Raw genomic sequence first — 143217 nt, forward strand, 5'->3', positions numbered from 1 at the left:
CATAACCCATATGCTATTCCTCGGCCTACCCATTAATTGCTCCAGATGTCTTCGAATGCTATCAATCTCTCTTATACTCATCACTTACTCTGATGTCTTCGACATATTCTATGGTATTAGAAGAATTAGGCTCCTCAATAACATTCATAAATAGGGTGAATAATATGGACCACCTTCATATATGAGTCCATAGCTTAGGACTGCATAGCTTTGGACTGTACTAAATCTTTGCACAAGATATGGATTTACTTACTATCAGATTCAATGGCTCAATAAATAGAAGCTTTACAGAACACCGAATCCACCAGAGATGATATGCAGAGCTATATTTTGTTCAAATTGGATGAATCCAATTTTCCAGCAATCTTTGCAATCCTTTGTAACTATTTTTTGCTCTTTTGAAGATGAAATGACGCCACACAATAAACTTTCAGCCGCNAAAAAACACAACTTTCCTTATCTCGTTATTCTATTCCAAAGAATATAATCTGCCTAGACAGCTCCCATGGACCCAAAATGGGTTTTGAGCCCAGAAAGGATCTGCCATTTAGAAACTAACCGTTTTTAATTTTGCTTATCGATATTTGACAAATCAACAGTCTGGCATATTTTATCACATTCTCATTCGTATTTTTCACCATTCTACCTGTTGACCGTAAGCTATTTTCAACATACAAGAGAATAAAGCCAGAAAAGTATGACGAATTTAGTAGATGTGTAAAACGCCTGACCATACATCTGTCTGAAGTGTATCTTTGACTCATGCCTATAAATATCTGACCATTCAAAGATGCCGCTGTAGTAAATCAACCCATACGCTGTAACTCTGCTCTTCCCCACTCACATGCCACCATGAAATTCACCACATTACAAGCATTTATTTTAGGGTTTTCACAGATTGGGATTTTCTTTTCGTAAACTTCAAGAAATTATATTTCGAATCGAAGTAATTTCTATTCTTAACTCTGGGCCCTGCTGTTTGTTACAGATGTAATTAGTGCATGGGGGGGTGGAACGTGAATCTTGCTGTTATGCAAGTTCATTTGGACTAATTCCTTAGGGTTTTATTTTTAAAAAGTGGTCGCCTGCACAACAGGTCGGTGTTGATTGGATGCGCAATTTTGCAAAGCAAACTATAATTCACACAAATGCAGCGAGGGCTGGTATGTTGTCCGTATTTCACAGGAGGGTGTCAAGTCAGCTGATCCGAGCCAGTTTCAATGGTAGCAGACAGCAGCAGTTGGGGGCCTTAGTCTGTTGCTAGGCCACGGGGGACCCCTGGTAAAACCTGTCATCACTCATCTGATGTGCTTGGAACAACAGCTCAGACCTCTTGATCAGACCCTGCTATCTTTAGCGGCAATGGCATGCACCCACAGGGCCTGTGTGTGGCTGCTCCTGTTCAGCCTGAGTGCTGGTTTCTGATGACAGAATGTCAGGATCAATTTGCACACTTAATCCCCTTCACTAGTGGAAAACCACTCGTGTGTGCACTCCGCACATACAATCACTGCATACTTCATTCAAACCGACACATGCATTTAAACTATTTGCCCTCGACAAGACTACTCAGCATTTTTACTTTAATAAGAGACACTTTTATTTCTCGAGGCTCTGATGTCATTAGGATATATGATCCAAGGACAACTTGCTCCATATATAACGTAAGATATACACACACACTGTTTTCCTTTTATGCTTTAACAGCAAACTATCCGTTGATTTATTGTGACTTGTTATGCCCTGTACACTGTGTCCCAGCTAACGTTCTGAAGTGTAGGGTTTAGCAGTCGGATTAGGCTGAGGCATTGTATAGTTTTGGTTGTCATTTGAACAAAAACAGCCCCATTCGAGGCAGCCTCTTAAATTGAATTATTCAGAGAGAAAATACAAAGAAATCACCAGAAGGATCCTGCAGCTCATCGTCAAAACAGTTCAGGATGTGGTCAGTTACCAACAGATCAGCAGATAAACAGCTTGCTTCATTATTTCATATAAAAACATATTGACAATTCAGAAAATCTAATGTTAGAGATTTGTATTCCCTCTTGTGAGAATGTACTGGATATGTTTAAGTGTCTCCAGTGGCCTCTGATATTACCACAGAACAGTCCAGGATAACATCCTGGGAGATAATATAAATATAATAATAATATAACCCTTGCATTTGATAGAGCGCTTTTCAGGTCGTCAAGATGTCTCAAAGCGCTTCACAAAATATACTGTGAAGTGAATTGACTGTATATTTGTGGGCGAAATAGCCAATTGCACATAGGAGCATCCCTCAAACAGTTGGGATTGAAGTGACCAAATTATTATTGTTTTTTTCTTCAGGGATTATTATCGGTCGTGTGGAGTAAGGAAACTTGCCCAAGGTTTCGCCCCCTGCCGGTTACTGGTCTATCGCTTGTGAGGCGAATGCTCTAACCACTGAGCTACAGGACTTCACAGTTCTGGGAAATGATGATTCACCGTTAATGAGTCATAGCTTGAAAATAAAGAAACAAAAGTCAATAAGCGGTTCAAAGAGATTATTTATATAGCAAAAGGGGGGACAGAGTTATTAGGTTATTTGATGTAAGAATCTTTTGGGAAGTCGAACTGGTAGATTGTCCAATGCTCTACTGCTGTTTAAAGCGCTCTGGATCACTGCCGCAATGATGATGAATGCAAGTTGTTGTTGTTGTTGTTGTCATCGTCTAAAACTGTTACCGTTATTAATAAGGTTTGATCATACTTTTCGTAAAGATATTAACCGGATATACAAAAATCATGTGGAATTTATAAATACAGAGCATTACAGACATACGCATACATGTTATATGTGTCATGTCATACATATCACGTATGAGTGATAATCTGGATCATTAACATTTTCACGAAGGTGCGTAAACAACAAGCTTCAGCCTGAGGCAAATACAACAACAACAACAAAATTACATGTGTATAGGGCCTTTCATGTCGGGAGGATGTCCCAAGGTGCTGGACAGACAGAATTACGGACCCGAGCTGAGGGTCGGGGTGGGGGAGGAGGGAGGACAGGGGGGAAAGCAGGGAGATCGAAATACAAGAAGGGAAGATGGCTCACAAAATCAATGATGAAAAACCATACCGGGTCTCTTCAAAAAAAATAGCAGACAAAGTTAGCGTTTGAGCTTTGCTGCAAGGAATAACCCCACACACCTCTCATGTGCCCAATGCATGTTTTAATAAACACGCTGAAGAATTGCGCAGTCTCAGTAACCAGTAAATGGTTCAATCTCAGCAACATGTGTTGTTAATAATTGCTCGTGTGGTTCAACAAAGTGCAAAATAACTGTGGGAAAGGTATTGTTATCGGATAGTCATTTGTGTATCATCAGAAAAAATTAGGAGACATTGCGAAAAATGTTAGTTAAGTAAACAAGGATATTATTAAGTGACCTTTGGTATTTAACGTTTTGTCACCTTTTTGCAGTTTGTACTTCACAACACTGCCTGATGTAATCTGATAAAGTTGTCAATGTTGCTGCCTGCACCTACCCAGAAGGGCAGCCGCCTGTCAGCATAACATGCTAAATCATTACCAGGAGGGCACAACCTATCTTACACACTCAAGTCAAGGCATGAGCAGCTGTGCACAAGAATCCATCATACTTTACAGCACAGTCACAATTTTCCAGGAAACAGAAATTGATTAATAGCGTCCGTGGCAAACAGTCACCAAGATGGAGACTTTGATCACCCAATGTTAAGTTTTAACTTGATATCGGACCCCGTCTTCAAATTATTATTAGAAATTATGGAAAATTCTTTCATTCGGTTTTCATTTGGAAGTTCTGTTATCTTTAATAACTGTGGGATACCCCATAGACCATTCTCTAACGTGTCCTCAAAGAGCAATAAGTGCTTGTGAATCAGTGGTAATTCCCATCGCATTCTAGATTTTTCGATCCGAATGAAAGGTGACTAAATGAAAATGAAAAAATTGGTCGTTCACTTCATGGTTGTTTGTTGGGATGTTACTGTGCACAAATTGGCTGGTGTGTTCCTCTGTGAACGCATCCTGTGAAGGACTTTGAGGTGATGTCAAAGGCACTATAATAATAAAAATAATCCTTGCATTTAATATAGCACCTTTTCAAATCTTTGAGATGTCGCAAAGCGCTTCACAGAATATACTATGAAGTAAATTGACTGTATATTTTGTGGGAGCATCAGCCAACTGCGCACAGCAGGGTCCCACAAACAGTCGTGGATTGAAGTGACCAATTTTTTTTTGAAGGAATTATTACCCCCGGAAAAGCAATCCGCCAATCGTTTAACAACTGGGTTCCTACTTACTGCAAGGCAAACAGAGGAGTGTGGGGTAAGGAAACTTGCCCAACATTTTGCCCTGCTGGGAAACAAACCCAGATCTCTTGCTTGTGAGGCGAGCGCTCTAACCACTGAGTTACAGGACTCCACTATATCACTATGTGGACTTGTTCTCTGATTTTCCTCTTGATATTCCTCAAGCAGGTGGAAGGGAAACTAAGCAGAAATGAGATTCCTTCCCTGAGAGAAATCGGAAAGCAAATTACCCCACCTCACTTTCAAGGGCCCCCATAATAGTCAACTCAAGAGTGACAAGAGCAGAGACTTGACAACTTGCCTGATCCCCCACCCCCGGTTTGAGAATAGTGTCCAATGGGGGAAACAAGGGGAAGAGAAAAGAGACAGCAAAAATTGAAGCAAGAGATAACAAAGTATGAAAAAGAGGATAGATTTAGAGGCATCACTGCCTTCCCTTCGTTGCTGTGAGGAGCTCCATCTAGCTCACTGATCCAGAATTGCCAAACCTCGAACAATGAGCTTTGCCAAGTTTACATGTCATTCAAACCTGGGTATCCAACCTCAGGGCCTTTGACTGCAAGTTCAGCGCTCTTCAAATGGAGCTCCTAAGCTGCCCTTTGGGTCAAATATTTTAGAAATTCTGTCCATGTTTGACAACTGATTTTTTTTTTAAAAGCACGATAGAAGTTATTTCAGGACTGATTACGATTCTCAAAAACACCCCACCAATAACCACTGGATCATGGCCAGCGTGATAAAAGTCAAATATTTTTCCATTGATTGCTTTTATCAAATCACACTAATTAGAACACATACACAAGTTAATTACCGTTGAATTGGAATCAAACTCTACACAAGTGAACATGCCTTTTAGGTACCTTTAAAATGTCCGTTGAGAGAACTGTTTCATGATTCTGACTGTATCGGGAAACACAAGACATTGGCTGATAGATTAGGTTGATCATGAGTGCTACTTTTGCTTCTAAAAATATTTTTTTCTCAAAGAACAAATCAGGATAAAATAAATCCGAGGGCCACAGTCATCACTCTTAGCAGTGTGGGAGATTGTCTCAACACATGGGATATTACAGCATATCACAACCAGCACTGACAACTCTGATAATAGACTGGGGAAAGGAATCTTGTTCACAACTATGTTATATCAATGAGCACCTCATGTTGGTTGGGTCAGGGTTTGAATTATAAGGCCTCCAGCAGTAGCGCCAGACACAAACTATTTATTTTGTTTTAATGGGGATTATTGGACACGTGAAGAATGTTTACGATTTTCCATTAGGTCAGATGATTTCACTTCAGGCATGACTAGTTTCCATATTGAAAGCCCTCTTGATGTTGGTTAATGACAATTTTACTGAACTCTTTTCAACTCTGAATATTTCCATCTTCGCAAATATCATGGAGCTGATATAATATTTAGCTCCACAATTCCTTGCAGAACAGAGATCGAGTTGCAGGGTACAAAGGAGTAATGCATTAGCTGCTTTATTTCTGTGCAGTAGATTATAAACTGGATCCTACAACCATAAACAAAATCTAAATGGCAGAGATGTAGAAATATTTGGAACTGAGGAAGTCAGTTTGTTATCAGACTTCTTTGATAAACTTCACATTGCTCTATAACATGATAACATTTGACTTATCTCAACAACAGTGGTACCAACGATAAAACAAAGATCTGGCTCCAGTTAGAAAGGGAGTGAGTTTTCTGGAATGATGTGACTCACTCACCCTTGTTGTTTTACAGTGTATTTCATCTTAGTTCACAGTGAATGTACAAGAAGTCAAACTCCCACTTCTCGCAATTGCTATTTGGGAGCATATGTTTTGACTGGAGTCCCACAAAACTATTGATGATAATATTGACAGGCTTCCCAGCATAACTTCATTCAGCTATCTCAAAATAAACATTACACAGAGCATTGAACTGTTCGTAAGTCTTAGTACAGTTCATCCATACAACTATTGGTCAGCTAAAATATGAAGGCCATTCACTCAAAATCTAGCATTATTCATATTGTATTATTCGCATCTGGCATTATTCGGTCACTGCAGGTTAGGAATCTAATAAAGCTCACATTGACAAATATTGTAAGTTTATTGCAGAAGCAGGCAGTTAGGCTAACCTTCCAATACAATGGGCACATTATGAAAACCTAAAGTACTGAAACTGGTTGCAACAGAAAGCAACGCGTATTTAGTTCGTCATCCTTTTATCTCAATCTGATTTCTTCCTTGAAGCTTAACATGATTAATGGATTAATAAAAATGACATGAAGGCTTTAGAAAGCCAAACGATGATTGGATCATTCAAGTCCCTTTCGTCTAAAGCAATATGAAGTTAACCTAATGTAGATTTCATCCATCTCCTGGGGAAAGTGGTTGATGTTCCTCAACCCTAAAATCTAACGAAACAGAGATCTCCAGAATATTCATCCACTCACACATTACCTCTCTTTAAATCTGACCTGCTTCCCTCCATAGGCAGCATACCCTTCCATCGACGGCCTCAGCAACACATAAATGATTGTATTTTGTGTTGTTCCATTTCAGTCTACATGATACCTGTAACCTTCAACATCTTTCTCAAACAGTTACTGTACTTATCTAGTTCTTTATTGAAAAAGTTAATTGATCAACTGTCTTTATTGGAAGCCTATTCCACATATTCACTGCTCTGTGATTGTATGAGGGAGGAGTTATTTAGAACCTATGTTTCGCTGCTAAAGTTTGTAGCCTCCTTAAATCTTCATCATTTATGCTTCTCATAATTTTAAAGACATTGATTGTATCCTATTCTAGATTCCCAATGTTTTTCTAGTAAGTCAGCTCTTCGGGCATTTCCTTCCTGATCTAGCTCCTAGAATCATCCTAATCATCCTTAAACGTTCGCCAGCGCTTTCATATTTTTTGAGAATGTACTGTGTCGTTTTCGTTCAAATGTGGCCACAATAGTGCTGTAGACAACGTAAGAGTAATGTATTTTAGATTCAAGTCATGTACTTTCATTTGATGACTAATGGTGACTCATGAGGAATATTTCACGAGTGTTGTTGATAACAGCTTTGTATAGGTTTGAAGCCCTCAAGAAATGACGATGCTGGGAGCAAATTTGTGTTCCATTAGTTATTTATCACGTTGACTGGGCCAGACAACCTCCTCGCCAACACGTCATTCTCTCAGACACAGGGCAGCGTCCCAACCCAAGCGATCTGGGATGCCAACCTGCTTAAGGGGCGCTATGTAAATGCAAGTTGTTGTTGACTGTAGCATTAAATTTCCAGCCTGTGCCACTTGCTAGTTAGCGGCATACCAGCGTTTTAGTCGACAAAAATCTCTCAAATATTTTAAACAGGGCCTCACCTATTTCCTTGAGGATTTAAGGGTGTATCATTGTTGGCCTTCTTGCATGATATCTGTTTGTGTTAAAAGATTCTCATCAAAACAGATTTGAATCCCAGTGGCTGGAGATTGTTTCCTTCAATGGTTTTTTTTAGACTTTGTTTTGCTTTCTATATGAGTTTGTTATCAACTGACCTCCTCATTACCTTAACTGCAAAACACTGATTAAGCAAATTGTTATTGAGTCTCCAAATATTTATTAAAATTCCAATTTTATCAAAAGATTGTCTTTGTAAACTTTGGAATGGCAAATCCAGGCAAACAATTTTGACATTTAGCATTTAATTCAGATATAGATAAATGATATAAACACATACGTATGCCTTACGTGCAGCCCATAGGATCTGCTGAATTTGAGCATATGCAATGTCAGTGGCTTTGAGTGCTGTTGTAATGTTTATGTCACTTTTGCAAAAGGCAAGTTGAACAGTATTCATGAATTAGGAATGGAATTATCAGCCCAGAGTTCCTGCTTTTAAAGGTTACTAGTGACCTCTGCTGGTAGTCCACATGCATTGATCCTAACCTTGTAAAAAGGGAAGAAACAGCAACAAAAATAAAAACAAATACAAACATTCAAAAATAAACTGCCCGGTCAACAACAACAACAACGACGACTTGGATTTATAATAGCGCCCTCCACGCTGGAAGACGTCTCAGAGCGCTTCACAGTAACGGATCCCGGGGCCGAGCCAGGAGCAGGGGGAGGAAGGTGACCAAAGACCGCGGTCGAAAAGAAAGGTCAATGTTAAGCCAACACACCAAGGGAATTGAATACTCTTGGTTGTGGGAAATTGTAGACACTTCTCTAAGAGGGACTTCCCAGGTTGAGAATGGGATGGAATCACTACTCGGGAGTGTTACATGAATATACAGTATGTGCACGACTACACATCAGTTATGCAGCAAAATATGTTCTGCAGGGTTATTTCTTTAACTTGTCAACCACATCAGGTTTTTCTTTCTCTTGTATTATTACAGAATCGATGGGAGTATCACAAAGCCGTTTGTTGTGTACAGACTACCATCTAGTGGCCAAGATCATCTGTTAATGGCCACGAGGAGGAGGTTACTCATGTCAAGTCATTGAGCGCTTAACAGAGAAACTGCTTGAACAGGTAAACAACTTCCAATCCCAATGGAAGCATTCGACAAGATTGCTCACAGCAGCAATCCCAAAGCTTGAATTATCAGCAGCTTCTGCCAAGTCTGCAGTCAGTGCAATTCAGCACTCCAAGACATTAGCCCACGTAAAGGGCGCTATATAAATGTAAGTTGCTGTTGTTGTTGGATTTTCTGAGGCTGTTATCAGCAAATTTAATTAAGGACTGGGGTTCAGCTCCTCTGATGGTCTTGTGGGTAAAAGTATTATTCCTCTGCAGAGCAAATACATTGAAGACCACAAGGTTTTGTTTCCTGGTCTGTGCTGAGTTAAGTTATCTCAGTTGGTCTATAAATTGTTGCTGCTCCTAAATGTTATCCAGTAACTCCTCGTTTGAAAGAGCACAGTGTAGGTACTGGGCAAGCTAAGAATGAGGTGTGTTTGCTCAGTCAAATAGCTGATTGATACTCACTGAAGAATAATACCATTCAGAAATATTTTCTGATGTTTTGGGACTGGATCATTTGAATGTTACAATGGACTACTTTCCAATGTTAATATCTCACTCTCCTCTGTATGAGGAAGAATTTCAAAAATAACTTTACTGAACAAAATCAGAAGTGAATGAAACTTTTTTTTATTTTCAATCAACGTTTGTCAGAAATACAATACACCGTGAGGATGATTCCCAAAAACATTGCTCAAGCTTCATTTTCTCTACAATAAAATTAAATTTTATTATAAATTAAAAGTTGATACCAATAAAAGGGAATAAAAGACACGACAAGATCTTTGTTTTTCTCACAGAGCACACTTATGTGATTTCACACATTTTATGTCAAAAGAAAGTACAGAAGGCTAAAAAAAATCATATTAAAATGTAAACGTTTCTAAGGCTTAATCTTAGCACCGTTCCGGGTTTACAATTTTATAAAGAGAAAATGAGAACCCCTTTCACGAGTTACCCTCCCCTCATTCCGTTTCCTCTTGGCTTCTTCTCAGAAGCGAAAGCCAACTCCTCTTTCCACATTTACAAAAATCCCTGGAGTGTGGTTCCCAAAGTGGCCAATCTTCACTTGTGAGCATAGAGTGAGGGCCAACAAGCTACTTAACAGAAGAGGGTGACACAGTGGAGCTTGACCTCTCCCCAACCGACTGCCCCCACCCCCCCTGCACACATACACACACACACAAACACATATATAACCAGTCGAGAATGCTGTAGAGGAACCTGGAGCAGGAATCCTGCCTAATTTACCCATGGGGAGACCAGGGTCAATTCAGATCCCAATGCAGGCCAAGTTGTGGCCAGCAAATTCAGTGTAGACCAGTGAGCTACCAGTCCATGGCCTACATCTCTATCTACTGAACCATCAGGGCTGCCCATCATTTCACATATTGATCTTTCATCACAGAAGTCAAGGTTCAAACAATCAGCAGAAACAAATGCTGGGTACTCATTGCTCAATATGACACTTCATAATCGAGAGTCATCTTTTATAACTGCAGTGGAAAGATATTCTGCAGCTTTCAACCATTCACCACATTCAACAAGAGATATTAATAATAATAATAATCCTTGCATTTGATATAGCGCCTTTTCACGTCGTTGAGATGTCTCAAAGCACTTCACAGAATAAACTGGTAAAGTGAATTAATTGTATTTTGTGAGTGAAATGATCAGCTAACATTTCATCACTATAATACAACGGTTACACTGTAATAATAGTATAATAATCCTTACATTTGATATAGCGCCTTATCACATCTTCAAGACGTCTCAAAGCCCTTCACAGGATATAACGTAAAGTGAATTGACTGTATATTTTGTGGGCAACATACTGTGTTGACATAGTATTGACAGAATTTTAGCAGCTATGGTGAGGGCTACAATCACACTGCACACTTGGCAGTAGAGAGAGAAGCCACAACTTACACCATTGCAGAATACTGCTTACCAGCATCTTTTCAATTGAGGACAGTCAGTTCTCATTATTCAATACCTGTAGCATTAGAGACTTAGGAAGTTTCAAAAGCAAAATGAAGCCACCTTTTAGAGGTGATCTATCTCCCCCTATTTCCCCCATGAAGCAGCAGCTTGATATTGCCTTTGACACTAGCACAAAAGGTTCCATTTTCAGACGGACGTAATGCAGCTGTTTTTGGCAGGAAGTACATTTGTTAAGTTTTAAAAGGTAGCAGCAAGTTTGAAGAGCAATAAAACGTAAAAATAATTTATAACAAAAAAATTATGATAATGAACTGTCCAATGTTTTACAAGTTCATTATTTGCAATTTCTGTTCCAGACACAACCAAGAGGTCAGTGTAGATTCTAGCTGAGAACTGATGAATACCATTGAAAGACAACAATCTCCAAACAGTAGTAAAACAAATTGAAAGGAGAGAAAACGTGGAGGCTTTGCATAGTTAGGTCAGTTTCATCAAAGCCAAAACACCGGTAATGATGCTAGCTGAAAAGACCGCAAACATCTGCCAGGTTGGAGTTCCGAAGTAAGAATAGATATTCTCCTAAAAAAACAAAAACAGAAATTAGATTTCTCGTGAAAACTTATCACAATCACTTGATAAATCCAATCTCTGCATTGCACCACCCTTTAATTAACATTTCAAAGATCTAATACTCCACTCGTGCTCTGACACAAATCCGTTTACTCACCCAACCTCCTTGCAGCTGAATCCATGGAACCACACGGTTTTGGATAAAATCCAAGGACCAATTAATAATAGGTTGGATCATTCCTCTCAGATTTTGCATCAGTGCCTAGCGAAGGATGGTAATGTTATTCGAAGCAATACCGATTATCTATCCACACATTATTTTGATTATTGACAAGTGATTTTATCAGTGATTTTAAAGTAATCTTTTGTAAGACTATTCTCACTTTTGTATCAGAGTGCTTTGCAGTAGTTATTGTTAAGGATAGGGGTTGATTGTGAACACAATCAATTTAACTGGAGGATTATTGCCCACAGCACTGGGAGAAATGTTCCTTACAAATAGTTTTATGGGTTTCTGCCACAAGTGGCAGAAATTATTATTATTATTAAATTATTATTATTATTTTGTGCAACAAAACAACCACTGAGTGGGTTTAGAAATAAAAGTGAAAAAAATGAACAAAGCATGGGATTAAGATATAATTTGAACCAAGCACAGTTCTGTTTGCTGTCATAATTATTTAAGAGTAAACATTACATACCCACTTTGCTTCCTGACTCTAAGTCATGAAAACATAATTCAGATGAACTATAAGCTTTATTGTTGCAGAACAATTTTGGACACACAGGAATCACTAGATATTGAACTAAAGGTAAATTTATCAGGAAACAACTTATATGTAAAGTATCATGTAAGAATTTATATGCATTGCCTTCTTCAAGGCCCATCTCAAGACCCTCCTCTTTGACTGTGCCTTCGATCACCCTTCTTCCCCCGCAGCTCACCACCTGCCTGATCCTGTCCCCCAGCTCAGGCCCGAAACACTGATTGTCCAGCTCTTTGGGATGTCTCCTGACGTGAAAGGCACTATACATATGTGCTTTGCTGTTATTACACATAATAGTAAATTGTACTTGCTGATGTCAATTCACATTACCTTGTAAATAAGTTTACCGGCAAAGTAGAAGAAGGACACAATTCTTCCCCAGTTCAATTCATCAGAAATGAGCTTTCCAGCTACTTGGCACAAAACATCTCGGGCAGAATTGATAGGAATGCTGTCAATCAGGCTGTTGTCAGAAAACAACACTGTTAGATAAAGCCATTCTCAATCACCTGGTACTATTTCAGCCTCGACATTTGTTAGGAATAATTGCTGGGTCTCTAACGTAGTACATTATCCATCTGAATGCAGTACAAGTAACCTAACTTTGATATCCCCTTCACCTGGGTTATGATTCAGACCACAAATGTTTCTGTGATCATGACTCATCTCTTATTATTATTATATCAATAATAGAGGTGCATTTCTTGGATAGGCAATTGGACATTTTGTTTCTCCCTTTCCCTTCCAAACAAGTTAGAACTTTGCGCTCATGTGAGTCAGTTCATCACGTGGACCCAGCCAACAACGTACACAACACAGCCTGAGGAGAGTCGTGTTCAGTTCAAAGTTTTGAACTGAATTGGGATTTGGCTTGGGAGTCCAGCATTGTATCATGTGAGCTCCCGGGAAAATCACTAATTAAGCACATTTTACATCATTAGGAAATTATCCAGGGACAGAAAGCTACTTTATACATTGTTCAATTACATACCACTGCAGTTCAACATTTCTGTTCAGTTCATCCCCAATTGTCCTCAAACACTGGGTTACATGCTTGATGGTAGGATCATCAATCTCACTCTGAGTGCCGCCCAGTTCATCGGGGCTGAGTGAAATTTCTGGATCTTCTTCATGGATTGTCTCCAGCACAAATCTTCACAACAATAAACAAGCATATCAAATTAGGTGGATCAATTTCCAACACCAGGTGGGCCGAACGGCCTGTTTCCATACTGTACATTGTTTTCTGTACATCCTTTTGTAAATTTCTATTTACCTGTGTCAGCATTTATGCTTATTAATACAACAAAATAGGCTCACAGACAAAGACTAGCAACAGAATGGAAAGAGGGGCAGTCTTGTATAAGACAGAAAGAATAAAGCAATGTAGCTGATGCCTGTAAACTGCTTCATAAAGTAAAGGTAAGGAGAGGTTAAAAAATGAAGGACTTTTTACGAAGTTACTCACCTACGCATGAGTCCTCCAGCTTGTCTCATAAGGATCTCATCCGAGGAATCTGAAATAATTTATAGATGGACAAATTAATTACCGTCTGCGTTTATATATAATAATAATAATCCTTGCATTTGTTGAGACGCCCTTGAGAGGATTGTAACCTCAGATTTTTAAGCACACAAACACCGGGAAATAACGCACCGAGGGGGCAGAGACACACTGGATCTTAACATTTTTCATTTACGCCAATTGAGATCAACAATTGAGTGGCGAATGGGAGTGCACTTGGAATAGAGACGACTTCCTTTGCCTTTCCTTCCAGGAAACTCGTTTAATAGAGTGTAAGAGCCGAGGGGATCCGGGTCAGGTTGTGGCCATCCACTGAAGACCACTGTCCAACTGCAAACAGCAGAAGAAACCTCCTCAAAGCCATCGATCACCTCTGTTGTGTCCTGTGAATAAGAAGGAGTTTCCATTCTGCCCCCCAACAGGTGTCCCCTCTCCAACGTGGAGCACTGACTGCCACTGTCACCTGGAGCTCTGTCACCTTCCTCCCGACTCAGTCTTCCATCAGCAGCTCCTGATGCCCTGAAGCTCTCCATGGCTGAGCCCCTCCCGCAAACCCCCACACCGCACCCCCCACCGCAAAGTCGATGCAAAGTTACTGCAAACTCTGCGATGGTAAACCCTCGGGAGGGTTTGAGTTTGAACAGCCAGGAAAACACCTCCAAAACAACAAGACAAGACTGTGTGATCGCTGGTAACTTCCGCGTAGCATCCAGTGAGTCACTGCTCTCTCTGACTCTCGGTCCTTTCATTGCACCAACTTCTGCCCTTAAACTTCGCTGCGAACTCGCCCCGAGGTCCCTCCCAGGGCTCTGGTTGGGTTGTCCTCTCTGTCGGGGCGGTGGGGAGGGAGCCTTCCCCACGTCGCTATTAGTTCATGCGGGTGTCCTTCACCCCGTCACTGGGAACACCAGGATAAGGGGGGAATTCCGACAGCGACTTGTTTCGACTTGTCTCCAGAGCACTTTGTAGATGGTATTTATGACCAAACGCTTTTCGAAAGAGGTTTAATCAGTAAATTCATCTCATTTCAGTAAATTCAAGAACTTCCTCCCCCCCCCATCCCACTCCCACCCCAGTCCCAGTCGCCAAATGTTCAGGTTTTTTGGTCAGTTTTAGTCTTCCAGTTTCGCCCACAAAAAATACACAGTCAATCCACTTTACGATACATTTTGCGAAGCGCTGCGAGACGTCTCAATGAGATGATAAGGCGCTCTATCAAACGTAAGGAGTTAGCCTTATTATTATTGACGATGAGCTTTCCTTGAGAGCGATACCAAATTGCGCAGTGTATCAATAACGGAGTGATGAAACAATGACATAAAACCCAGTGACTCACTCCCAAGACGTGTCAGCCTGGCTCGGCTGGTGCCATGGTCATCTCTGAGTCAGAAGGTTGTGCTTTCAAATCCCACATGAGGAATTCTAGTTCCTGTAGTATCGCCACTTGACTGTTTTTGAATCAGCCTAGCAAGGCGTTGTTGTTTTAACTGCTTTGCCAATTGCCAGTGTATGTGTGTGTATGTGTAAAGAGAAATGCATGTGGCCTTTTTTCGAGCAAATCACCGCTGAATGTCGCAGATTTCAAACGAGCAGATTTGAAATGAAAGCACGAATCACATACTTTTCGTTCAAATGGCGATTCTGGCAATTTGTATTTATTCCAAGCAGCACGTCAAGAGCTCTTCACTTTTTGATTGGATCGTAGCATCTCTTTACATTTTTAATCCCATTTCCCCACTCTTTTTCCTTTAATGCTAAAATACATTCTCCCCTCTACTTATTAAATACTCCTCACAACCACAGCATGTCACTGTTGCATCAGTTTACTGAAGCATAAATCCACGGCAGTTCAATGTGCAGAACAGTATCCGTGACTATACATTCTGAGTTTACACGTGATTCTCGGCTCACACTGGAGTCAGAAACTCTGAGCCAGGAGCAACTGTTTCCCCCAAAGATAATTTTAAAGCTGCGATACCTTGGTATGTCTAAGAGGCAATAAACACCAGGGCATGAAAGAATTGTTTGTGGGACGCTACTGTGGGCAATTGGCTGCCACATTTCGCCCACAAAATATACCGTCACTACACTGAGATGTATTCTGTGAAGCACTTTGAACCGTCTCAATGACATGATAAGGCATTATATTAAAGGCAAGGATTATTAAGGTTATTATTACATTTGGAGAGGAATGAATATTCTTTCAGGAGACAGAATGGAGGTGGAGTCTTCGATGGGACAGGTTTGTGTGGTCTGCAGCAGGAGCAGGCTCAGTTGAGCTCAATGTTTCTTCACCCAATCGCCACGTGCAACTTAGTCTGACTGAGGCCTGTAGCTGCTCCTCCAGGGACTGTGAGATGTGCCAGCTCTATAAAAGATGAGCACAGCTGTGACTTTTATTAGCACTGCTCTTCCAAACTTCCTGTTGACCTGCCACTCTGAATTCTCACAGACCCCACGGTGCTGTGTTTGGTGAAGCAGGAGTACTGAGACCATTAACAAGGGACCATCGCTCCCAGATAAAGAGCCCATCTTTGCTCTTCTTTTCCTTGTAAGACTTTGATCATCTTCCTGTATGATTTTCCTGAAAACAGCCTAGAAGGAGATTGAAAACAAAGGAATTACCATGGTATTTGCTGAGTATTGTATTGAACACATAACATTTATTATCAATGTCTCAGACACATAGAGGACAAATTTCACCTTGGTCTAGGTTTACTATATACATCCAGAATTTGACAGATTACTGAATTCTGCCTTGACTTTGAAGTTGTTTTCTGTAGTTATTAAAGGATTGTAGAGAATAAACCGGCTTCACAATTAAGACTGTAAATCTAGACCCAGATAAAATGTTGCCCTATTAATTGGTTTGTGATGCTGTTTCTGTGCTGGATCAGGTGCGAGTCCATTGTACATTTTGAAACTTTGGAAACAAGAGAAAAGTGTTTGGGAATGAGGCAAAAGGGAAAGTTAATTTGGTGTCAACGCCTACCCCCCAACCCCCACCCTCCATAGTTGTGAGAAGATTAGTTAGACCGTCCTAAAAAGTTCAACCATCTTGAAGTTTCTACCTGGATTTAGGTGCAGGAATATTGTAGTTAAAACAATCATCAAAACCATAAAAAATATACATTTTAATGACACTGCCACCTCACAAATGCCATGTAAAAGATTGTGTGCACTGCTAATTGAATTCTACATCTATCCTCTGCTGTACCTGTTGTGCCAGGTGATCTCAGTGTACCAGAACAGATGTGACATAAGAAATAGAATGGTGTGTGTGTGTGTGTGTGTGTGTGTCTGGGCAATGAACAAAACCAAACAGGATATAGTGAGACTGGGCTCCTGAGTGAAACTGGTGTTCGCCAGGATGCTCAAAGGCAGTTTCTGCTTAACGTTATAAATTACGGCTCTGCTTTGAAGCAAAGTTATTCACTTGAGAACACTTTCACCCATTCTATTTTCACTCTGCTCCAAAACATTTCATTGGGAAACCAGAATGGCTTCTGAGGGTCAAAGGTGAGTGAACGTTAAGAACGAATGTAGGGTCCTGACTAACCACAGACTTTACTCATGTCTCCTTTGGCAATCCTGGGATGCTGGGCCATTCTGCTAGCTAATGGTCTTGAATGTAAGCTTTCTTTTCAATCAAAATACATTCCAAACAGTCTGCTGGAGGACTGGTTGGGGGTGGAGGTTGGGTTAATGGATGGAACAGGAGAGATATCTGTGACTTTTTAATGTGGTTTCAAAATTTGGTCTGATTAAACTCTTGGCAATAGATGAACTTTAGATTTATTGCCAGCTCAAGAAATATAAAAAGCTTTTATAAGGTTCCCTGGATGTTGTACGTCTCCTTCTACTGTGATAAATAGACAGTTAAATGTAGGAGTAAACCTCAAGAAATACGTTTCAGAACTTATCAAAAACTCTCTCAATTTACACCAAAAAAGTGCTCCTATCGCAGGATTTAATGTTTGCAGATTCAGTTGAAAAAGAGCTTCCATTTATCATTCTAATGGAAATAAAACTCCTTACAAATTGGGATGTTCTGATTTAAGGCGCTTGGAATAGTCCCAGAAATCTGCTGTTGGTTTAGTTTACTTGAATGTAATCGCTCAAACCCTGTCTAGGAAGAAGATCATTTGATGTACAAGTCGCATTCTGCAATTACCCTGTTGGAAAGCCAGGAAAGATTCACTGCAAACAGCCGGCCCAAAGCCAAATAGTGCTTTCTCGTTCCACACTCTTCATGTTTTTAATGACCGTATGTCAGGAGGACTATCCTGAAGGCAGGTTGTATCAGAGCAACGCTTCAGGATAGATAAATAACTGTATCTTTAGCTTTGCAGATGTAAAACCTGTTGATTATTCATCTGAGTGTGTCAGGTTAACACGTCATTATTCAAAAACCTCTCAGATTTGGGCCAATTGTAATATAACATTGCTTGGCATCCAGCTGTTAGCATGGTTTCTATGTAAAACAGTCACTCTTCAAAGGGACACTTACTCTCCTGTTAACATACGCGAGATATCACATTGCAGCAGGTTTGTCAAAGAGAGTTGTGCAGTGACATCATGTGTCATTGATTAGAACACAGATGCAATATCCTGTATATTTCAGAAAACCAAGGATTCCCATAGATCTTTTGTAAAAATAAATCCCTGCAATTTTCTATTAACTTTCTACACGGGTTTCATTCCAGTATAAATCTGGGCTTAGTTTGACACTTGAATCAGCCTTTGATGTTCCATACACGTCTCCAGGCAACAAATAATGTTTATGTGATACAGTAACTGGAAGGCACTGCACTGCATCTGCGTTCAGTATCTGCTTAGTAACATTTTGAAAGCGTAAATTTTGAGTTAATGTAAGGATTCGGTCCGTGGACACTCATAATTATTCTGGGGGTGGGAGAATTCTACCTCATGGTTTTAATTTAAGACATTTCCCTCCTTCAGAAACGCTTGCTCTCTATACCTATAAATAGTACAGGAGAGAATTGATATTCTTCTGTTTGTTTATCTGCCACAAGGCGCACCCCCCCCCCCCCCACCACCCACACCCCCCCTCCCCACACCCCACACCCACACACACACCCCCACACCCCCAACATTGCAATAAAGTCGATCTGTTTTACTGCAACCCGTTTGCTTTTAGAAAAAAGGAGAACACCGTTGCTCTGAGACTGTGTGTGTGTGTGTGTGTTGTGAAGAGGATGAGAGTGAAGTCAGGAAGACAGTTCGCCCACAAATATACAGTCAATTCACTTTACAGTATATTCTGCGAAGCGCTTCGGGACGTCCTCCCGACGTGAAAAGCGCTATATCAAATGCAAGGATTATTATTATTATTATTACTAACCCACTGAGGACTACAGTCACATTGCCAGAACTAAAAAAAACAAGGTTTTTAATTTTACTTTCTGCAATGGATACCGGGAACAAGATTAAACTGGCAAAAAAAAACAAGGCTATAGTGAACATTACCTTTCTTGGTCTTTTAAGATGGAGCTTAAGCATGCAAACTGTATATGATCTTTTCTGTCTGCACATACTTAATCTCTCCAGTTCTGTTGTGACTAATGTAATTGAGTGCTATAATTACATGTAGAAAAAACTTTCTTGACTTCAGAGAAGCCTAAAATGTAATACAAATTTAATGTTATTGATGGTCTGAAACTTTGCCAAAAGATGCATCTGTAGGTGACTTATAATCATGTACACAGACAGACTTGTTGCAGTCGTGAGTACTTACATATGTTAGTAAAAGTGTTGTGAAGTTCTTTATTCTGCTTTTTTTCTGATGTTTAGCATTTATGAGGTAGGTTTGATTTTCGTTGATATGTGAAAATCATACATGGACATGCCACCACAAGATTTATCTAAATGATTTAACTGACAAATAGATTTATGTTTCTTTGAATCATTTAATCCAAGCACATATACTGAATGCTTCTCCCCCTCCCTACGATAACAGCACTTATGCGTACACATAACAATGGATAGCTACGTGAATGGACATCTCACACATTCCTCCACCCTTTTTGAGTTTTCTCATCATAAAGCATCACATCTTGCAGGAAAACATGCGTCATCAAATCTGTTGAACCGTGGTGTAAACATAAACCACCTAGGTTCTGGTATTTAGCCTGTAGGGTTTCACGAAAGTTAGGAACAGGAGGATGCCATTCAGCCCATTACACTGGACACTGGACTCATTTAAATAAAGAAGCTTCATGCTGGGATCGGAGGACAGTAGGGTGAGTATTTTGGAACAATAAGATCAAATGGCTCAAGGACCTTCATCATCTAAACCAATCTTGTAATCGTGTGATTTTCTCAAATAATCACTGATTCTTTTCCTCGGGAAGCCTTGCCATTTGACTTTTGTTTAAGATGACTGAAGAAACAGCCAAGAGCACAATCCAATGCATGAATCGATGTTTGGGTTTTTATGTAAGTTTTTCCTTTTGGTTTTGCGTTTTTAAGTTTCTTGACCACATTGCGCCAAGGTTCAATTGTCCATTTCATTCACAAATGTGCTCAGGAATTTTGCATTTGAATTGTCTTCACTATACCTGCAATAAGCAGTGAATCTAAATGGCGATTTTGGGGACTGGGAATGTTGCGAGGAATTAAGTGTTGTACATCAAAGAGGAGGCATAGTTGAACAGTAATTACACTGTACATCAAGACCATATCTGAGTGATTGAGAACGTACACAAAGTCACGAAATCGGCATACACAAAAAAAAGCAACAGGAGGTAAGTTAAACCACTTAAACTCATGCAAGGGAAATCTTCGAAAATAAAACAATAACTTCAAGTAATCTCCAAAAACATAAGCACAAAACATCTCCCAACTCCAGAGAGGAATGTTAAGCATTTCAACTCCAGCTGTGGCTCCCTCGGAAATGGATACACTTGAGTGACCTGTGTTAGCCAAAGAAAAGAGAGATGGTTGCAAAGAAACAATGGCTGCAAAAGAAAATCAAAGAGGATAACTACTAAGAAGTGGCCAGCGGACACAATGAATGACAAAAGCTGTCACTGAACTCTTACAGAAGAGATTACAAAAGTTGCTGAGCAAATTTCCGATGACAGAGTGGACATGCTGAACAGCAATGCAATACCAACTTTACATTTATATTGCGACTTTAAACAGTTTTTTGCAAAACCTTTTCGCAGGTTTTGTAGAGAATCTCCCAAAAATGATATAGGGAAAAGGCAGATAAAACTCCCAACGCCCAGATCAAAATGACAATCAAAATGTCCTGAGCTTTGCAGCACTCCGAGACTCTAACCAACATGAAGAGTGTTTATTATATTATATTAGCTATATTAATGCAAGTTGTTGTTGTTCTTGTTTTCTTTGGCTTAATGTTGCACTTGATGCCTTTTATGTTGGGAGGACATCTCAAAGCACTTCACCAGATTTACTGTAATGATTGTAATAGCTCCTTCTTCACAGAAGGTGAACTCTCTTGATCTCACTGACTTGTGCTCAGTTGCATGACAAAGGAATATCCAGTGAATGTGTAAGGAACCCTTTCTGTGGGCTTTCTTTTCTGTCTTTACAAAGTTTTGTTTACTATTTTTGACCTCTGTTTTAAAGCAGATTTTTAATGGGGATTTCAACCCACCTGGGAAGAAATTCCACCTGGGTCCAGATTCATTCTCCCTCTGCAGTGTTTCAGAGCACTTAAACACAGCCTTAATCTTGAGCCCACTTTCCTCTGTAGTTCTTTTTTTTAAAAAAGCAGAGCAAACCAACTTCAAGGTTGAGACAGAGTTCAACAATTTGCCGAATTTTGCATGCTCTAAAATGCAACATAAACAGAGTAAACCTGGACCCTGATAGAATTTCTGCACAAACATTCTTAACTTTAAAAAGCTTTAGACACATGTTATCATCCGGTGTGGTTGATTTTGGAATAAGTCACTCTCTTTTGTTGAAGTTCTATTCACTTTGCTAGCACATTGTATAATTCTCAATAAATCTTCTGAACCTTTTATCTTTTTTTTTAAAAAAAAGTCAAATTGCAGTAAATGCCTTTTTAATAAGCTCAAGCCATTTGAGTTCATTTAAAGATCTTCTGTCAGGATAGCCTTGATGACACTTCAGTTATCCATTCGAGACTCTTTGAACGAGATGCCAAATTAATGCATGGTGTAACATTATGGGCTAGTTTTCTGCATTGGGAGAGCTGGGTTGGGACCACTCAAATGTATTTAACTTAGAACCCTTACAGCGGTGGAGAGGAAAAGCTTTCACCTCTTCAATGGCTGATTAACCAAACGAGAAACTAGACACAGACCGCAAACAACCCGCGTGAAAGTAACCAGTTGGCTTTGATCCAGCTGGTGCTGCTGTAGTTGGCATTGATGCTTGGGTTGTTTGCTGGGGTTGAAGTCTGATGACACCTCTCTGCCATTCACTTCATGTGGTTGCAGTTGTTTCCCATGTGTCCATTGGCAATGTTTCGCAGCTGGAGTTTCTGTATCGCCTTCGAGCGACGTTTGCCAAGATACCATTTGCCTTATTTCAACTGGCAGTGGAGTACATGCTTCGAAGCGTGGTCATCTGAAATCCTGACAACATGGCCAGTCCAGCCAAATGCAGGACTGCTGATGGGTTCTACTGTACAGTGATAATGTTTTTATATGTAATTCCTTTGCTTCACTTGGCAACACTCTGACCTCTAGGTTTCTGTCAAGGCTCACCCATTAATCTTTCAGGAGAGATGGAGAGAGGAGAAACTAGTAGAGACATTTGGGAGGAGGGGGAAACCTTGCAAAGTATTTGAATAGAATGCTTTCGAAAAGCATTGTGTTACTTCTACATGAAATCACATTGAAATGTCTCATGGCTGTTCTGGCTTTGTGCTCCCTGTCAACGAAAGCTGAAGGCACAAAACTTATTGAATGCTAAGCGCTTTGAGATGTCTTCCTGACACGAAAGGCACTATACCAAATGTAAGGAATATTATTTATTATTTTCACACTGGAGGGGACATCTAAAAACACTTCATGTAATATGTAGTAACTATGTATTTGTAAAATACAGTATGCTTTCGTTGCAGAGGAGCATTTGGAAATATAACTCCTTCAGTTTCTGCCCTCAATACTTGTGATTGTTATTCCGGACACATTTTGATGTAATGAATCTATTTGAACACAAGTGCAGTCATGGAGAATCCTTGCAATGAGATCCCAAATTGTGTCTGGTTGAACAGGAAAATATTTATTGAAAAAAAATGCAGTTATATATATATATACACAAATGAAACTGTTTGTGTTCCATAAAGAGGGTAATGGAGGTCAAAAGGTTCCCTATATACATCTATAAAAAGTTCTGAATCACTTTTGAAAGCCTCTGAATCACTCAATGAATCACTCACAAAATAAACAATGGACCTCATTCACTCAAGTCTGTGGGCGCCCTCTGCTGTCCACAAACTTAAACTTGTGTTCTTCCTTAATTTTATTTTATATTATTCCCAAGTCTTTGGGTGCGTATAAAAGTCTTCCCACCTGCGTTGCGGATACAGTCAGTCTCGGTTGTTTAAGCCCACGTTGCTTAATTAATCAGGTTAATGAAGTGCATGGCTTTATCTTATATCGTTTAACATTAATCAATTAATTAAATAATCAACTAATGAATTAATTGCAATAATTAACATTGATTAATTAATGGATACCAATCAGCGCTGCTGCTGACGGATGACAGCACCCATTTTCATCAAACCACAAGCCTAAAGCAATTGGGGTTTTTTTTGGGTGGGGGTTGGTTTGCCTTGTGTTTGGTCAGTGGATTGGATGAAGACATTGGGATGGATGGCCCTGGTCCTGATGTAGTTGTACCAGCTCCAGCCACTCTCTCTCTCCTGGTCTGATATTGTTTCCAGTTCTCTTGTCACTCACTGAGTTTCTTTCTTTCTTTCTCTCTCTCTCTCTCTGTCACTTCTATCCCAGATCCACTTCAATACCCGGAGATGACCTCCTTTTTTTGGGGTAGAGGTCTCACACTCTCTTATTTTAGATCGTGAGATTCTTTCCACGTGTTTAACTGTCTCTGAAAGGGGTGTCGTCTGCCCCGAGGAAAATTAGGAAGTGCCCAACGTCGAGAAGATAACTTGGTATTTTTCCTGATGATGGGAGGTTCAGGTCAGGGACCAGAAGGGCATCCAATGATATGGCGAATTGTTTCAAAATCGGTGTAAAATCGTCACTGTAAATTGAATAACATCCGCAGTGATTAATACTATTACAGTGAAACGATGAACAAAATATATATATATATGAAGAGAGAGAGATGGGGCCGCGTAATAGGTTCGGTTGTATCGAATAATGTTTATTTATAGACACCCTTACATAATGGGAATTGATACTATATAAACCAGAACATGTGGAGGCTGAGTCCAGAGCTGCTTATGATGTGTATATACAGCAGCGCAACGTGGGCTAACATGCGCACAGCGGTGGGATAACCTTTCAGCCCAAACTGTGCGAAACAGTCGGTGTGACTTGTAGGGTTCCCGAGAGCCAAACCAGAGCTTATTTTGTGGCCACAGACGAGATCAAACGGCCCCTGTTTGAGAAAGGTGAAGTGTTGGGGTTTGTCCGCTCCTCGGCATCTCCGAATGCCCCAATATATCCATTTGCCAATTCAACTTTTGACTTAAACTGCGCCAAAACGCCTCAAAAACCACCACACGCTCGACCGAGGCACTCGGTGAATGGGACCTGAAGCAGTGATGGCTGGAGGGGTAAGTCCCAGTCACTCGGTGGGCACTTCTAACCATTCATTGGTGAGCGTTTAGTTCGTGCCTCTCCCCCACAAACACAGTTCCAACACAGTTTAGACTCCAGAGGACACCTGGAGGGTACCTGGGCTTTGCTCGGGCGAGAGAGGGAACTCTCTGATGGGTTCATTTGTCTCCTGAAAGTTCTCAGTGATGGGACTGGCGACAGGACACGATGGAAACGCGTGAAAGGTTCGTTTTGTGTACACAAGAACAGCCCCTAAAAAGGGAAATCGCTGTTTCCTGTCATCAGTTCGTTCACTGCTGCCAAACACTGCAGGACTGAGCAGAGGTGAGGACATGGACAGGAATGGTCTGGAATTACCCAAAGTTTGTCACCGCGAAGCGATGGGTAAATGTAAGTGCATTTCACCACTCTCTCTCTCTCTCTCTCCTGGTAAACCTGTAACTCGCTGTGGGATTGGGCTCTGCACCAAAACACCGCAATTTGCCACCAAAACACAGAGGTGGCGAATTGAAAACTTTGACTCGGTGCAAATATTGAATCTATTTTAATAGCTGTGTCTATATGTGTGTGTGTGTGTGTTTTTTTAAAAAAAAGACACTTAAGAGGTGAACTTCTGTTGGGTGGGCTGTTGGCAGTCAAAATCATCAACATTCCCACTTTAATAAGTACCTGTTCAGTGAAAGAGCACAAGGGCAGTCTCTCTCTCTCTCTCTCTCTCTCTCTTTCTCCTTCTCCACTCACCTTAAATAAACCCTGTTTGTTCATTTGATGTATTTAACAGAGAGATGGCATGTAATCCAAACTGAGAACCCAGAGACCTGAGCGACTATTTCTGCATCAGTCGAGTCAGCGAGACCCAGGAATGCCCTAAAGTGTTCCTAACATTGGGCATGTGCTAACCTCCAGATCCGCGCATAAACCATCCATCTGTGTGGTGTATGTATGTGTGTGATTTTGCCCCTTTCACTGATTTCCCCCCTCGACATTTTTAAAAAAAAATCTAACACTCAATTCACGACCACAGATTTAAAAATACAACTGTTCACCGCCCTCCAAACATATGGAACTGTTCAGTAAGTTCGTTTCAAGTCCAACCGTGCCAAATCAAACCCCTAGTCGAGATTGAAAAAGGATATCTGGGAATCTAATACTTCTTTTGAGGTGTCAGCCGGGTGGGTAGGGTGTCTGTCTGACTGATGTGGAAACTCCTCACCATGGGTAAGAGTGTCCACAGCAAGTCAAGAGTTGCAAACGTATAACATGGTCAATTAGGTTTAAATTAGCCTAATTGCTGTTAACCGCACACAAAAAAAAATGTGTGCAACATCCTGCAAAGTGTGTGACAACCATATAGGTAGTTTGAATAGTATTTAGAGAGTTATGAGTTTCCTGAGGACATTTGTGACTTGTACTCAATCTGTATATTTTTAAAAAGAATGAATGAGCTGGAAACCGACTTGTCGTCTTGCAAATCGTTTTGCTTTCATTCCCACGAAGACTGTGAGAGAGGGGGGGGGGAGAGAATCGATGTCTGCTTATTTCAGCTGCCAAACATGACTTGGATTGCAGCCCGAATTCAAAAGACACACTGGACACATGAAAACTGGAGTCGGCAAAGAGAGAGAGAGAGAGAGAGGCGACGCGTCTCCTGGAGCAGAGAAGGAAAGTGACTTGACACACACCAGCTGTGAGGTTTTACTGAGGATTCATCAAATCGCCTTCCCAATTGCTCCCGAGTTGAGTGAATGCGAATGGGGAGAGTGTAGGGGGAGATTTTAAGACAGTAGTGGTCGACAGTGTGAACCCCAGTGATGGCCCGTTATCGCGTTTGGAACGCAACATAATCTACAAGTTGACTCTCTCTCTCTCTCTCTCTCACACACACACACAGCACTCAGTGATTGACATTCTGGAGCTCTAACCCTGATCCGTGTTATTTACTCTCTCTCTCACTCTCACTCTGGAGTTGTTCCCGTGCTGTTTTTTTGCCTGTTCCCCCCCCCAAAAAAAAAAAAACAGTGCGGAAAATTACAGTGACTTGGGGCTGAGATCAAGGATTGGGACTTCAGCTCTGGACTCCACTTTGGAAATTATTACAGGAACCGTTACAACCCACTGCAATATTACATTGCAAGCGACGAGAAGCATCCAGGACCGCCTTCGGGTGGACTCCCCTCCAGTTTCTCGGGTGTCCCGGTGCGTTTATCTTTAGTAACATCAACAGTCACATCAAACAGCAGCAGCAAATCTGGCAATCGACATCAGAGTCGTTTTCCCCTTCTGCACAGAGCTCTCCCCGCACCTCTCCGGGCCAATGTGATTCAGGGTGGAAACCAGCTGCTCAGCTTCCCCACAAGTAATGGCTTTACTGCTGGAAAACCGCGTCGCTTTTGCTTTGCATCCGCACCGTACAAACCCCCCGCAAAGGGTTTCCTCGAATTTCGGGTATCCATCAGAGTTTGTGCTTCTTTTATCGCAGCTCTGTAGCTTCTCAGGGAGCCCACCTGCACTGGGCAGCGTTTGAGATTCTGCTCTGAGGTGTGTACTCTCACGCTTTTGTTGATGACCAGAGATCCCCCCCACCCCACCCTCTCTCTCCCCCTCTCTCTCTCCCCCCCCCCTCTCTCTCTCTCTCATGCCTGAATACAAGTACTGTCTTGGGGGAGTCTGTCCTCCACTGTTGTCGTGTCCCGCCCTTCCAAATCGAGCTTTAAACAGTGTGATCTGAAATACTCCCTTCATTTGACGTGACTCAATACCAGAGTGGCTCTGGGCTGATGTCACTGTGCTGCTGGTGAGATGAACTTGTCTTTTCTAATTTACAAAAAAAGGGGGCAATGTGTTGAGTGCTGACTGCAACATCTAGTTTCTCTATTGGGGTATTCGCTTTGTTTATTTGGATGGTTTAAGGCCGATATATAGATAGATACCCAGTGCTGTACACCGAATTAATAATTCGTAGTCTCCAGTTCTGAATTTGTCTGACTCTTTATATAACCCTGCAACTTTTCTAGTGTGTATTTATTCTGGGTCTCGTTCGCTGCTGTTTGCAGGATAGATTACTGGGCAGATTCGGGATCAGCAGAAAGCATAATTTTGCCTGCACCGACTGCGCCCTGTCACAGGAAACAGCAGCCTATTCCACAGCCTTGGATCTGAATTGTTTGTTTAGCGATTGATATTGTCTGTTATTTCTAACCGGATAATTTACTGCGGATGATTCCGAGCAAATGTAATTGGAGTGCCAGCTCGGTCCTTGTGATCTAAATCCATGGCAATGGTTTGCAATTTACCTTTTTTTTTTACCCCCCCCCCCAAAAACTTAATTTAGAAAGATCCATGTGGACATTGCCCTATTGTTTGACATTTATGCTCTTGTGAACATCAGAGGAAGGTGATGCTTTAGAAACAAGTGACACTGTTGCGTTTTGTGCTTTGTAAATCGGTTGAACATGAATTAGAGCATCTAATACATCTCACACTAATTTCAATGAGGCATCAGTGCTGTACACAGAAATTGCTGTAAAGTAATTGACAAGAACACGTGAGAATTATAGGACATCTGTGGGATTAATAGTGCAGTCGGATCCAGAAGAGTTTCAAATTACATTTCCATAAATATCAAGAGTCATCTCATTCTGCCTTATCTCAACAAAATCACTGCACATATATTGTCCAAGTTCACAAAAAATAGCTCCACTTTGTTACACAACACCCGAACAGGTTAGTTACAAAAAGTAGGAACTGAAATGATTGTAATATCATAATTAATACTGTAATTGTAATTTTTGTTTCAATAATCCTAGACACCATTCAGAGTATGGAAGCCGGTTTGCACAAACAACACAAGAATGTTTTGGATGGATGTAGGGCACAGTCAAAAAAAAATAACTTTAACATATATACTACAGAAATAGATCCCTTGACTAAATTAATATTGAACTGTTGCAAGTTTTGTTTCTAAAACATTTAGCTATAAACGGCAAATTCAGGACAGACACCAGGAAATATTTCTTTACAAGGATCTTCATTTTTTTTTCTTTTGCTAATGTTTGCGTATCTATATTTCTCCTTTGGTCTACCAAAGTTGGTGACCCATGGTAGGGTATAGTTCCACAGGTCCTATCAACACTCTGGTAATTATCCTAGCAATCATTGCTCATTTGTATGACTGGACAGTGATAGTCCATGTGTTAGTCTACATAGGGAACAGAGTGGACAGGATCAGGGACTTGCAGACCTGATCCTGTCCACCTCTCCTGAATCATGTTAGGCCAATATATTTTTATTCTGCTCAATCCAGGAAAGCTGGGTTCATTTGCTTCCCTGATTGGAATCAGATAATGGCACAAAATCAGGGATGAAACCTGCCCTCGTTCAGTATCACAACATGAATTGCACATCCACACTTCACGCGAAAGAGAGTCGAGCCTGACGTGACTTTTTCAAAAATAAATATTGAGGCACTCCTCGCTTTATTTTGGTCTGCGCTAAATTGTGAAACGTCTGCACAGGGAGGTTTAAAGAGCACTTGGTGGGGTCCCTCTAGGTTTGATATTTATCCAGTGCGGAACCTGATCAGATAACAGAAGTAACAAAGTTGTGATATGATGACACCAGTTCCCACTTGTTGAATAATACATATCCAAGGGGGATTCCAGTCCGGTTTTGTTTATACAATGACTCAGCCATGCTTTTTCAAGATAGTTTTACAATTCTTTTTTTAGTTCGGTATAGTGGTGAGAAGCCTGGGAGTCTGTGTGGAAGGTCCAGTGATGGTTCATTTATCCATTGTTTTATGTCTTGCTGCCATGCAACAGTATGGGTACAGGGACTCAAAACACTATAACTGTGTCCGCCAAGCATTTTAATTCGTTTTCTGCATGGAAGCCCATAACCTAGGATTACAACTGCGCATCTGGAGATTTGAGATATGATATAAATAGGATACACAGTGAAACTAGCTGATTTCTTCTCAATTTTATATGATACTTTTCCATGTGTTGGGCTTGAGATTTTGTTTTTTTTTAAAAAAAAAGGATGTTTCATTGAGTTGCTTGTTTGATGGAAAATTTAATGAAGAGGAATACGCCATGAAGTCTGACAAACCGGTAATAAACTGTCTGACTTAGAGGCTCTCTTTAACTTGACACCATTAAAAGATAACATTCATCAGTGCAGTAAAGTTGGCAGATGGGCATCTGCTGCAGCAAGGGTTGTATCACAACGTACATTATAAAACTGGTTACAGATTTTTAAAAAAATCATAATTGTTCTATTTAATTATGTGAAAGGAGCCTGGGATGACAATTAATTGGGGGGAGGGGGGTAGAGAAAATGCTTTCAGATTTATGTTTCCACTTTATTACAAATTAAGTATCATATAATAATAATCCTTGCATTTGATATAGCGCTTTTCACATTTTCTAGACGTCTCAAAGCACTTTACAGAATCTACTATAAAGTGAAATGACTGTATATTTGTGGGCAAATATGTCAGTTTAGCATGCAGAGTACGAGACTCATTATATTGCTTTACACAGCATCTAAATCACATGAGCTGTCACACTACTTTGGGGAAAGAGAATATAAATGTATAATTGAGGCATCCAGAGTTTTGCTCCTGAGAACCATTTTGTAATGTATCTGGAGTGTATTTATTGCACGGTTACATATTCAAGCAACTAGCAAACTTTTTTTTAGATTGGTTAGATACGGCAAAACTTTAACAAGATAGTTAATAAAATAATAAGCCTTAGGTCTATGATTTCACTGTTTTCCTGATTCCTGTTTCAGATACAATCAAGAGTGAGGGGAGCACAAACACTGCAGATCTTTCTGAACCTGAGGAGAAACTGCAAACATATGAGAATTGCACCATGTTGAGAAACGAGATGTACCACCCATTCCCCGGAGGTGAAAAAGGTGTCGATATTATCAATATCAAAGGAATCGAAGACATAGGATATCTCCACCGAGAATCTATTGTAAGTGAATCAACATCTTGCTTTACCACATCGCTGACATCTTTGGCTGGCAGCTGAGAGCATTGCTTGCCAGATAATCAAATCGATGAAAAGACCTCATAAGTTGAGGCAGCGTTGCCCTAAACAATAAAGTTCTGATTATTCCCCAAGAGTTTGAGTAGTCTGCCTTCAATCTTGTGCAGGCAGCTCCAGTATACACCATTTGGTATCTGCTACTATTTCGGAAAAATATTGCTTCGTCTAATCCATCTCTGAGAACCAGCTTACCAATAGTCACAAATATGGGTTGTTATCATATGGGTGTGTGTGAGCTTGGCTCAGTTGGTCTGATTCTCACCTCTGTGTCAAAAGGTTGGGAGTTGAAGTCCTGCTTGAGACTTAAGGACATTGTCCAGGCTGACATTCAGATTCAGTCGTAGGTAGGTAAGTGCTGAATTCTTGGAGGTGCTGGCCTTTGGAAAGATGTTAAACCAAGGTCCTGTCTGACTGTTCAAGTGGATGTTAAAGATCTTATGACACTTTGAAAAGAGAAGGGATTTTCTTCCAATGTTCTGGCCAACAATCCTGTTGATAGTTTGGTAAATCACTTCTTGGATGCTTGTGGGACCTTGCTGCATGCAGATTGGCTGTTGTGCTTGGCTGCAAATAGTCACTACACTTGACAGCGATTACTTGTGAAGTACTTTGAGACATTTTGATGTTGGGCGCTACATCAAATGCAAGGATTATTATTATTATGGAAGCCAGATACTCACAGGTCTATGAAAATAGTTTATTCATTGTTTGCTTTCGTGAACATTATTATAACAGTAATATTTACATTTTTATTTCTAAAACAGCACCAGTATAATACGCCAACAAGCTGTGCTCACAAAGTGCCGAGGAACACTTTAACATTGCTTACAGTGAGAATGAAAAATACCCTTTGACTTCCAGCGCGGCACTTTTCTCGTACTGTATTATGAGAGAGGCTCAGTGCCCAGATTACATTGTTTGCAGCAGGCTCCATTTTGCAGGGTCTTTTCCTTTGATCAGTAGCCAGCAATCCAATTCTTATATAACCCAAAGGTTCAACACAAAGTACTTGTACCTACACAGTTGTCACTGAATATTGAAATCACAGATGATTCCACATTGGCACAGGGGATGGGACAGATGCTAATGGCAGCTGATGCTTCTGAGGATTCCTATTGCTGGACATTACGTACCTTACTTCTGTTGTTCACATCAGCTCATTTCTTTTACTATTGCAATCCATCCACCCACTAACCTGTTCTGTCAATAAGTATCTTCACATCACAAATGATGAATTTTCCAGATTAAAGGAATTCTCCAGGGTGAGCTTTAGATCAGCCTGCTCCAGAATTTTTACGAAAAGAATTCCTATTTTTGTTTTGCAAATTGAAACGATTGCTGTGGACTCCTTGGGATATCAAGTTATCTGTAGTTTACTTGTGAATCAGAGTTGCTATTTCCTGTATATTTCCCGTAGTTGAGAGCCTGGAGCACTGAGGTATAATATCTCAAGATTTGTGTAACAACAACAAATTACATTTGTATAGGCCCTTCATGCAACCCCACATTTGACTCCTATTGTATTCGCCTTCTGTGACAAAGTAGCTTTTGAGCCCTGCCAATAAAGTATATTTTCTGCAATATGCAGAGGGAATCTCCAATTTTCAGATCTGATTTAAAAACTTCCAAGAAATGAAAGCAGTATTTGAAAGCACTCACTCAGCCAGTGAGAGACTGCATAGTAGATCAAGAAGCAGAGTTGGTCTGGGAGCATTTGAGGCAGCGGTCCTTTACACAAAATGCCTGTTTTTATCCCCTCTTTGTCTACAATGACTTATTTTTCCTGCTCCATATAATGGACCTTGCCTGTTCGCACCAGCCCAAAAGCCTGTATGAAAAACAAAAAATCGTTCATTTATGATAGAAACAAAAAAAGTCTGGTTACTTAATCAATAACTGATTATTATTATTATTATAACTATGGAGTCCTGTAGCTCAGTTGTTAGAGCACTCGCTTTGCAAGCGAGAGACCTGAGTTCAACTCCAGGCAGAGGGCGAAACCTTGGGCAAGTTTCCTTACTCCACACAGAGCCTAATAATAATCCCTCCAAAAACAAAAGAATAATAAATTGGTCATTTTCAATCCACGACTGTTTGTGGGACATTGCTGTGCGCAATTGCCTGCCCCGTTCGCCCACAAATATACAGTCAATTCACTTTGCAGTATATTCTGTGAAGCGCTTTGGGACGTCTAGAAGACATGAAAAGCGCTATATCAAATACAAGGATTAGTATTAGTATTAACTGTAGCAATCTTTTCTCTGTGTTTCTTTATTAAATGACCTGTTTAGCAATGTGTTGGCATGGTACATCAACATACATGTTCACTGGTCAATAAAGTGCTGGGACAGGACGGAACAGGGCGAAATATATTTCTTGTAACATTGCTTGAGGCTAGTTAATTTTTATTTGATTTATATAGTAACTGCAATGTAAATACAGGATAGCGTCTTGGCTGCACAGTGAGGAGTTGGACCCCGAATAAGGAAGAAAGGGAGGTGGCCATAGGCACAGTCAGAGACGTAGGTTTTAAGGTGGAATTTCAAGATATGATTTTGAGGCCTTCAGAGGCAGGAAGGCTAGGTGCTTCCTATGGGGGAAGAGGAAATCAGCAAACAAGATGGCCAGGTAAATGCTGCTTTCAGGTGCCATCTAGTGACAACTTCAGGTAGATGTTAAAGATCCCATGACACGAAGAGTGAAGGGTTTCTCCCGGTGACATGACTATCAACTCCTCCAATTATAAAAGCCACTTCATGGCTGTTTGTGGGACACTGATGTGTGCAAATTGGCTGCCGCATTCGCCTACACAATGTTCAGTCACAACACTTTGCAGTAAATCACGTGAAGCGCTTTGAGATGTCCTCCTGACATGAAAGGCGGTACAACAAACACAAGGGTTGTTATTATTCAGTTTCAGAGAGGTAAAGCCTACTTGAAAAGACTGAAGCTGTGCTTGTCAGCGTTATTCCCATTTATATTCAGAATGAATTGTGGAGAACTGATCTAGCTTTACCATATATGTGTCACAACTTCTCAAACCACTGGTAGAATTAAAGGCAGATATAATCCATATCTTTAAAATGTAGAGAGCCATGGAGGGTATAAATGTAAGCAGGCGGTTTGACGTGGACTGCAAGAACAACAACAAACATCAACACCAAATTACATTTGTATAGCACCTTTCATGTTTGGAGAACATCCCAAGGTGCTTGACATTGAGGGATTTGAATGAAAACATGTAGTTTTATGCTTCACATAGGTAGAGTGCCTTCAGCTATTGTGCCCCTCACCTCTGGACCTCCCTGCCTCAATCCTGCCACGTCAATCCCTTTGATCGCGTCTATGGTCTTTCCACCTCCCTCTTCTCCTTTGCTTAGCATCTAGCCCGCCACTGTACATCCGAGACACTATCGTGTATGAAGGGTGACCTATTTTGTCCTCCTACCTCCACAAACCCCATCTTCCAGTAGGGTCCATGAAACAGACTTTAGCATAAGCAATTAATATACTGATTAATTCCTTCAAAAAAGAACTGAATGAGTATCCATTTGGATACCTCCATTCCTGGAGGTAATCGGAGTAAATGTGGTCAGACAGAGAACTCATATTTCACAGGACAAGATGTTTTTCTTTATTGTTGACAGGTGGGAAGAGGGAGAGATGTGTCTGTGGAGGGTAGCTGGCTGGGTGGAATATTCTGGTATTGTTACTTGATTACCTTTGGGTGTCAGGGAGTATTTATGTAAAATTGTCTTCAGGAGGCAAAGCTCACTGCAGTACAAAAGGGGGTTACAGGCAAAGCCTGACCTCACCTCATGCAGCTGTCCCACACATGACCAGTGGTGGGTTCCTTAAAGGGACCAGGAGCAGGATCTCTGGCTGCTTTCCCCCCTCGTTAACACTGAGAACAGACGGGCCAATTGTGCAGTCCTGGCCAAGACCAGCACACTCAATGCGGATTCAAACCAATGCATTCCCAGTCCATAAGCTGCAGTTCTCTCCGTTAACCCATTGGAGCTACCCATATAAGGAGCTTTTAATCGGCTTCTAATTGTGTGCTTAATGATCCTGAAAGGGAAAGTCTTCTATTCCCCAGGGCTGAGAGTGGATGTTTTGGGAAGCATCAAGGAGAGGAGGTTAGAATACCCATTCTGTCGTTCTGTTGACTGTAGCCCATGCTCAATATGGAGGCCAGGTGGATGCCCAGAGAGGAGGGGTGGTGGGTGCTGCCCACAGCCCCTTTGTAAATCCCTGGCAGCTGCTGAATGAGATCACCCTGGGAGCAGGCGGTCAAATAATCACCCCTGGAGCGTGTAGCCACAAGGGAACATGTGCAGAAAGGGGGGAAAAAATGGTGCCTCTCCCTAACAGGAAGTTTTCAAACCTCCCTCAACAGAGGTTACCCAAGGTACAAACGTTCCGAGATGCTGCCCCACCTGAAGGGCGCTATATAAATGCAAGTTGTTGTATTAACCCTTTTGCTTCTGAAGGGAAACAACACATCGGTTATTAACCCCTCCCTCCCTTCTGTGCGCAATTGGCTGCCCATGTTTCACCCACAAAATATAGTCAACTCACTTGACAGTGCATTCTGTCAAGCGCTTTGAGACTTCTCAACGATGTGATAAGGCGCAATGTCAACTGCAAGGATTATTATTAATAATTAATAATTAATAATAATACAAACTCACGGGGGCTCAGTGGCTTCTATCTGTGTTACAAACGGGGTGGGAGCGAGTAGGAAGTTCATTCGGATCATTAGAGCCCCTGAATAGAGCAACTGCCTCCAGGTTAGTGTTTCCAACAAGAACCTATATCTCTGTGGATGTGGTGATCACCTGGTTCCTGGCATTGCAGTCCTGTCGGTCTGTGAAAGGCTTCAGTGGGCAGTGTTACTGCAGTGTGGGAGTGGAGACAGTAAAAATAATAGGGGGGTGGGGGTGTAGTTGGTACTTCTAACCCAGTGCCTCGTTGGTGGTGAATACAGAGAAAACGAAAGACTGCAGTGAAATGACTTGGGCTCAGGGGGGATAACAGATGTTGATGTGAAGAATAACAGCATCAGGTGATGGGCGCTCCAGTACAGCATAACCTTGTTTTTTTTTCAAAAAAAAAGAGCAGACAACTCGGGGAAATAACACGTCTATTGCAAAGCAATGCAGTGTGTCTCGCAGTGGGTAAAACGGCTGAATCAGCATATCCTTCCCGATTGCTCTCACACCAACTTAGAACCAAAAAAAAACCAGACTGCAATAACACCAGCGATGGGGAGCGAATCTTCTTAAAGCAACTTGGAGAGCTTGTCAATTGACTTTGATTTTTATAATTAAAAAAAAGCCTGGGTGGGGGTGGGGGGGGGGGGGGTGGAGGAGGTGGAGGAGGAGGTAACGAGGTGCTCAGCTGTGTTTGTGATCTGTGCAGTGGAAAAGCACAGTTTACCAGCAAAGGATTCTTCCTCCCTCCCTCTCGAGAGAGAGAGACAGAGAGGGAAAGAGAAGTGTAATGTAATTTGCTGTGTTGAAGTGGGTGGGCGCTGAATTGCACAGATGCTAATTGTGCAGTTTAATTGCCAGTTTGGTTGCTGCTGCGGATCTGTTTGCACCTTCTTTTGCGCACTAGTGTGTGTGTGTGTACTGCACACACAGTCTTGGAGCTGGGAATACCGAGCTATGTTCCCAAGCACCAGCCACTGACTGAGTGAGTGAAGTGAAGTGAGTGGTACCGGGATTCAGTTTTGATCTAATATTAGATTGTGCTGGGACCAGCCTCGGCTTCTCAAGTAACCCATGTGAAAAGGATTCTTCCTCAACTCGTCAGCCACCAGTCTCCCAGTCCCAGCCAGTCCCCCAGTCCTCCCAGTCCCAGCCAGTCCCCCAGTCTCCCAGTCCCAGCCAGTCTCCCAGTCCCAGCCAGTCTCCCAGTCCCAGCCAGTCCCCCAGTCCCCCAGTCCCAGCCAGTCTCCCAGTCCCAGCCAGTCTCCCAGTCCCAGCCAGTCCCAGCCAGTCCCCCAGTCCCAGCCAGTCCCCCAGTCCCAGCCAGTCCCCAGTCCCAGCCAGTCCCCCAGTCCCAGCCAGTCCCCCAGTCCCAGCCAGTCCCCAGTCCCTCAGTCCCAGCCAGTCCCCCAGTCCCAGCCAGTCCCAGCCAGTCCCAGCCCCCAGTCCCAGCCAGTCCCCCAGTCCCAGCCAGTCCCCCAGTCCCAGCCAGTCCCCAGTCCCAGCCAGTCCCCAGTCCCAGCCAGTCCCCCAGTCCCTCAGTCCCAGCCAGTCCCCAGTCCCAGCCAGTCCCCCAGTCCCTCAGTCCAGCCAGTCCCAGTCCCAGCCAGTCCCCCAGTCCCCAGTCCCAGCCAGTCTCCCAGTCCCAGCCAGTCCCTCAGTCCCAGCCAGTCCCCCAGTCCCCCAGTCCCAGCCAGTCCCCCAGTCCCAGCCAGTCCCCCAGTCCCAGTCAGTCCCCCAGTCCCAGCCAGTCCCCCAGTCCCAGCCAGTCCCCCAGTCCCTCAGTCCCAGTCAGTCCCCCAGTCCCAGCCAGTCTAGTGGTCTTGTGTTGTTGGATGGATGCCTGAGACCTTGCACACAGCGATGGCCCCGCAATAAAGAAGCCAACACAAGCGCTCTCCACACCAGCCCATGTCGGAACAGGCACCTGAGTTTGGGGCAATGGAGCCCACTGGAGCAGCTGAGCGTCCAGACTGTGCAGAGGGGGACCCACTGGCACAAGGCTGCCCTGCCCAGGGCAATGGGACCCCAGGAGAGAGCCCAGCACAGAGGGATCCTATGACTGAGGTCCTGCTGAGCGACCCGACCCTACAAGAGGAGGTCATTGTAAGTCTCCTTTTTTTTCTGCCTTCCCTGTTTATTAGCAAAGGGAATCACCCCATAACCCTCCAGCCCACACCGTGCTTCACCCACCAAGTCATAATGCGGGGTCACCCAAAAACATAGACGCAAATACCATCCATTACAATGTTTAATGAGTCTTGAAGAAATGATGATATTTTGAGATTTTTTAATATATATATAGATAATAGGGTAGATAGCACGACTTTTGGGGTCACCCTGTACTTAAGGCTTTTGTGCATTTTCTTTGTATTTTTTTTTAAAAAATGTTTTAAAACTATTTGATCAAATGGTAGCACTTTCTTAAGGCACAATCTTTGCTTTTTTTAAAAAAAAAACAATTAAAACTCGCTTTCAGGAAGGAGTTTACTTGGTATTGGGAGCTAAGGAACTGTGATCAGGATAGGTTCTGCTTGGACTTGTTAAAAAAAAACCTAAATGATTTAGTGCGAGTGTGGTGAGTTCTTACTCTGTTTTCTTTCTCTCTCCCAAACTTCTGTCAGACCCATTATAACTCGAGGGCAGGTGATGGAAAGTTTTAATGTACTTCATATGAACGTGAGCTCTCCAATTCCAACTCCATCTCCGCTTCCTTCCTTCCCCAAGGTTTATTGTTGAACAAAACAGAATACGACTTTAGAGGCTTTAAATACTGTCTACAGTAAATTTAACATGTACAGTAAATAGATATGCAGCTCTTAACTATTTCAATCCACTACTAAGGCACCTCGTTTTGTGTTGTGTGAGCAACGTTTCTTGGTCTACACTGATGTTATTTCAGTGCAAGGGAATTCAGATTTGGTGCAGGTTGTTGAATCTCCCTGAGTGTTTTTGTCCTCTAAATGTCCTCCAATATATAGATAGCTGACTCCTTGCCTTGTGGGTTCTGCTTCTATACCTGGCTGCAATGGCTCTCATTGCTTTGTAAAGCCTTGGCAGCCAGTCAGTCAGTGCCAGCAGGTTATTCAAACACCATGTGGGGGCATCCCAGTCAAAGCTGTCAACTACTTAATGTCCATATATTCATTTCCAACCAGCTTTCTTTGAAGAGTGATCAAGCATGGGGACCCTGACACATTTCTGCTTCTCCCTCTGCCCTCAATTCAGGGGGCTGAGGCCAATTGCCATCGCCCCTCATCTCACCTGTCCTGGATGAAATTAGTTAACACATTGTGGATCAGAGATTAAATCTGGATTGTCCCTTTCTGTGTAGCACAGCTACTCATTGAATTAAACCCATTGATTTTAAAATATCATTGATCCTAATGGACATCTGCAACTTTATCAAACATATGACTGTACCAGTGTTGCTGATTTTGTTTTGAGGTTTCCCCCCCACCCCCTCTTAAATAGTTTATTTTCCTTATTGTACTAATCTGCTGCAGACTTCTTTCGTGTTTAATGATCTGCTTGCAGGTCGTGATTCAGTGTGGTATTAAGTGCAGTTGAACAGGATGCAAAGTGGGCAGCTGTGCTTCTGAGTGTCAGTTTTATTAGTTTTGAGCGGGTTAAAAGCGGTGCTTCACATAAACTTGTTTGTGAGGCTCGTGGCTGAAGCATGAGTTGATGATCTCTAATTGTATGAGTGGCTAAAAGATTATAGGGAGTGAGTGAGGGGTATCTCATGGGCGTTAAATCCTAGTTAATGAGTGGGGTCTGCCTAATTTATGGTGGGGAGGGGAAGGAATTGTATCTGGTGAGTGGGGGAAGATTTTAATCACAGTCCCATTGGATTACCTCTTCATGTCTTTAAATCCATGTCAGTATGAAACCAGTCTGTTTTTCTCGTCTTTGCATTCGATATGCCACCTTTCGTGTTACAAAGTGCTTCACAGGATTTCTGTAAAGTGTAGTGACTGTATATTTTGTAGGTGAACACGGTGAACAGTCTGTGTATTGCGTAGGTGAGCAATCACTGTGTGAACAACGATGTTCAATGTTTAGTTCGCTACTCTGAAAACTTATTTTTAAATATTATGTTGAGCATTACAAAACAGTCACTACACTTTATGGTAAAGAACTGATAGAGTAGTTGTCGTTCAACTTGTAGATATTAAGTTGTACTACTTCAGACCAATTTAAGGTTTGTTTTAAAATTTTAAGGTTTATTCCTGTCGCGAAGTGCACTGAGACATCACCTTCCATGAAGGGTGCTATATCACTGCAAGTTCTTGTTTGTTGTTTGAAATGTGGTTTGCCACCAGCAGCTCTAAGATATCCAATCCACAATCCTGTTGTTGATCAAGGTGTTCAATGCTAAAACTGTACGGATTTAAATGGTTAAACAGTACCCCAACGCACACTTTGGGGACTCCAGAGCCTTGGCTCTCCCCAACCTGCACCCAATACTCTCCAGAATTGGGTGCGCAGGATGTGTCCCTCTAGGGAGAGAGTGCGCATCACATTTCAGAGACTGTTGCTCTGAATTCACGCCTTATTTACTTCTCGACTATATTGTTTTTCAAACACACTCTACTGTCTCTCTAGTTTCACCATTAGTAAACCCCAATTAATCCCAAACTGTGCCACCACGCCGCACTCTGCATGACGAGCAATCCAGTTCTCACTAGCTTCCACTGGCGTTCGGTCTCTGAACAGATCGAACTTAAGGTACACTGACCTATGAATCCCTTGGTGCCCTAACCCCTCCCTATCTCTATGCTCTTCTCCTACCCCACTCTTCTGCATGCCCTTCCCACTTGGCTAACTCGCGCTTGTTGCATGTCCCCCGTCCCCTCCGCACCACCATCAACGCAATCAGCCCCTAACCTCTGCAACTCCCTCCCTCTGTCCGCCCCACCGTCTTTAAATCCCATTTAAGAGCCTACCTCTTCGACCGCAAGTATAGTCACTTTTCCCTCCCCCTTCTCCCCTGCTGTCCCATCTTTGTGAGTTGCTCCAAGATGTTATCATACATGAAGGATGCTATATGAATGCAAGCTGTTATTCACCTTAATAATATAAGAGTATATAGTAACTATATAGTAATTATATTATATAGTAACTGCTGTTGCTATTATTCAGATTGGCCCTATTAATGCCACAGTTAGGTGAAATTTAGCCAACCATAGTTTAGTTCGATGTTAGAAGTAACGGGCTAGTTTATGTTTTATTTTGCATGTTAAATTTCCCCCCAGTATAAATTGGACTTGTATATGTGTTTATTTGCGAGTGAAAAGTTTTAAGATGTGCTCTGATTGTCACCAGACACTAGGTTATAATGTATAATGACCTGAATTGATTTTGTTGGTCAACAGAGACAATTGACAAAGGGAATTGCATTTCAGTACATTATTCTGGATCTGAAATCACCAGCAAAATGACTGTTGAAGTACAGCATACAGTATTATAAGCATTTCTGTGTGTGCTGAGCTAGAACTAGCCCGGAGGCGGGTCTTACGCTGATCACTTTGCCCCATTCTAATATTTAGCTTTCTCCTCTTACCTCAATTCCATATATAAACTGCATGTTTCACTCTAGTCGAATGCTGCTTTTGCTAAGTTGCTTTACACATGACTGGGCTCCAATTCATTTTGGATGACTGCAAGAGTCTTATATGAAAATGGAGAAGGGCCAACTTATTTCCAGTTCCTCATGGCATACAGTCACAATAGAGGCTGCCTGTAGTTTGCTATAGATTGACCCTAAACTTGAAGACTTTATGGACAATTATTGGGTTGCTGTAGGAAATCAAAAGTCTGTACCTGTGCTATAGATGGTGCTCTTCTATAGATTGGTTTACGACTGATTGTTTAAACAGCAGAGGGAGCTTTACTCTGCATCTGGCTATGATGTATTCTACCTGAAGCAACATGGAGCTTTGCTATCCATCTGGTGAGGTGACCTAAAGAATGTGGTTGATGTTGACTGTGTGATGAAAGTGGAAAACTGCAGTCACATCCTTCATCTCTCCTCCACCCAAAAAAAAAATGTATACTCAATCCACGACAGTTTGTGGGACACTGCTGAGCACAATTGGCTCCCGGGTTTTGACCACCAAACACACAGTCACTACACTCTACAGTGTGTTCTGTGAAGCGCTTTGAGACATCTCAACGACGTGATCAGGCGCTATATATATGTTATATACAGAATTTACATATGCGCATAAGCAAATCTTTTTAAACCATAAATGTAGAACAACAGTGTTGAGAGCATCCATCATAACTGGAGTAGTTCATGGATTCCATATACTCAACTCAGATTACAGCTCTGACAGGTTCTTCCAAGTGCTCTGGACTCATTGAATAACCAGAATATCTCCCTGATGATGGTGACGAGCAAACAGATCTGCTATAACTCACTGTCAATGCTGAGATATTGTCTATTTATTGCAATTAATTATTAGATATGAGCCAAAGTTAAACTTTGGCATGCTTTGAATTATTCTTGAGTAAATATTTACTACTACACTAAATGATAACTTTGCTTCTACAGTAGAAACAAAAGCAAAATACATTCCATTTGCAGTTCCAAATGGTACTGCAGTCAAAATGATTTGTAGGCAAAGCAGATCTTAACTGGTCCTGGCTTTTTCTATAAATTGTTCCATCAGTTATCTGACCAGAGAAGCACAGAATGCATTTTCAATTTTTAAAAAATCCAGACTGCCACTCACACAGCAATTTAAGTTTAAAACGTTTACATTTCCAAACACAAGTTTTATCTCGGCTGATTTATTTCTAATAATCAGTTTGTCGGGAGATAATGGCACAATATCACCATTTAGTCCTACTTCTTTCAGCTGCATGATCTGAATCTGAATCCAGCCCAGCAGGATTCATTGCAATTCAATTCTCTTCTGTCAAGTGGATATATAGGCCCTACACAAAATCGATCTAGGTGATTGTAAACTAGCTGCTGATGGGTTTAAGAGCACATCTTAAAACTCCCCAAATTCAGCATATATTTGTGTACCAAATTGATAATCTTTCACGCTGAGAGTCTGCAGGAATGGTTGTTTGGGAATATGAAAATCCACTTGTCTGGTGCAATGAGACGTGCTATTCTGAGGCTGCATTGGAAAGTTACTTTGCATGCTACCTGCATTATATCTGACCTGGTAGAATGTCAAACATGGAAGTTCTTCCTATCCAGATTTGAATGGATTTGCTTTAATGAGCTCAAACATCACCAGTTTTATGCACTTTTTGTTTCAAAAAACATAATTACTTAAACCATAAATACTTATGAGATTTTTTGGTGGGTTGCCAAGTAGCAAAATTAAAAACAAAACTCTAATTAATGTGCACGGTTGAAAAGAAATGATCACTGATGCACATCGGGTTAATTGGTGTAGCTCTCAAAATATTCAGCTTGTTTTTTTGCTATCAGATTCCACAGTCGAAATAAAATTGGCCACACACGTCAAGGCTATTTTGTGAGACGTTGCTGTGTGCAAATTGGTTGCTGAGTTTGTCTACAAAACACAGTCCCTATGAGTATGTTGAATATCTACCGCACTGAAGTCATGATCAGAAAGAAGAGCTCTTCCTTCCCTGCTTCTTGATGATTGATTGTTTGAAAATTAATTTTTGCCAATTTCTTCTACAATTATACACCTGACATTTACTATACTGGTGAGATGCTGCAGGGCTGTAACTGTTCTTATTTGGAGATGATAGAGTGGGTATCGTGGAAGGATAAATGAAAAGGGCCAAAGGGCCTCCATTATTTGTGACTCTGATTTTTAAATTTCCTTATTTTACCAACCGTTCATTGTCGGTGCCAACTTACAGCCAATCCTGCCTCCATAATGATTTGTTTACCTCCACTGTACTTAGCCCGGGTGGGGTTGTGGGGGGGAGGGGGAACTGAAATCAATATGCGCAGACCAATCCTTGGACTTTCTTGATGTCTGTGTTAGTTTTCAATGCATTTATCAACTGAAGCAATCCACAACTGTTTGGCGGCTGTATTTCGCTCATAAAATATACAGCCGATTCACTTTAGGGTATATTCTGTGAAACGCTTTAAGATGTCTTGAAGACATAATAAGGCGCGATATCAAATGTAAGGATTATTTATTATTATGTTTGACTCTACTCTGCAAAATCTCAAAATTCAGCTGACATGTAAACTAATGTTCCTCTTCTCTTGTGTTTGTGTTTTTTTTGCCCACAACCCCACCCCCTCCACCCCAACCCCCAAGATATTGAACACCATCTCTTCCGACCAGGACACTCAGTCACGGGACGGTTTGTACTTCCAGGATGGGAAGCGACGCGTGGATTACGTGCTGGTCTATCAGTTCAAGAAGTCGAGCCGCAAAGGGGCGGGCTCCCGCAACCGGGAATCAATGAACAGCCGACGCCAGGAGCCAGACCCTGAGATTGGTTTACAGCCAGTGGATTTCCCCGAGGATGACAGGAGGTTACGCAGGGAGGAGTACGAGCATAACCTCCTCGAGACGGGATTGGAACTGGAAAGCGACGAGGAGGTAACTCCACACACATAGATACAGGCATCGGAAAGTATTTCAGAGAGATTATCTAAGTCTTTTTGGAGTATGTAATTAGGTGGAGAGATATATATTATTTTCTCTCTCTGAGGATCACTGATCATATGGATTTCTGGGGACAGAATACAAATCTATAAGTTTAGCTAATATGAATGTGATTTCAGATGTTGTCTTCTTGTTTTATTGAGGGGGCATGTTAATATTATTTGAAACCCATAAATATCAGATCATGTGTATCCCTTGGTGAGATGGTGACTCTAAAGCAACTTTTATACAGCTCCTTTGACATGAATTACATGTCCCAGTGCTTTAAGAACTAAAATTGATTAGAATTTTATGATTCCTCAGTTGGAAGAGCATCAGTATGCAGAACTAATTGGATCAGGGTAAGAAGTTACAATAGGCTTGATCTTATAAAAGTAAAATACATTAGTTAGGGTACATCTTTTTTCTCTCAGTACTTCTGATAATAACTGTATATCCATCTTTCATAGCTGGTCACTTTCATTACTACAGGTCCTAGTAAAATTATTGTTTTGATTATGACTTTTGATTTGCTTAGTAACCATCACCCTTGTATAATCCCATGGTAGCAGTTATATAGGTACAGCTACATATTCTGTAGAGCTCTGAAAACATTTAAATAGAAACGCATCTTAGCTATGACATACAGATTTGTTCTGCTGCATCCTATCTCACTTAGTCCATCTAAACATTTTTTGCTGCAGAGGAATTTCAGACTAAGGTTGATTGTGTCAGCTCAGAGTAGGTGCTGCAGTGACTGATGTGCTGCATTGCATACAGAATACACTCAGGCGTCTATAAAATTTAGCAAGCTAGCCATTCAGCGAAAGGTACAAGTCTCAAGTCTGTGCCAGGAACTTTGGAAACGAATTAGCAAGGAATGCAGGAATCTATCTTGTTACATTGTACTTGGCAGGATGGGGAACTTTCATTCTAGTTACTGATGCAATTTGCTTTGGGTGAGAAATTAAAACCCAGCAGGTGAATAACCGTGAGAAACCAGAAACAGACACCAGTGCAGAGAATATAATGGCAGGTCAATGTTTAAGTTCTAAATGAAAAATTTAATCTACAAAAAACATCCGGTGTTTTTAACGTGAGTGGGTGAAAGGCACGATGATGATTGCAGTATCACATTATGTAAAAGCAGATTTTTTTTTCTGTAATCCCATTCCTGAATGCGTGGAAAAATACTGTAGACAGTCCAAAGGCCAATAGATAATAGAGGTCATAGGAACTGACACAATTATTTAAATGACACAAGGGATATTTTACAGTGAGTCAAATGTAGTTTTCTCATATTTTTAGTATCATTGTGAGTGTGTACATGTATAGAGATTTGTTTGCTATTTTGTAATGCTCAGCTTTTATTGCAATTACTTTATTTTGCATTATATATAATACAATTATAGGTTATTGAATGAAATTACAACTTCAATGTAATAACATTTTGCTTTTAAGATTTGAAACGATTTAATTTTTTTGGTGGGAATTAGTGTCTTGGAAACGTATTGCTTATCTGACATGGAATAATTGAACTGATTTTCTCCAATGGGATGCCAAAGTTCGCCTGACAGAAAATGTGGTTGTTTTTAGTAACAAACACTTGAATTAAAAAAAATAGTATGTGCAAATCCAATTTTTTCTGGGAGTGTTGCACCCTAAATGCATAAATACTGCTGGTTACTTCAACCTGAAATTGCTCGCTGCTACCCATACGTATGCTTTTGTCACATGTGGGGTCTACGTATGTCCAGTGCAAGTGATGTATAGTAAATTTACTTACGGGGAGGGATGGTTTTATGTGTTTAACAGTAAGTAAGGACTTTTCAAGAAAACTCATTGCCTCTGTGATCTGCTTGTAATAATGAAAACAGAATCACTGTTTGCTATGCTGTTCATAACATGCAGAGGGGAGAGGAAGGAAGAAAATGAGTGTTGGCTTCAGGGTGTATACTTGCTGTGGATCAGCAAAGCTCATGTTCTCTCATACATTTAAAGCTGACATTTTGCGTCCTTAGCATTGTGTGTAAAATGTTTTATTATCTTGCTTGGTTGAGCATTGCATCTCTTGTATATTGTTTGTCTTTTTACATTATTCCCTCACTGCTGCTTGCCTGGCACTCAGAATGATCTCAGCTGTGATTCCAGTCCAATAATGAAAAGAGCTAATAGCTTTGAACCCATGCAAGATTCAAAAGGGGACCCGGAACTGGTAGGAGCAATTACTTAGCGATCAGCCTGGTGTAAAGTAGATGGTTCTAGTTTGTAGTCATTAGCTTCTTCGTATCTAGCTGTACACTTGCATTACTCACAACAACTTGCAATGGATTACAAACTGAATCAATTTAGTATTTTGCCTGAAATCGACCAACTCTGCAGCCAATACCAGGAGCTGAATGGAACGCTTTCCTGGTTAGCACAATGTGGAATTACCATTATAGAAGGTGAAATTACCGTATGTACTGAGCCAAGAAGGAGTTGCTCCCAAGCTCCATTTAACATGGCATATTTTGCTGCTCCAGCCATATCTGGTCCATTTTGACCCCTTTGTCTGTGTAAGTCTAGTGATGTTGGCACAGGATACACTGTGCAGCAGCTCAATGTTAGTCATTCTCCCCATCATAAGTATCGTTGGGGGGAAGACTATTTATCTGTTCTATCCACTTAAAAGGTCTCACTGTGCTAGCAAATTATTATTACAAATATTAGTTGTAAAAGGCTTCTTGCCAATTTCAAGTTCAGCTTTCATTAACCCTCCACCATTGTAAATGTGTTCATTTTCTACTGTTGAATTGTTAAGTAAAACTAATGAATTTAGAATCTGGCACAAGGTGCCTCTGGGTCCAATACACATTAAATACCCAAGTGCATTTCACTCTGCTATTTTAAAATAAAAACACTGGTTTTAAATATTAGGACAGATGTAAAGCCTGTGATGTATCTGTTTGATTTAAAATGATTAATAGTCTCAGCGTTTCATAACAATCAAAAAGATGAGCTATTGAGATGGGAAGATTCTTTTGAATCTCAATTTATAACTTAATTTCAGGAAACAAGTTATAATTTGACCAAATGTGAAATTTTGGTTTGGGGTCACGCATAGTTTTCTATACACAATTTAGAGAGCGAGTGAAGTAGCAGTTTTACTACCACATTATTCATTGGGACAGAATCATAACCTCGGTGCCACATTAATCCTTTGTGAAATGTTTGCCCTGTCCACTTCACGCTACAGAATATGAACTTTTGGCCTGTGTAAATTGCCTGTGGTTGGTTTATAATAAATGACCAAGCTTGGTTGTAACTCAGTCTGGTTGACTGTCCTTCCTACAATCCCTGGTTTGACTCGTCGTCTATTCTAAAAGAATCTTACTTAGGCGTCAAGATGAAAGGAAGTTCTCACTAAGAGTACCCAGTTCGTCACTTAAGATTTTCTTTACAAATAGCACAAAGGGATTTAGGTGAAGAAGACCATTCAGTCCATTTGATCTCGTCCTTCTAAGATATCACCCATCCCTTCCTCCCATCACTGCACCAAGTTTTTGTTTTAAAATTAACTCATCACTTTTTGGCTGAACTGAAAATACACCATTGAACAAACCAATTTCAATCCTCTTGAGTTATGCATCACTTTGCTTTCCCCTTTTCTCCCACACGTCATGAACATAATGAAACAAAAAAAGTATCGCTATTTCAAACTGCGTAGGTCACACCAATTATTCATCCCAGCTTGTCTCAGTGACTAATGCAATTTCTGTGACTTCTGTAGGTTTCTAGTAAATACTCTTATGTCTGTGGTGGTGGCTCTCTGTGAAACTTTGTTTGGTGGTTCTGCTACTAAGTAGATTGTTACCGTGAAATGAACTGATGACGTGTGTTCCTGAATAACATTTACTGGCATTTTGAAAGGGTGCTATTTGTACTGCGTTATTATCTTTATATCAGGGCCAAGTATACAACACTGTTTTCTAGTAAAGGTGAAATTTGACTAGTAGCATTTTCAGACTGGCAAACAGAATCCATGTTAAAATGGGAAAGGAAATGTGAAGATAAAGGTCAATGTATAGAGAAATACAAACAAAGGAACCAAATACAGTGGAGCACAGTGACATTCGTGTCATTAGTAAATTCATTTGATTTACTTGTGATAATATATAGCTTTTTATTCCCTCAGGCAAATTGCTATGGCCTGGGGTTTGTGAAGATACATGCACCATGGCATGTACTTTGCCGAGAGGCTGAATTTCAGAAGCTTAGTATGCCCACTAACAAGGTGAGTTTTTGGCTGCTCAGGACATTAAAGACCGCATGACTATTTGAGCAGTGGTGCATACTGTCAAGAAACCAATGTCCGTCCTTGATGAATTTTGAGGTCGTTGCAGACTTCAGGTGAGTGCAAAATGGAGCGACCAACAGGTGTGACTTGTGTTCATCTTGTGGCCGAGCTGTAGTAAAAATCCAGCAATTTGTCAAGAATTGGTGCAAGATTTGTAAAATCTGGATGTGGGAATGATGAGCAGAAACTGGTCTCTGCTTTCACAATGTTTTATCCTTTTAAGGCCTGGTTTTGAGGTATTTCCTACTGCCTCGCCATTCCTAGTTTAATGTAGGTTTCCCCTGTTACTTTGTTGCTCTCAGACTTGCTCTTAGGGAGTCTCCACTGTCTGTAATTTTCCTTGGCTTGGGTCCATAGATTCCCTGCTGTCTCTGAAAGAGAGAACTGGCAAGATCCAGAGAAAGAATGAAGAATGTAAGGAAAGATTGAGGGAAAGTCCAGACAGATTTGAATTGATGAAAAGGATGAGAGATACAGACAATAGAGGAAGCAGAAGTAAGATGGGGAAAAGGTAAATTAAGACAAAAAAGAGAAAATTGACTTTTTAATAAAAAAAAGTGAGGAAACAGGGTTCAAATAATAATAATAATCGTTGCATTTGATATAGTGCCTTATCACGTCTTCGAGACGTCTCAAAGCGCTTCACAGAATATACTGTAAAGTGAACTGACTATTTTGTGGGCGAAATAGGAAAGAAAGCAAAGCGGAAGGAAAAATGAAAATAAATTTATAGTAGTAGATTTCAGTAGACTACTACAAAAGAACTAAATTGAGAATTTTGTTTTACATTGGCCTTCCAAAATTTAGCGTTTTATTCATATTTACTTTTTTCATTAAATACTACTATAACAATTGTGCATTGTGCAGTTAGTTCTTGCAGATAATAGCTTATTTAATACCGCTCTTAACTTTTCAGGTCTATGAAGTAAAACAGAAGACCGGGATCCTCAGCAAAATCTCTAATGTAATGCACAAGATTACGTCACCATTTCGACCAAACTTGAAAGAACAGAACAATGTGACATTCAAGCATCTTTCTTACCCATTCTCTAGAGAGAAGCAACACTTGTAAGTACAAAGACAAAACGTCAATGAGAATTGGTGTTGCTCCAATGTGAAATTCCAACGCGACGTAGAATTAGTGCTGTCTGCTAGACCATGCTCCAAGAAGCAACATTAATTGTGTAGTGTTTCAGAAGTAATACGTTTTGGGGATTGATTTAATTAAGTTTGTCACAGATGCTTTCTCTCCAGGGAAAAAAGGCTATTATTCTGCCATGTTTTGCAACGAGAGACACCTTAGATGTTGCTTTGTGCCCAGTTGAAAAATAATGTGATTGAGTCAGCTTCAGCAATCCACAGGTTCTCACTGTTTTTTGAGGTACAAGTAAAGGCATCTAATAGAACCAGAACTTATTCTTTCTGAGATCACTAGGCAATCACTTCTATTTTGCAGCTGAGTACCTATGTAAGATGAGAGACACAGTTGGGTATATTTGGTGGAGCCATTCACTATCTTGTTTGGGACACCATTTCATAGTGACTAAGATGATGAGGCAGGTGGGTGTCTGAGTTCATGTTTGGACATGACATGGTTCCCTTTAAGAGTTTAGGTGGATTGTACAGGGTTGAGGCTGGTCCTAGGCGGTGAGAGAACTGCAGAACTGCTTCCTATCAGTCTTACATAAACCCATCACTAAACAAAGATGAGTGAATTTCAGAGTAGAAGGTATTTGCATTACTTCCTGGCACGGCAAGTAATATGCAGAAGTTGGGTTTATTGATGGGCCGATAATGCCGAGGGTTTCTCTTGACACTGTCTGCAAAGCGGTTGCACAGAATAATATGTGCGCTTTCACAAAGTATCATTGTTGATCTGAGAGCTTCAGCCCAGATCTCTCTCCCTCTCCTGTATCTGCTTGCGTGTTTTAGGCTTAAGCTTTTTACACCACTTTGTGTTGCTTCCAATGTAATGCAATCTCTCTCCTGCCTCGTGATAGTAGATCTGCGTTGTGCAGTTCAGGTTGAGTCTTGCATGCCATGAAGTAGAGGAAAGATCATCTGACCAGACCAAAAGGACAGCACAAGGGTGTGAATATTTCTAAAGGACTGCTATTTTCTCTTTCTTGCACAGTATCAATTCCTCAACTGCGGAGGCTCAGATTATTTAATAGTACGTGTGTGTTTTATTTCCTAGATTTGACGTCTCAGATAAGGCTTCATTTTTCACCAGCACAGCAAGAAGTACAATTGTGAGTCTCCTGAAACTTTAATGTGAAATTATTACAGTAAACATTTAAACTCCATTTTCCTTGAAATGAAATGCTTCCCCTACAGGGCTGCAGTTACTGTGGTACCACACACACATTTTGTTTTGATTACAACTGTCTTAGTATCAGCGCTAATGAATCTGCCATTACGCTTTCTTTCTGCGTTCCTGAAAAATGGGGAAAAAAAACCTCAAGGTTGCCAGTAGTATATATTTTTCTAAAATGTTTAAATAAAGAATTTAAGAAATGATGGTTGCAGGCAAACCTGGATCCAGGGTCTCAGCGGCCATGTTATAAGTGAGGTGTGAAAAAATGGCTGACTTCGGGTCATCGGGTCATTGCAAAATTGAACACAGGAAGCGCTGCTGATATCACTTTCTACGTCTATGCCCAGGACCTACTGGTTATGTCCGTGGCATACAGGAAGAGATGTCAGCAGTGATCTGGTGACTCATAAATTGTCAATTTTTAAAAATATGTATCATTGAATATGCCCGGGCCCACATCCAGTCAGCTTTGGTGGGCAATGATCAAGAATGGGGGGTGGGGGGGGGGAATGGCCAAATTTTCCCCCTCCTCTCCCTTCCCTAACCAGGCAATTTGAGGCCATCTTGGCTGAAATCGGCTAACTCAACGCAGACTGGAGCTCAAGCTCTTCTGGTCTCTATGATTCGGTCACTGATTGGATAAATTTCAAGCTGCGAGTTAGCAATTTTTAATGTTGAGGCTGCAGGATGCATTTTGTGCTGATGCCGAATGGTCTCCTGACACTGAAGCCAGGAGCCAATGGGAACGTGATGAAGATGAGAGTAAGGGTGCCTGAGTGATGGAAGCACTCGTTTCAGAACCATGTTTTGATGAGAGGATGTACCAGAGACTTACGTGAATATTCTACATTATCTTTAATCTGCACTCGCATGGGAAAACATGGGCTTTTAGGCACAGTTCATTGAAATAAATGCTCCATCTGACTGCATACAAATTAAAAAAAAAATTTCCACAAGTTATTTGTATACAAGGTATTGACAGATAGCTGGATATCCCTATTTTGGAGACAGCAGAAATTTTAAATCATTTAAGGTAAAGGTCAGTTCAAGTGAATTAATAATAATAATAATAATCCTTGCATTTGATACAGCGCCTTATCACATCTTTGAGATGTCTCGAAGCCAAATGTTTTCACATCTGTACTCCCTTTAGACTTGCCCATAGCATCCTGTGAAGAATATAATGATGCTAGATTTCCATTTCATTTCAATTGCAGGGAGATCCTGGCAATGGATAATTAGCACAGTTTCAAAGGCTTGCAGTGAGAATGATAGCTATTGATCTTGGATCTATTTTGACAGTGGCAATGCTTCTGAAGGGTCAGGTTTGATGGTTTATTTGATGTGTCTTCACACAAGGATTGTTTCTGTAGCAGTTACTGTAAGACTTACTGGACGGTGTATCTATCTTTCCCCAAAGATTGCTCAATATATTAATTGGCCACTATTTTGTGTTCTGCAGTTACACAGACTCAGTGCTTCACTGATTTTAGCTGCAAGACTGTTTAGTACCACAGTTATCTGATCCTTTTGTTTGTTGTGTGTTCCGTTAACCTGTGCTCAGAAATTCAAACGCCATTTCTTGGATTTCATTAACATATTGTCGTCACTACGGATCAACAAGAACATTTGTTAAAGGAGAGTAATTATTGCTCATTAAGTACAGAGCGATCACCAAGGGACATCACTTTCCGTTTGCATACTGTGTTCTATCAGCTGTTAATTCCAGTAAACCAGCATAGTGTTGTGATTAGTGGCTGTTTGTTTATTTCATCTTCTGATAAACAGTCCAGTTGGGGCAGAAGTATATGAAGCTCGCTGAGTCACTCAGACTGGACAACTGCACCAGGGGAGCTGTGACTCATATCAGAGATCTGAGCTTTGCTGTTGCATACCTAGTCCCTGAAGAGGAGACTTTGCTTTTTGTGAGTGTCACATTTTAACATGGCAGACAATATGAAGGAAACTTTGTGTAGGCTAGGAAATCAATATCTTCCTGAATCCTCCCCATCGCCACCAAAGTTCAGTTATATATCCACAGCATTCCTAAGAAGGCTTGATTGCTGGATCTTAGGCATTCTACCATCTCCAAAAAGGCTACATAGGTAAGATATAGATGGGACAAATCAGCAACCAAGCCTTCCTAGGAATGCCGTGGATATATAACTGAACTTTGGTGGCAATGGGGAGGGGGGTAATTCAGGAAGGTACATATCTGAAATGACAATGTGATAGCAACTATTTGTTGTGAGGCAGTGCCAGGACATTATTAGACATGTGTGGATATTTGGATAATGTGGAGCGGGGCAGGCCAGCAAGCACGGCCCGGGGGATTTCAAGTCCAGAGGTGAAAAAAGGCACTGATGAGTGTTGTGGCTGTGTTGGAGGTGAGATTGTGGCAGAGATGGGCGATGTTTCAGAGATGAAGGAAAGTGGGCCTGATCAGAACTCCGCTGAAAGATTTGAAGGGGAGTTGAGGATCCAACAAAACACGGAAGATAAATAATGAGATAAAGTTGTTTAGTTTCTCAATGGTACGTTTTCTAGGAAATGTTATGTATGCCAAATGAGCAGTGGTATGTTTTCTGAACATGTACACGTGTCCATTGCTGCATTTGGTTAAAGTTGATATCTTTGTTAGATACAGTCTTACCAGATGGATTTTTCCAAAGTCATGTGGGAGCTTTAAGAGTCACTCCACACCCTCCAATGTTAGTCATTCACAAATGTGACCAGCGGAACCATGTGCTTGATATGTCACGTACGCAGAACATGATTCAGTCCACATATCTGAGATGATAATGTGATCGCAACTATTTGTTGTGAGCCAATGGTAGCTGGAAAAATAACTTCAGACACCTGTGCGTTAGAACTCAGAGTGCCAGGAGTAACCATGTGAAAGGACGCTCACTCTGCACAAACATTGTAGGCTTTGAGTACCTTGATGTTACCCAAACTTCCTGCCAGTCACCTCGCTGCTTGCTCATCAGGCTCTACACAAGAGATGTGACCACCAAAGCAGCCTAAACTCCACAGCTAAAAGGAAGCTGCTATTTCAATTGTGTTATTTAAAATAAAACAGGAATGAGCTGAGATGCTTGCAACGTGTGACTGGATCATTGCAAAGGAAGGTAAACTTGCTACTTGTTTTCACTTCTTGCTTGTGGTTTGACATTTTTGAGCAATCTGCAGTATCCTCCACATATCAGTAATCATTCAACATAGGGTAAATGAATTATCTGAATTGCTCTGATTAATGCCTATAAATATTCTCATTTGTGGAAATGTTTTTAATACCGCTCAGCTGTCATACTTATAGTGTGCTTCATCATCTGCAAGTCTATATGCCTTCACTGAGCAGTCGCTTTTGCTATATTTAGCACCAGCACGCAATGCCTTCGATTTGTCAGAGCCAAATTACAGTTTGCTGCTTATCAGGACTAGGTGCTAAGTTTCCAAATTCCTCTTCTCAGTACGTTTTGCTTTCCCACGTACTTTAGCATCCTTAACAAACACTTTGCGTACATTGCTTCTAAGCAGAAGAATTCTAAGCAGAATTCTATGAGAATTCATGCCCAGTTTAAGATATTCATGCTTTCTTTTGTCAATCCCGTTGTCTGGCCAATTTGTCTCATCAATCTTGAGCCTTCACGGTCAAGTGATTTGCTATTTTTGTCATATTTTCCTTGTGAACCTGGAATGATTTTTTTTCTTTCAGATCTATTGATTTGATGAGTGCAGAATGTTAAACTGCAGACAGACTTCACTATTTTAGGGGTGATTTGTGATATTCTCCAAAGATTTGGGGAAACTCCAGGTTGAGTCTTCTCAGTCAAGTTGGGGGTTGCGGGGGGGCAAGGATTGGTATTTGGAAAAGCTTTTAAAGTGTGTCCCACCATCTCCCCACAATTTCACTTCACAATATATTCTATGAAGCGATTTGAGAACTCTCAATGATGTGATAAGGCGCTATGTCAAATGGAAGTATTGCTACAATTATCTTCGCACCTTCAACATTTTTTCTTCCACATTTTGGAGGCTTTAGGAATCCACAAACCTATTGTTTCCCAAGGAGAAAAGTAACTAAAACAATTACTTTTAATTGAGGTTAAAACATTTCAAATCATTTTCTGTGCCCCTGAGATTTGTTTCAAAGTTCCAGCCCCCCCCTCCCCCCACCCTAACTCTTAACATGCTACTGGGTGTTTAGGTGTGACTGGGCAATAAGATTTATTTTTAAAACATTGAGCTGCAAAGCAAAATTCCCTGAAGTTCAAAAGGAATAATACACGTTCTCTCTTTCCCCCTAGGTTTATGAAATATTAAAGAGAACAACTTGTACCAAAGCCAAATACAGCATGGGTAAAGAAGCTTGTTTTCCCTCATCTACTTTTTTGGCATTTTAACACCTGTTGCTTTGAAAGCTGCTGTTCCATTAATAATGCAAGTAAACACTAAAGTGATCTGAAGAACCCATGTGATACCAGCTTGTTATTTCAAAGATATTTAACTTTGACAGTGTATGTCTGTAAGATTTATGGTGAGAAATTCTAGATTAGCTGTACTCCATTAACGTAGCATTTTAGAGCATCCAAGATGTGTCAACTTCTTAAAATGGTCTTTAAAGATGAAGCTAGTCTTCTGCGAATTTCTTTTAAGAACTCTGCATTTTGAGACGTCAAAGCTAAAACTGACCATTTGCCAAACTCTGCACAACTTTGAAATGCAGTAAATTTACACCAAGGTGAGAGTTCTACCCGGTGGTTTGTAAACTGAATCCACAAATTGCATTTTTTTTCTCCCTGTGGATATTAGCGATATGGACTCTGGCTCCATATATGATTAACACCTACTGCTCCGTAGCACAGTGGGTTCATCTGGTTACATTTTTGTAAACATTTAATGTTATTTTCACGCATAGGCTTCTTTACTAATGCACAGAAACAATAATTGCTAGTTTAATTTTAATCAAAAATCAACTTTGTTTGGGATTGTCTACTTTAAACAAGTATTCCTTTTATTCACAGGTATCACAAGTCTTCTTGCCAGTGGAATTTACAGTGCAGCCTATCCTCTGCACGATGTAAGTCTTTTTTAAAAAACAGTTTAATGTTAATTACATTTGATGCTACAACTAATAAAATGCATTGCTTCCCCTGTGATCAAGAATGGCTGTAATGGGTAAATATGGGTAATGTTTTTTTTAAAAGCTGGTAATTGGATCTTCTCTTTTAAATAAACTAATCCACTCCAAGTCCATGGCTTTGTGGCTGTTTGCGGGACATTGCCATGTGCAAATTTGGTTGCTTCATTCACCCACAGATGGACACAGTAATTGCTTTGAGACACCTAAACAACATAAGCACTATATCAAACACAGGATTCTTCTTATTAAGTTCTGATGACACCTGGTCTATTTAGGTGAAATTGTATTTAAAACAGTTTTGGATCATGGTCTGTCTCTTATTCTTTTTACTCTTTTTAGCTAACAAGTAATAGCTTGTGGAATATTTCTGATTGGTGGTTGTATTTCTTTTCCGATAGTGTTGTTATCTGTGCTTTTTTTTCTGCTTGTGTTACATTTGCTTAGAAACTTGTTTAGCAAAAAGTGGTTTTTTTTTTATCAATTAAATATTACACATGGATGCTGAGAGGGGAAATTCTAACAGAGAGAATGTGTTATTGCTGCATGGAATAACGTTCCTTTCTTATTCTCTGTAGGGTTCATATGAAGGGGAATCCATTGAGCCAAACGACAGGAAGGTTAGTAAAAGATTGAAGCATTCTCACTCTTAACACTTGCAGTGTAACCTTTTGTGATGTTGCTCTTGTGAGACCGGGTTCTATGGTTGCTGTGCAGCAATCGTATATCACCAGCTTTGTGCTGCATCAGTTTAAAACCAAGTTCCCGCAGGGGCTCGCTGGAGCCCTAAACCAGCACACAGCATTTTCTTTAAACTTGCTTTCACATCGAACATGTTGTTAGTATGATTATCGTAGTGATCAAGTTTGTGGGGCGATGATACAAAACTGAAGTGTTTGCTATTTAACGTATTATACTCGTCACAAGCCAGTAGTTATTTACTGTGCTGCTTAATGCTCTGCTAAGCAGCACTTTACAGCAGTGTGGTCCAAATGGTGGCCCACGGGCCACATCCGTTCCCAACTTCCTTGTCCTCCGAGCAAGTGCAGGCCCCATGCCAATCAGGAGGTAGTCACCGGGGCTCAAGCCCTGCCGGGCAAAGGGACTGGCGAATCCGGATAAAATATTGCTTAAATAAATATAGAAGTCGCTGGGAATGCTCAACAGGTCAGGCAGCATCAATGGAGCGAGGAATATCGCTTGTGTGACCCACAAATGTTTCTCAAGTCCAGCATCCAGCCCTCGGCAGCCAAAAGCGTGGACCACCCTGCTTTACAGCGTAGTTAATTTGAGCGGCACATTTAGTACTTGAGCATTTGTTCCAGCAAAATTGCACAGATTAAGACTCGAACAATGGACTTTTCCACTCTGGGAACAAAGGTTTTGAGACACAATATTGGCAAGATCCTGCTTGGAATTGCTTGGGCACACAGATTGCTGTTAATGTACGTTTATTCAAGTTAAAGGGGGATGTTTGTGGGGCTGTTCCCCACACAACAGATGCTGTGCTACAGATGTGAGCTGTGAAACTTTGGCAGTGCTCCACTTGTCCTCTTGTCTGGCTAAGTGATGGGAACAAACTGAATGCTGACTGTTTGTGCTATGATTTCACTGCCCCTGCAGTAAATATATTTACAAGTAATGTGGTTAAAAGCACTTACCACATTTTGGAAATGTGCCAGAGAAAATCCTGTTTTCTCATACTTGGATCTAAACAAAATATCATGCATTTTATTTTAGTTTTGGCCTCCAGGAAGTGGCCTCATCTTCCCTTCCCCCATCTCACTCCACATTCACCCACTCTCCCTTCTCTCTTATACCCTCCTCCTCCCCCCAAAGTTTCTGAGACCATATGTATATTTCCAGGGATACATTTTACCAGGAAAACACTTTTAAAACACTTAGTTCATAAAATGAGAGTTTTAAACATTTATATATTATCAGTCATCTTATTTTGCCCAAAAATATGCCGAAGCTGAGGATTATTGAATCAAACGGTCTCTCTCCTGGTTTATACTGATAGATGGGATGTGGCAACGTTAACTGACTGAAAGTATTCACCAAACCTATTCAAATCGACACCCAAGGCTTTATATTGAAAAAGGTCCATCTGCTACTCCCAATGTTATGTGGATATACCTATGTATTGTCATTTCCCCACAAAAATATACAGTCAATTCACTTTAGCGTATTTTCTGTGAAGCACTTTGAGACGTCTCAATGAAGTTATCAGGCGCCAGATCAAATGCAAGGTTTAGTGATGAGACAGCCATGTCTGATTGAACAAGCACAATTATTGCACTATCCGAAGTATCCCAATGAGTCAAACTGCCTCATTACCTTATGCATATCAGCAACAACCTGCTTTTTGTATAGAGCACACGTACTATGTTACAATGTCAGTAACATAGCTGTGTATTGCAGCATATCATATCAGTGTAGTAGCAGCAGAGGTGTAAAACTGGTTCCCAATGGTAGACTTTTTGCGCCTTGGAACGTCTTCCCGACGTGAAAGGTGCTATACAAATGTAAAGTCGTTGTTGGAGACTAGCAGGGTTTAGTGGAGATGGCTCATGGCCTCAGGAAAAACTCCTAAAACCGTAAGAAAGGTTTAAATAAAAAATATATATATATTGAACAATCTCGAAGCGAGTGAGTGCAAGAGCGACTGAAAGAACACAAACCCATCAAGTAACTGGTTTTAAGTATAAATGTTTATGTGTTGCCAAAGTACACAGCAGGGTCTGGCCACACGGATCACTGATGGGATTTCCCATTATAAAGTCTGAGTGAAAAGGTTACTGTATTTAGAGATCAAAGGCAGTGTGACCCTCTATCTGCTTTCGAGTATTTCCTACACTTGTGTACTTGTCCAAAATGATTTTGTGAGCGAAGCATCTCAAAGGTGCGAAAGACCAAATTGACATGCAAGTGTATTGCATCGAAACATCACAATGTTTCTAAGTCATTGGTATTGCAGTGAATGAAATGCATGTCTGCTATGGTAACCATGCGCATTGCCTAACTGTGATGGTGTTCGGGTTTTGGCAAAGCAGTCTGCGGTTTAAAAACAATTCCAAAAATGGTCCATCTAATAAATCAAGTGGCACGCTACAAGAGTAAACAGAAATACAGTGGGTAGCCACAGCACATCATTCAACCACGGTCAATGATCTTCAGAGGCCTCTTTAAAATCTGCCAAGAGTTGGCGTAGGCTTTGAAGCACTGGAACACATTTTAGGGCAAGTGGAATATAAGCCACATAACCAATTTCTGTCTCTTCTATGCAGCACTGCTTTCCTGACGGTGGTCATTTCTAGGCCTGGTGAGAATTAACAGGGCAATATGACTATTTTTAACACTGACATTTAGAATTTCACACATTTCAAAGAGCTTAAATTCTGTCTGGTGGAATTTCACCCCCCCCCCCCCACCGCCCCACTCCATGTCCTGCAGCTAAATTGAGTACTTACTGCCTTTGAAAATTAAGTAACGTTTTGATTGTGCGTGTAATATATATATATAGATATATATCTATACATAAGAATGTATGTGTGTGCAGAGGTCAGGTTAGAGGGCATTATTGGGCTATGATATGAGTGTTGCTGGGATAACGTTGCCTGCAGACGCTCTAGATTTACACTCGCATGTGAAGTATGGCCACTTTGGTGAGATAACCGAGGTGTGTTCTGGACAGTCTTTGCAAAGATTTAGAAGAGAAGTGAGGGGTGGGAGGATGTTAAGGAAACTAATTGAAATCAAGCCAGATTGTTTATCCCCAACAGTATACATTTACCATCTCTTAAGATCTTACTTACATAATGGCGTCAGGTGAAATACCTTCTTTCCACTTGGAAAAGTTGACACAGACTTTACCAATATAAAGGTGTCTGTTGCGATGCTTCTTTCTGAATCTTGTATCACAAAGGTAACAATAAAACCAACACTCTGTGACATTAACTCCGCAATGGGGAATGGCCTATTATTTTTAAATTGGCTTAGCAGATGAGAACAATTGGAACTTTAAAATAAGTCCGAGTTATAGTGGCACAAGGCCAGATTGTGTTTTCAATTCCTGGAAAAAGGATTACTGTTGAACCATGTTTTCTTTATATTTCTTAGGACACAAAATTGCTATTTTTTTGTGTCCTGTTTACCAATGCATAAACGTTTTAATCCAGTGAATTGAAACCAATGCAGTCCTGGTGTTTGAGAGTTGACCTGCTGAATTATGTCTTTATATCCTGCACACTTCAGTATTGCAAGGAATAAAGATATGGTTCTTTCTGGCTGTAAATCTGGAAGTGAATTTTGCTAATGTGAAAAATGTTCAATGCCGACAGAACCTCCTGGTCTACTTAAATACTCGCTAAAGCAAATTTGCTTTTCTGTTTTTACAAGAATAATCCTTGCATTTGATAAAGCCCATTATCACGTTTTCTGGACGTCTCAAAACACTTCAGTGAATATAACTGTAAAGCAAATTGACTGTATATTTTGTGGGCAAAACACAGCAGCCAATTGCGCACAGCAATGTCTTACGAACATTAATGGATTGAGTGAAACCACTTTAACATGAACCCACTAAAATACCACCAAACAAAGCAATTCAATAGTGTTGCATTGGATTCACGTCTACACACTATCACTGTTCTTTGTGCTTTCTCTGTGCTACTTGCTCCTATCTCTTATTTTGTGAGTTTGCCTTTGATTTTCAGTCTGACTATCCCAGCTGTTTCTCAAAGTGCCTAAAATATCCTGCAGGAAGCAATGACGTCCCACTGTAATGTAGTGTCATCCAAGTTTGATGTGGAAATCTGTATGTCTAATTTAGACAAATTAGTCCTGTTGATAGATGAGTGCATTGAGATTTCCTATGGGAACAGCTAAAATCCCTTGTCCTACATCAGGAACCGTTTTGATATTCGAGTTGAAGTTCATTATTATTTGTGAACTGTTTTTTTTAAAAAGTGTATTATGATGACCAGTATGTGACTGCAGCTACTTTGCAAGGTCATGTGTATATGTAAATGTTCTCAGGCAAAGATTAATTAACTTTTTTTGAGGGGGGGGGGAGATGCAACGCTATGTCGTAAAGTCATAAGTTATAAGTTCATCTTGTTCTCATTTCAAAATATCTCGCCACAAAATAAAAGCATGACAAAAGTTCATGTAAACCTTCTAGTCTTAAATCCAGTGGGTTAATTACACCCGGCTTGGCGATAGACCACAAAAACTGCCCTGGACCCATCTCAAATGTTTTTCTGTGTGTGATGTTTGTTTATCTTGTGTAGTCTGGGTTACAGTGGGTGGTGGTGGTTGGAAGGGGTGATACCTTGTCTCCGGCTGAAATGTCTAGCAGTCAATTTACCAGATTCACAATGTAAGCTGTACACAATTCTGCAATACACAGCATTAGTTCTTGCCGTGGTTGCATCACATGTGCCGTGAGCTATATAATAAACAAATAAACTTCTTTGAAAAACCAAAACACAAGATGTTGTGGATCAGCAGACACTGGGGCCTCGATGAACATATGTACCTTAAGTGAACTTTTGAGCCTTGGCTCTTAAATGAATTTTTGTCTGAACCCAAACTCCCGAGTACAAATTCATCAACTTTTAAAATAATGGTGTTGCGTTGGATTTTGGTACATCTGATCACTGGCTTGAATATTCATTCCTCCTCTGTTCTTACAGTGCGATCCCACAGATCAAATATTGATTAGTTTAATGCACAGATTGAGAATGATTGGATTTTCATGAAAATCTTAATTAAACTCTTTCCTTGCACTGTTCTTGATTAACATTCACAAACCCTCCACCTGGGACTGCAGGTGGGAGAGGTGGCACACAGTTCAACCAGCAAGTAAAACTCTCTTGAATCTTTACCACAGAAACGCCAGTGCAAAGTGTAGTGCTTCTATATACAGAAACAGCTTTCAGGGAACGTTACAGGGAATTACAGACTAATTTGGGACTTTCCTTCTCCGTCAGCTTCTGTATGAAGAGTGGGCGAGTTATGGAATGTTTTACAAATACCAACCGCTTGATCTCATCAGGTAAGCAAAAAAACATTTTTACTCCTTACCCTCCACCCCTCCTGATCCCAACCCCCAGCTCAGGTCCAAATCCTTGACAATCCAAAGGCGCTGCACAAATGTTATTGTTGTTAAAACTTTAGAAAATGAAAACGTTGGCAAATAATCTGAGACTTTAGTAACAGAAAATTGGACTTTTTCAGGAAATACTTTGGGGAGAAGATTGGATTGTACTTTGCTTGGCTTGGAGTGTACACACAACTGCTGATTCCAGCTTCCACTGTGGGCGTCATTGTGTTCCTGTACGGTTGTGCAACGGTCGATGAGAATATTCCCAGGTAAAATCACAGCTTCTTTTTCTAAATCGTTAACTCGTTCAAATTATTATTATTTTTGTTTGAAAAAAATTTCAGAGCAGGATGTTAGTTTATTTACATTAACACACGAGACCCCCAAATTCTTCAGTCTTGTCCTGTAAGAAATCTTAACGGAAAATCAGCCTTAAATTTAAAGTCGGTTCTGAAGAAAACTGAATTGAGAGTACTTTTAAGAAATTTCCATAATCCTTGCACCATCTTAGATTTTTAAGACAAATTTGCCTTAAGGGCCAAGACAAGATGGAATTTCAAGCCAACGCAACAGTTAATGCCTCGGTCCTGGAGACTGGAAAAAAAATCAGCAAGTTTCAACTGCTGATTGCATCTAATAACTACCCTGCTGAAAGTTGAGCTTGTGTGTATGTTGGGTGAAAGTGGTATTTGGTTTATTTCTCTTCATTTCCTCTCATCAATGCACTTGAGTCTGTGGAACTTGTGAAACGTTAAAACATTTTTCTTTAAAAATTGGCAAAAGGAAAAGAATGATATTTATTTAGATCTTTTGACTCACTTACCCCTGCAGATGTAGTGTGACAAACGGAGTAGTGAATAAGATTAACCAGGCAATTCTCCGTGAGAAACCAGTTTTATTGCCTAGAATAGATGCACCATCAGTAAAATAAATAGGATGAGTACTTTACGAGCAGGTGGTTTATAGAAATTGATTCACTTGTGTGTCCTGGTGTCCCAATTGGATTAATAAACACCATTCTAGAGGACGTATAAACAAATGAGTGTCAAGGACTGGTGTATGTCAGACACGCGTTTTTTTAATATTATATATATATACATATATTTTCACAGTATATAGGTGCACATTGTTATACATACACTAAATCGGTTCTGTGGAACCTTTCCCCTCTCGGGCAATCTTCTTAGCTCTTTCTTTTGCTGCAGTTTTTGTTTTTTTTATTTTTGTTGAAGTTGTTCAAATGTTCAAATAATTTCAAATGACAGATATCCAGCCGGTGGAAGTGAAGTTTGCGTTCTTCTAAGTGCTTCATACATCCTGTTAAAATAGTACCCAAGAAACGTTAGCACACCATGATGCTGAAATAATGAAGCTAGAATGAGATTGTAAAATAGCTTCATTCCTCAGAATGGCTGCCTTTGAAATCCTGCCTGGTAAATCTTTATTAACTTACGTGCAGCAGATTTTCCTTCTAGCTATTCATATGCATCTTAGCTGCATGCCCACAGTCAATCCTATGTTTTTCTTTAAAAATGTAGGTGGCTATTTTCTTCATGGGATTTAGGGTGACGTGCATATTAGTCGAGAGGGTTTTCTGGCTTATTTTTAAAGAAACCTGTCATGGGATTCTGGATGGAGTAGGTTAGCATAACATCCTTTCATTTGTAAAGTTTGGGTTCCAAATCCAGCCTACACTACATGAAGGATTACATTCTTCAGTCTGACTGTAAAGGATGCTCCTTGAAGTTGGATTTAGCAGCCTCAACCCAGTTCGTATCAGGTACAAGCACATAAATGGCCATAATTCAGTACAACATGGCATTAAATTGATTCACTCCCCCAAAGAGACCAAGACCATATCCTGGTGTGGAAACTGAAACAATTCACAGTGCCAAAGTGGGGGGGGGGGGGGGGTGGAACGAGAGTACACTTAACAGAGAGCAGAGAGAAATATTACCTTGTTAGAACCTGCTAATGCTTGTTGTAGAATCTTAGTGTAGAAATATCCTGTTTCCCCAGCACTGGCATCCTTCACTTTAAAAAGTCCGAACATTTGCCAAAAGTCGATTGAAGGTGGGGGGAGAAAAATCCTCAGGTTTTCTTAGTTCAAGTCAAGTACACAGGGGAACAATCAAACATAAGCATTAGATATCACAGCCTTAATATGATAACATTTATCATTATTGAGGGCAAAATGTTGGCACAGCCTAAGGGTGTTTGAAAAGATGAGTGTGTTTGCTTTCCCACTGCTAGTCATTTGAGAATGTCTGCTTGGCTGAAGTTTGTCGTCTGCTTTTATTAAACACAAGCTGCATTCCGATGCATCCTTTTGCTCATTTGAAGAACGTCAGTGTTGTGTGTGTTTACACTGTGAAGGCTTGAGGATTATTTTGAATATCGCTTCCCTGTTAAAAGTATTACACGCAATTAATGTATGAAGCAAAAAATGGCGAGATCATTGAAATCCATTGCAGTTGAAAGAGGAAACGCTTTATGAAAGATCTATTTGTTCTGGATGTAAAATTAGTATAAAATTACGTGGGTGGTTGAAATGTGTCAAAAGACTTGCTCTTATCGTTGTGTCTCAGCACTTACTCCTTTTGAGACAATTAGAATCGTTATAAAGGTAACTTTGGGCAGTACACAGCCAGCGGAGGAACGGACGAAGAGTTGAGCTGTCACTCTTTTCTCTCTTCCCCCTGTTAAATGGAGACCATCCTCGTATGCCATATTCAGAGGGAAAGTAAACTTGTAAAGGACTCGATTGTGGTAAGTTAATTTACATTCCATCTATCGTACCAGGTGCTTCACTTTAAATAGACCTCAAATAGGTAATGTCCGTTAATTTAACACAGAGCGCACTTCATATAATATTTTTATAAAGACTCGTGTGAGATTCATTTTCCTTCTGCATGTGCATTATTATTTTTGTTATATTTGAACAGTAATTTGTTGTACTTTTTAAACACATTTTTTTATCATTTTCTACCTGTACAGATTATTCATCAATATCATACTACCCTAATGCCTCACAGAAGGAAAATGATAGTTTTGTGAAGTTCTGTGGGACCAAGAACAAGAAGATCCGTGAAGACCCAGATATCTCCAAGAAAATGGGTTCCTCAGATGGAAAAATATGTGGGTTCCAATAGATTGATCTGGAAGAGAGAGAGCGAGAGAAAGTTTTGAGAGCAGTGGTCAGAATATAGTTCCTTGAGTCTAATTCAGTCATCCGGATACTAGGAAAGCCCCAAAGACTCGAGGCACTGGAAGTATTGATGTTTTTGTGCAGCCAGACTGATTTCATAATAGCTGCACAATCACCTATATCTTGCAGAATATAAAGCAAGATTAGATTGACTCAACAGTTTAATATACTGGTCCACCTTTACGGGCAACCTTCCATGCAGTTAGGATGAACAGTAATCCAAGCTCACGTGAACAATCAGGTGACATTGAGGGCATAGCCTTGTGTATTATTACAACTGATGTATTGCTTCCATCAGAGACTGATCCTTAGAGAATTCCTAACCCCTCGAGATCCCAGTCTCTGACTCCAATTTGAAAGTGAATTCTATTACTCTTTAAGTTGTATTGAACACCTCATTTAGCAATCAAGTAACTGCTTTTTAAAATGTGTGTGTGTGTATATATTTACTTCCTCATTGAGGAAGACTTATAAAATAAAGTATTGTTCCCCTTTTGCCACTTTTGTCTCCAGCTATTTTCTTGTGGTCAGAAGCGTGAAAGATAGCATTGCTTTTGGCTGATATTGTTCAATCAGATCAGCGGATCTGTTTTTGTGTCCTGTTGTTGCCTGGCATTAGGGTTGCTATTCCTACAGCTGTATGATGACTATGATTTTGGTGATAACACTGACATTTTGTAGGTACTGTAATGTATTGATTGCCAAACCTAGGACGTATGTAAATGTGTGGGTAAAGCCATGGAAACTGTCAAAACATTCGTAATGCCCAGCTATTTGTCATTCAGAGACTAAGGTGGTGAGTTTCTCAAATCACTTCTTTAAAATCAAATGCTCTTAATTCTTAGGAAAGGATCCCACCATAAAGGAGCGATGTATGTATGTGTATGTACTTGCAAGTTCTTTCAACTTTCAGTAGCACAGTCTACTTAGTTCTTTCCACAGAAGCATCGCAGCACCTGAAGATACTAATAATGTGTTCAAAATTGTGCTTCGGGTTTGAAAATCTTAAAGGCTCCCATTATCCTTAATGTGCCTGGGACCACCTATCTAGTTGAAGGTTTTATTGCAGCTCTGTGAGAAATAGACATGCAGTAACTTTGTGATTTTCTTTTTCTGACAGTATGGAGATGTGTGACCATCGATCGAATATTACCATGTGTCCACTCTGTGACCAAACCTGTAGCTACTGGAAGCTGAGTACGACCTGCGCCACAGCACGAGCCAGTCATCTGTTCGACAATCCTGCAACGGTTTTCTTTTCTATTTTCATGGCGTTGTGGGGTAAGGAGGCTCATCCAGTGCATGTCAAAACTACCAGCAACTCTGGGCGTACACACAACATACTTTACCAGCTTTAGTTTGTCTGCAAAATTACAGTAATTCCAATTTTTTTCAATCTATTTGTCCTTTCTCCTGAGAACTATTATTTAAACCGTGAGAGCAGATTCGCGGAATTTTTTCCTTCGATTTTCCTGTGGCATGAAACGTATACATTCAGTTGACTTAATTTAAACAGATGAATGTACGGTCCAAGAGTACATTATTGCAGAATCTTTAAATCTTTTAAATCCTGTCGATGAAAAGCACTTTTATTAACTTGTGTAGCATTTCACAGAAAATAATCAAAGCAAATACTGTTGGAAATTTTTTTAAAAACATCACCAGTGATGTACATTTGAGCAGATGCTACAGTAGAAAAATATTTTTCGCAGACGTTCTTGTTATGCTACTTGTTTTGCTTGTCTAGGCTAGCCTTTCATTACTCCATGGACTCTCTCCTTGCTCCCCCGTGCACTTGTCTAACTATTTGGCGATTGTTTGCAGAACATCTGTGCCTAAACATTGTCGGAAGATGTAGTTTTATCATATTTGTATTCTCAGTGCAGCACAACCGATTGCACGTTACCTCATTTAGTTTGCTTGCTGTGGGATTCCCATGTTAACAAACTTTCCCCTGGGACTGTTCACCTCCAGGAGATGCTTGATTATATCTATAAAGTCTATGTTTATCCAGAGTACACCAGACAGGGATTTAGAAAAGTAGAAAGAAAGATGTGTGATCAATCTTCAAAATTCTGCAATTTAATTTCTGCAGAGAATAGGTTTTAAGTTGTGGCAAAATTTACGAAGTTGTTTTTTTAAAAACTCCTTGCCTTCTGTTTCTTTCCATTCTGTGTCCGTCCCATTAGTTTTTCCTTCAACATAATTCTTTTCCCATGTGAAGAAGCAAGACGAGTGAGTCAAATATTCTCTGGGGTCATCAGATGTCAATGGTGGTGAATATCTATCCCACCATAGGATGCACAATGTAAGGACTTTTCCCAAAGGTGAAATCGTCTGATCTAGCGGCATGGTTGCTGAATGCCAAAACACATCTTAAGTATTGAACAAAAAAGTTCAATGTAGGAACGTGTGAAGTGGTGCGTTTTGGGGGAAAGAACAGGGAGCAGAATTTTACCCTGGGTAGTAAAACTTCTCAATGGAGTGGAAGAACAGAGGGATTTTGCGATAGAAATATATAATGCGTTAAAGTGGAGTTTTTCAGGTAGAGACTACATTGATAAATGGCATTCTGGATTTTATATCCAGAGATATTGAATACGAGAGTAAAGAACACTGGGCCACTCAGTGCGATATGATAGGATGTTGAATTATAGCTCTAGATGGAGCAAACACTGATATGAGGAGTGAAAAAAGGGGCAGAATGGCCTCCGACTGTGCTGTACATTTTAGATAAATTGGTCTTTGCTGTATGGTTCCAGTAGGTTCTGCTTGATTCACAATCACAAAACACCAAACCTACAAATACATATTTAAATAGAAATGATCTTGCGGGAACTATGAAACCAATTGTGACCATTTAATACCATGACATAGTTACGATGGAGAAAACATAAGTTTATTAATGAACTGAGTCCATGTTATTTGGGTTTGTAGATTCTCTTCAATCTTGTTGTTGAAGAGCCAGGACAAGACAAAGGATGGTTAATGGCACCAATTTTGTTTTTCAAAGTGTAGATTGTAAAAGGAAGCGAAATAAAGAGGAGTTTTACTGTCCTGGAGTAGGAGACAGTCTGCGATTCTTTATCTAAACATAAAAAGAATGCGCAGAGCAGGAAGGGAGTGTAGGTTATTGTTGTTGGAATGAACATGATTTGGAGCTTAGAAGGAACAAGATACGAAAATGTCAACCATACAGAATATAACAACTCAAAAAAAACGTAATTTTTTTTCTTGCAACAGCATTTATATTTCCATTCTAACTCAAAGGTATTTAGGAGCACAGGACTAAGTGGAAAGTTTATTTTTTTTTAATTTAAGGCATTATGCGGATCAAAGTTCATTCAAGCTGGTAGCTCTGTTACCCATCAAAACCTAAACACTTATTGAATGTAGCAGTTTAAATCTTTGGACAATTGTATCTGTATGAATCTACTTAAGGGGATATTCTATTATACTAATTTTGGTGAATTTCTTACTGATTTATCTTTCAACGACATGAATAAATGTTACTGCTAACTCAGAGCTGAGACGGAGTGCCAGGAATAGAAATGGCATAACTGTCACCAGCCTTTATACTTTATAGCAAAGAATGGCTTTGATATCCTCATGTTTACATCAAACCACGGAAGTGGCTTCATTTAATTTGTCTATTACTGCAATTGGCAGGAAGCCATATTGACAGAAATAAAATGTCATAGTACAGATCCGTATCCCTCTGCCTGAAACTTCAGCTTTGAAAACCAGAAAGGGACACTGATTTAAGAGAAGCTTACATATGGTATTGAATTGTTAGCAAAACAAAAGGATCTAATGGATGATTGTAAAAGAAAGTTGGTTAGTATTCCGTCATGACTGTTAAATATTATCAGAATAGGGTTTTAATATTTATATGGCATGAAAAAAAATTAAATATTAAGAATGGGTGTTTTTATGCACAGATGTGAACAGTGGTGTTTATAGCCTACACTATCTTACAATGAGGGGCTAATTATTTATTGTGGGCATATGAAACGTGCCAAAATTCTGCATCTGTTTGTGTTTTTTTTAAAACTTGAGTTTGTTGTATGACCGACTCTTTAATAGCTTAAAATGGTTCTTTTGAAAAAAACCTAGGCTGTTCGTTGTACAGTCTGAGATCTTTTGAGGGATCCCAGCGAAGGTGCAGTCTGATTTGCACCACCGGTCACTACTGCAGGAGGATACCATTTGCACTGCTCTTGAAACCATGATTTCTGTTTTTGTGGGCAATAGATTTCTAGTTGATTTGCAATACTTCACCTCATATTTGTACTGCACACTTAGCAATGAATTTGCTTCAGATCACAGCGATTTCACCACCAAACACAGTGTAAATGCAGCAGAATTTATAGAACAATTCTGCGTTTTCCTATCGTGCTTCCTCCCCTCCCATCTCTCCTCATCACTTTTGACTACTTTTTGCTTCCTTTAGGGTAAGGTTTCACTTGTGCTGGTTTCCCCAGTCAAGCTATTCAACTGCTGGGTAATAAAGCCAAATTCAATCTGTTACCAGACTCCACTATCGGCTCACTTTCCGACAGGCGTCATTAAATGGTGATTGGAATTGAAAATCGTTTTCCTACGTATCTTCCCCACTCCCTAACTCCTCATTCAACAAGACCAATTATAGAGCCTGAACTACTATCCTGGCCGAGATCCAGATTCAAACTTGCAACTCTCTGATCTGCATGACTTGATTTGAGTGCTGTGAGATTTGCTGGATCGTGGACATGTCAACGGTGAATAAATGGGATGAAATGCAAGATAGATATTCTAGAGTTACTTGATTACTCTCTGGGTGAAATTTGGTACAGTCTTTTATTCTCCTGAAGATACAATGGGAATGGTGGACTCTATGAGCTGAAGTCTTCTCTCGTTCTACTGTGGCTTGTGTTCTTACCTGGTTTCAAAATCAGTTGCCTTGTGATGTTCTCAATCTCGTGGTCCAGAATGGAGGGATTCTGTTGATGCTCCAAGATATGCACTTTCTTCAAAGGATGCAAAGATGATATATTTGATCAGATTAAGATAAATGGATATTTTTCACTTGTTTCTACTTTGGGTCCGTCAAGGAAATGGCTGTCACTTAACTTTTTAAATCTTTGTCAGGTAGATAGCCCAATGAGATTTCTGTTGTCTGTTGACTCCACTTTCTGCATTGTGGGTAACTACATCAGAAAGACCAACTGTGACTGAATCCCTCCAGGCAGGTGTAAGAAGTGATTATGCCTGTTATGAAATGCTACATTAACTTCAGTGCTGGAAAGATCAAGTCAATAACGTTCAAGAAAAAAACGTTGAATTGACCATAATTTTGCCCAAGGATCACTGAGGAATGGAAGCTCTTCAGTTGTATTCAGTTTTTAGCTGTGTAGTATTCGATCTATGACAAGGCAACAAAGTGGTAAACTAAACGAAGATGGCTGCAAGTGATGGTGGAAGCTGGAACATATCAACAAAATTTGCTCAGCAATGGAATGTCAAAGCTTGAAGGCTGCTCTGCAGAGAAATGAATCATTTGCTCCTGGAATCAGTACAGGCCAATTCATCAACAACAACAACAACTTGGATTTATATAGCGCCTTCCACGTCGGACGGCGTCTCAGAGCGCTTTACAGTAACGGATCCCGGGACCGAGCCAGGGGAGGAGGGTGACCAAAGGCGCGGTCAAAAAGAAAGGTCTTCACCAGAGACCTGAAAATAGGAAGGGAGGGAGCAAGATGAAGGGAGTGAAGAAGGCAGTTCCAGAGCCTCGGGGCATAGTGGCTGAAGGCACGGCTGCCGAGGGTGGAGCGGAGGCCTCGGGGGGCGAGGAGGAAGCCAGAAATCAATCCAGAAATCAATCCAGAACATCTCCTTGGTGATAATAGACTACACTATGTCAAAGACCATCTCTTAACAAAATCAGAGAGATGTGACTGGGTTGTTAATCTTTAATGCAGAATTCTAGCTGGATCAGCCAAATAATTCAGAACTGCTAACAACTATCCCCCAAGTTAATGCCACAAACACAAGAACTGCTGTAACTTCACCTCAATCATTCTGCATCTGCCCAAAGCTTTGTTGCTGATTTTCTCTGCAAAGCTTCAAAGACAACATCTCCCTGTCTGAGGGATACTCTCCCAAATGACACCATTCCTTGAAACGCTGCCTCTTTCATACAGTGAATTAAATTGCGTGAATTAAGTTAGTTTTAAAAAAATCTATGGATTGCTGATCAGTATTCCGGTGCAGTGTATCCAAGCTTGTGTCACCAAGAATTGTCAAGGTCAAACCTATGAGAAAACTATCCTTTCTGCAGTTATCGGTAGCTGCAAATTTGAGTGTAGAAATTGGATGATTCTCTTGATGTTCCAAAAGAGAACTCGGATTGTAATGTTTAATTCATATGTCTGTGTATATGTACACATCATTTCTCACATCCCATTCCTGCTAATACAGCAAATTTCCTGACAAGATTTATGCTGTGCACTCAACAATGTCATTTGTTACTCCTATTGTTGATAGAGGGAATGTTGTAAAATATATTATTAAATGTAAAGTTTAAGGGGAATGTTTTTTTCTGCCTTGAACGTTTGTCATTTTAACCCTGATCTGTGCATGTCCATTTTTTGCCCAGGACGATTCACTAAATTTGCATTTTCAATAGTTCTGTGGGTGGGGAAAACGCTGTACAAATAGCTGAGGATTAGTAGCCGGGGTGGAAATCTACATTTTTGGTTCACTTTCCACCAAAGTAATGGTTATCTTGAATCCTTTCACATCCTGATTTTAAAAAAATTACTTGAGACATCCAAAGCTCTCTTGTGACACCACAGTGTTATCCATAAAAATGTCACTATTTAACAACATGCCCTCAATCATCACTGGGTAACATGCAGGGGATAGGACAAGAGAATTGATAGAAGCACTTGACTTGAAACCTCTTCTTAGAAGAAGCCCTCTAGACAGACAAGATCGCACATGTGTAATAAAAGGACTGTGTTTTATTGCAGCTGCCATGTTCTTGGAACACTGGAAAAGATGCCAAATGAGGCTAAATTACAAATGGGATCTTACCGGATTTGAAGAGGAGGAGGTTAGCGTTCAGAAGTTGTGAATTTCAAAATTCCTTGTGAAATTTTTGTATTTCTTTAGGCGAGACGTGAATGTCCCACCTTTGTTATTTTGCTGACTCTCAATAGTAATGCGTGTTTTTTTTTCTTCCATTGCTGATGCCCTGAAGGAGCGATTAAAGGTTTGGATTTTTTTAATATAAATTTAAATACTGTCTTATCTTTGGGTGTGGTGTGTGTGTGGTGTACGTGTGTGTATATTTATCTAGCTATTGGTGGGTGCTGTGTTTTCGGTTGTCAACAGGTTAACCTGATGATTTTTATTGAAGTTGATCATTCGCATTCTTTAGTGGTTTTATTGTTTTAGTTTGACTTAGCTTCGTTTTCAAGAGAGACTGGTGCCCTTGTGTAATCAGTCTTTTGACTATGTCTCTTAACAAAATAAATTGTCTGCTAGAACAGATTGAGTGGAGGGAAGCCTTCCTGTGAGGAGCATCCTTACCTCCCAGTTATTCCAGTTGATTTATCCTATCCCCCTAGGATAGGATTGCCAGACAGTGGTAATTGCAACCCTTGTCAATTGTCCCAATTGCAAACTAGTGTGATAATGAAGACCAAAATGGTTCTTATCCCTAATGGGAATCAGTTACAGCCCATTGAGCACACAGCCACTGTAAAACAAAACATATTTTGTTTAAATCTAAATGGCTCCTTTCATATAAATGCTGGTTTGAATATCTCTTTTCCCCTGCTTCCTGGCAGGGCAATTAGTATTGCCCTATCTAATAGGGTCTCGCATTGTGAATCATGCCCTCATGTCTGTCCACATAGGTACAGGGAGATTGTGTTCCAGTCCAACCTTAAGCAACTTTGTAATCCTAAAACTGATTTTGTTTAATTTATTTTTATGCATTGTTTTGTTTGTTGTATCTTTGGATGAAAAGGCTTGATGTGAATGTCTGAACATGTGTGTGTGTGTATTTTATATATAATGCAGTGGGATGGTAGCACATCAAAAAATAGCTTGAAAATATATTAAATGGTAGGACTACAATGTACAATGAACTTCAACTATAGACACTATGTACATTCACCGGTAAACTGAACTGTGGGAATTCAATAAGGGAATAATTCAATCACTTGACCTATGAGTTCTTCTTGAACCATTTTATAATATATTGTAATAAAAGATTTATTTTAAAAAAAGCTTAACATAAGAGGATTGTGTGTAATTTTAACATACTACTGCATTTGCTTATTGTGTATTTCTATATGTACACTTTGTCTAATTGTTTTCCTTTTTTAAAAAAACCCCACAGGATCATCCACGGCCTGAATACGAGGCCAAGATTTTGAGTAAAGTTTTAAAGAAAGAAAGTAAGAATAAAGAGGTACGGGTATATTCCCAGCGCTGTTAATATGTCTGGGTTTTTTTGTTTGTCAAATGCTGTAGATATTTTATGTAATAACGCGTATCTCGATATAAGTGTGTTCTCAAGTTTCAGGTCTTTGTTTCAAGTTCTTTTTAAGCTTTTGGTATTGCGGTTTTCTGATTTTTTTAAAAGCTCAAAAGAACAGTGTTGCAATTATATCAACCTACATACTGTACTAATCAACGTCTTTCTATGTGAAACACCCTAATATTCAAGGACCAGGCAGTGCATTGAGTCAAATGTTCTTTCATGGTTGGGTCTTGAGTTTAAACCCAGACCAGTGTGTTCAGATTAAAGACTCCCTCCCACCAACAAATGCATTGCAAAATGAATTCAGGTCCACAGCACCTGAATTGGAAATCTTATTTCGTGCAACTACACCGAGAACTGGAGGTGGATATTATGCTACTGCAGTAGGCAGTACTTTTCTTTGGTTGGGATTAAAACACGTTGCCGGCAGAGCGTAAGAATTACTCTGTCTGCTTCACCTGACCTGGCTGTTCTGGGTTCCAAATGCAGAAAAGTGTTCCATATCCCCCTTGTACCAACATCTCGTCTTGTGCACAAGGAAATAAGTAATTTATTTAAATAGCCTGGTGTTGGAAACCCCTCTGTCGGTCTATGTTGATGATATTTTATTGAATTTAACGCCCTGCCTATGTGGTCCTTTTCTCTGCCTGCCATCAGAAGCAATCGGAATCTGCGGAAGAAGGCACAAACAAATGGAGAAACAGAGTTTTGTCTGCCATGGCTGGGGTGAAATTGGTACTAGTTGAAAATAAAACTTCTTATATTTTTTTTCCCCCCCTCCCTCCCGAGTTTGTTCAGAAAGATACGGCCTTGATAGTCATAATTTAAAAAAAATGCAAGGATTATTAGAATTGATTTGTTTCGGTAAAATGTTTGGCTTTTCAGTGCCTATTTGCAGCAGCATTCAAACATCATATACATTATTCTACAAGTTTAAAACAAAGCACAGAAAATAATAACAATTTTATAGATGCTGTTGGCTCTCCATAAGAAGTCAAGGTAAAGATACGATTGCATTTCACTTGCCTCTACAAGGGGTATTACTGCACTTATTACAGTTTTGTTTTTAAACATGTAACCATGCCAAGTCAAATATAAGAATGTGTATTTTTAGTCCAAAATTAATTATTTCCAAGAAAATGCAGGCCATGATGGGTTTTTCTCAACAAACTGATGGATTTTTATTTTTGGAAAAAAAAACTTTTGTTTTGCTTCAACAAATGCATTCGATTGTCATTGTAGTGTATTACATTCGTCTGGAATGACGGTGCATGATGGTAACTGGATGATTTGAATAGACACCTTTCCATTAATATTTTTGTTTCCAGTCACATAGTTGTGTTGTCACTGTGCATGTGAGTAGTTGTTTTGTGCGTGTGGCCTTTATACATTAGGCGACTGTGGCTTTGTGATGCTTGAGTTGTAGTTCAAGGTGTCAGTGTGGTCGGCACCCAGTGATGTCAATATCTGTGCTTAGCTTCTAGTTTTGAAGTTTGTCCTTATATATTTCACGTGGGTCATATCAAACGCTTGACTTTTGAAATTACACAGTGAAGTGTCATACTGCTGGTAAAGTAAAACTGTATTAAAGTAGGATAGTGATGGGGCCTATCACCATAGAGGGTGGTCGTACAGCCATCAAGCTGATATACTGGACTCTCAACAACGAGAGCAGCACTGAATTCCAGGATTGAATGAATGCACTTCTTACTTGAGGTTCTCCTATAATGAGATTTTCTTGACTGGTGTGAGTTAGGTTATCTGGCCAAGTGTGCATGAGCATTTCTTCCTGCAACACTCGGGGCACCTGTGCTGGCTGGGATCTAGGAGACTCACCATCAGCAATGTCACATTGAAGTGTGCTGGCTGCATTCCACTGGATATAAGGGAATGAAACATCAATTAAAAATTGATGAGACAGATAATTTTGTGGCTAAGTTGCAGGTAAGATATGCAACCAAGTACAAAAGCAGTTAGAGTAATGTCTGTCTAGATGCACACTACTACAGCAACAGCAAATATATAGCACCTTCCACGTCAGGAGTATGTCTCACGGTGCTGGACAGTCCAGGGTTTGCACCCGAGCTGGGGATTGGAATCAAAAAGGGTGGACAGCAAGTGGGGTGGGGGTGAAAGGATGACCAAAGACATGGTTGAAGAGGAAGTTCTCATTTGGGCCTTGAAGGAGGCAAGGGAGGGGAGCGAGGTGAGTGAAGGGAATTCGGGGTGGAGTTCCAGAGGTTGGCGGCAGAAAGGCTGAAGGCCTGACTGATGACTGACGAGCCAAGCCTTATAGCGTACATTTTGTCACGGCCCCTTATTAATATCCTCCAGCACCTCTAATAATTAAAGTGTTGGATTTATAATTGTACATTGTGTGTAATTGGTCTCACTTGATTGGTTGTGTTGTCATTGGTGTCTCTTAGGATACTCTCCCCTTTTAGAAGACCACCGATTTCCAACGTTCTGCTTTTGCGGTGGGGGTGGGTTTAATATTCATGTCAAAAACATTAATTTAAAGCATAGTTCATGGCAGCATGTGCTTGACGCAAGTTCTCTATCCACCCGCTTCACCTGAAAAGAGATTCATAAATCGATTATCAAAGTAGTCTGCGTATTAGCAAAAAGGAATGTTTCACACTGCCTTTACCACAGAAATACTCATCTACTCCCAATCTTTACCATTTAAAAAGTAATGTATTTAACTTTGTTGACGCTCCAATCGGGGAAGCTATCATGCACGACCAAGAGCACTACAACTTGATTGTGCAGAACTTTACCTCAAAGCTTCATTTTCCCAAAGCCTATTAATGGGAGTCAACAGCAGGGATTGTTTAGAATCAATTAATGCTAAGCATTGATGCCTTGTGTTTTCGCATTAAGCAATGTCGAATGTTAACGTCATCAGATTTGGATCCGTTAAGTAAAAATCCAATAGAACAAATCCCGACAAATGCAGGGTTTGCAGTTATTTCATTTGGGTCTATTTAATCAACCGTCTTGCTGTCCAGGTAAGATGATGGCGTTCATGATCAGATAAGGACTTATTTTGATCTGAAGCTCGTAGCACACCTCTCAGCTGAACGGTGACTTTTGTAGCATTCATTTTTCACTGGTTCTGCTTTTCTCACAGACTGAAAAGGAAAAACTGACTTGGAAGGACCGTAGCCCAGCCTACCTGACAAATATAGTCGGCATTTTGTTCATGGTAAGAATTTCTGTACATTTTATTTTAATGTGATCTGCAAGCTATTCATTGGATAGGAAAATGACTTTACCGGGGGGTATGACTCTTGTATTACGATACCTTTCAACTTTCGGATGTTGGATACCTGCTAAAGTATTATTGCATGTTTGGAATCCACAATTTAGAAACTTATAAATGAATCAGCCCAGTGACAGTTGACAGCAATCAAATAATTTGATTTTAACAATTCGCTGTTGGACTAGGAAATCAGCAACTTCACAGTAATTTGCGAAATAATACATTCGGTACATTTCCTCTTGCATGCAATTTAATGACTTTAATGCTATTTGCATACACATCAATCTGTAAAGTTTATTTAAAACTACTCCTGAACTTTAGGTGGGCATTCAATAAGTCTTCACGCACTTTAGGTTGCAGATCATGTCCTGAATTTTCAGTTTGGTTCACGATAACAATCTTATCTAAATTCCAACCATCATTATTAGTAATTAGATTAGTGCTTCAACAAAAATATTGTAATGCAATTGACAAAAACAATTAGCTTAATTATGTGCCGATGGGCGTGGGGTATGATGTACTTTGCGTTGTCTGTAATGAAGTTTGTGAGGGACTGCTACTTTCAGTCATCTAACAGCAACTTGCATTTATATAGCGCCCTTCACGTGGGATAGCAACCTGGAGTGCTTGACAGTGGTGGAGCCTGATGCCGAGCCAGGGGAAGAGTTTTTAAGCCAGTTGTTTTGCGTTCTGCAGATTGGTCTGACTTTTGCGATCGTCTTTGGCGTGATCCTGTACAGAATCTCCACCGCAGCCGCCATGGCTGTCAGTTCGGACCCGTACACCAAAGATAATGTCCGGGTTATCGTCACAGCAACTGCAGTCATCATCAATCTGGTGGTCATTCTGATCCTCGATGAGGTCTATGGCTCCATTGCCAGGTGGCTGACACAAATCGGTGAGAACAGAAGTGACGCCGATTGCTTTGTTTGCCTACAGGAGATGTAATAATGCTTGGATCTTTAGCTAGGGCTGCTCCATGCTGGCTGGCAGCAGTGATCGTTTATTCCTTTGTACAATATTTAAAATATTCATTTATTTTCGCACCAATTAAAGATCAGGAGCGGGAGGTTTCCACCTTAATTTTCATACTTTTTTTTCATATTTTAAACAATAAATAAAACCTGCGACTAAGACTTGCATGTCGAAAGCATTATTTTTGTAAAAATTTAATTTTACAAGGAAGTCTCTTTGCCTCCAGTTTCTTCATCACAAACCAATTTGAGACTTTTTCCCCCCCAAAAAAATGTTCATCAAATAGTTTACGCTTCATATATAGCAGTCTGATTATGTAGCCATTCTTCATTAGATGTACAGTAACTTATAATAATAATCCTTGCATTTGATACAGCACTTTTCGTGTCTTCTCAACGTCTCAAAGCGCTTCACAGAATAGACTGTAAAGTGAATTGACTGTATATTTGTGGGCGAAACGCAGCAGCCAATTGCGCACAGCAGTGTCCCACAAACAGTCGTGGATTGAAATGACCAATTTATTATTTTTTTTGTTTTGGAGGGATTATTATCAGGTGTGCGGAGAAAGGAAACTTGCCCAAGGTTTCACCCTGCCTGGAATTGAACCCAGGTGTCTCGCTTACAAGGCGAGCGCTCTAACCACTGAGCTACAGGACTCCCGCTTGTATCTTTTAAAATTACATGTCTTTATGATTTTCATTTTCATTATTTTTAATAATGTAATATAAAACCATTCAGGCTCTGCTAAACTCTGTCGCCTCTTGCAATGCTATTTTCCCCTCACTTTTCCACATAACAATATGTTTGCTCTCTGTGATGGAACCTGCCAAAAATAAGTCTGGCAATTCCCCCTAAGGAGAGCAAGAGTGAGTCTGCTTCCCATGCTCTTCAAAAATATCAGACGCTGATAGAAACAGAAAACTCGCAATGATAATTTAAAATCAATCATTGGAAGGTTAGGAATGCAGGTAAACATCTTCTGGTATTGGATTTTGACACAGGATGTTAGTCATGATTTGATGGGTGGAATTCACTCAAACACTTCTCATGATGGATTATGTGACGTTTTTGAACAGCGGTTTTGACCCTGTGCTTTTCTACCACAGAGGTTCCCAAAACAGACAAAAGTTTTGAAGAAAGACTAATATTCAAGGCTTTCCTACTGAAATTCGTGAACGCCTACACACCAATCTTTTATGTTGCATTTTTTAAAGGCAGGTGAGTGATTTGGTAAAAATACGCCAAGCTGTGTTAGGAAAAAAAACAGCAAAATCTATCAGTAACGCAATGAATCATTTGAGTAGCACAGAATTGTAATGTCATGCATAATCTGATCAAGTTTGTCTTTATTGGCGGTCTCTCCCAAGATGGCCTGAGATTGACCTAGCTTTTTTTCAAAAAATTGTAACAAACAACTATTACAGTTAACCGCAATGTTAACTGCTTTAGATGCAATGTGAGAAGAACAAGGGGACAATGCTTAGTAACAAGAAGTGTCATTTTAAGGAATAGGTTAGCTTTTTAGACTCGAAGCGACGTCTTGGAGTTGATCTTATTAAGGATTATGCTATGCTTAGCAGAATAGAGTGTAAGCCTGGAACAATACTTTCAGATAAGACATGGCAGCTGGACAAGAGGTCATGGATTCTGGGTTTTGAAGAGCAAGTTTAGGATGGAACACAGGAAGCATTTCTTTACACAGATTGTAATCAACAGATGGAATGGGTTATTCGGAAGGGTGATCGAGACCAGAACACTGGACTCTCATGAAACAATTTCACAGTATAATGGGAAAACTGTATGTTTGGTATTGTGGAAGGATGAGATCAAATGGCCAAAGGACCNTTTTTTTCCAGTAGAGCTTCTCTTGTGATGTAGGCTCGAAATTTATAAAAACTGAGATTCCAACCACTGTTTTCATTCAGGTTCACAGGTCGACCAGGGAAATACATGTACATCTTTCGTTCCATGAGAATGGAAGAGGTAATGTGAATTTTTTAATATAGAAAAAAAATCAAATTGAAATTAGTCTTAATCATCCTTCTCGGAAAGAATCCTGTTGACTGTAATCTTATTTCTTGTTCAGTGTGCTCCTGGAGGCTGCCTGATGGAACTATGCATTCAACTGAGCATCATCATGTTGGGCAAGCAGCTGATTCAAAACAACCTGTTTGAAATAGGCATTCCGTAAGCATTTATCTACTATGTTGACATAGTTACATAGCGTAATACAGCATGTAAATGGTTCATTTAGCTCAACCAGTCCTTACCGGTGTTTATACTTCACATAATCCCCAAACCCTTCTACTCCCCTCACTTACACCCCCCTATTTATTATCTTCTCCCTCACGTTACACATCAAGTTTTCTCTTAACTGCATCGATGCCATTTGTTTCAACCAAGCTTCCAGCAGTGAGATAACCCAGGCTTTGACAACCCAATTAATAGTACAATACTGTAGGCTTGAAATGATATTTCCAGTCCACAAGTCCAAACTTTGTACAATATTCAACAGCTGTTTTATCCTTTTCATGCTTCCAATTTTATCGATGGTTTCTAAGTTCCATTATTTTTTCAATGATGTTTCATATTATCTCAGCGTATTAATATGGCACTAAGTGTGAACAAAATCTCTCCATTTTGTTCATTGCATTGCCCGGGTTTCGAATGTCGCTGCAGACTGGCTGGAGCCATGTCCTATTGATGTTCTGATGCAGGACTCGGAACTATTAATAATAATAATAATCCTTGCATTTATTAATGCATTTATTATTAAGCCATGACACTGATGTTTATTTAATATCCTGGCTCAGAAGTTTCTTTACATAGACCTGCCTTTTCCTCTCATCCAAAACATCTGACCAAGGCAACAACAATGGTTCTGTTAATTCCATATTTGCTGAGGATCTCGGAGCACTTGAATGTCAGTGCTTATAAATCCATTCAGATCCTGACTGATATTTCTTTCACAAGGGTCAGATGTGACCAAGAACTCCAGAACCTCTGTTTGATTGTGTGGTCCTTGAGAGAGCTACGATTGCTTTTTAGGGTAATTTTGTCTTCAATAGTGGGTTTTCTGTCAGCATTTAGGAATGCTATTGGCTTAAAAGCTTACAGGGCTAAGTGGTGCCAGGACGCCAACTAAATCCCTTACTGGGTGAGGCAATTCTTGTGTTTTACAATCTCCACAGTCTCCGCATTCTGTGCCGATCTCGACTCAAAGGCAACCACCAATCTGGGCTTCGCTTCACACTATCTACAAGGCAAGGACGTGGAGTAATAGAGTTTTTTTTTTAATGAAACTGTCAGGTCATTTCAGCAATTTCAAGAAGATGAATGTCACCCAAAAAAAAGAAAAATCCCATTTCTATTTTCTCCACCTTTGAGTTCTCTATCAGTCTGGCAAAGTTGTGTGCCAAGTGGGTGAATGAAGGGGGATGAATATTAAATCAGCTACTCTAAATTTGGTCATCTTCTGTCATGAAATGTAGCTTAGCCTCCACAAACACAGAGCTCCCTCCCTACCTGCCCTTTGGTTCGCTATCTGACCTGGCAAAAACTTGAAACTTCCTTTGTTTATGTGTTTAACTTCTTTGTATCAGATTGATCTTTGTTGTTCCTTTCAAATGGACTGAGGAATGCTCCCACATGAGGCCTATATACACAGTGGGATGGAGGGTGGCCATAATCGCTTAAGGCCACTGTGCTCTGCCAGACTGTTAAAGAGAAACCATCCCAGTGACTTTCTTTCCTGTTGATTGCTGTATATTCAATTGAATGTGAACAATACATAATGAATGAAGTGGAGTCAGGAATCTGTTGAGTTGTTTAATTGTTCATGTTTCTAAATTGGAGCCTGATGGTGAATCTCTCTTTAGTGTGTTGTACTTGGATAGAACAGCTGTGTTTTGATTAATTTCAGCTCATCATAGACATAACTTGCAAAATACACTTGCTACACTTTACAGTATATCCTGTGAAGCACTTTGAGACATCCTCCTAACATGAAAACTGCTGTATCAAATACTATTGACGATTGGAGTATTATTATAAAAGTACACCATCTTTTTGGATAGTGTCATGGGATCTTTAACATTGGTCTAAACAGGCAGATGGGACCTCAGTTTTAACGCTTCATCTGAAGGTCGGCACCTCCAACAATGCAACACACCCCAGCTTTGGAGTGGAGGGTCAGCTTAGACTATGTGATTCCAAGTCCTAACATGGGGCTTGAAACCACAACCTTTTTACTTGAGCCAGCCTGACACAGATTGTCCTGAGATTGCATTTCATCCATGATTCTGTTTGGCTCCAGTCCATTTAGTTGGCCAGTGTTGCTTCTGTAAATGGCTTTTAGTTTCCTTATCTGCATTACCTTGATAAATTGATTATCTATTCATTCTTCACTTATTCTAAATTCATTCACTCTTATTCATGTATCGCACAGTAAGCTGGCACGTCAACTACATTGTTTTAAAATCTGAACATATTAATGGCTGTTGCACTTGACTTATATCCCCAAACACTAAAAGGATATTGGATGGGTCATTAGGGCTCCAGTACATTAATCTGTTGAGCCAGAAAATATGTTTCCTTCACTTACTTACTGCTATCTCAAAGGCAGTTTATCTTGTAGTCTCCACTGATTTCACTGTTGAGATACGAGTTGTGTACAGACATATCTTTGGCTGACAGCTGCTCTCTTTAACATTTAATATTAAAATAAAAAATTAAGACTGAAATACTCAGTTCTCAAAATGTAGTCTTCCTCGGTTTGTGTTGCATATTTTAATTGCAAACTCAATACGTTCTCAAACTATAGGGCTGCCACATCAGACCAAATCCCTCTGTCAAGGATACAGCAGCACTCCATTTTCAATGCCACATTTAAGTCAGTCTAAGAGGATCATCAATTTCCCCCTCCTTCCCTGTGAGGACATGTCCACTTTGGTCCAATGCCAGCTGTGATCACGAAACCTACATCAGGAGCTTGTTCTGTGGGATCTTACCAGATATGAACTTGTATTCTACCTCAGTTTGGGTCAGTGACGATCACGGTATCAAAAGAGCATCTGCTTTCAAATTGATACATAAATGACCCACAATTGTATGTCTTCCAGAAAGCTGAAGAAGTTAATAAGATATCTGAAATTAAAAAGAGAGGTCAAATTGGAGCCGGATAGCAACTATAAGAAGCCCCAACAATACGAAGCCGACTACAACTTGGAGCCATTTGCTGGTTTAACTCCAGAATACATGGAAATGAGTGAGTAACTTTCCAAGCAGTAAATTGTATGACCTTCAATCTGCCAGTGGATTTTTTGGACGACTGCAATAAAAGGAAGAATGACCAAGAACGAGTCTATTTCAGTGTTTATTTAATCTGCTTTTTTTTCCAGGTTCAACAACCCAAATAAATCTTTATGGAATGTCTTTTTTTTATGAAGTAGACTGTGACCTCTAGAAACTCAATTCACTGCTCTTGGCACTAAACATTTATTGTCGTTCTGGACCAGAGTATAATTTTAATGTCTTACCCTATTGCTTGTGTATGTTACACACAGATGTTCAATCAATCGAAGCAACCAAACCCAATTATTCAGTGGAGAAACTGGACATCACTGTAGTACAAACCATAAAATGAATTTGGAGAGAATTGTGATATTTTTGCCCCCAAAATTTACAGTCAATTCACTTTACAGTATGTTCTGTGAGATGTCTCAAAGATGTGATAAGGCGCTATATCAAATGCAAGTATTATTAAAATGCTAAATCTGAATCAATTTTGGCATCTTCATTAAGCTGGCTAAGGTGAAATTCCAGCAAAATTGAATAGGATAGGATGCCAGGAAGAATAATTGTAGAGCTCAGGAGCAGTATTTGGTCTGAATTATATGCCGTCGCTCTTCTTGCAAAACCCTTGTTGAAAATAAACAGATCTGAATATTTCGGGCCTGGTCGAAAGAGGAGAGGCTAACCTTGGAGATTGTTTAACCCAGTCAGTTGGAAACCATTTTAAAATAGTAAATGTTTTTGTGAGGAGGAATTTTGTACTTAAACAGACAGGTATATTTATCACAACCGAGCGCTTTGCTGGATTTGTTTAGCGGTGTGCAAAGTTTCTCAAAACCTGGATTACATTTGCCTGACTTGTTTTTCAGTGCGATGGGAGATTGCAAAACAGATGTTCTCTGATAAGTTTCTTCTAAAGCTTGTCTTAAGGGGTGCAGTTAAGATTAAGGATACAAGAGCCTATTCCTAACTGAGTAAATCTTAAATTTGGCAAGCCGAACAAGTCATATTTCAGATATGATTACTTTTGGTGGCTAGCACAGAATTATTGCACTGGAAAATATTTTGGTATTGGTCCCTTGAAGTTGACATCTTCATTAAATAACTACAAGAAGGGGGACTTGTGCCAAATATCTAGTCCACACTTAAAAAGCAAACTGTTTACTTTTAGTGCAAGGGAAATTGATTCCCATGACTTAATTTTTCAAAATTCCCTAGACGTTAATATCATGCTCTATTTCTGGTATATCCGTAATTATTTTAGGTTTTGTTTTTTAAAAAAAAAGGAAAAGTTTCGCAATAGGCAGATGGTTATTTGAGGGTATAATTCAGTGCCTGTGGAGCTGCTCTGGGGGTGATTTTGTTGGTATCACGCTGTTTTTTTTATGCAGTTCAAATGTTTCACCAGGACTAAAGTTCCTGTGAAGTTGGCCCTGATTACAATATTCTCTTCAGAATATTAGAACCAGCAATTGTCTCACAGCATCGTTAAGAGTGTGTGGCTTCCCAGTTTTATTTTTCCAGGCTCATACTTCACCCATTCACAATTCGTTTTTTCCCACAAACCGAAACATGGAACTTCCGACCCTCATCCATCTTTCTGACAGACCACAATCTCCAGAGTTCCAAGGCAGATATTTTTACATTTCTTTCAAATCTGAAGTGTTTTCTGCGAGCACCACTGCAGTGTTGATTCTGTGAGCTTGATCCAGCTGTTGTGTTGTAAATAGAGAAACAAAATAAAATGGGAGAGAGCATTTCGGGATATGAGAATCCTTATTTTCTAACCTCACATTCAACTGTCTTGTTCCCTGACCGGAGAGAAGCTCGGCTTTTCCTTTGAAGTCTGGTTATCGAGCGGGAGATATTCCTAGAAGAAGCTTTACTGTCCCCCAGTGGATAAGTTGACTTCCAGGAAACATCTACTAATAAGGCTTCAATGCCAAACAGAAGCATTGGTGTTTATTAAGGTTCCTGAGTCCACCACCACCTAAAATGTGAATTATTTTGAGAGTATTTAAGTTAAGTCACTGACACTTAGTGTTGCTTTTGCACTTCCACTGTTCCCTAGGAATACCTTTATTGGAAGCAAATGAAGTTTCTATTAAGCGCTCCAAGACTCCATCCTTATTAAGTGTAACTTGTCCATCTCCCTGTGGTGAATATTTTAAAACCCTACCTAAGCTCTCTCTGTATTTTTATGTACACATTAAGATTTTTTTAATGTTTGTGAGATGGTATGTTTTTGTATCAAGTATACACATCAAGAAGGTGGTGTGTTTATATTTACTGTAAACATCTAGAAATGCTGTTTTATATGTATTGTACATTTGAAGTAGTTCTCCACTTATTGGTAGATCTGTTGACCTTGGCAGACAAGCTTACATTAATCCCCAACGAGTAATATTTTACCACTAAATCAAATCCCCCCCCCCCCCCACATTAGTCATGAAAGAAAGGGGTAACAATCCTGCTTTCCCCCCCAAAAAAAATAATAGTTTGGTCACTCAATTCCATGACTGTTTGTGGGACACTGCTGTGCACAATTGGCTGCCGCTTTTCCCCACAAAATACAGTCACTACACTTTAGTCTGTGAAGCACTTTGAGACATCTCAACAACGACGCTGTATCAAAAGCAAATATTATTACTATTATTTTAAGTGTTGCAAGTGTTAATTGCTTAATTCTGTAATAAGTACTAATATGAAGCAATCCTTCAATTTTTTGAAGGAAAACGTGATGTAAAACATGGAAAGCATTTTCTTGCTCATGTTAAAAGGATTTTTTTTTTTTTCAGTTATCCAGTTTGGATTTGTGACCCTATTTGTTGCCTCCTTCCCACTGGCTCCCCTCTTTGCACTGCTAAACAATGTCATCGAGATTCGACTGGATGCTAAGAAATTTACCACTGAACTTCGAAGGCCGAATGCAGCAAAAGCAAAGGATATCGGTCAGTAAACATTAACACATCATATCTTTGAAACTTGATTTTCAGATGAAGTGTGTTCGATTTGACAATCGCAGATCTGTGGTCCGATCAGTGAGGGGGAAAAATGATATTTTTGATCTGATTAACTTATACTGCGTGTTGTTGGAATGTCCCCTCCTTCCTGTTACGCTGAAATGAAACATATTGCATTTTTTAGGGGGGAAAAAAAAGCTTCAAAGAATTGTGATTCATTTTAAACGTTGATCGTTTGTGTTTAAAAATACTGGTGCCATTAACGGAGACTTGTGCAATAACTGCAGTGTGGACGTAGCCAGGCAGTGTGAGTGAGATGAATAGATATACACAACTGGAAATGATACAGTCGCAGAAACGATCTTTGATTCGTGGCTATCATGGCTGTTGTTTTTCCGCTGTAAGACTCGATAACTCCTCATAGTCTGTTTCTCATCATGTTATCAACGCTCTCTTTAAGTGCTAACTTTCTAAAAGAAAAATTATAGACAAGGATATAAGGTGTCAGCCTGATCTCAGAAGGGAGTAGAATTGTGAGGATGGAACAATGTTGTGTTTGATGATTCGGGTTAGGGAGTACCTAAAGCAGAATACTCCCCAGGAACAGAGTGGAGCAGGGCTAGATTTTGAGTGATCGTGCCGGGCGTTTTCTGTTTCTCTGTTTTTTGCCTTGAGAATAAATGTGGCACAACCCAGCAACCGCAGGATATTTCAGAGCAGATACGATTCAAACTGGTTTTGAAGAACTTGACGGTATAGAACTGCCATCAGTCTAATACTTTGAAGAGGTGGTTTTTTTTCACCGTTGCAATGAGGAAATATTAAATGTAACAGCCATTTAAATGGCCTGAAAAAGAAAGTGGGACAAAGTGCTCTCATGGCGGTAGAGGTGCAGATCTCAACAAACCAGCTTCAAAGAAAGCAGAAAAGGGGAAACCTTCCAATCTGAAATGGAAGCAAAAAGCAAAAAACAGATCATTAATTGGCCTGAAGATTTATTGAGATCACGTGTGAAAGAAGAATCGCTGAGAACAATGGGGGGAGGGAGAGGAGTCAAAATTAAACCAGATGGGAAAAGAGGAGGAAAAATTAGTCATTTGCTAGAAACCAAAAGGTTCCCACAAGAAGATCCAATAATGAGGCTAGTCTCGAGAGATTTGCATCCCTTTGTCTTGTCTGTCTACGTGTCTATCTGTCTGTTTTTGTGGTTTGATTTCTGGTAAAATGGTGATGTGTGTGTTTCAGAATAGATTTCTTAGAAGAGTGGAAGAGCCATTTGGACAGCACTCTGTTGTCTGAAATTGTGTGTCGGTCAGAAAACGATGAGTTAACAGAATTTCTGTGTTCCAAATCTGAAGGAAGAAAGTAGCTTTAGATTTATGTCTCGTCTATAAATCCAGGAGCTAAACTAATTTGCAGATTTGATTTTGTGGTAAACATTGGTCATTAGATTTTCCAGCTCACATCTGCACCATATGTTGGTTATTCCAAAAATAGCCAATAAGTCAAGATTTGTCAACAGTACGTTAACTCTGTGTAAACCAGCCAACAGAATGCTTTTCTTTGTGCCCAGTTCTACTAATTGCTTGTGCTAGTGGAACGAATTCAGACCAGGAAACCACAATTCCAATGCCCATTCCATCTAACTCTCACCCAAAGCCCGAGTTCAAGGTTCATCTACAACAAATATATTTGCCAAGCTCTGCAGACCAGAACAGTAGTTTCAGGCTATTTTAAGGCTAATAAGTTTAAGCAATTAAAAAGTCACAAGCACTGATAACTCAAAACATTTTTATAAAACCTTTAAATATGAATTTCTGCATTTCATTTTTTTTAATGTTTAAAAGTTCCTGTTGGATTGAATAGAGCAAAACCAGAAGTAACTGCATATTGCAACAAGAAATTGTACACGTACACACAACAGAGATAATCATTGGCAGAGGGTAAGGAGCAATAGGGTTTAGTTGTGGTTGTTGATTATTTACGGAGGAACTCTTGTCAACGTGAAGCTGCTGCTGATGCTAATCAAGCATTAGGTCGTCTCTTAGATTATTTAATTTGTTATAAAGTGAAATGAGTTACTCTAATCTGTATTACTGATGATGATAATAATAGCATTTGATACAATGCCTTATCACTTCTTCAAGACATCTCAAAGCACTTCACAGAATAGACTGTAAAGTGAATTGGCTGTATTTTGTGGGCGAAACCACATTTTAAATATCTTGCACAGTTTTGAACACCTACCTCTGAAAGGCTAATGCTGTGGCCCTGAGCTCTGTTGTGTGGAAAGGCTGGCAGGGATGAAAGCTCCAGATCTTTAAAATGATGAGGCATTGATGGTGTACATGTTAGTCAGCCTATGTGACTTGGACCGTGGGAGCAGAACCAAAGGGCATAGGTTTAATGTTAAAAAGCCTCAAGAGAGACGGGATGTCTGAAGAACAGTCCCCCTCCCCCCTCCACTCCATAGAGCATATGTGGAATATATTCCCAACAAAATACATGGAAGCTAAATTGATACAAAAGAACAGGGTATGTATATGGCTTGGGAACCAGACATCAGGAATAGGTGCAGACTCCAATGTAAACTACGGGGGTGTGGGGAAAGGGCAGGAGAATGGGACTGAAAGGTTTGCCCTTGAAGGAGCCAGCACAGACACGATGGGCTGAATGGCTGCCTTCTGTGCTGTCAACTTCTATGGTTCAAAATGATGAGAGGCGGTGGGGGCTGGAGGTAGGGAACTTCCATGGTGTATAGTTCTGTGCTGTTGAGGTTGCTGGGGTTGGAGAGGTGATGGCAGTGTTGTTTGTGGAAGGAAATGAGAAGAAATAAACTAGATCTGAAAGTAGAGAGACAACATTCTGAATTTGGTGCTTGATTCCTTTTTAAAGGGAGAATTGAGGAACATTTATATAGAACATTTGCTTTGCTTTCCCCCAGGGGAACATCGGGTGAGGGCAAGGCATGCAGTCGTCTGTCCCGTAAATCCCTTTCTCAGTGGCTTATAATCAACTTCTAAATTAATAAATATTTTAACTATTCAATCTGGGGTTGTATTTTAGGCATTTGTTAGTCAACATTTGGGAAACTGGAACAAGGCAGACAATGATAATAATCATCATAATAATCATAATTCTTGCATTTGGTGTCATGCCTTTTGTCAGGATGACATCTCTTCAAAGGATATACTATGAAGTGTAGTGGACGAATATGCAAAATGAAGTAACCTTTTGTCTCTTGCATTTAGGTATCTGGTACAACATTCTCCGAGGGATTGGAAAGCTGGCAGTCATCATAAATGTAAGTGTGTGATATGTGTTTAATAGGAAAATGTCCCCCAGTTTTACAATCTTTTTCCATCTCATTGTTTACTGTATAAACCAGGAAATAATTTGCTCTAAAATATTTTTCATCAAAGCGTTGTTGCCTCTAGTGAGCATCATAATAAATGAAACCGTTTCGAGGAAGGCAATGGCAGCAAATCTGAAATGAAAATTAGTTCAGTTGAATAAATTTGGTAATCATTTTCACTTTTTTTAAAAAAAAATAGGGATCTGTGAATGAAGTTAATGAGGATATTCCACCTGTATTTAGGCTGAGGAGAGGATTCAACCTTTGAACATTTAGTACCGTTTTCAGAGTAAGAATTTCTTAGTTCATTGTTGCAGAACAATCTCTTAATGAGATATGTCACTTTGCATACAAATCCAGATTTGTGCTCCAGTTGAATGAGTGCAGTCTTTCTGTTGACCACTTTATTGGTTAGTTTTGCTGTTTGAATGGGTTGTTTGCTGGCTTGTGCAATGGCACAAGGTTGGAGTTATTGGCAGTAGCTGCAAATGTATTGGACATCTCAGCTCCTGCTCAGTAAACCAGTTGATGAAAATGTTGCTGTATTTGCCTAGAATTTAAGCAAAAAAATAATAATTTAAACCAATAAAAACTCCATTAGTTTCTAAACTGACAGATTTAGGATTTGGTAGGCAATGTTGATAGATATTCTGGTTTTGTGTCCAGACAATTCCAAGAATTTATCGATTATATTTATTTTTCTTGGTGGGCGGGAGCTTTAAGCTTCTCAGAGACCCTCCTTCCTCTCTGCCGCCTTTTCCTCCCCTTTCTGATCTGCGTGGGACATGCTCGTGTATATGACTGCCTATCAGGTCTGCCATCGATATCACCCTTGAGACACCTGCTGGGCGTCAGGTGAGGGAGAGTGACCTAATGAGTCTTATGATAACTCACGACAACCAGGCAGCTGGGATTGAAAACGCAACAGGATTTGAAACACGACAATGGAAAATCACACTGTGTGTTGCTGCTCCAAAACATTGCCCCCATCACATCGCATGGCCCAAGTCTTTGAAACGCAGATTCAGTCATCGCAACACTAAGCGGTTGCAAATGAGCTGAAGCATGAATTCATATTCAATTCTATCAACAAATTTCCTTGAAGTTATGCATCGCCATTGATATATTGTGCAACTACATCTAAAATATCAAGCCAGCCTGTTGATAGAAATTTGGCAATACATACATAGCTGGTGGGGGAAATTGTGAAGTCAGTGTAACGGATTTCTACTGCCTCAAAGGTAATGGGGTGATTTGCATGATTCGTTTGGTAGACTTTACACATTCAACATAATTTTACACAATAAATAAATACTTTTGGTATAAATAATTAGAGTGAGTGAGAGAGAGTGTGTGTGTGTGTGTAAATAAAACCAAGAATGATGATGCATTTTTTAAAATAGATTTATAAACTGAACCTTCCTTTTGCATCATTACAATACAACTTTGGTTTGGATCTGAACAGTTTCAGAGGCCATTTATTTTAACTCTAGTTAGGAATTATAGTGAGATGAATGAAACACAGCTCTTGCAAGTGCGCACTGGGAAAATGTGAGTACTACAGCTACATTGTGCCTTTGCGGTATATAGAAATGGGGCTTAAGAAGAGCATTAAAAGTGCAGCACGTTGAGGTTTCCACTTCCACTGTGAAGCGATAGGATGTTCTGAGCTTGTGCCAATGATTCAGAGTTCATTACCTGAACTGTGCCACTGTGGAGAGGTGCCAGGAAGGGAATTCTAATTGAGGGCAGACCATATCTGCCAACTGCTTATGGGAGTCTGTGCTATGCTCCCAAGTGAAGGAGATACTTTGTCTGGCACTTTCTTTGGCAGGAAAAGTAGCGGGAGCTCTTGATACAATGATGGTCTTACATACAATTCTTGTTTAATCTTTCAGCAGGAGGTTGCTAGTTGTGTAAACTTTGGTTGACTTTGAACTTGGTTGATTTTATTGTAAAATTCCTACCGTGTACTGCACTTGAAACGTCTGGTGAAATGTTCCAAGGAAATTGGCTTAATGCAGCAGAACCATTTTTTTTTCCTAAATCAAACTTCTATTGGGAATGGAACAAAGACTGTTTTTTGACCTTTTATTCTCCTTCGGGAAAAACTCCAGATCTTTGAACATTGTTAGTTCCTCCTTTGCCTTGACATCTTGCTATCTGACTTCTCACCAAAATAGTCTTTCAGATCAGCAGCCAAGTGCAGGCAGTCCCAGCTCAAAATACTTAAATATTCGTAGGACAGTGAAAGGCGTAGCCAAGGGTTTGAGTAAGAAGAATGAGAGTAATTAAAATGTTAAGTGGCAATGAGATGACAAAATAAAGCTTCCTCAGTTTCTCTTCCTCCTTTCTTTCCTTCTCTCCACCCTCTCCCACGAATCAGACACTTAAAAATCTGTCATGCAGTAGAATATAATAATAATCCTTGCATTTGATATAGCACATTATCACGTCATTGAAACATCTCAAAACGATTCACAGAATGTACTGTAAAGTGAACTGATTACATTTTGTGGCCAAATTGCGGCAGCCAATTGTGCATACAAGTGTTCCACAAACACTCGTGGATTGAGTGACCAAATTATTTTTTTGGTGAAGGGATTTTTACCCCCGAGAAAGCAAACAGCCAATCGACTAATAACTGGGTTTCTACTTACTGCTAGGTAAACAGAGGCTTGTGGAGTAAGGAAACTTGTCTTAGTTGTTCTGTTTGTTTGTTTTGAATAGTTTGTGTTCCTGACCTCTGTTTAGGTGTCTCTTGCCACATGTACCATTTCCAATTAGCTCCTTTGCCTCAGATGTTGCTGTGCTTCGACAAACTGCTATAAATTCCTGGTGTGAAAGCGTCTCTCTTCCTGCAAAAGTTACCCTGAGACCACTTGACTGAGATCAGGAGTTCAGTGTATGTGGTTTTCAGGATGCAAGTCCAAACGGTACCCCTCCACAGCCCCATTCATGCACTTGCTGCAATTTGCTTCTAATCCTTTCAGAAAAAAATAAGATTGCATACCTTCGAGATGTATATTTATTGTAATATTAAAATATTCAAGCTTAATCTGTGTTTAGTTAAAATCATGGTCACTTTGCTCTTGGATCCCACAGAACTATGATAGCAACAGATAAGAAATAACTAAACAATGTTAAGCCATCAGGAGTCCAAATAAGGAAAAAAATTAAGCTACAGGAGTTAGCTGACTTAAGCTTCACACTGTCCAAGCTCGCAGTCTGTCCTGGGGAAAGCTGAGCGGTCAGGCTGAGAGGTGTGGGTGTGTTTTCTGCTGACGTGTTGGGTGAGCCAAGAGCGAGAAGAAATATGGGCAGAGTGAGAACCCAAAGCAGGACGCAACAAGTTCAGTGATAGGTTTGAAAACACACCCAGCAAAGAGACCCCATTCAGCTAGTCTGGAGAATTAAGAAATGTGAAAAACTTCCAAATAATCTAGAGCATCGTGTGAAAGAGTTTCGAGGAGAACGTAGGCAAGAGGAAGAGAAACTAAAAGTTAATTCGAGTTTCGCGATGATGTGGTTTTGAAAAGAGGATAGGTGTGATCTTTATAGTTGACTTTGCAGGGTCTTTGCTAAAGATTTAATAAGCAGTAGTTTTATGTTGGTCCAGACAGGTACCTTCTTGGCCACTGACAGCTGGGCACATCTGTAAAACATTGGCCGTGTGGGCTGGATACGGGTGAAAGAATTTAGTGATTTGCCCTTTCATTTCATTGACAAAATTCGTAACTCGAGACATTCACCGGGTGACTAGGGATAACAATCTGGAGGAAAAATGGTCAGATAACTCAAACAACACAATCAGCCTCTGTTTTTCTCACAGTCGAATAGTTTTGATTTTACAAAATATTTTGAAAGGTTTATGAAAGCAGGTGCAGCCAGTTGTTTAGAAGCAGCCCAGTCATCTGTTAATTGGGACAACAGCTGGAGAGAATAATGATCTGCAATCTTTAACCTAGTTAACTAGCCTGTGTTATTCATTGCAAAGATGGATTAAGCCTCTTCATCTTCAAGAGGCAAAGTAGCAGCAAAATAGAGTCAATCAGCAGCAGGAGGAACTGGATGGGACGGGGAATACAACTGTACGGGAGAACATTAAACTCGATTTACCACAAGCACAGAGCGGACAATTTGCCATAAGCGGTGGATAATTTTGGTTCCCTCCTTAAAAAATGATAGACTTCCAGGTCATGGCATTGCAGCACACGGGCAGTGAATGTCGGCAACAGTCCAGAAGTTGACTATTTTTAGTGAGGAAACAGGCCTTCTGTTTGTTTATACAGTGATGAAACTGGCTGTCGCAGGCTCATTGTGAAACAGGTTGGGATTTAATAAACCCCGACCACCATGTTTTAACGTGGCTCCACTATAGTTGCAAAGATGCTGAGTTTGGCTGCTGTAAAAGCCGCATAAAACAGTATAAACGGGTAATATTCAGGGCAGTGGGACTGGGAGTTGAGACGGGAAGCAATTCACCAAGATGGTTTCTGGATCAAAAAAAATGCTAAAAAATTATCATAGCACTTTCAAATATTTATAAATCACTGTTTGATGTGTTCGTATATAATGTTGTCAAATAGTCACCTGTTGCTGCAATTATTACCCATCAGATTGTGTTTCATAGTCCAATTGCTTTTGTTCTCTAACTTAAAAGCTCAATAATAGATCTGTAAAAATATTTAATATAGACAGAATGTAAGTTGCTGGCACAGTGTTTATTCTCAAAGCCATTACTTGGATGTCTCGAGTGATCACAATTCAGATGTCAAAGCATAAAAATGTAATGCATCAAATATTTACTCTGTTCTCAATATGGTGTGGTCAATTAAGGTTGATCTTGAAAACTAAGTGTACAAGGTGCCTGGTATTGAGCTGCTGTGTCCAGGACTATAGACAGAAGATGTGGGTCTGTAAAAACCTACCTACAGTGTAGCGGTGTGGAGGGAAACTTGCACAAAGTTAATGAAAATATCTTATGAGAAGCAAGTCCTCAGGAGCAAAGCTCAAAACACACATGTGCTATAGGCTACAAGCCCTCATAAGATTTGTGGGCAAAGCTTTTTAACCCTGAAACGATGCTTTGACAATTTAACAAGCAAAAAAAAAAAATAAAGGCTAAAGAAATCCTTTAAGCTAAACAAAAGAATTGAAGAGATCGCGGATCGACTTGAGCTCATCAGCTTTGAACCGAGAGAAGTTGTACAGCTGATTAAATGCAATTCTGCAATTGGCTGGTAACACAGATGGTGCGGATTCTAGACTTTGTCAGTCAGACCAGCATGAAAGGTGATCCGAGCCTTTGCTCAAATGTCAGATGAGTCATTGGTTCTCAGCTAAAATGACACACAAAACCTAACAGCTAAATAGAGGCCCTAAATTCTGCTTGTGAGATATATACAAACCCAGCCACAGTACACCATATGTTTCTGGATCTAGAGCATGGAATCTGTAAGCTGTTTCTATAAAAACAAAATCTGCTTTTGAATTGGTTTATTCTGATGTTTTTGGACGCGTTATGGAATGTAAGTTATTCACACAATGTATCTAGTTCTATTTGTAGATACGACGCTCAATCCAAAATCCACGACTCGGGTTGGCTCTAATCTCGTTGGGCGCGGTATTTTTAAAAAAATTATAAACATTTAAGCTTCCGTGAGCTTTCCAATTAGATTGATAATTGCTGCATTGTTTTTACCTTTGCATTTTTTAACCTTGAAGTCCTTAATAACAACAAGATTACATTTGTATAGCGCCTTCCATATCTGGAGGACGTCCCAAGGTGCTGATAATAGGCAATTAAGTCCATACAATTTAACTGTGTGTAACAGTTAAGAATGCATTTTTGAGCCTTCCACTGCTAAAATTAATGTAAAGTACATATTCTATATTGTTGTTCTACTACAGCACAAGATCTTTGATTAAACTGCTTGTATTTAAATCCAGCATAGGCTAACGGCTCAAAGCCTCCAGTTCCTGCTGAGCACAGAAATGGTCATAATTTGGCATTAATTGGCAGTGGGGACACAGGTTGGCTGGTGTGGGAAATGGGAATAACACACTAATGCTCTTCTGAGGCTCACTGTTGAGCCAGCATAGAAATAACAGGGAATTTTGTTTTTTTTCCCTTCACATAAGCCATGCTACAGCTGATCTGAAATTTCTTGTTAAGTTAATCCTGGTTACCAATGTAATGTTTGACCACAAGAAGTCCAGTTATAAATATCCGATCAAGAGCTGTATTGGGCAGCAGGAAGTTGCAGTGCTGACTCCACATCATGTTCTAAGTAGAGCAGAATTGTGTACGTGTGTTCTTATGATCATGCACAGAGATGTATTAACTGATGTCCAAACACCAATTAACAGTTTTAGCATTGAAGAGCCAGCAGGACTGTCAAAGATCCATTTACATTTTTACTATAATAAAAAGCTAATTTATGCTGCAGTCAATTCCACTAAAATGGAAATGCTTTGTAAGGGATTTTCTGTTAAGTGCACAGATACTGGCTAACCTTGGTAATGATTTTTCTTTTAAAAAATAAATGAAGAATGCGGATGTGTGAGGTTACACATATGGCCAGGTATTTAGTTTAATTTATATGCTTTTTTTTGCTGTCTGCTTTATGAAATTGCAGTAAATTAAAAGCAATAAGACAAAATGGTTTGCATTTCAACTTTGAAAACCGTTTGCTTCCAGTTAAACTAGAACTTAATAAGTGAATACAAGTTATGAAAGTTACAAGAACAAGTTATAAAAGTTATATCAACTGCTCTTCAATCATTTGGAATGGACAGTCAGATCAGCTAGAGCACTAACATTTCAATTAGTTTTTGCAGGATAGTAAGTGAAGTAATTTGAACTGGTTAAAATAAGAATAAGAATAAAATAGGGATATGTAGCAATGAATATTTAATCGCTGTATTGTACACGGTAGACTTCCCAGTGTCTTCTTCTGATGTAATAAATCACTGAGTTAACTTAAACATGCCACCCATTTTTAGGTGTCTTATTTAATATGATACATGCCACAAATGCAGCTTCGTGTGATTCAACAGGAAACTAGTTCCAGTCAAAGTTAGGGGCTTACCAGCGCTTGGAATTTTTGATGATGATGATGGAGAGATTACATGGTCAAGTTATTAGGCTGACTCTATATTGCCACTCCCCTCGTCAACAGGAAGTGTGGTGACTGTAAAGTGGCTGGATTTAGATGGGATGCTAAGAATAGTATTCAAAAATAATATTCAGATGGGGGAGATCACAAAACTGTTGTGCTCCAGAATCTGATTATATTTACTGTTCATTTGCTTGTGTAGATCAATCGAGTTTTAAAGAAATAAATGGGATTGCATTTTTATAATGTCTTATGTTGTAACATTTCAAAGCACTTCAGAAGTAATGACTGTCAAATTTAGTAAATGATTTTTTAGGCAAACACATCACCCTTTTTACATTAGAGTTATTCATGAAGGTTTTTAGGAAGCCCTTTGAGATCCTCCCGATGTGGGAGACTTGCTGTATAAATGTAAATTGTATTGTGGTACACTATGGAAAATTTTGATATGTGTCTTGTGAATTCAGCAGATTTTTTTTGATCAACTTCCCATTCTTTTAGTTTTCATTTGTCTTTTGTTTGGTCACAAATCCCAAAGCATCAGAGTTCAATTGTACATTTTCATTGTCCAGGCATTTGTGATCTCTTTCACTTCCGACTTCATTCCACGCCTTGTGTTCATGTACTTGTACAGTCCAGATGGCACTCTGCATGGGTTCACCAATAATACACTGTCCTACTTCAACGTCAGCCACTTCGAAGCTGGATCAGAGCCACGTGAAGCCATGGCACTTGGATACAAGGTTGAGATATGCAGGTAGAAAATCGCTCTTTACTTTAACTTTTTCAGAGACAGACATTCTTTTGTGATCTGCTTCATGTCTAGCAATCGGCATCTCAATTTCGTATTGCTATATGATCATAAGACAAATGTAAGTACAATGTGGAAGGGCATTGTAATGTAAGGAAAATGCTTATGAATTCTTACTTGGAGATTAACACAAATTAGCATTTGTTTATTTTTAAAAAAATTGATTTTGTGGTGAAAGCACTACTCTGCACTAATGTCCATTTTCTTGCATTCTGCTCGATATTTCATTGACACATTGGGAATTAAATATTTCAAGGGATTAAAATTGATCTTTTGTTGGATTCCAACATAAAAGAACATTTTATTTTTGCCTTTTGAGGGTGGGGGGTAAAAACTAATTTTAAGGCTTCCTAGAGGATAAATGTTATACAGACGAGAATGATGCAGATTTGAATCCGTGTGGAGGTAGCTCATGTCAGCTGGATGGCTGTAAAAGCATGACAATTAGCCACAAATGCACTGGACTTGGACATGGTAAACACTTGTACAGACTTGTCAGAGATGCGCTCCACAGTGCAATAGCTTGTTCCTCACTGTGTATGATCATCCATGAAGCATTGACCACTGGTATCTGATATTTATAACCTTATTTTCTCAGGTATAAAGATTACAGAGAACCTCCATGGTCTCCTGAAGCATATGATGTTTCAAAGGAATTCTGGTCTGTTTTAGCAGCTAGGCTGGCTTTTGTCATCATCTTCCAGGTTAGTGGCTTGATGCACTGATCAATTGTTACTGTATCATCAACACTGCTAGTATTGGCTAACCTTCACATTGTATTAAAATACTTTAATAATAATAATCTCTGCATTTGATATAGCGCCTTATTACATCGTGAGATGTCTCAAAGCGCTCACAGAATATACCGTAAAGTGAATTGACTGTCTATTTTGTGGGCAAAACATTAAATTGAAATGGTACTTTAAATAGATTTTTTTTTAACTGTTAACCATTTAATGATGGAAAATACCTGATCTTTTTGAAGAGATGCATGAGATCATTTTCTGCAAGCTTGGCTGATTTAACTGGGGAAAATAATCTCACATATCACACGCATCAAACTGCTGCAAGACATTGTCTTGTGTTCCCAAAAGTGTTAATTATCTCAGATGACGCTATGTGAAAAGTTAATGCAGAGGAACTGTTCGCTAATTAGTGTTGGCAATTTTCTTTGAGAGAGAAGAGTCTCGTTCTGTAAATATCAGAGGGAAAAAATGTACTGTACCTTAAAACATTAATTTAATTAGTAGCTTTCAAAAGGGAATTGTATAGTTATTTGAAAAGAAAAAACTTGCAGGACTATGGGGTAAAAACGAGGGAGTGGGACTAGTTGGATAGTCTTTCAAAGAGCCGGCACAGGTACAATGGGATGAAAGGTCTCTTTCTGTGCTGTAGGATTCTATGATAATTCACAATTCTTTTGGCCTCTATTTCTGAAATAAGTGCTGCCTCGTCACGCCTGCCACTTCAGTAATCACCCTCCTCGTTTATCTTACAGAACCTAGTTATGTTTATGAGTGACTTTGTGGACTGGTTGATACCAGACATTCCAAAGGAAATCAGTGAACGCATCTCTAAAGAAAAGTTATTGATGGTGGATCTTTTCCTGAAAGAAGAGCAGACCAAACAGCAAATAGTAGAAGCACTTTCTTCACAAGAAAAAGAGAGGACAGTAGAAAACTCAGACGAAGAGAGCCCCAAAGAAGACATGTCCGACCTACCAGAAAACTACACGAAGAGCACAGATTCTTCCAACTCACACCACGTAAACGCTGAGAAACAGCCAGTTTAGAACTGATCTTTTAAAGTCACACAGGGTTTCTTTTTTTGGGGCATTCCACAATATGGCAAGGAGTCACTTAAAGGAACAGCAATACCATTACTTGTATTAATAGCACCTTTGGTGTATGGCTTGGGTTTGCTGTTCATACTGCCATTTTGAAAAATCTTGATGCAAGAAACACTTTCCTCACAAATAAGCCGGACCATGAATTTGATTGTAAAAATTTGTATTTTTACACTGAGTGAAATACAGGGAAAGTTATTGTTTTGTATTCCAGGAATGTTATTTCAGATATTTTCCATATCCTAAATAACAGTACAAGCAAATTTAATCATTAACTTTGAAGAGTTGCATAGTAATGCTGCCAACGGTTTTCTTTCAGCTATATTTCTTTTGCCAAAAATGTAATATGCTTTTATATTATAAATATTTATGGTTAATTAGTAATCATCTGAGTCTACTCTTGTTTCTTAGCCATTTAGGTCAATTCTGATTTATTTTCTACACTGGGTAGTCTTCAGCTGAGTCAGAATGGCACGACAGAGCAAGTATCCCATTGATTTAAAACTAAAAGTGATTTTATATTTCACCACAAAACTGCACATGTTTTGGAATATAGAATGTTTGGGAAATTTGGTTTGAAGGGAAGTGAATCTGGTGAAAGTATAGCATTTATCATAATTTAGTTACATAGATAATGTGAGGCAATAATCCAAGGAATGTATGATACTTGCCTATTTGATTTGCTCTTCCAAACTGATGCCTTTTAAAGCACGCAAATTAATTACAAAGTCTGGAAATACTTTCTATAGCAACAGTGCACTCTGATCCCAAGTACTGAGCATAAAACGGCTGCCTGATGGTTTTGATACTCGCCAATGGCATAGTGTGTGCCAGGTGATTTTACAAACTTATTTTGGACTGTAATAAAAAGTGCCCAGATCAACCAGAAGGTGAATTCACTAACCATCAGTAGATATTCTGAAAATTAAACATAATATATCATAATAATCGATCCATGCATTTTACTTAGCACCTATAACATCAAAATATCTCGACGTGATTCCCAGGTAATTGCTCCCAAGTGTAGTGACTGTATCTTTAGGCAAATTAGCACAACAACCTATTTGAAATGAAGACCAAACTGCATCCAAAGAAGTTTTTCAATGCACAGCTTTTCTTTGCTGAACCACAAGAACGAGAGGGGACAAATTTTACCTGGGTCTAAATTAACCACAAAAAAACGGTTTCAAAGTTAACTCAATCTGAACAATTTGCCAATTTCTAGACGCCCTAAAATGCTAAGAAATGGAGCAATTCCAATACAATTTCACACCCCCGCCCCACCCCACCCCACACCCACTCCACCTCTTGTAAAGCATTGCATAATCCCTTCAAACATTAATTTATTGTCTGTTTCCATTCCAACATATAGCCTGCCTCTTCAAACTTTTGCCAGAATAAAATACTAGCTGTAAATTTTCTTTCTCAAGAGGATCTAATGATGACTAATCAGATGGGAAGTCATAACTCTATTTGTTTATGCTCTTGTTTTAATTTTGTATAAAAAGATTGTAGTATCATTTGAAGTTGGTTGTATTGACAAAGCTGCTGAAATCCAGAATTCTTAAAAATCTAATGTTGTAGCAGCACAAGGTGATTTTTTTCAGAGTTTTTACAAACACAATTACTGATTAAATGAATAATTAATGCTTCTCCAATGGCTCGGTGAGTTTAACCAGTGAGTAGTTGAACTGTACTGACGAGGAAGGACCCAGATCTGTGCTGAGTTAATTGATCTATCAGGGAGGCAGGCTGTGGAAATCTACAATACAATGCATTTACAAGGAATTTCACAACTGAAATCATCGCCCTAGGCTAGGGAAAGAGGGGGAAAAAATCAGCCAGGGTTCCTGTTCCCTGATTACCATTCATTGACCCCCACTAGGGTGCACATATGTGTGAGGATAAGTCTCAGCTATCATGTCCTCGTGTGAATCAAATTGCTTTCTGCCACTCACTGTCCAGGCTAGCACATGATTAATGGTCACTTGAGCTGGATGCTGCAGGGTGTGAGTGGGACCAGTGGTAGGAAAAAGGAGTCAAAATACCTTCGATCGGAGAGGAGAGGTGAGACAATTTGGTGAGTTTTTTTAAAAAAAAATTATTAATCGATATCAATATTAAATTAGAAACATTTAAGCAATAAGTATCTGAGTATATGAACTCCGTGTTTTCCACTTTCCTTTGGTTCTAATCCATTTACAATGAGAGTTTTAGGGTAAAAACACCACTTTACCTAGAAATAGTCAGTGTGTCTATGTGCAGTGGAGAATTGCCATCCATAACGTGTCACTCAGGGAGGGGGCCTTTCACCTCCAGGAGGGGAAAGTCTACCTGGGTCTAGATTTATTCCATTTTCTTACCATTTCAGAGCAACCAGAATAGACGTTTAGTCTTAATTTTGAAGCCAGTGTTCTGTAAAGAAAAACAGAAAATTGACTTGAAAATTGACATTATTTAAGAATTTGCCACGTTCTGCACAGTCTAGAATACAATATGTATATAAGTTGTGTGCATGTGTGTACATATATTTGTGCCTTCACGTCGGGAACATGTCTCGAAATGCTAAGAATAAAAGAATAAATCTGGACCCAAGTGGAATTTCTCCCTAATTCATTATAATTAGTTGCTTTATGTATTACACAAATCTCTCAGTTCTTGGCTCATGGTCTGTGTATAATGAAAAGAATATATTTTAACAAATTGTAAATGTCTTTTGAATTTTTAACAAATTCACATTTAATTTCTTCCTTTTGGCCATTTTGCCTGTTCCATTCACTGAGATTTTCTAATCTACTTGTAGGTTATTTTGCGTCTTTTTCCTTCATTTCCATTTTGTTTTCTTGTAAAATGGCTGCTTTTCCCCTTCATGATTAACTTCTGTACCTATATATATATATACACACTAAAAAAAAAAATGCGTAACATAACACGTAGGAGCAGGAGTAGGCCATTCGGCCCTTCGAGCCTGCCCCGCCATTCAATCATGGCTGATCTTCTAATCTAATTCCAGCTAATAACCTGACCCTGCCTTAACCCCATATCCCTTAATCCCTTAATCCCTTTTGCAATGCTGGATGAAAATCTGCCAAATGTACTTCAAAAGCAGTCTAGGTTGAGATATGTCTGGAGGCAAATGTTTTCCGTAATTTGGCTCATCCATCACCTGAAATCATTTTTATTCGGTTAAAGAAAACTCTGCTGTGAAAGATATTTATTCTGTAAAGAAAAGGAAGGAAACAAATCGGAAAGAGCCTGAAAGTAGACAGAAATGGTTGAGGCAATGTGAATGACCTGGAAGCCAAATTATAATGTGGGTATTTTCAACGCATTTCCAATAGTTATGAAAAATGTAGTCATTTTGTGTAATTTTACTGTGCGAGTTAAAATTATAGAGCACTTCCTTATAGGTAGTATAGTATAATTTCAAAATCTTGAAACTGGTGCTAGTCATTTTCTGTAGATAAATTCATAAACTACTCTGACAAGTCGAATCTGTTGGATTTAAGAATTATAGCTGGGACTCTATGTTAAAGGTGCAATGCTATTAACATTTAGATTTCATATTTTCTCATTTTGTTCAGGCAAGCTTTAGCTGTTGGTTAAATTTATACATTATTTAGATCCCTTTTCTCATTTTTCCAAAAAAAAACTAATGATTAAAAAAATCTTTAATGATTAAACCATTATGTACTGAATTTTCTATTGCCATTTTGTAAATGTTGTAATTGGAGAATGAGGAGAGGGTGGGTGTTCTGTGAGATCGAAGGGCTTTCTTTATCTGTACCTTTCTTGTGATCTATATATTTATAGAACTGAAATAAGTTGAACGAAGAACAGTTAAATATACATTCAATATCCTCAACTAAGCAAATGCTTGACATTGTCTTGATGTGTGCAACTTGTACCAATTTGCTCCTTACATAATAGACTTACAAATGATAGAAGCAGTTCTGCTATAATTAAACTCGCGTACAAGTAACTTTTTTATTTTCTGTCCTGATCTACAGATCCTTCATCTGTTAAGCATAGTTTTATGTTTAAAACGAGCCATGATAATGTGAACCATGAAAAATATTCTGGAAAAATAAAGTTTTTTTTTTTAGTGTTGATAAGATGTCATTCATCGTATTGTGAACCTGAGCACTGGGGGTTGAGGGAATTCTCCACTAAGGTGGCCAGTTGTACGATGCTATGAAACATTATAAGTGACGGAGATTTGGGAGGCAGTACAGATCCTGCTGTATGACATCTGTGCACTCATCTGCTTCACTATCAACTAAACCCACTGCTGGCTTGGTTGCCTGAGTGTAGAGACGTGTACAGATAAAACAGAGCGGACCTTTGTACCTCTATAAAGCACCAGTTGGGACATTTGAGGGTTGGATTATAGGTATTGTGGTGAATTTTGAAACTTTGTTCCAAAATCTGTAGAAGAAAATGTGCTGCAAGCAGCATAGGCCTGCACATCCTTTTGGAGGAGCAGAGGCATACGAAGGGCAGATGGATGTCTGCACAGGTCATTGAGAGGGGAGTGTGTATAAGAGGAAAGTTGTATTACCTGATAAATCTGAAGAACAAAGTCAAATAGTTATTATAATAATAATCCTTGCATTTGATATAATGCCTTAACACATCTTCGAGACATCTCGAAGCCTTGAATATACTGTAAAGTGAATTGACTGTATATTTTGTGGGCAAACGTTGCAACAAAACTGAGTTGATTGGCGTGTTGGCAGATGACCCACATTTGAAGGATGACAACAAGCCCTACCGAGCTGCCAATCGTTGTGTAGGTACCAGCCCTAAACTGCTGTGTGTCTGTGTCACATGCTACAGACGTGACTGGAATAGCCAAGCCTCCATCAGCAGATGCACCAAACAAGTAACCGATACTATCAGGCTCTGGGTCACACTGAGAATCGCTTATGAGTAGTATGCAAAAGATGCATATGTCATGTGGATGTTGCATAAGTTGGGGATCTGTGGTTCATTTTTTTTAAAAATTGGGATCCCTGAAGGTCAACCTCTCCCACATCACTCAAGCCACCTTAACTCAAAGATTCTGCAGTTGAGCTTGGTTCAGATAACCCTGGCACGTAAGTCAACGTCAAAGGTGTTGATTTTTGACCAATCCTGTGCCGGTGTCATCTCCACCAGAGCAAATTCTGGGCTGTCCAAACTAGCTGCCTAACGATCACTGATCTTGGAATGATCTGCATTTGCAGACTCAGTGGAAGATGGTCAGAATTACAGATGGCACCAAGCTGGGGGAGGCTGTGGAATTGGAGGAGGCAACCAAGCTCTTACGAATAGAGCTCGATAGAGAATGCAGCTGGGCTGGTGACTGGCAGCGTTCACTACCAATAAATGAAGGTAATGATTATAGGAACTAAAAAAGAAAGCTGTCGTGTGTACTGCAGGGGAGGGAATTAACTTGCACAGAGAGAGCTGAGACCCAGGGATGTTAATTCATTTGTTGCTCAATATGTTCAAATAATAATGGGTAGCAATATAAAAGTAAGCTGTACATTGGGCTATATTGTCACATTGCTCTATCTAAGTGACACCTGGAGTACTGTTTCCAGTTCTGCTGCTATGTGACAAGGTAGATGGTCAGGCTGAAGAGGCAGCACAAAGGAGAGCAATAAAGATGATTCTCCAGTGTTCGAAAGATGAGGTAGGACTTCTCAGCCTTGAAAAGAGATGTTGGTAACACAGGGCAGTACTTTCAAATATACCAGGACAGACAACAAGAGGGCACGAGCTCAGCATAAATTATTTCTTTTAATCAACAATTAGGTTAATCAACAACAGGAGCCCATTACCAAGAAGGCATTTAAAGGCCAGGGCACAGGACTACTTTAAGAAACAGATTGATGATATAATGACAGAGTGGGTATTCGCTAAGGAGGAAATCAATTGGGTTGAAAGGTCTTCATCCAAACCTCTGTTGGTTGACATCAATATTGAAACACAAAAAAAAGTATCATTCCCTATGATGAGTCCTGATGTCAATCATTTTCTGAAACGCAAGAGCAAGCTACAAACTAATGAGTCTTGCCTGCTATGATCCTTGGTGGCTTTAGAATAACAAAAATGATCATGTAATTGCCTGATTGAACACAACAATTGGACCATAGAGAACCATGTGTAATATAGTAACTACTAATTGTTCTTGTAATATACTGGATCCTTACCTAGTTTTTTTAATACCATGAAGATAATCCGAGGTGGGAAATGCTAACTAGAAAGTCCAATCCTTAGACTCGATCAACACTGACATCTTATTTAAGGTTGCTTTAAAGGAATATGTAATAAATCAATTTGGCTAAAAACACAGTGGGTGTGATCTGTGGAACCTTTGATAGATTCTATAAAAAAGAGATTTAAATCTGTGGGTTAGGAAGTTTGCATTACCAAAATACTATCTTAGATTTATTTTGTTAAGACTTCCAGAATGACACTGTCTGACTTTTGTTTCACACACTCTCTCCTTAGCTGAACAAACATTTTTATTTTATTTCCTATTTCCTCTGCTTTATACTGTAATAAATCATTTTTTAAAAATCCTTCATCATTCCTCAGCTGAGGGTGTGGCTGTGGAACCTGTTTCCAAGTCTGTCCCAGTTGCTGTGCTTTCTGTTTCCTCCTGAGAATTCATGAAGATAGTTCATGACTCATTCCCTTTTTTCCACCTGTGTTTGTCCTTCCCACCTCTGTAGGGAGCCAACTTCCCTCCTCTCAGTATCTTCTCTTGGCAGCACAGATCAGGAACTTGCCTGCTGAGAGTGTTAAGTATAAACCTATCCTTGATGATATTTTACTCCTATCCTTCAACATCGTAATCTATCAGGCCATCCCTATTCCCAGTGCTATTCCCAGCGTAAAATTGGTCATCAGAATCTTTTATGATATACGCAGATGTGCACTAAATTGTCAGCATCACTAAGTGAAGTCACCAATAATGGTTAAAGCAGGAAACAGGATTCACACTGATGCAGTTAGGCTACTCTTCTGAAATTTAGATTCTTAAGAAGTGTCTCGCGAGCTTTATTCTGCAGTTGGCAGGGCTAGTGCCAATTTGGAAGCACAGTCAATTGGGCGTTTGCAATGGGAAGTGTTCTAACACTCTCTCTCCAACACTGACAAACATAGAGTAAAGTTTTTAAAATCAGGGATTTCAATATCTTAGATTTTCTGCACCATAATTCATTTGGTGAATAGTATTTTCAAATGAACTTTGGTTCTAGAAACCAGTTCTTTGAAGTTCCTACATTTTTAAAAGACATTGTAATTCGTTCTTGCGGATCCTGGAGTTTTTCCTCAGTTTCTGAGCAATTTACAGTTACAGGTTTAGCACAAGTCAAGAAAGAATTTACAATACAAGGGCAGGATGACGATAAACATTGCGCGGAACCCTCTGAAGTTTCACCAAGTCTTTTAACAATTTAAGTTCCATCAAAAATCTGTCTTTATTGAATAATAACACACCTTTCTAATGCATTTCAGACTACTTTTTGACTGTCATCACTGGCGCCTGATAATCTTTCTTTAAAACAATATACAAAAAAGTGACTAAATTTATGGTTTGTAACTATTTTCTGTCACTCTGTCTACAAGCAATGCCAGAATCACAAAATCTTTATCCCTTTCCCATCATTGCCTGAATATTGAGAGTTGAGATTACGTAAAGCATTTATCTTTGTACAATAGAGCGTGGCAGTGAAATTCCTAGCCTGATACCATTATTTCAATTTTACTTAAGCATATTGTGGTATGATGTGTTCCATATATATAATGATAATAATCCTTGAATTTGATATAGCGCTTATCATGTCGTCGAGGTTTCAAAGCGTTTCACAGAATACACTGTAAGGTGAATTGACTATTTTCTGGGGAAAAGATGGCAGTCAATTGCATGCAGCAGTGTCCCACAAACAGTTGTGGATTTTTTTGACGGGATTTATAAAATGTGTCATATAAAATGTGATACGATATATGTCAGATCGTTGCCAATAATGCCTTTTTAAATTATTGCAGATGCCTTTCATGGTATTATAGCAACGCTAAATTAATCTCAAAGCATCATTGTTCAATATAATTTCCGATTGTGATGAAGATAAAGTTATTTAAAAGTAATTGTGTGTCAACCAATTTGTCACTTTTGAGGTTTTATCCATACTTTACGAAAAGTTGGAAGAGAAAAATCCTCCAAATGGTGACTTGTGTCTGCTGGAGTATTTGGAACAAAGACTTTGGCAACAATTTTATTTGTTTTGGATTTGGGTTATTTTGGACACCAACAAATTCTTTGGTTCCAAAATAAATTCAAGGCAGCACAAGCCATGGTTACCAATTCAGAACACGAAAACAGTCAATCCACTTTACAGTATATTCTGTGAAGTGCTTTGAGACGGCTCGATGACGTGATAAGGCTCAATATCAAATGCAGGGATTATTATTAAGAAACCTGCCTGATTTTTCTCTCCACAAGCTGAAGACAATAAGGTGTAATCTAATAAACCATTGTGTTTCTCTGCTACCTTGATGAACATCCACTCAACATCCAGTGCCTGAGCATGCTCCACAACCGATGGGTTATTTGTTAGCAAGTAAAAGAAGTATCTGCAGATTAATTTCCTCTCCCTAGCCTAGGAACACTGAACAACGCTCCCAGGGTTACTACTGCCCTCAACTGAACTCAATTAGCTCAAAATCAGCAATCAAACCTGGGACATTCGGGACCTGTATGATTTAGTCCTGCAACATATTCATGTATTTACCTACTGAGCCATCAGGGGAGTTCACATGACTGCGTTTTAAAAAGCTATTCATTAGATCGAGGTTCCCAGTGGGGACAGGGATATTCTAATCAGATGTTTATCTCAGTAACATTTAATATATTTGTTTTGGGGAGGGGTAGTTAGTTTGGTGAATGCTCTGAGCTCAGCAGGTCTGAATAAGGTTCAATGTTCTCACAATCTCAAATGCTACATATTTGAGGTAAAGTTTCTCCAGTATTACAATATCACTGGTGGAAGTTCTGAACGGCTGCAAACTTTCCCCCAAGGTCTTTGATTTCTCGTCTGAATTGCTTTCATAATTTGCTGGTGTATGATTTTTTAATATTACGTGATGACGAGCACCGATCTTTCACGTCGCCTTGACAGCATTGTTTGCAGTAGCTTCTGAAGAGAAAGTTATACTTAAATCCACTCATTTTCATAGCGTCAAAAAAGTTACATATTTTTTCCCCCCAAAAAAAGCCTGAAATCAGAAACAATTTTATTGAGATAGTAGCGCAGTGGGATTTTTACTGAACTAAAATAGAACGTCAGCCTTCAGTAAGAATTCAAAGTCCGGGCTTGAACCCACACCCTTAGGACTTTGCTGCCAACTGACAGATACGTGATGTCAATTTATAATTATACTTATTCTGATGGAGCTGGTGGCAATGATGACAGTTATGCCCAAATCTCTGTGTCAAAATTTTGTGATATTCTAATGTCATTTCAACCGTAAAAAAGTTTCCATTTCGATTAATTAAATAACGAAGACTACAGATGACATTTATACAACGAAATGGGACATAAATAGAATTGAACTGTATCATGAACACCCAGGCTTTAAACTACCATGACCAAATGTAATCTAATAAACCGTTGTGCACCAGATACCAGCTGTCACGGACAGGAAGAATCAAAAGTAAAAGGGTCGTCTCGATGGAAAGAAAATCAAAATGTCCTTATATTCAAACTTCTCACTGCGCTTTTGTTCACATTTAGGAGTTGACAGTTATTCTCCACAATAGAATAATTGAGAACTTCCTGCAGAGAAAATCCGAAAGCACCAACCACTGTCCTTGCAAAAAATGTCAGTGTTGCGCAATGAAATGTGGATCTCCTTTGATATTCCTTAGGCATCTCCTCCATCTGCTGGACACTTTAGAAACTTTCAATGAACCAAGACAGTTTGTGCTGACAACAGAGCGTGGTTTCTGGGTGCTCAGTGAGTTTATTACAGTCTATTAGTACTCGTAACCTGTAAGGGGTTGTGGACAGTTACAATTTTCCATTTATTTCGACAGGTTTTCCTAATGGGCATTTTTATTTCAGGATAGGGGTAGAACTAGAATATTGATTGTCATCTCCTTTTGATTTTCAATGCTTAACGCCCTTTCAAAAGTGAAATCTGAAGTAGATTTAAAAATAGCTTCAATTCCATAAAACAAGCTCTTCGTTTTCCAGTGATGGTTGACCTATTGAATTAATAATATAATAATAATAATAATCCTTGCATTTGATATAGTGCCTTATCGCATCCTTGAGATGTTTCAATTCACTTCACAGAATATACTGTAAAGTGAATTGACTTTATATTTTGTGGGCGAAACGCAGCAGCCAATTGCGCACAGCAGTGTCCCAAAAACAGCAGTGGATTGAACGACCACATTTTTTGGGGGGGATTATTGGCCCCAGAAAAGTGATCTGTCAATCGACTAACAACCAATTTCCATCTTACTGCTCGGTAAACAGAGGCATGTGGAGTAAGGAAACTTGCCTAACTTTTTGCCTTGCCCGAGAATCAAACCCAGGTCCTCTCAATTGCGAGTCGAGTGCTCTAACAACTGACCTACAAGACTCCACAAGGGAGTATATGTGTGTGGGGGTGGGAGGAAGCGGGGTTTTCAGGCCTTTTAATTTCCCCCCAAATCAGGAAGAAGACTTTATTTAATCTTTTGCAATGAAAACATCCAATCCACATGTTCAACCATCAGACATATGTATTTTTTCGCCCACAAATATACAGTCAATTCACTTTACCGTATATTCTGTAAAGCGCTTTGAGACGTCTAGAAGACGTGTAAAGCGCTATATCAAATGCAAGGATTATTGTTATTTCCCATCGTTTTTAGTTATGTTTGTCACTTTAGGACCCCGTTCTGTTAACTTCCACTTCCTCTCATTATCAATTTATTTTTAAAAGCTGTGTATTTCATAAAAAGCGCCAACATTGGTTGACTGCTGGACTTTTTTTCCACTGGGAAAAGTATCTTGCCAGATTTGAATACTTTTATAGCATCCAACTCCTCCTGGACACAGCTTGGATACATCTAAATCTCATATATGCAGTTTATCCCACAGCCAAGAGAAACAGAACTGATCGGAAAGGTCATCATTACTCTTTATCAAAGCATTTGACTGCCACTCCACTCTGCAACTATACACAGTGGGGGAAAAAATTAAATAAATGGAGATGGATGTTTGCAAGGACACCCAAGTATGCCTGTTATAAATAAGTAATACAGTCTTTGCGTTTGATATCATTGCTTCAAACATCTGATCCTAGCATTCCTTTTAAGATCTGTCGAAACCCGTCTGCGGTTTACAAGCTTGCCATTTTTTTTTTTTTGAACAGTTCTGAGCTATTTGAAGTCAAAATTTAAAATGGTTTCAAAGGCAAATAGCTGGTCTATTTTTATGTTGGGAAAATAAATATTGTGTGCAATTAATATCTGTACCACCAGATGATGCTAGTTTGAGTGCAGTGCCATGTCTCTCAGTGTACTTTGTGGGCAAAAAAAAACCTGAAAGAATCTTACATAACTGAAGTGTGGAATTTGTAAATATATCTGCTGTGGATGGGATTTTTTTGGCAGCTTTATTACATAATACATACATTATAAACATTTATCGTGTACTTTATTTCATGTATGTATGTTAAAAAACAGATTTTACAGTATAGCTATCAAACAAATTGTTCAAGACAGCAGGACTTGAAACCATAATGTGTGCCTATATAAATACAAACCAAAGGTATAAATAAAAAGCATGAGTGTCTATTTTTTCACGTCCCCTGAGAGTGTACTAGAAAGGCGACAATACAGGTGTGTTCTCTATTTCTTTAACACTTCTGCTGAAGTTAAATATTTTTGGAAGCATTTTAATTACTCGTGTTGCAGTTGCCATTTTAGGTGCAGTTACTATTTTGGTGTAGAGAGATAAGTATGGTATCATGCAAGTTAATTGATGTCCACATCAAAGGCTTTGACAACAGTTGTCCCATGGGTGTTACCACCTGAAACCAATCAATATCACATTTGACAGACATCCTCATATTGTTTTGGATTTCTGAGTGACTAAAACCATTCAGTACTTTTTTCCTGAAAGCTCTTCACAGAATATACTGTAAAGTGAATTAATTGTATATTTGTGGGCGAAACAAGACACACAGCAGTGTCCCACAAAGAGTCGTAGATTGAGTGACCAAATTATTATTATTGATTATCTATTTTTGAACTAATTATTACCCCCAAAAAAGTAATCCGCGAATCAACTAACAACCAGGTTCTTACTTACTGCTAGGTAAACAGAGGCGTGTAGAGTAAGGAAACCTGCCTAAGGATATTTATCCGCAGTTTGTATGGAAATTCTGATCTAACAGTGGAATGAAAGTCTTTGGAAAGTAGTCGTGCATTTTTCTAGATTTCATTGTAACCAAACAGTGTCTTTAAGACCTGAATGAAAGTAGCCTTAATTAATGCTGGATGACAGCCGCTCTTAGGAACCTCTCTTTAGCAATGATTATATGTAAAGTAAAGAGTACTTGTTGGCAGCACTCTGTTATTTTCTAAATAGAAAAATGAAAAGCGGTGCATTTGATACAAATGCTTTTTCACAAGGACTTTGAAAAAAACATAACGAGGGCAGGCTGCTTTGAACTTCACATTCTATGTGATATTTTGATTATATACACGGAAGATACTAAATTAGCATCAACAGGATATCCTTCAGACCAGCAAATTAATAGGGCCATTTTTTTCCCTACTAAATGGTTGTAAGGCCTTCCTAGTAACAGAACCTGTTCTGGGTTTCTGCCCAGGCTATTTTCTCCTGGCCAAGAATGAATTGGAATTTCAAAATACTGCGAGCATTGCATTGGTGAAGTCAAGTCCCCACCCTTTAAGAAGTGGTGTGATGTAAGGCTGGATTACTGTCCCACGTGTATTTATCTTCCTCATTAACAGAAAAACAAGATAAGTTATTGAAATACAGTTAAGGGCTGATGCTAATTGTCTTTAAAATTACAGTGCTCTGAAACAAAATGCAAAGTAAGTAGGAGTCGGTGACAATGTAATAAAACACCCAAGGAGTGTTTAAGCTCTGTCGCAATGGAACAAACATTGTGTGCCAGTGGTGACTAATGGTACATTATTTGTAGCTCAGTAAGTACAGGGACCTCTCATGGCGGTTCAGTCAGGTGGGTCCAAAGCCTCATTGACCGTGTTATAAGCAAGGTGTGGAAAAATATCTGACTTCCAAGTTGTCAGGTCGCCACTGATGTTAAGCAGCTTGGGACGTCCTCTCAACCTGAAAGGTGCTATATATATATATATATATATGTTAATTTGTATTTTATTTCACTTCCCGTATTGCAATGTTGTGTGTTGCAATAGACAAAATAGTCACTACACTTTGCAGCTGAAAAATCCTGTGTAGCACTTTGAAGGGGCTGGGGGGGGGGTCAGACATGATAAAGGCAGCTATATGAGGATTATCACGATTGGTGGAGGGGAATGTAGCCAGGGTTGCCGGAAATTAAAATATGTTTGTCGACCAAAGTCGACTAAATACTAGCCCCAAAGTTAAATAAATAAATAAATAATCCTTGCATTTGGTATATCTAGTGCCTCGTCACGTTGTCGCGACGTCTCAAAGCGCGTCCCAGATTATACTGTAAAGTGTAGTGACTGTGTATTTTGCAGCCCAATGTGATGTGCTCTCCCCTTTCCCCCCCCTCCCCACACCCACCAGCTCGGCATCATCATCATCATCATAATAATAATAATCCTTGCATTTGATATAGCGCTTTTCACGGTGGGAGGACGTCCCAAAGCGCTTCACAGAACACACTGTAAAGTGAATTGACTGTATATTTGTGGGCGAACGCGGCAGCCAATTGCGCACAGCAATGTCCCACAAACAGTCGTGGATTGAAAATGACCAATTTATTATTGTTTTTGGTTTTGGAGGGATTATTATTAGGCTCTGTGTGGAGTAAGGAAACTTGCCCGAGGTTTCGCCCTCTGCCTGGAATTGAACTCAGGTCTCGCTCGCAAAGCGAGTGCTCTAACCCTGAGCTACAGCAACTCCTAGAATCTTACATACTCCGCAATTGTCAAAAGCGCTCTGGTCAGTGTTTCTGTCGCCCAGAAAACTCTTATGATCTTATTGCAAGGACTGTGCTTGTGAGTGAGTGAGTGAGTGAGAGTCAGTCAGTGAGTCAGTGAATGAGAGTCAGTGAGTGAGGGTCGGATGCTGGATTGACACGTGCAGTGGCGGAGAGCGGCCGCAGGGGGGGGGGTCGGAGCTGGCGCTGCAGCGGGAGTCGGAAGGTGTGGGAGCTGCAGGAAGTTGCCTCTCTCCGACTGCTGAGCTGAGCTGAGGGAGTGTGTGTGCGTGTGTGCGGGTGCGGTTGACTGAACCGAAACTGGCAGCTTTGTGGGGGAGAAGTTGGTTAAGTAAATAAGAACAACAGTAATAAAGAAGAGGAAGAGCAGAGGAGGAGGTGTGAGTGAGTGAGTGTCGGTCGGTGGGTGGGGGGCGGGAAAGGCGATGGAGTTCCAGGTGCTGCTGAACGACGTGTCGCGCCAACTGACGTCGGACAACCTGGAGGCCATGAAGTTCCTGTGCCAGAGGGTGATCAGCAAGAGCAAGCGGGAGGCCATCACGGACGGCCTGGGCCTGCTCGAGACCCTGCAGGAGCTGGACCTGCTGGCGCAGGACGACACCGCCTACCTGTGCCGGCTGCTGGGCGACGTCAAGCGGCTGGACCTGCGGAAGAGGGTGCAGGCGTTCGCCGGGCCCGAGAGGGAGCGGCTGAACAGCCCCGTCTGCGAGACCGGAGGCCACACAGGTCCGGTCCGGTCCGGCAGCAGTGATAATACTCATAGCCCTGGCGTTTGGTATACAGCGCTTTTCACGTCGGGAGGACGTCCCAAAGCGCTTCACAGAACACACTGTAAAGTGAATTGACTGTATATTTGTGGGCGAACGCGGCGGCCAATTGCGCACAGCAATGTCCCACAAACAGTCGTGGATTGAAAATGACCAATTTATTATTGTTTTTGTTTTGGAGGATTATTATTAGGCTCTGTGTGGAGTAAGGAAACTTGCCCAAGGTTTCGCCCTCTGCCTGGAATTGAACTCAGGTCTCTCACTTGCAAAGCGAGTGCTCTAACCACTGAGCTACAGGACTCCCAACAACAACAACAACAACTACTACTACTACTTGCTCTTAATATTATTGTTATAATAATAATACGATGACGATAATAATCTTCGCCTCTGGTACATGGGAGGAGGGGAATTTCCAATGGCTGTTTGTCCACAGAATACGCGGTCGATTCGCTTTAGAATCAGTACATTCTGTGAAACGCTTCGAGGCGTCTCGGCGGACGCGATAAGGTGCTACGCCGAGCGCGAGGACATTAGCATTTGGTATTATTTTGGCGGGTAAAATCGATCCGTGGGAGATGGCGATGCAGAGTTTGGTGGGGAGGTGGGCAGCGGAGATTTGAATTAAGTTGAGGCTTATGGGGCGAGAACTGGAGAGACCAGCGAGATGTGGGTTTCAAATGCCCACGCAAGAAGGCATAAGGGAACGGGTGTGAGAGCGGTGCAGAGGTATTTTTAATACTTTGGGACCGGACAAATGGGAAGAAATTGTGTCCCACAATCTCCCCTTCACCAGGTCCTGTAACATTTTTATGTTAAAGGGAACCATTTGCATTTGGAAATGGGGATAGTGCAAATCGCATTGAATTGCATCACTTGTCACTGGCACCTAGGTCTTCGTCCTTGCTTGAGCTAAAGGTTTTATCAAGCAAATTGTATGTGAAGTCCCTGCCGTACTGTTATTTAAACGCTTTGGAAATATGTAGATTTGGACTGTAATTGCAAAGGTGCTTAAGACTGTTGCTGAGCATGAGATTTTTATCTAATTCCTTTATTTCCTAGCAATTCCATTTTTAAAGTGTTTGCTTCTTTTCCAGGCTGTCTTGATGATGCATTTGATGTCATCTGTGATAACATTGGAAAAGACTGGAGACTATTGGCAAGAAGACTTGGCATTACTGACGTACAACTTCAGCAAATCGAATATAGATACCCGTTTAACATGCGAGAACAAGTTATGCAATGTCTGAAAGAATGGCATAAGATGAAAGGAAAAGATGCCAATATAGGCAATCTGGTGCAAACATTACGACAGTGCAAACTGAACATGGTAGCTGATAATGTTGAAGAACAAGTGAAGAAAAGTAGCTGAATTTTTCTTAATTGAAATGCCGATAAATCATAAGCCAACATTTAATTTTCTCCAAAATGCTTACTTTTATTCAAAACTCAGGAACTCTGGAATTATTACCATACGTGGTGTTGGGAAACAATGATGTGCTAGCATTTAGCTAACATATGGCAGAATTTGCAGTTTGTGTGAAAGCTGATACCTTTCTCAAAATAAGTGCCTTTTCTTATCGCATTTAGCATTGCACTTTACTGACCATGACTTGTATTTCGGGTTGGATATACTTAGGTTATTAATGATATTCAGAATTCAGTTGGATCAAGTATTGTAAGATTCTTTTGAGAACAAAAATCACTTTTCAGTTTTTCTAAAATACTTTACAATGCCTTTTGTACAAAACAAATCACTGCTCACAGTTAAAAAAAAGGTGGATTTGATATAAGATTAAATTTGTTTCACATTGATACTTTGCGGGAACATCAAAATGTATTTCATTTTGACATTATTGATACTGAAGCGAGCTTCTGCATGACTTCATTTGGGTTTAAATTGTTGTGTTTGCACTTTGCCTCTGAAGACGATGCATTCAAGGATCAAGTGATGGAACATCTTGTCATTTGTTGATAGCAAGAACGTGGGTCAGAGATAAAAAGGAAAACGGCAAAACTTTGCTTGTTATTCCGACTTCTGTCCCTTTCTCCAACAATTTAGGTTTGCTTCCTAACCCAGTTTCCAATGTGAACAATGAGTCTGTGACATGATACTGCCCTTCTTGTCCCAGTGATCGACCATTTTGTGATATTAAGGTGAACATAAAAATTGGTTAAAATAAATTATTTTGCGGTGATTCTCATTTTAAAACAAAAATCATTGTGCATGTGGTAAAGATAGGACAGCTGTCACAAGAGTAGTGTTTACAATTTACAACTCTCTCATACATATACTCACTTTATGATAATTTGTAAAGTACCAGCAGTGATTACATATCCTATACATCAGTGGTAGCCCACCTTTATGGTCGGCCAACAAAATACATTTTCTTGATTGAATATTGCTTGATTTATGTCATAGATCAAGAAATATTCAATGAAGAAAAAGCTGAAAACACACTGCCGATCAAATACAGACTACTTAGACTCGGGTGAATGTTCGGCGGAGTGCTTGAAGGATATGGGCCACGTCCTATTATACGATATATAATAGAAGGTAAAGTTGGTTCTATTGAATAAAACGCACTGGATTTAAAGTTGGAAGTTTGAATTACATTGATGTAGAATTTCTTCAATATAAACAATTATGGTCAGTTATTACGTATAGCTGAATCACATTCCTTTTATTCAATCTTCTTTCAATATAACTTAGAAAAAGCAATTTGGTATATTAAAAGCGAGGTTGCCTAGTGAAAGACTTGAAATAGCCTTACCAAGCAATCAAATTATGACGTCTTATCAAGAGCAATATGAAAATATAATGTGATTTAAATTAGATGAAAATGTTCACATGGGCATGTTCATCCGCTTTGACAACCATTCTCCATTTGAAATTCAAGAAAAATAAATTAGTAAAAATATACCATGTCTATTATTTTTGTCCAATTCATCTTTTGACAAACATTATTGTACCAATAAAAAGCCAAATGCACAAAAGTTATGTAACTGGAGAATGGACATTTCATTGCAAATACAAAAATATTTTGCATTTACACCCCCCCCCCCCCCCCCAAGGTAATAGGATTTCTACATTGGCTCATATTTGATGAAATTATGCATAAGTCAGGCAGTTGAATGCATACTGAGGGAACTATGGGGAATGTGAGGTAGTCAGATGTTGTAAAAGGAGATTTTCTAAATTGCTATGAAGTGGGTTGTGAAATGATGCAACACAATTCAACCAAGACCAACATTAGATGGCTTGTTTATGTTCAAATAAGGATATATGCCCTTGCTGTTTCCAGGCAATTCTTAACTGATTTCTCTTAATTCTTTCCATAAGGCTAGTAATTAAGCTAATCTTAAAAGCGTTTGAGAATTCTTTTATTACACACCACAATAAGGGAGCCTTTCCGAAATCAAAGAAGGCAAGTTAAATTTGCATTTCTTTTAAAGATTTTAATTTACTTCATTTGAATTCGAAATATCCAACAATTGTCCGTGTGATTTGGCAAAAAAATTGATGATTTGAAATGTACTTGGATCCGAAATGGGCATTATTTATTTTATTTATTTATAATATATATACATATATATATTTATATATCATACATTTATAAATATAAATAAATAAATAATAAATAAAGTATAAATAATACTTTATTTATAATAAAGTGACAGCTTTGTCAAACGACAATCTGGGTTCTGTTTTGAATCGCGGAAAATAATTTCAACAGCTTGTTCCCATTTAGCAGAATTCCAGCTAGGATTATGAAAAGAAATGTATGTTAGATAACGATACCATAGCACATCTAATCAAAACATGAGTAATTTTTTTTTTAACAGCTTCAGAGATCCAGTGTCTTGTATTTTAAAATGGTCACATCTGCATTAGTTATGATATAAAGTAGTAATAGCATTCTGCCCTTTATTGTACCAAGTGAAGTTGTCTCGAATGCCTCTAAAACAATACCTGTTAGGCTTAGTGAAGATTCATACCAAGCCTCACGCTGGGGACTAGAGCCAGTTTAAAAACACACACTTGGAACGTCCTCCCGACATGAAAGGCACTATACAGATACTTGCCCTCTTAATTCACAGTGTATTGAGGGAAATTAAAAAAAGTATGACTGAAATAAATTCAGCACCTTTGTTCAAATGTCACATAGAACATACTGTATTATTGCAATGTTTTGACAACTATGTACACAACGTGCTGTTCCACTGAATCTTACAGCTGGACAATATTGCCAGATTTCATCCCCGCTCTGTGGTGAGTTAGCACAATTCCTAAGGTAGAGAAGGGTGAATGAATCATTCACTCTTAATAGCCAACCAGCTAACCACATTGGGCTCACTGCTGGTCAGAGTTAAACACACCATCAAGATGAGGAGTAGCTATACGTGCAAAGTGTAGTTGAAGGGTCAATGGAAATGAGACTTCATCATCATGAGATACTGCCTCAAGGATGTAGTAGGGATGGAAAATTTAAATAAAAACATTGTTGGGTTTCTGTTTCGAATAAAATGTATTTCTGTGTTGGCTATGCTTTGTTGGGATTTTTTCAAATTTTATTTCTGGTAAAATGTTTGAGTGGAACAGCACGTTTGGATTCAGTTTAGCTTCTGCAGAAACAAATCCATTCAGCAGCATTCATTTATTTTCTGTATGTCAATTGAAATTATAAATAATTCTTGTATTTGGTATAGGTCCTTTCACATCGAGGGGATATCTCACATGATTTTACTGTTACGTGGAGTTTCTCTAATTTTTTTGGCAAACTTGCCAGTCAATTTGCACACAGCAATGTCTCACAAAGTGCAATGATGTGAATAATGTTTGTAACTTTTTCTAAACTCAAAATGTATGAAATGGAGAATGTGCTCCAACAATCTAGGAACATAGGAACGAGTAGGCAATTCAGTCCCTTGAGCCTGTTCCACCCTTCTATTAGATCATGGCTGATCTGTACCTCAACTCCAATTACTCGCCTTTGCCCCATATCCCTTGATACCCCGACCTAACAGAGATCTATCCACTTCAGTCTCGAAAATTTGAATGGGCAGAATTATTCCTGCATTCTAACTTAATGGGAAAATTCTGCCCATAATCTATTAAGAAATTACATTCACATTTGTTTTATTGGCTGTGTGCTCAGTTCCAGTGTTTTCAATATACTTACTTGCAATAATGGCGCAGTATATATCTAAACATAGGCTACAGATGGAAACTATAGGGGTCAAATCCCAGAGGAAGTCCTTCAGTTTATATCACAGAGACTAAACATGAATTGCTGGTACATTTTTCTGTCTAAATGCTCAGCATGAAAAATGCATACAGATGCCTTCAGGCTGCTGTAACTTTAATATCTGGATATGGATCATTAAAGGAAAATCTCCTGCACTGTTTCATTTTACTTTCAGATTTTCTTCATTTCCTCTAGGTTCTCAGTAAATCTTGAATCTCAGCACTCGGCTTATTTATACGTTTTATAGTTCCAGGAACAGTGCAAGGTAAAATCAAATACAACCGTGAACATTTTAAAAGTTCCCAAGTGACCCAATGCCTGACTTTGAAAAACATAGTAATCCTATAGCAATAATCCTTGCATTTGATATAACGCCTTATCAAATCATTGAGACGTCTCAAAGCATTTCACAGAATATACTGTAACGTGAATTGACTATATTTTGTGAGCGAAACACAGCAGCCAATTGCGCACAGCGGTGCCCCACAAACGGTTGTGGATTTATTTTAAGGAATTATTACCCCCGGAAAGCCAATCCACTAAGAACTGGGTACCTATTTACTGCTAGGTAAACAGACGTGTGGAGTAAGGAAACTTGCCGAAAGTTTCGCTCTGCCCGGGAATCAAACCCGGGTCCACTCGCTTGCGAGGGGAGTGCTCTAACCGCTAAACTACAGGGCTTTAGTGCAGCTCATGCAATATCTCAGAATGCAAAGGGGCGAAGTTATCATTCTCAACTCTTACAATATAATGGGTCAACTTTTTAAATACTATGGCAGAAAAAATTAGTAACTTTTTTTTTCAAACTGCCGTTTCCTAAATGAGATATTCAGATTGATTGATATGTCCTAGAAATGGTGAAAGAGGCTAGGTTCTTTGTTTAATATGGACAGTTATTTTGTACATATCTGCTTGTTTGTTGATGGTGTTTGTGTTTGAAGCAAATCTGCATGGTTCTTTAGAGTCTGCTTAATTGCATAGTTACTGCCAACGACATCATATTTTGCTGCTTAAAGGGGCAAACTCCATTCTTAAGGAACAATGGTATATTCTTTTAAATAATACTCAGGCTTATGTGACTGATCAATTATTGGCCAACAGCCTACTTCTACCCCTGTCAGTCAAATACTGACAACTCATTCATTTCCTGTTTCCAGTGGGTCACATCTCGATAGCAACACAGAATGTCATTTGCTGTGTAGTAGTATGTGTATCTGAAATGGTGGGGGAAGTTATAAGTTATTCCTAGAACCCACACTATGTTTGGCTCCTTTCCTAAGGGGATCTGTCATCGCGCCAAATCATGTTATCTTGACAGTCTATAGTGGGGAGATTGTATTCACTTTCATCAAGATTATTAGCTTCTCTGCTTTTCTTAGAATTATTATTCAGTTCTCCATTGGTAGCTCATACAATGGATCCATTCTGCTCCCAGTAATTCCAGCAGGTCATGTCCTGATGCATTAAATGTAATGCTGTCCTTTTAGGAAGAGGAACTTGCTAATCACTAGCAGAACTAAGAAAAGAATGCTGGTTTGGTGGGGTGGGGGGGGGGGGGGGGGCGGAGAGGTGAAAAATACGATCAAGAGGCAGTCTGACTGTGTAACTTGTTAAACGTTGTTATATTTGTCACTTTTAAGTATTTGTAATTCATTATTGCGATATTCCTGCTTCAGTTTTTCAGAAACAACACTTGACACAAACGTCTGCGTGACTTGTGAACCTTATTGCAGTAGTGAGCTCCTTACCCTCAATCCACGATGTTGCTCCACTCCTGTACTGTCAGTTTGTAAGAACTAAATGGATGATCTGTTCTGAAGTGAATAATCCACTGCTTTGTGAATATAGTTCAAGTGTTTCAAAGGTGAATCAATGAACTCCTTTTCTAACGGTTACCAGAGTCCAGCGTTTAACATTCGGACGAGGTCAACGAGAAGTCAATGCCTGCTTAAAAGTAGATTTGCTTCTTAACTTAACTGCCTCAGTAAGATGTATCACCGTGCTCAAGCTGCTGTGTTTCTTATTACAACAAAAGTGATATCAAGGCAGAAGTAATGATTTCACACTTCCTGGTAAGAAAATATTTTCTTTGATACAAAAATACAGACACAACAGTACAACATTTTTATGGGTTTTCGCCAAAATGTAGCAATCATTTGGTAAGATGCTTATTAATAAAAAAAATTACGCTAGGTTAATTCCATATGCTACATGCAATATTAAACTATAAACAATTTTAGACATTGGATCAAAACTATATATGTACATATAAAAAGGCTTAACAGACAATCTTGTACTAGAAAGAGTTAAAGACAAAAACATTTATGAATTTACTTGTGCAAAAGTATATATTGTATAATGACACTTAGGAAACAAGAGTAACTCTTTGAGAATAAGCATAGCTTCTGTGGCCCCCAAACAAAATTGTAACACATTTAGTTTCAATATTTTCAGTTTACACAGAGAATAAAAAGGCATGTTGTTGGTTCAGGAAAAGGACCATTGATTGCACGTTGCCACTAAATCCTTAGCAAAGACAAATAACGATATTCCCACGAAGAATCACAAATTAATAGCTGCCAAACAGTGACACATTTTAACTTTTCTATGTTACAATTTAGATTTCTGACTCCCAACAACATTGCTTCTGTGCAACTATCACCCCCACCCCACCCACAAACCCTCAGTCATACTCTGATAAACAAGTAAGCAAGAGCACTGTGGTTCAATTGTAATAACAAATTAAACAGTGGCATTTATGTGGGAAATTCATCAGATGATTATTGTGATTTGCCAAGTATCCTTTTGCATATTATTACAAGTCAAGTTAAGAAATTGAAATACCAGATAGGCAGTGCTGATCCTATAAAGGCTAGTATGGGAATTAAACACAGCACAAAGCCCCTTCTTTCATATGCAGCTGTACATATTGCTTGATAGAATTTCAACAGGATATTGCTGATAAACATTGTTTCTAATATTTTGGACCTTTCGTGTTTTCCAGATGTTGCGGAGTACAAACTGCATTTCCTTAAATGAGGTGTTTGTAGTAAATAAATGTTACAGAGAAACAAATTCAAAGAAGTACCTATAATAATACGCGCAAAGGAAACTCGTGGTGCATTTTATCAAGAGTATCCTGCCCTTGGATGCCTTCATTGCTGGATTCTGGAGATAAGGAGCAAAGTCAAGACTAAGCGCCGAAAATTAGTGTTTTTCTATCATTCCACTTATTAAGTGTGTTACAGTACGTAAATAGTTCCCACAGATTCTCCTGTCATTTGTGTTTAGCAACCGTTTTCTCTTTATTTTCCTTTCATTTTAATTTGCATACAGTTGAGACTTGTTGCATAAACTAACAATCCAATCCAGACCTCAAACTAACTAGAATTTAATGCTACTTTAAAGTAGCGTTAAATTTAAAACACAGTGAATTTAAAGCACAGTGTAGGTCAATCTGACATTTACATAATGAAGAGACCAATTAGCTTTACCCATTATCTGGCATCTATATATATATATATATATATATAATGCAAGGATTATTATTAATATTATTATTATCGAACAATTCAATTATGGTTTGAACAGAGGAGCTGGGCCTTGATCAAGCAAATGTTTTTTATTACATTTTTGCCCATCTGGTTCTTGATATAATTCATCACTTGGCTGTTCATTTAGTAAGACATATCCTACATTGATAACTATCTTCACTTTCTGAAGATGTTCAAAGGGAATCTATTACTTCCTTAATATTAGCTAAGACAGCGAGACCCCAGTGTGTTTCTATCGCTGCAGTTATGTCAGGCGAAACCTTTGTAAAATATCCTCCACCTCAGCAATTATGTGCTGCTCAGAATTAGCAGCTAATTGGAGGAATGCTACATGTTGAACAGGTCAGTTGTTTGGAAGGTGCTTATCCCAAGAGCCAATAACAGTGTAACTGGTAGAGGCAATTCAAGCCTCCTGAATGCTGCTCTCTCCAAACCGATCAGAGCTACTGACACAAATCAACAACAACAACAACAAGATTACATTTGTATAGCGCCTTTCACATCGGGAGGATGTCCCAAAGCGCTGAACTGAACTACAACTAGTTTCTCAAGATGATATTTGATGCCTATTATACAATTCATCTCTTCTCATAGAACCTTTTAGGACACAATATTTTTTCAGTCTTTGGGTGAAAGTACATTCTGCTTTCCTACTTCATACGCCAGAAGATAGAGAAGAATTAAAAGGAGTAGTGATTTTTTCGCAAAACGAACTTAGACTAAAAGGATAAATGGACTGCTTATTCACAAGGAATAATTATAAAAGGTCCATGTATAGTCATAAATCATGGAATAGCTGATTGTACAGAGTAATTTATACAGTAATTATTCATGTGTGAAACAAGCAGCATAAATGTTTTCTAATGCATTATTTGTGTATCCTGTGTGCAATTGGCTGTCGTGCTTTGTCCACAAATTACAGTGTCAATTCGCTTTATAGTATATTCTGTGAAGGGCTATGAAACATTTCAATGACTTGATAAGTCGCTACATCAAATGCAAGGATTATTATTATGTTCACGATATTACAAGACTATATTTCGTAATTTAAGACTACATACAATGCATACACATACATCCTGGAAAATAATACCTAAATGGGGTAGAGGAACAAAAGAATATTGGGGTACACATCCACAATTCACTAAAAGTAGCAACACAGGTTAATAAGGCCATAAAAAAGGCAAACCAGGCATTGTGGTTCATTTCTAGAGGGATAGTTATGGTAAACTTCTGCAGAACCTCGGTTAGACCACACTTAGAATACTGTGTGCAGTTCTGGTTCCCACATTATAGAAGGGATGTAGAGGTACTGCAGAGAGTGCAAAAGAGATTCACAAGCATGATCCTAGAACTGAGAGGTTATACCTATCAGGAAAGGTTGAAATACTTGGATTCTTTTCGCTTGAAAAGCGGAGGGTAAGGGGTGACCTGATAGAGGTCTTCAAAATGATGAAAGGTTTCGATAGGGTCGACATAGGGAAGATGTTTCCACTTGTGGGGGAGACCAAAACCAGGAGCCATCAATATAAAATAGTCACAAATAGATCAAATAGGGAAGTTAGAAGAAATTTCTTCATACAGAGAATAGTGGGAACGTGGAACATGCGACCACAATGAGTTGTTGAGGCAAATAGCATAGTTGCATTTAAGGGAAGGCTAGATAGGTACACGAGGGAGAAAGGAATAGGTTATGCTTGAAGGCTTAGTTGAGGAAGGTGCAGGAGGCGACTCATGTGGAGCATAAACACTGGCTTAGACCAGTTGGGCCGGATGGCCTGTTTATGTATATTCTAATGTAATGTATACCGATGTACACAGCATTTTCATAGTCGTTTGAAAATATTCCAGTTTATTATGTCTAATGAACTCTATCGACAGGATGTGTAAGTGTAATGTTGATAAGGTGCCAGCCTGGCTCAGTTGATAGCAATCTAGCGTCTGAGTCAGTTATGGGTTGGAGCTCCATGTCAGTACTTTGAGTTCGCAGTCGAGGTTAACACTCCTCTGCGGGGGAACTATTGTATTGTTGGAAATGCCTTCATTTGGATGAGATACTGAACCGAGATACTGTCTACCTGTTCAAATGGAAGTTAAATCCCTTAGCACTGTTTAAAAGGAGAAGAGAGTTTCTCCCTGTGTCCTGGCCAACAACCCTCCAAGAACAAAGTTGATCATTCACTTCTTGGCTTTTTGTGGGACATTGCCATGTGCAAATTGTCGGCCACATTCGCCTACAAATACAGTCACTACACTTTGCAGAAAACTCCAAGAGGCACTTTGATGTCAAATGCAATTATTGCTATTTATTACCCTCAGTGAAAAGTAAATACGGTTGTAAATGCAGAATTCCAATCTGATTATGTTTACAATTAGTTAGCATATTCAACCAGGAAGAGGAGTATTTTGTAGATACATTATCTTATTTTAGCATTTCACTATATCAACAACCAGTTCCTCCCCCTAAAAAAAAGTGTAAATCAAAGAAATATCCAACAACAATCTAGTTTGTTGTATTTTTATGAATGATATTCCTTAATAAAGAATTCAGTTAGAATTCCTGTAGACCTTCAAGAGTTCTGCTCTTAAAATTCCCACCGGTCAGGAATTGGGTTCCTCCAGTTACTAGAAGGCATCCATCCTTATTTGTGTAATCCAGGATTCCTCATTAATAAACTCTGTCCAAAAAAATGCAAGAAATTAGTATCCATTTAATAGCAAGGTATTTGCAGAATTGTTGTAGGACATCATTTTAAAGAGGTCCAGGAATTGGGATTAAACATTTCCTTCACAGCTTTGTCGTTTCTAGCATTCCAAGAGAATGTACAACAACGCTGGTGAATATTGAATATATTCTATATGACTGATTGGGTTCTGAAGCTGCCGGTGTGCAAGGCTAGCCTATAGCCAGTTTCCTCATATAAACAACTGGTTGTGCTACCCAAACAAAGACAGCCATCGCAGTGCCAAGAATTTGTCATTTCCCTGTTAAACATGACCATAGATCTTTCTTTTGTCAAAACCCTCCTGTTATTTTTAGGGATTCTACAGGACAATTCTTCCTCAGCTCTGGGCAACAGGCACAATGATCCGAGCCAGCAATAAATTCTGATGACAGAAGGGCTGCACAGTAAATGCCAACGTGGAAACACAAAAAGCTTTGGGTTATAATATATTACATTTTTTTAAGGAGCGAACGGAGAGAAAACAGAGTCCTTAAGGTTCCCATGTTACAGGATGGTCATTGCAGCCGGATTGAGTTTGGTTACATACTGCAGGACTTGTGTGAATACATACAGGTAGTACTTGTGGAGGACAGCCACATTTGTTTTCACAAGTACTGGGAAGGAATGTGGAATATGTGAAGAACTGCGCTCATGTGGAACTGCAGTCTGTTTTCTGGCACGTTCTTATTTATAAATCTGTGTTGAATTACAATTGTTAATAAGAGTTTGAAAGTGATACATTATGAATAAATGACAAAATGCACTGTCTGGTTAAATCAAGAGTTTGGTATTGATACTCTGTAGATTCGGGGAGTGGTTGTGAACAGAAATGAAACTGGACAAAGACAGAAAAAGGCCAAGTAGTAATGTTCTCTTTTCATTGGTCTAGCGTAGGAGTTAGAACATACAAGCTTAGGGAACTCAGTGTTCCAGCAGTCTACTAAAGTAGTCTTTCACTGAACTAAGATTATACTGCCCCAAAAATGCTTGGGTTAGATAGATTCTTTTACATCAAATGGGAAGTGGGTATCTCCTCTTCTTTAACTTGATGAAGGGATATAACTTAGGTGATTCTAAAAACCGCTGGTTTTAAACTTGATTTTGATCCAATGAAAGCTATCATAGTATTCTATTGAATGGCGCAAACCGGGTAACAATAGAAGAAACACCCATTAAGTGGTCCGCACTCTATGCTGAGGAATGGCAGTTTGAGCTTCCATCAATATTCCCGCCATGTAGAAAGTTCCCAAGTTTAGTTTCTACAAATATGAAAATGTACAGAAAGCCGAGCACTCGGGAAGAAGGAGGTAAATGGTTTCATTCTTTTGTTACAGAAATGCAGCTTTAGAAGCAAAGTTTTCTGAGTTCAAGATTGTTGTTGCCAGTGATTTTTCTCTCTCTCTCGAGGAACATCAATATGAAATGTGGAAACGTGGGCATTTATTCAGATTCCTGTGTCCAATTGCTGTTTTGGAAACCTTGTAAAAGGATTGTGCTGCTGTGGTCTTATTTAAAGTTGAGTAATTTTTGATCGAAATATCTGCTCTTTGAGGATGAATTAGCAGATGCCCTCTTCACAAATAAAATAAACGAGTAAACAATGCCCGCATTTTAAAACAACCCCCCCACCCCACCACCGGAAACATAATTAAATGTTCTGAGTTCATTAAAATACAATGGTGTAGTGAAGTTTAAAACAGATGTGCAAACTCCCAAGCTACTATATGCAGATAAATAAAGACGCATTTTGCACATCTGTGTTAATTAATAAAGATTACATCAGATGCCTTTGATCTCAAGAGACAAAGCCCATCATTGTCACTGTGGCTGAGTTTTAGCCCCTGATTGTCTGGAAGAATCCTGACAGTCTAATGTTACATTATAGAATATTTAACTGGGTACCAATCTCACAATGTGTGAAAGGAACAGAACACCATTAAAAAAATTGAACTAAAAGTATCAGTAAATAGGATTTTAACTTTTGCTCTCCAAACACTGCCCTATATAAATGCATATATAAATGCCCTATATGAAGTGCACTATATTAATGTAAGTTTCACCCACAAAATGTACATAAGCAATTCACTTTGCAATATATTCCGTGAAGCGCTTTGAGACGGCTTGAAGGATTATTGCATTATGTTGTTGTTTTGATTTGCTTTTTGTTTGTGAATGCTTTGGTGAGTTTAAAAAAATCCAGAAAATAAGTAAAAATAAAAATGAATAACTTTCCTCTGGTGTCAGTCACAAACCAATTTTATTTATTTTGTTCGGTGTCAGCATAATATGCTTGGGTGAGATCCGAGTCAGGATTGAATGGCTAAATCCAATTCAATACATTTGCATTCAATTTAATCACTAGGATGGGTATGTTGGTGGAACTTGTGCATATCTTAAATAAATCTTGAAATACTGTAAAGTTTAACCCTCCCGCCCCCAAGTCCTCTGAAACTCTTGTTTCAAACCACATTGTCTTGACACATCTCTTGCAGCTTGGAAACATTTCCTAAACTATATCTCTTTGACTGTGCGTACAGTCAGTATCTTTTAAATCTTTAATATTGATGCTAGGTGTCCAGCACTATAATTATAGTGCCTGTACTTTGAAACTTGTTTGTGTGCCCACAAAATATACATAATCAATTCACTTTACAGTATACTCTGTGAAGCGCGACAGTAAATGATATAAATTGTTTCGAATAACTTGAGCTCAAAATTATTGATGTCTCTGAATATAAAAGGCAAATAAGTTCTTTAATCTCTTTGCATCAATCAGATTTGGTTTCAAACATAGGATTTTGCTTGCGAGTTTGCATTTATTAAATTAATTGCTAATACCTGTTCACATAAATCGCAGTTCAAGACTTGGAGGATGTAAACCCAGGCATCAATTCATAATTAAGTAGAATAATCTCTGCAGGAAAAAGGTTAGAGAAACCACTTCCTAATGGTTTGAAAGTAGTGTATCTGATTGTTCCTAAAATAGGCTTTCATACTCAACATCAGAAGAAAGTACACAGGCTGCCAATTCCTTGTGCTTGCCTAAATTGTCAGATTTTGACACTTGGTGCAGTAACCCTGCTTGAGGTTAAACTCAGTTTGTCCTACGTAAAATAAATTAAAGTACTATTTACTGCTTGTACGGTACTTAAACCCCTCAAAAGGTATGCAGCACAATAAAACACTTTATGAGGTGAATACATAACATCAAAGAGCATCACAAAATGTTTTTTTCTTGGTTCAATTACAAAGCTATTCATCATTTTAGATGTATAATCAAGTTGCAGTTCTGATAGAAGTTAAATGACGTAACTATTGGCACTTAGCTGCTAATTTCAATCAAACTTGTTTTTCAAACCCAAAGTATAAGCGGATCAATTATATGTTGATAAATAGTCTAGTACTTTAGGGGGGAAAAAACACAGCCAGGATACTTTTATGCAGGCAAATATTTTAGGTCATTTCCCATGTTTTGGAATTATTTGCCTTTGACAATTCTGTTTATGAAAACATGTTTTGTCATGGCATCTCACAACATCTGATGTTGACATTAGTTGATGTGACAAACCATCTTATTGCTCCAGAACGTCGCTTCTGTTCAAAGTGTTTGGTCCTTTTTTTAATCTAATTTCATGATTTCCTTATGGATCAATTGGAATAATCAGACAATCGCTGTCTACATTGTGTTACTGCAAACCTGTCTTTTTTTTTTACACACACGCGCACACACACACACATTTTATTCCTTCGTTTCAGTGCTACGATGATATTTGCTCCTTTGATCTTTTCTCTCCAGCTCAAAATAAGCCTTCGCATAAAATGTGAGGGGAAAAAAGAAAATCGTTTGGGGAAGCTGATGAGGAAGGAACGTGCAGTTTTTAACCACTCCCAGCAGTTGTTTCCTCTTTCAAACCACCTTCACTGTTTTCAGAGGGGACAAATGCCTCCAGGCTCTGCTCACCCACTCAACTCACATCGCTATTGATTTTTTACTTGGAGCCATCAGAACCTTTCCTGTGAAATTAAAGCAGGCAGGCAAACATGCAGCTCTGATCTCTGAAAACACAGAGCTCAGCGTAAGTAGAAACACAACCAATCCCAATTTTATTGGGGTTTCGGGGCGAGGGTTGGGCAGGGAAGGGTAAGTATGCAAGAAGTCATTTGAACCCCAAGTCAAGAACTTTTCCTTGAGTTGCAGTTCGCTGCGTGTTCCATCCCACAGAAATATGATTCGAGCTAAACTGGCTAGACACGCGATCAGAAAGTGTTTCTTCACACAAACGAGGGTGAAGCAATGCGGCATTCATGACTCTCGCCGTCCTGGCCAACAATCCCTCCCCCCCCCCCCCACCCCCAAATAAAACCGGTCGCTCACTCCACGGCTGTTTGCGAGACGCTGCTGTGCGCAACCGAAGGTCCTGTTTGGCCCACAAAGTGTACGGTCAATTCACTTTACAGTGAATAATAAAATAATAATAATGGTGATGATGAATTGGTCACTTCAATCCACGACTGTGTGAGTGCGTGGGGTGGGGGGTGGGGGGTGTGGGGGGGGAATGGGATACTGCTGTGCGCAATTGTCTGCCTCGTTTCGCCCACAAAATATCAAGTTATTATTATTATTATTATTAAGTCACTTTGCAGCGTATCCCGTGAAGCGCTTTGAGACGTCTCGAAGACGGGATGAGGCGCTGCAATCAAATGGAAGGATTATTATTATTATTATCATCACCATCATCATCATCACCATCATCATGACTATTATAATTATTATTGGACTTCCCCAACGTTGCGCCCTGCGCCCGGGAATCGCTTGCGAACCGCGGAACCCCCTTACGCCGCAGGCGTTCGTTCCGCCTCTTGCGACGTAAAAAGTTATTATTATTTATTATTTTAATGAGTCCCACCCCCCCCCCAAAAAAAAATATTCTGGGTGTGGGATGGATGGGTGGGGTGTGGGGGGGTGTATATCAGCCCTTTCCCTGGGGAGGGGAGGGAGGGAAGAGGGGCTGATAAGGGGGAGAGAGAGAGAGAGAAAGGAAGGAGGGAATCGTTAGACGTCAACGGTGGAGGAGGAGGAGAAGAAAAAGAAGAAGTGGCTGAAGAGAGAGAGAGAGAAAGAAAGAAAGAACAGAAGGAGAGACAGAGAGAGAGGGAGAGAGGGATGTGAAGAGGAGCCACTGGGATTGGGAGGGAGGGAAGGAGAGGAGGAGGAGGAAGGGTGTGTGTGTGTGTGTGGGGAGGGGGGTGTGGGGGTGGGGGGGTGAAGGCTGCTGTGTTGTGGCTCGGGAAGGAGAGGGAGAGGGAGAGAAGGAGAGAGAGAAGATAGAGAAGGAAAGAGGGAGAGAGAGAGAGAGTGTTGTCCCCATCCCCCCCCCCCCCCCTCTCCCCCCCCCACACCCCCACCCACAGGGCCGGAGCCCAGAGGCGGCTGTTCGGCTCAGCCCTGTCCGGGGTCCCGGGTCCCGGGTGTTGTCAGGAGGGGAGGCCGCCCCCCCCCCCCCCCCCGGTGAGAGCTCCAGCCCCGGCCAGGCCGAGCCCGGGCCTCCCTCCCTCCCTCCCTCCCGCCTCAGTCGCCGCCCGGTGACGACCCACCTCGACCCCCCACCCCACACACCCCCCACCCCACACCCCCCACACACTCCCCCCGTCTCCCCTCTCACTCGATGCTGAGGCCTGTGTGAGCAGCGCAGGCCTCTCCCTCCCTCCCTCCCCCCCCCCACACTCTCCCACTCCCACTCCCCCACCGAACACCCGCCCCCCCCCGGACACCGGAGAAGGGGAAAAGGAGAGGAGGAAGAGAGTGAAAGAGGAAGGAAGGAAGGAAGGAAGGAAAAAAAGGGGAGAGGAAAAGGGAGTGAAAGAGAGGAGAGGAGAGGAGAGAGGGAGGGGGGGAGGGAAAGGAGGAGAGGAAAGCAGAGAAGGAGGGAGGGAGGGAAAGGAGGAGGAGGAGGAGAGAACGGGGGAAGGAGGGAGAGAAGGAGAAAGAGGAGGAGAGGGAGAGAGAGAAGGAGGAGAGGGAGGAGGGGAGAGAGAGGAGGAGGAGGGGAGAGAGAGGAGGAGGGGAGAGAGAGGAGGAAGGGAGAGGGAGGGGAGAGGGAGAAGGGGGAGAGGGAGGGAGGAGGGGAGAGAGAGAGAGAGAAGAGGGGGGAGAGAGAGAGAGGGAGGAGGGGAGAGAGGAGGGGAGAGGGAGAGAGAGAAAGAGGGAGGAGGGGAGAGGGAGAGAGAGAAAGAGGGAGGAGGGGAGAGGGAGAGGGAGGGGAAGGCCCCACCATGATGTGCGAGGTGATGCCGACCATCAGCGAGGACTCGCTGACGCAGCGCGGCTCCCAGTTCGGCCCCGAGACCGAGGCCAACTTCGAGCAGCTGATGGTCAATATGCTGGACGAGCGGGACAAGCTGCTGGAGACCCTGCGGGAGACCCAGGAGTCGCTGACCCTCAGCCAGGCCCGGCTGCTGGAGGCCGCGCACGACAGGGACTCCCTGCAGAGACAGCTCAACACCGCCTTACCCCAGGTGAGGGGACCCCCCCCACACACACACCCTCACACACACCCTCACACACACCCCTCACCCCCACACACACCCCTCACACACCACCCCCCACACACCACACACATCACACACACCACACACACACACACACACCCTCAACACACACACACCCTCACACAACACCCACACACACCCTCACACACCACACCTCACACCACCACACACACACACACCCTCACCACATACACACACACCCTCACACACACACACACCCTCACCACACACACCCTCACACACACACACCCTCACACACACACACACACACCACACACACACCCTCACACACAACACACACACACAACACACCCATCACACACACACCCTCACACACACACCCTCACACACCACACACACCCTCACACACACCCTCACACACACACCTCCACACCACACACACCCCTCACACACACACACACACACACCGTCCTTAAGGTTCCCATGTTACAGGATGGTCATTGCAGCCGGATTGAGTTTGGTTACATACTGCAGGACTTGTGTGAATACATACAGGTAGTACTTGTGGAGGACAGCCACATTTGTTTTCACAAGTACTGGGAAGGAATGTGGAATATGTGAAGAACTGCGCTCATGTGGAACTGCAGTCTGTTTTCTGGCACGTTCTTATTTATAAATCTGTGTTGAATTACAATTGTTAATAAGAGTTTGAAAGTGATACATTATGAATAAATGACAAAATGCACTGTCTGGTTAAATCAAGAGTTTGGTATTGATACTCTGTAGATTCGGGGAGTGGTTGTGAACAGAAATGAAACTGGACAAAGACAGAAAAAGGCCAAGTAGTAATGTTCTCTTTTCATTGGTCTAGCGTAGGAGTTAGAACATACAAGCTTAGGGAACTCAGTGTTCCAGCAGTCTACTAAAGTAGTCTTTCACTGAACTAAGATTATACTGCCCCAAAAATGCTTGGGTTAGATAGATTCTTTTACATCAAATGGGAAGTGGGTATCTCCTCTTCTTTAACTTGATGAAGGGATATAACTTAGGTGATTCTAAAAACCGCTGGTTTTAAACTTGATTTTGATCCAATGAAAGCTATCATAGTATTCTATTGAATGGCGCAAACCGGGTAACAATAGAAGAAACACCCATTAAGTGGTCCGCACTCTATGCTGAGGAATGGCAGTTTGAGCTTCCATCAATATTCCCGCCATGTAGAAAGTTCCCAAGTTTAGTTTCTACAAATATGAAAATGTACAGAAAGCCGAGCACTCGGGAAGAAGGAGGTAAATGGTTTCATTCTTTTGTTACAGAAATGCAGCTTTAGAAGCAAAGTTTTCTGAGTTCAAGATTGTTGTTGCCAGTGATTTTTCTCTCTCTCTCGAGGAACATCAATATGAAATGTGGAAACGTGGGCATTTATTCAGATTCCTGTGTCCAATTGCTGTTTTGGAAACCTTGTAAAAGGATTGTGCTGCTGTGGTCTTATTTAAAGTTGAGTAATTTTTGATCGAAATATCTGCTCTTTGAGGATGAATTAGCAGATGCTCTCTTCACAAATAAAATAAACGAGTAAACAATGCCCGCATTTTAAAACAACCCCCCCACCCCACCACCGGAAACATAATTAAATGTTCTGAGTTCATTAAAATACAATGGTGTAGTGAAGTTTAAAACAGATGTGCAAACTCCCAAGCTACTATATGCAGATAAATAAAGACGCATTTTGCACATCTGTGTTAATTAATAAAGATTACATCAGATGCCTTTGATCTCAAGAGACAAAGCCCATCATTGTCACTGTGGCTGAGTTTTAGCCCCTGATTGTCTGGAAGAATCCTGACAGTCTAATGTTACATTATAGAATATTTAACTGGGTACCAATCTCACAATGTGTGAAAGGAACAGAACACCATTAAAAAAATTGAACTAAAAGTATCAGTAAATAGGATTTTAACTTTTGCTCTCCAAACACTGCCCTATATAAATGCATATATAAATGCCCTATATGAAGTGCACTATATTAATGTAAGTTTCACCCACAAAATGTACATAAGCAATTCACTTTGCAATATATTCCGTGAAGCGCTTTGAGACGGCTTGAAGGATTATTGCATTATGTTGTTGTTTTGATTTGCTTTTTGTTTGTGAATGCTTTGGTGAGTTTAAAAAAATCCAGAAAATAAGTAAAAATAAAAATGAATAACTTTCCTCTGGTGTCAGTCACAAACCAATTTTATTTATTTTGTTCGGTGTCAGCATAATATGCTTGGGTGAGATCCGAGTCAGGATTGAATAGCTAAATCCAATTCAATACATTTGCATTCAATTTAATCACTAGGATGGGTATGTTGGTGGAACTTGTGCATATCTTAAATAAATCTTGAAATACTGTAAAGTTTAACCCTCCCGCCCCCAAGTCCTCTGAAACTCTTGTTTCAAACCACATTGTCTTGACACATCTCTTGCAGCTTGGAAACATTTCCTAAACTATATCTCTTTGACTGTGCGTAAGTCAGTATCTTTTAAATCTTTAATATTGATGCTAGGTGTCCAGCACTATAATTATAGTGCCTGTACTTTGAAACTTGTTTGTGTGCCCACAAAATATACATAATCAATTCACTTTACAGTATACTCTGTGAAGCGCGACAGTAAATGATATAAATTGTTTCGAATAACTTGAGCTCAAAATTATTGATGTCTCTGAATATAAAAGGCAAATAAGTTCTTTAATCTCTTTGCATCAATCAGATTTGGTTTCAAACATAGGATTTTGCTTGCGAGTTTGCATTTATTAAATTAATTGCTAATACCTGTTCACATAAATCGCAGTTCAAGACTTGGAGGATGTAAACCCAGGCATCAATTCATAATTAAGTAGAATAATCTCTGCAGGAAAAAGGTTAGAGAAACCACTTCCTAATGGTTTGAAAGTAGTGTATCTGATTGTTCCTAAAATAGGCTTTCATACTCAACATCAGAAGAAAGTACACAGGCTGCCAATTCCTTGTGCTTGCCTAAATTGTCAGATTTTGACACTTGGTGCAGTAACCCTGCTTGAGGTTAAACTCAGTTTGTCCTACGTAAAATAAATTAAAGTACTATTTACTGCTTGTACGGTACTTAAACCCCTCAAAAGGTATGCAGCACAATAAAACACTTTATGAGGTGAATACATAACATCAAAGAGCATCACAAAATGTTTTTTTCTTGGTTCAATTACAAAGCTATTCATCATTTTAGATGTATAATCAAGTTGCAGTTCTGATAGAAGTTAAATGACGTAACTATTGGCACTTAGCTGCTAATTTCAATCAAACTTGTTTTTCAAACCCAAAGTATAAGCGGATCAATTATATGTTGATAAATAGTCTAGTACTTTAGGGGGGAAAAAACACAGCCAGGATACTTTTATGCAGGCAAATATTTTAGGTCATTTCCCATGTTTTGGAATTATTTGCCTTTGACAATTCTGTTTATGAAAACATGTTTTGTCATGGCATCTCACAACATCTGATGTTGACATTAGTTGATGTGAGAAACCATCTTATTGCTCCAGAACGTCGCTTCTGTTCAAAGTGTTTGGTCCTTTTTTTTAATCTAATTTCATGATTTCCTTATGGATCAATTGGAATAATCAGACAATCGCTGTCTACATTGTGTTACTGCAAACCTGTCTTTTTTTTTTACACACACGCGCACACACACACACATTTTATTCCTTCGTTTCAGTGCTACGATGATATTTGCTCCTTTGATCTTTTCTCTCCAGCTCAAAATAAGCCTTCGCATAAAATGTGGGGGAAAAAAGAAAATCGTTTGGGGAAGCTGATGAGGAAGGAACGTGCAGTTTTTAACCACTCCCAGCAGTTGTTTCCTCTTTCAAACCACCTTCACTGTTTTCAGAGGGGACAAATGCCTCCAGGCTCTGCTCACCCACTCAACTCACATCGCTATTGATTTTTTACTTGGAGCCATCAGAACCTTTCCTGTCAAATTAAAGCAGGCAGGCAAACATGCAGCTCTGATCTCTGAAAACACAGAGCTCAGCGTAAGTAGAAACACAACCAATCCCAATTTTATTGGGGTTTCGGGGCGAGGGTTGGGCAGGGAAGGGTAAGTATGCAAGAAGTCATTTGAACCCCAAGTCAAGAACTTTTCCTTGAGTTGCAGTTCGCTGCGTGTTCCATCCCACAGAAATATGATTCGAGCTAAACTGGCTAGACACGCGATCAGAAAGTGTTTCTTCACACAAACGAGGGTGAAGCAATGCGGCATTCATGACTCTCGCCGTCCTGGCCAACAATCCCTCCCCCCCCCCCCACCCTCCAAATAAAACCGGTCGCTCACTCCACGGCTGTTTGCGAGACGCTGCTGTGCGCAACCGAAGGTCCTGTTTGGCCCACAAAGTGTACGGTCAATTCACTTTACAGTGAATAATAAAATAGAACTTAGACTAAAAGGATAAATGGACTGCTTATTCACAAGGAATAATTATAAAAGGTCCATGTATAGTCATAAATCATGGAATAGCTGATTGTACAGAGTAATTTATACAGTAATTATTCATGTGTGAAACAAGCAGCATAAATGTTTTCTAATGCATTATTTGTGTATCCTGTGTGCAATTGGCTGTCGTGTTTGTCCACAAATTACAGTGTCAATTCGCTTTATAGTATATTCTGTGAAGGGCTATGAACATTTCAATGACTTGATAAGTCGCTACATCAAATGCAAGGATTATTATTATGTTCACGATATTACAAGACTATATTTCGTAATTTAAGACTACATACAATGCATACACATACATCCTGGAAAATAATACCTAAATGGGGTAGAGGAACAAAAGAATATTGGGGTACACATCCACAATTCACTAAAAGTAGCAACACAGGTTAATAAGGCCATAAAAAAGGCAAACCAGGCATTGTGGTTCATTTCTAGAGGGATAGTTATGGTAAACTTCTGCAGAACCTCGGTTAGACCACACTTAGAATACTGTGTGCAGTTCTGGTTCCCACATTATAGAAGGGATGTAGAGGTACTGCAGAGAGTGCAAAAGAGATTCACAAGCATGATCCTAGAACTGAGAGGTTATACCTATCAGGAAAGGTTGAAATACTTGGATTCTTTTCGCTTGAAAAGCGGAGGGTAAGGGGTGACCTGATAGAGGTCTTCAAAATGATGAAAGGTTTCGATAGGGTCGACATAGGGAAGATGTTTCCACTTGTGGGGGAGACCAAAACCAGGAGCCATCAATATAAAATAGTCACAAATAGATCAAATAGGGAAGTTAGAAGAAATTTCTTCATACAGAGAATAGTGGGAACGTGGAACATGCGACCACAATGAGTTGTTGAGGCAAATAGCATAGTTGCATTTAAGGGAAGGCTAGATAGGTACACGAGGGAGAAAGGAATAGGTTATGCTTGAAGGCTTAGTTGAGGAAGGTGCAGGAGGCGACTCATGTGGAGCATAAACACTGGCTTAGACCAGTTGGGCCGGATGGCCTGTTTATGTATATTCTAATGTAATGTATACCGATGTACACAGCATTTTCATAGTCGTTTGAAAATATTCCAGTTTATTATGTCTAATGAACTCTATCGACAGGATGTGTAAGTGTAATGTTGATAAGGTGCCAGCCTGGCTCAGTTGATAGCAATCTAGCGTCTGAGTCAGTTATGGGTTGGAGCTCCATGTCAGTACTTTGAGTTCGCAGTCGAGGTTAACACTCCTCTGCGGGGGAACTATTGTATTGTTGGAAATGCCTTCATTTGGATGAGATACTGAACCGAGATACTGTCTACCTGTTCAAATGGAAGTTAAATCCCTTAGCACTGTTTAAAAGGAGAAGAGAGTTTCTCCCTGTGTCCTGGCCAACAACCCTCCAAGAACAAAGTTGATCATTCACTTCTTGGCTTTTTGTGGGACATTGCCATGTGCAAATTGTCGGCCACATTCGCCTACAAATACAGTCACTACACTTTGCAGAAAACTCCAAGAGGCACTTTGATGTCAAATGCAATTATTGCTATTTATTACCCTCAGTGAAAAGTAAATACGGTTGTAAATGCAGAATTCCAATCTGATTATGTTTACAATTAGTTAGCATATTCAACCAGGAAGAGGAGTATTTTGTAGATACATTATCTTATTTTAGCATTTCACTATATCAACAACCAGTTCCTCCCCCTAAAAAAAAGTGTAAATCAAAGAAATATCCAACAACAATCTAGTTTGTTGTATTTTTATGAATGATATTCCTTAATAAAGAATTCAGTTAGAATTCCTGTAGACCTTCAAGAGTTCTGCTCTTAAAATTCCCACCGGTCAGGAATTGGGTTCCTCCAGTTACTAGAAGGCATCCATCCTTATTTGTGTAATCCAGGATTCCTCATTAATAAACTCTGTCCAAAAAAATGCAAGAAATTAGTATCCATTTAATAGCAAGGTATTTGCAGAATTGTTGTAGGACATCATTTTAAAGAGGTCCAGGAATTGGGATTAAACATTTCCTTCACAGCTTTGTCGTTTCTAGCATTCCAAGAGAATGTACAACAACGCTGGTGAATATTGAATATATTCTATATGACTGATTGGGTTCTGAAGCTGCCGGTGTGCAAGGCTAGCCTATAGCCAGTTTCCTCATATAAACAACTGGTTGTGCTACCCAAACAAAGACAGCCATCGCAGTGCCAAGAATTTGTCATTTCCCTGTTAAACATGACCATAGATCTTTCTTTTGTCAAAACCCTCCTGTTATTTTTAGGGATTCTACAGGACAATTCTTCCTCAGCTCTGGGCAACAGGCACAATGATCCGAGCCAGCAATAAATTCTGATGACAGAAGGGCTGCACAGTAAATGCCAACGTGGAAACACAAAAAGCTTTGGGTTATAATATATTACATTTTTTTAAGGAGCGAACGGAGAGAAAACAGAGTCCTTAAGGTTCCCATGTTACAGGATGGTCATTGCAGCCGGATTGAGTTTGGTTACATACTGCAGGACTTGTGTGAATACATACAGGTAGTACTTGTGGAGGACAGCCACATTTGTTTTCACAAGTACTGGGAAGGAATGTGGAATATGTGAAGAACTGCGCTCATGTGGAACTGCAGTCTGTTTTCTGGCACGTTCTTATTTATAAATCTGTGTTGAATTACAATTGTTAATAAGAGTTTGAAAGTGATACATTATGAATAAATGACAAAATGCACTGTCTGGTTAAATCAAGAGTTTGGTATTGATACTCTGTAGATTCGGGGAGTGGTTGTGAACAGAAATGAAACTGGACAAAGACAGAAAAAGGCCAAGTAGTAATGTTCTCTTTTCATTGGTCTAGCGTAGGAGTTAGAACATACAAGCTTAGGGAACTCAGTGTTCCAGCAGTCTACTAAAGTAGTCTTTCACTGAACTAAGATTATACTGCCCCAAAAATGCTTGGGTTAGATAGATTCTTTTACATCAAATGGGAAGTGGGTATCTCCTCTTCTTTAACTTGATGAAGGGATATAACTTAGGTGATTCTAAAAACCGCTGGTTTTAAACTTGATTTTGATCCAATGAAAGCTATCATAGTATTCTATTGAATGGCGCAAACCGGGTAACAATAGAAGAAACACCCATTAAGTGGTCCGCACTCTATGCTGAGGAATGGCAGTTTGAGCTTCCATCAATATTCCCGCCATGTAGAAAGTTCCCAAGTTTAGTTTCTACAAATATGAAAATGTACAGAAAGCCGAGCACTCGGGAAGAAGGAGGTAAATGGTTTCATTCTTTTGTTACAGAAATGCAGCTTTAGAAGCAAAGTTTTCTGAGTTCAAGATTGTTGTTGCCAGTGATTTTTCTCTCTCTCTCGAGGAACATCAATATGAAATGTGGAAACGTGGGCATTTATTCAGATTCCTGTGTCCAATTGCTGTTTTGGAAACCTTGTAAAAGGATTGTGCTGCTGTGGTCTTATTTAAAGTTGAGTAATTTTTGATCGAAATATCTGCTCTTTGAGGATGAATTAGCAGATGCCCTCTTCACAAATAAAATAAACGAGTAAACAATGCCCGCATTTTAAAACAACCCCCCCACCCCACCACCGGAAACATAATTAAATGTTCTGAGTTCATTAAAATACAATGGTGTAGTGAAGTTTAAAACAGATGTGCAAACTCCCAAGCTACTATATGCAGATAAATAAAGACGCATTTTGCACATCTGTGTTAATTAATAAAGATTACATCAGATGCCTTTGATCTCAAGAGACAAAGCCCATCATTGTCACTGTGGCTGAGTTTTAGCCCCTGATTGTCTGGAAGAATCCTGACAGTCTAATGTTACATTATAGAATATTTAACTGGGTACCAATCTCACAATGTGTGAAAGGAACAGAACACCATTAAAAAAATTGAACTAAAAGTATCAGTAAATAGGATTTTAACTTTTGCTCTCCAAACACTGCCCTATATAAATGCATATATAAATGCCCTATATGAAGTGCACTATATTAATGTAAGTTTCACCCACAAAATGTACATAAGCAATTCACTTTGCAATATATTCCGTGAAGCGCTTTGAGACGGCTTGAAGGATTATTGCATTATGTTGTTGTTTTGATTTGCTTTTTGTTTGTGAATGCTTTGGTGAGTTTAAAAAAATCCAGAAAATAAGTAAAAATAAAAATGAATAACTTTCCTCTGGTGTCAGTCACAAACCAATTTTATTTATTTTGTTCGGTGTCAGCATAATATGTGTGCTTGGGTGAGATCCGAGTCAGGATTGAATGGCTAAATCCAATTCAATACATTTGCATTCAATTTAATCACTAGGATGGGTATGTTGGTGGAACTTGTGCATATCTTAAATAAATCTTGAAATACTGTAAAGTTTAACCCTCCCGCCCCCAAGTCCTCTGAAACTCTTGTTTCAAACCACATTGTCTTGACACATCTCTTGCAGCTTGGAAACATTTCCTAAACTATATCTCTTTGACTGTGCGTACAGTCAGTATCTTTTAAATCTTTAATATTGATGCTAGGTGTCCAGCACTATAATTATAGTGCCTGTACTTTGAAACTTGTTTGTGTGCCCACAAAATATACATAATCAATTCACTTTACAGTATACTCTGTGAAGCGCGACAGTAAATGATATAAATTGTTTCGAATAACTTGAGCTCAAAATTATTGATGTCTCTGAATATAAAAGGCAAATAAGTTCTTTAATCTCTTTGCATCAATCAGATTTGGTTTCAAACATAGGATTTTGCTTGCGAGTTTGCATTTATTAAATTAATTGCTAATACCTGTTCACATAAATCGCAGTTCAAGACTTGGAGGATGTAAACCCAGGCATCAATTCATAATTAAGTAGAATAATCTCTGCAGGAAAAAGGTTAGAGAAACCACTTCCTAATGGTTTGAAAGTAGTGTATCTGATTGTTCCTAAAATAGGCTTTCATACTCAACATCAGAAGAAAGTACACAGGCTGCCAATTCCTTGTGCTTGCCTAAATTGTCAGATTTTGACACTTGGTGCAGTAACCCTGCTTGAGGTTAAACTCAGTTTGTCCTACGTAAAATAAATTAAAGTACTATTTACTGCTTGTACGGTACTTAAACCCCTCAAAAGGTATGCAGCACAATAAAACACTTTATGAGGTGAATACATAACATCAAAGAGCATCACAAAATGTTTTTTTCTTGGTTCAATTACAAAGCTATTCATCATTTTAGATGTATAATCAAGTTGCAGTTCTGATAGAAGTTAAATGACGTAACTATTGGCACTTAGCTGCTAATTTCAATCAAACTTGTTTTTCAAACCCAAAGTATAAGCGGATCAATTATATGTTGATAAATAGTCTAGTACTTTAGGGGGGAAAAAACACAGCCAGGATACTTTTATGCAGGCAAATATTTTAGGTCATTTCCCATGTTTTGGAATTATTTGCCTTTGACAATTCTGTTTATGAAAACATGTTTTGTCATGGCATCTCACAACATCTGATGTTGACATTAGTTGATGTGACAAACCATCTTATTGCTCCAGAACGTCGCTTCTGTTCAAAGTGTTCGGTCCTTTTTTTAATCTAATTTCATGATTTCCTTATGGATCAATTGGAATAATCAGACAATCGCTGTCTACATTGTGTTACTGCAAACCTGTCTTTTTTTTTTACACACACGCGCACACACACACACACATTTTATTCCTTCGTTTCAGTGCTACGATGATATTTGCTCCTTTGATCTTTTCTCTCCAGCTCAAAATAAGCCTTCGCATAAAATGTGGGGGAAAAAAGAAAATCGTTTGGGGAAGCTGATGAGGAAGGAACGTGCAGTTTTTAACCACTCCCAGCAGTTGTTTCCTCTTTCAAACCACCTTCACTGTTTTCAGAGGGGACAAATGCCTCCAGGCTCTGCTCACCCACTCAACTCACATCGCTATTGATTTTTTACTTGGAGCCATCAGAACCTTTCCTGTCAAATTAAAGCAGGCAGGCAAACATGCAGCTCTGATCTCTGAAAACACAGAGCTCAGCGTAAGTAGAAACACAACCAATCCCAATTTTATTGGGGTTTCGGGGCGAGGGTTGGGCAGGGAAGGGTAAGTATGCAAGAAGTCATTTGAACCCCAAGTCAAGAACTTTTCCTTGAGTTGCAGTTCGCTGCGTGTTCCATCCCACAGAAATATAATTCGAGCTAAACCGGCTAGACACGAGATCAGAAAGTGTTTCTTCACACAAACGAGGGTGAAGCAATGCGGCATTCATGACTCTCGCCGTCCTGGCCAACAATCCCTCCCCCCCCCCCCACCCCCAAATAAAACCGGTCGCTCACTCCACGGCTGTTTGCGAGACGCTGCTGTGCGCAACCGAAGGTCCTGTTTGGCCCACAAAGTGTACGGTCAATTCACTTTACAGTGAATAATAAAATAATAATAATGGTGATGATGAATTGGTCACTTCAATCCACGACTGTGTGAGTGCGTGGGGTGGGGGGTGGGGGGGTGTGGGGGGGGAATGGGATACTGCTGTGCGCAATTGTCTGCCTCGTTTCGCCCACAAAATATCAAGTTATTATTATTATTATTATTAAGTCACTTTGCAGCGTATCCCGTGA

The 143217-nt window shown here is 39.8% G+C and overlaps 3 protein-coding genes and 1 non-coding gene across 9 annotated transcripts; 2 read left to right on the plus strand and 2 right to left on the minus strand.

Moving 5' to 3' along the window:
* Nucleotides 1-10632: 10632 nt before the first annotated feature.
* On the minus strand, nt 10633-14254 carry zgc:153993 (Bcl-2_like domain-containing protein). The gene is made up of 6 exons (XM_007887724.2): nt 14113-14254; nt 13593-13641; nt 13116-13277; nt 12455-12587; nt 11515-11619; nt 10633-11366 (listed from the first exon to the last, which is right to left on the minus strand). The coding sequence occupies exons 1-6, from the start codon at nt 14180-14182 to the stop codon at nt 11265-11267; spliced, it is 621 nt and encodes a 206-aa protein (XP_007885915.1). The 5' UTR covers nt 14183-14254; the 3' UTR covers nt 10633-11264.
* A 9837-nt stretch (nt 14255-24091) lies between these two features.
* Nucleotides 24092-102022, plus strand: ano1a (anoctamin 1, calcium activated chloride channel a). 6 transcript variants are annotated; one of them, XM_007887726.2, is made up of 27 exons: nt 24092-24814; nt 30221-30411; nt 43475-43762; nt 47985-48083; nt 49063-49214; nt 50344-50398; nt 54774-54825; nt 55491-55546; nt 56185-56226; nt 61603-61667; nt 61850-61984; nt 66044-66204; nt 71940-72022; nt 72170-72181; nt 73319-73390; nt 74120-74197; nt 76596-76670; nt 77424-77625; nt 78809-78920; nt 79628-79685; nt 79789-79889; nt 82823-82968; nt 85793-85945; nt 89209-89261; nt 97006-97190; nt 97843-97948; nt 98743-102022. In XM_007887726.2, the coding sequence occupies exons 1-27, from the start codon at nt 24757-24759 to the stop codon at nt 99034-99036; spliced, it is 3084 nt and encodes a 1027-aa protein (XP_007885917.1). In that variant the 5' UTR covers nt 24092-24756; the 3' UTR covers nt 99037-102022. The 6 variants fall into 6 exon arrangements, with proteins under 6 accessions (XP_007885917.1, XP_007885918.1, XP_042197401.1 ...); XM_007887727.2 differs by having other exon boundaries at nt 43502-43762; XM_007887728.2 differs by lacking the exon at nt 24092-24814 and adding an exon at nt 26490-26780.
* trnat-ugu lies at nt 78288-78359 on the minus strand. The gene has a single exon. It is a non-coding gene; the product is annotated as a tRNA-Thr (tRNA).
* An 11661-nt stretch (nt 102023-113683) lies between the features above and the next one.
* Nucleotides 113684-116234, plus strand: fadd (Fas (tnfrsf6)-associated via death domain). Its single transcript, XM_007887725.2, has 2 exons — nt 113684-114009; nt 115148-116234. Exons 1-2 carry the CDS (start codon nt 113709-113711, stop codon nt 115420-115422), a joined length of 576 nt encoding a protein of 191 aa, XP_007885916.1. The 5' UTR covers nt 113684-113708; the 3' UTR covers nt 115423-116234.
* The last annotated feature ends 26983 nt before the right edge of the window (nt 116235-143217 follow it).

The sequence above is a fragment of the Callorhinchus milii genome, unplaced genomic scaffold, assembly GCF_018977255.1.
Source record: "Callorhinchus milii isolate IMCB2004 unplaced genomic scaffold, IMCB_Cmil_1.0 Scaffold17, whole genome shotgun sequence".
NCBI lineage: Eukaryota > Metazoa > Chordata > Chondrichthyes > Chimaeriformes > Callorhinchidae > Callorhinchus > Callorhinchus milii.

Coding starts and splice junctions, on each gene's coding strand:
- zgc:153993 (XM_007887724.2), bottom strand. CDS start 14,182: ATGGAGAGCTTCAGGGCATCAGGAGCTGCTGATGGAAGACTGAGTCGG. Junction 13,278..13,592: donor GCTGGAGGACTCATGCGTAG/GTGAGTAACTTC, acceptor ATTGTTGTGAAG/ATTTGTGCTGGAGACAATCC. Junction 12,588..13,115: donor AGAAATGTTGAACTGCAGTG/GTATGTAATTGA, acceptor TTCTGACAACAG/CCTGATTGACAGCATTCCTA.
- ano1a (XM_007887726.2), top strand. CDS start 24,757: ATGGACAGGAATGGTCTGGAATTACCCAAAGTTTGTCACCGCGAAGCG. Junction 74,198..76,595: donor CCATGGCTGGGGTGAAATTG/GTACTAGTTGAA, acceptor CTTTTCTCACAG/ACTGAAAAGGAAAAACTGAC. Junction 79,686..79,788: donor GTTCCATGAGAATGGAAGAG/GTAATGTGAATT, acceptor TTTCTTGTTCAG/TGTGCTCCTGGAGGCTGCCT.
- fadd (XM_007887725.2), top strand. CDS start 113,709: ATGGAGTTCCAGGTGCTGCTGAACGACGTGTCGCGCCAACTGACGTCG. Junction 114,010..115,147: donor CGAGACCGGAGGCCACACAG/GTCCGGTCCGGT, acceptor CTTCTTTTCCAG/GCTGTCTTGATGATGCATTT.